This window comes from Catharus ustulatus, chromosome 2 (assembly GCF_009819885.2).
Source record: "Catharus ustulatus isolate bCatUst1 chromosome 2, bCatUst1.pri.v2, whole genome shotgun sequence".
Classification (NCBI taxonomy): Eukaryota; Metazoa; Chordata; class Aves; order Passeriformes; family Turdidae; genus Catharus; species Catharus ustulatus.
Window position 1 is genome coordinate 5,082,094 of NC_046222.1, and position 140,820 is coordinate 5,222,913.

The window sequence follows — 140,820 nt, forward strand, 5'->3', positions numbered from 1 at the left end:
GCAGTTATCCCACTCGCACATGTTGAGGAATTTAATGTGGGCACGGTGGGCTAGGTTTGCATTTTGCCTGTTGCCTCCTCACACTTCCCAAACGATGCAAAAAGGTCCGGGCATCAAAGGGAAGGCAGCCCCTGGCAGTCACGCCCTGTGCCACTGGAAATCCAGCAGGTTCCTGCTGCCATATGCTGCAGGTTGCAGGGGAGGGAAGGATCTCTTGTGCCTCTCAGGTTAGCCTTTTATTCCTTGTAACAAGTTCGGGTCTGGCGATGACAGCTTCGCTCCTAAGGGTGAGAGAGTTAATTTAGATCGGGCACCTGTTGCTTCCTTGTCCTCTCTGGCTGAGGATACATCTCCTTTAAATGCTGTATCTGTTAGCTACTCAGTGAGCAAGAAATCAGACTGTGCAAAGGAGGCAAAGAGGTACAACATGTAAAAAACATGTCCTCCCACTCTCCCTTTTCCACAGGATAGGCAATGTTTGACTTCGCACTTGAGGAAGCAGCTGAGAAATCCTTCAGATGGTTAAACATTTCAAATGGTTTGGATGGCTAAATGTCCTAGATTTTTAAAATTTCACAGAAGTACTTGAGTTACAAAGTGGACCATGAAATGTTTATGGAGATGTTCTTACCCTCCTGCTACTGACATCAGAAAAAATAATGGAGTAAGGAACAGGAGGTGGGAATTTTAGGGTAACAGGATAGTAAATGAGTGGTGCTATTTCAAAATTAATTTCTTATCCTTTTAAAGGAAAGGCTACACATGTCCAGTTTTAGTTTCCCTTGTTTTGGAGACTATTTAATTTCTGTGAAAATCTGTCCTTTTGATTTAATAGCATTTCTATTTTGAGTGAACCTTTCTCTCTCAGAGGGCTGCGGTTTGGGTGACCCCTGGGCTGAGGCTTGGACTAATCAATGGTCACCAGGGGATCCAAAAGGGAATACTGCCAGTGCTGGTAAATCACCATTTACTAAGAGGCAAATTCTGGAAATAGAGCTTCTCATTCAGCAGCGTGAAGTGAGCGATTTTTCTTTCACTCTGCAGTGAATATGATGCTGGTGAAAGGTCCTGGCCTGAGCACCCTGGGAATTGAGCCCTGTGCAAGCCCTCAGCAGAGAGGCAAAGGATCCTGGCTACAGGCTGCTCTTCTCATCCGGTTTCAATGATGGAAGAGGAAACTGAGTTTATACAAAACCCAGCCCAACCCCCAGAAACATCTCGCTTTGTTTATGTTCCGAGCTAAGCCTGCGACTCTCACTGTTTGGAGGAGCTATCCAGACATTTCTCCATCTGACTGACTTCACATCTATTCCTTGATCTCATCCAGAGATCTGGCTTTTAGCTCCCGCTCATGACGTCCCACTTTTCTCTCTCTCTCTCTCTCTGTGCTCTCCAGAGTCTGAAAGATCCCTGTATAACGTGATTATGCAACCATGCAAATGGACACGGTTCTTTTCATTTACTGCAAACCCTGCTTCGTGTCTCCCGTTAGGAAAATAAAATAAAATCCTCTGCGAGAGACACGCCGTGGAGGGCAGCAGGAAGGGAGTTCTGTGTCTGGGTCTGGATGCTCGGAGATGGTACTAGAGATGGAAACAGACTATTTGAAGTAAACCAGTGTGCCACCATCTCTCCACAGGAACCAGCATCAGTTAATAGACTCAGACAGCTCTCCTCCGAATCGTTTCCCCCTAGGAAATGGCAGATACTCGCCTTCCCGGTTGTTTTCCTCAGCTGGAGGTCTCCCCCCCGCTCCCGCCCGAGCCGAGCCGCAGGGAAATGAGCGGTGCTGCTCTCCCCGAAGGCCAATTTGCACCCTCCCACTGTAAACAGGCAGCTGCTTCTCCACTTTGCGCCCAGGCGGGAGGGCCTCGGGGGGCACTTAAACACTCCCCGCTGCCGCTGCCGGCCCGGCGCTCGGCCAAGGGCTCCCAGCGCCCGGCCCGGCTGGCGGAGGACGAGCAGGAATGTGGGAGTGAGTGCCTTACACGCGGAGGGAAGGGAAACACGCCCAAAGCTTGGTTAGAGATTCAAGAGACCTCCATGGTCACCCCATGTTGTCCTTGTAAGTGGGGATGTCCCTCCCCACTGCGGTTGGAGTAGGAGCTGCTCCAGCCTCTTTACCAGGGTTTTGTGACCCTTATCCCACGGGGAAATCCCATGAGTCGTCCTTGGATTGCGTGTGCTAAGAGAAAAAAAAGGGATGAGGTCTGCCACTGCTGTGGGCTGCGAGTTTGTGCCCGTCTTCCTCCGGCAGCATCTTCCTCACTGCCGGGCGGTGGTGCAGGGGATGTACCGGCTCTCTCCGAGCCCCTCCTCAAAAGCTGCTTCTCCATCTCACTGCCACTTGAGGAGGGTCTGCTCTATCCAGAAAGCTCCTCTTATGGAGGAGACAGTGCTCCCGCGCAGACTGGGGCAGCAGCTTGGCAGCTACAGCGCTCTGACAAGCGGCGGGAGAGAGGGAGGGCTGCAGGAGCGGGGCCAGACTCGGAGAAGGCGCAGAGCAGGGGCCCCGGCAGGGCAGGGCGGGGAGGGGGGTTCGGAGGGACCGCTGGGATGGGAGGGATCGGAGGGATCCCGGGATTGGGAGCTCAGAGGGGATCCCGGGATTGAGGATTCGGAAGGATTCCCGGGATTGGGAGCTCGGCGGTGCCGCCCTGCAGGGGGAGCCGCGCCCGCAGTTCCGCGCCCGGCCCGCAGGGGGCGATGGTGGGCCGGGGCTGCCCGCGCCGCGCATCCCTCGCCTTCCCTTCCCTCCCTCCTTCCCTTCCCTCCCTCCTTCCCTGCTCCTACCTTTCCCCGCCTTTTCCCCTTTATTTTCATTACAGCTACCCTGCCTTCGTTTTTCTTCCTTTCCTCCGGGGGTGCGTGCCGTGGTTGCCGTCTCTCCCCTCGAGTCGCACGCGTCTCTCGCTGCCCTGCTCTCCCTCTGTCCTGCTCCCTGTGTCAGCTCTGTGTATCCTGGCGTGTTTCTCTGCTCCTCTCCCCGGCACTCAGCCCTCCCCCTGTGCAGCTCTCTCCATGAAATGGAGCTGAACAATTGCACCGGAGCAGATTTTTCTGTTCCTGCCATATGTCCGTGTGCCGAGGCACCATTGCTCCTGTGGTATTTTGGATGCATTCGTGCTGGAAACACTAGGACAATAACAAAACTGCGGATTTCTGCCTGTGCCTTTTTGGATCATAATGAGATTTGAAATCCAGCGTGAATGAGATGTGATGGATGGCTGTTCTGATATTTTGAGCCGGTTTAGTTCAGAGTCATCTGAGATGCTCGGGCTGGATAAAGACAGCATGGCCCTGAGTGTTACCTGCCATCCAAACACCAAAGAGGACAAGCCAAGTCGCTCAAGTGACATTATCCTTTCTCCTTTTTTCCCTCTTTCCCTTTTGGAGATAAATATGTTCTGCCACATTTATCAAAGAACCAATCAGAGAACCTCTAATAAATGCCCAATTCCTTAAATATGAAAAGATGATGCCTGAAATGACAGTCTGCCATCAGTGCACACTGCCCTCTTCACCCGAATATGTTGTTAGCTGAAGCTGCCTCTGTAGCACCAGACTGTCTCCCCTTGTCCCCTGATCTTCCCCCTCGAAATCCCTCCTGGAGCACCTCATAGTTCTGACCCCTCTCTCACACAGGGAGGCACAGCCTTGTTCCCTTCTTGTGTTAAAAAAAGGAGCTTTGAGGCTGGGAGCTGTGCTGCCCTGTAATTAATGTACACTCAGCCTCAAATATGCAGTGACAACAACTTAAATGTCAACATTCCTAGTTAATCCCTTGCTAACAAAATGTGCCTGGAAAGAGATGGTTCTGCATAATCTCCACTGAACAAGATCTTATTTTAGCAGTACAAGCACTTGGGAGATTTCTCCAGTTTGACCAGCGAGACCAAAAGATTGGCTTTGATAATCACAGCTGTAAATGATGCGTTTGATCCTCTCAAGGAAGGGAATGGCTGCATGTGGCAGAGCATACAAACCCTGCTCTGCCCGAGCCCTCCTCCCGAGCAGCAGCAGGCTGGCCTTCCTGGGTGGTGTCTGGATGACAAGGGATGTGATTTCTGTTCTCTGATGTTCGCTGCTCTCCCCTCTGTTCAGGGAGATGCCCACAGCCTCTCCCTGAGTCACGGTTTCCAGGCTGAACAGCCAGCAGTGTTAAAAAGGGAAAATCTTATTTTAATACATAAAATGCTCCTTGTAAGAGCAGTGAAGCAGGGATCACGACCACAGATATGATGCTTGGATTCCTCTCTGTGTGCTGAGACCGGCCTCATGTTTATCCAGGGGAGCCCAGGCAAACCCTGAGAGTGTTGGTGTTGTCTCCCTGTGGCTGTTTTAAGCCTTCAGTGTAGGCAAAAGGCAGAGCACCCAAGGTGAGGAGATGAACCTTCTTATTGCTCAGAGCAGCCTGATGTTTTCAGAACCCTGGCTCCCCACAGGCAGGATTCCTGCGCTTCCAAGGCTGGCATCCCCAAATACAGATCAGTAGGTTTCTCCCCAGCAGGCTGTGGAAGCAGGGGGGCACTGACACAGGATTCCCTGCCTGGGGTGGATTGGTGCCTGAGATCTAGGTCCAGCCTAGAAAACACTAGTAGGAAAGGTGGTGGGCCATTCTTCTGGGCATCACTCCAATTTAACAGGCAGTCCTTTCAGCCCCAGGTTATTTGTGCCTGTGGTGGGCACATGTAGAGGAATTTACCATTCTGCCTGTGCTTTTCAATCACTGGGCTCCTGCACACCAGCATCACCTCACACAGTGAGAAAACAGCCACTTCTTCCCTTTGCATGTTATGGATTTTGTTTTTCCTTTTTCACTTTGTCACTTTCTTTCTAAAGGATGTCTGAGGGGTGCTCTCCCCACCATTATTTCAGTCTCTCATTTCAGCCTGGCTGTACTCACGCTCTCTTCCTCACACCGCCTCTCTTTTATTCTGCTTTGTTCTTCCACCACCACCTGTCACCAAAGTCTCTTCCTTCCCTACTGTGTTATCTTCTAGAGACCTATCCATTCCCTCTTGCTCCATTCCTCATCAATCCCCTCCACTATTTTCTAAAGTATCTTCTTTGTCTCCATCTTTTCCACTGCCTGGCACTTGCCCATGCCTTTGCCACCCCTCCCCAGCTCCCCTGGATGGAAACACAACTCACCAAAGTCGCAGCTCCCCTGTGCCTGTTGCAAACCACAACTGTGCAGCAGCACTGCCTTTCACAGCCCTGCCAGTGTTCACTTGCCCCACGCTGCTGGTCCCCCTAATCCCAGGGGATGGAAACGCAAGGGCCTCGTTCAGCTTCAGCCAAGGTGACAAGATGTGACTTTTGGGCTAGGATGGGCTCCCTAATTATTGAGAAGTGAGTCTACGGGGTTTGAATCCCAGTAACTGCTAGAGATGGCTTTGTGTAGCCCTGAGCCCTCTTGCTGGAACAAGTGTGCAGCATGCAGATTCTGGAGATAACTGGACATTTTGGAAGCCTCCATTCTTCTGCAGAACTTGAAGTGCTTCCATCTTTCCCTGCCCTTGCCGTACTCCTTTCTCTTTCCATCCACAGTGACTGTTTTCTATTTTTACTCTCGACAAAGGGTTGTGGGCTTAGAGGCTGCTCTTGTAGCTGTAGATGCAAAATGCCTGCTGTGTGGTGTTTGTCATGAAAGAGCCATCCCTGGGAATTAACTAATTCACAGACCTAACTCATTAACTCGGCAGCCGCGGAGCTGCGGAGGAGCTTCTGTGTGGTTTCTGTGCCGAGGAGACTGGGCTGGGGGAGAGGGATGGAAGGGAGGTGGAAAGACTCCTGTCTGTGATCCCAGATCCTCTCCTAGCCTATGCCATGGTTAGCAAGTCATTTCCCACGTCTGTCCCCCTTTCCCGTGCCCTTGATCTTGTCTCCAGCTCAGCTGATCGGGGCAGGAGCTGTTTCTCATTGTGCCTGTTCAGTGCCTCGTACAGGGAGGCCTTGACCTTGGTGGGGGCACTAATCACTCCTGTTGTAGGAACAGTAAGTACTGGAGAGACAAAGAGTTATGGAGGCAGATAGCTCCAGATGTCAGTTTGTTCCCGTCTGGATGTCCTCCCTTTACCACCTCTGCCTCCAGGAGGACGGCTGCATGGCTTTGAGAAGTGCAGGTTGATTCCTCCTCCATCTCCTCTTTCCTCAGGCACAAACCCAGTTCCACCTGGAGCCAGTGGCAACATTCCAGGCAGAAACACACTGGAAGTGGACAAGGCTTTTCCACCCTATGCAGCACAGTTTAAACATCAACCCACATGTTTGGAGTACACTGGAAGCCAGATGAGGTCACTCAGACTATTTCAAGGCTAGATGTTTGATAGGAGAAGTTTCCCTCCGTGCATCATCCCACAGAGTCCACACTGCCAGCCCTGGCTCACGCTTCCCTCCATGCATGTCAGCTCTGCTGGCCATCTCTGCACCTGTGGATGGGATGAGTTCTCCGCCCAGGGGTCTGCTGAGAGACTGCCAGGAGCTTCCCTGGCCCACAGGAGGGTCACCCCTCCTTCTGCCAGCCCACGCAGGCAGCACAGTAACCACAGCTTCTCCTCGTTGGGATGGTGGTTAGCACTGGGGCTTGCTGAGTAATGTGCAGCTCGGGTGGGTTTCTGAGGCTTGGGGCTGGCAGAATGTGCACACCAGAAAAACCCCATTCTGCCGGGTCCCAGCGGGCTGAGGTGGTGACAGCTGGTGCTGTTTGGGATCAGGGATCATGCCTGATGTTGTGGCTGCATGCACTCGCAGCTGACACTCGGGGCTGAGCACTGCTGGGAGTGCATCCAGCGTGCAGCCAGGCAGAGGCACTCAGGCTGGGGACCTGGAATGAGGAAAGGAAGCAGAATAATTGCTGGACGAGGAAGGAGATATATTCAGCTCCTCTGTTTAAGCATGCCTTCCCGCAGGATTGCTGGGCTCTGCTGCCAAATGTGAGCTCTGGCCACCAGGGACAAGAGAGTGGGAGCTTTTCTGGCAGCTGTGGAAACTCGAGGAGATGGCTCCGAGCCAGGCAGTGCCCACTGAGAGGAGGGTGATGATGGCTGCTGGGCTGGGGTTGTGGGGATGTGTGTGTGCTGAGGCATACCTGGCATGGGGGAAGGTGACAAAGCACACCTGAGAGCACCTTGGGATGAACTCTCTGGATTCCCCAGTCAGAGGCAGATCTCCTGATGTCACTCATTCCTCCTTTTCCTCCCCCTGGATACTGCCAACATCTTCACACAGCGAAAGGTGGTGCAAGGATGTCCTGCCAGTGAAGACCCAAATCACTGTGTCTGTGCAGTACCAGGGAGCCCTGCAGAATGCAAAGCTCTGGCCTTGATCCCATGAAGCCATGGCACAAAATAATAAGGGCAAGGCTGGTTGCAGAAGGCACACTGCTGAACCGAGGCAGCAGGACTAGTACTGGACTCAAGCCAGCTCATGTCCCGTGAGCTCTGCTATGCCTGCATGCTCTGGTACAGATTTAGCAGCAACAGAACCCTGTGCTCTGTACTGCATAGGTGTCAGGGTTGCCAAGATGGCAAACACTGTGGGACCATGCAGACTGGCTCTGCAGGGCAGTGGCTGACCCACCAAATGCATGGAGTGCTTTCATAAGGGCAGTCTTGTTGCCAGGTGTCATCCCCATGACTGTAGAGGTGTATCCAACTGTGATTCCCAAGTACCTGCAGATCTGCCCCTGCTTTGGCAACCCTGCCTTGCTTCATAAGGATCACTCTGGTTATTGCTATAGCTGGTGACTCTGAACCTGTAGAGACCCCAAAGACAAATTAAAGTCATTGGAGTGTCAAAAGTCTCCTCTTTGTAACTTCACCCTGCAAGGATTTAGGGTTCTGTCAGAGCAGATGGTCAGATGTCAACTGTGAGGGCAGAGCCAGAGAGGAGAAGACGTAAAGATTAAACTGGCAAAACCACTATCTGTGGTTCAAGACTTGTGCTTTCAAGTCCTGCCAGGCTACCAAGGCTGGAGGTGATGTTTGTCTCCCATACTTGGCTGGCACACAACTTGGAGGCTGCACTCCTCTGCACACCAGATCTACAGCTACACACTGGTCCTTCCCATGGCAAGCTCTTTCTCTTGTCCAGTGCTCAGAACTGTGCATTATGCCAGTCTGAGCTTGCCCCACAGCACCTCTGCATCACCCAGATGGTTTGGATACAGCTCATGCTCAGTCTGGAGCAGGTAGTTCAGAAGCACAACAGCAGAGAGCCTTTACTGCAGCAGAGATTTTTTTTTTTCCAGCAACTGCAGTTGTTAATTTGCCTGAGACCTGGCCAGGAAAAAGTCAACAATCAAACACCATTTAGCAGGAAAACCAGTGGATACAGCCCTTTTGGACTTCAGCATAGCTTTTGATCGTGTTTCTCACAGTCTCCTCCTGGACAAAGTGTCCAGCACACAGATGGATGTTACACAGTGGGTGAGCAATGGCTCACAGGTTGGGCACAAGGAGTTACAGTGAGTGGGGGGACAGCAGGCTGGCTCCATTCTGGGACCAGTGATCTCCAGTATTGCCATTAACAACTTGGACACAGGACTGGCAGGAATGCTAAGTAAAATTCACTGACAAGACTATTGGGAGGAGCTGTTGACTCCTTCGAGGGCAGACAGAGCCTGCAGAGAGACCTTGATAAATTAGAGGTGGGTGATCACCAACTGTATGAAGATTTACAATAGCAAGTGCCAGACTGTGCTGCTGGGACAGGACAAGCCTTGTGTGGACAGCCTGGGAATGAGAGACTGGAGAGCAGGGCCATGGAAAGGGCCCTGGGGGTCCTGGTTGATGGTGAGTTGGATCTGAGCCAGCAGTGCCCTGGCAGCCAGGAGGGACATCTCTGTACTGGGGGCACCAGGCCCAGCATTTCCAGCTGGGCAAGGGAGGGGATTGTCCTGGGGCAGCCTCACCTCCAGTCCTGGGGCAGTTTTGGGTGCCACAATATAAAAAAGACGTGAAGCCATCGGAGAGTGTCCAGAGGAGGATGGTGAAGGGACTGGAGGGGAAGCCTTCTGACAAATGGCTGAGGTCACTTGGTCTGTTCAGCCTGGAGGAGACTGAGGGGAGAGCTCACTGTGGGCTTCAACACCCTCATGAGGGGAAGCAGAGGAGCAGGCACTGCTCCCTTCACTCTGTGACCAGTGACAGGACCCAAGGGAATGGCAGGAAGATGAGTCAGGGGAGGTTTAGGTTGGATATCAGGAAAATGGTTTTCACTCAGAGGGTGGTTGGGCACTGAACAGGCCCTCCAGGGAAATGGTCACAGCACCAGGCCTGGCAGAGTTCAAGAAGTGTTTGGACAATGCTCTCAGGCACATGGTGTGACTCCTGGGGTGTCCTGCCTAGGGCCACGAGTTGGGTTTGATGAGCCTCATGGGTCCCTTCCAACCCAGCATTTTCTATGATTCTTTGGTTCTACGATGCTATCAAGTTTTGATTCCTGCACTGTCCCCACTCATGGCACCCAGCCTCTGTGCCCTCTGACTCTGGGTCCCACCTGAACGCTGCACCTTTCCTAGGTTTCTTTGGACCAACACACACAGGTACATCCCATGTCCCCATCTCATCCCAGCCCCTGATCTGTTTTGCTGGCTTGATGTGTGTCCTTGAGCTTGCCCTGCACACTGCAGCTTCTGGGGGGCTTCTGTGTGACAGGTGGGGCTGGGGATCACTGGGACCAGCCAGAGGGGACACGAGGGACCCTCCTGCAGCACAAAGCATTCACTCACAGGTGACTTGGGGGCACTCTGAGAGTGACTGGCTCAGCATTTGAGCATGACTGCTGCAGAAGCAGTCCCTGCTGGGTGCAGGCAGGGGAAGGCTGTGTCCCTGGAGCTGAGGGCTGGGAGCTGCAGCACTGTCAGCTCCAGCCTTGGCTCCACAGGCAGTGAGAGGGGTGTGTGTGTGTGTGTGTGTGTGTGTGTGTGTGTGTGTGTGCAGCTGCAGCATTGGGCAAGAGATGCTAATGGGAAACAGAAACAATTCAAACTGCCTGGTGGTGGGAGAAACACTAACAACATTATGGCTTGGAGCTTGTAACAGTCCTGCTAGTGAAAGAACTGCCGGTGAAATTACAGTTTTTTTCCCTTTTTTTTTTTTTTCATTAGGACAGAGAAGTTTTCCAGCTCGTTATACCAGGGCCAGCAATATTCTTCAGTGTCAACAGGAGCTTGGGTGAGCCAACGTTTTTTCTGCTAAGGAAGAAGAGCAGGACGTTGCATCCCTTTCCAATGTGCTAGTGACTAGGAGCACTTCATGTCTCCTCAGGCCATGGGCAGGCAGAGGTGCAGCGATGTCCCTGGCAGGGCTCCAGTGGCTCTCAGGGGTGTGCTGTCCCCTTTTCCCAGCAGATGCCTGCAAGGCAAGCATATTGCAAATGTCACCCTCTGGAGAGAGAGGCTGTGAGGGCTGGGGCAAGTCTTTTTTTTTTTTTTCCTCTGGGAGGTGGCAGAGCACATTCTGGATAATCATTTCATGCTGCTTGGGAGTGGTGCATAGTTTGGTTTCTCTTTGGTTGTGTTAATTGTGTGGTAAGGTGCCTAGAGCCTTCTATTGGCATCTTTATTTATTTAAATACAAATGAAGAAGGCATTAAATCAATTGTTCTTTTTTCTTCCCTCTCTCTTGCCTTATCATTGTTTCTATCACGTACTCTCTTAGCTGTACTGGGCTTTTGCTTTTTCAGCTGAATCAGTGAGATCATTAAGTGAGAGTCCCGGGCTGAATTTCCTGCAGACTCAGGGAGGCTGCCCTGAGGAAGCACACCTTACATCCCTGGCTTTCCCCTACTGCTATTTCACTTACATTACAGGGCACTTCCTAACTTTACTTGCTGGCAAAGGCTTCAGTCTGTGACCTCCTGCATGCCCTAATGTCCTGCAATGGAAAAATAAAGGAAAAAGCTGCACAGTATGGCAACAATTGAGACTAGAATACATTTCTCTTACTCCTTCAGCTACTCTGCCTTTCATCTGGATGGGCCAAATTACATGACTGGACCGACCCCTTCACTGTTTTAACCTCTAGCTCTTGTAGCTAGGAGCAGAACCCAGTATTCCTGGATTTGATAATTCTTCTGCTATTTAACAAGTAGTTTGTAACCAAATGGTAAACTATGAGTTGAGGCCCTCTCTTCTCGCCAAACTCCATAAAATTTAATTACTCCTGGAGTTCAAGTGGTGGCATGTTTTGTGAGAGCTCTGGAGGCCTAGTATGCAGCTTTCAGATAGACATTGTAATTGAGCTTCTGATTTTTTCCCCTCCTTTTTTGTTCCAAATTCACAACAATTTATTCAATTCACACATTGAAACCTTGCTGGAAAACTGTATGTCAGCAATCTGCTCGTCGTGGTCTGCCAGAGATCAAAATACCTGTATGCTGGTTTGAGGGCATTTGTTATGAGTGTGGACTGCAGAAATCAGAAGTGTGGGGTCCTGAGGTGTCTGCCTCTCTTGTTACATGGCAGGAGCAGGATGAAGGCAGCCTCGGTCCTTCCCAGAGATCCAATTCAGCCTGCACCACGCAGAGGTGAGAGCAAGGAACGCTCTTCATTAGGGACTGAGCTCCCTCTGCTCGGAGTCTTGTTTGCTTTTAAACTTTGACTCTTCTTTGTCTCTGGCCAAATCTACTGCAGAGGGATGCTGGCCTCATTGCTTGCCCTAAATTCTATTGTACTTACCTCATTACTCTCCTAATGACAAGCTGACAAATGCCTTTGCTTGATTTACTGGCAGTGTTACAGGTGTGTGGAACACTTGTCAGTACCTTGCTACTACATGCCTAATTTTTCAAATGTCTGGGTGTGCTAGCTTCCTTTGCAAGCTGTCTCTGCACACTTACCTGGTGTAATTCCCCTGCCATGGGTTTATCACATACCTGCAACCAGAGCTATGCCCTAAGATTTCACAGAGTTCAGATTGGAATGGACCTTAGAGATCATCCATTTCCAAACCCTCCTGCAGGGGAGGGGGCAGGGACACTTTCCACTAGACCAGATTGCTCAAAGCCCCATCCAACCTGGCCTTGAACACTTCCAGGGATGAGATATCCACAGCTGCTTTGGACAATTTGTTTCAGTGCCTCACTCCACACATCCAAGAAAATAAATCAGACCCTACCTGCAGGTTTTGGTGTAACTGGTAAGAAGGGAACAGTGGAAGGGCAGCAGCCCTCCAGCTGTTTGTGGGTATTTAAGGGGATGGGCAGCAAGCAGGGGTGTCCCTGCTCAAGCCCTTCCTAGGAGCTTGCACGGGTTTGCACCCCACCTTTTAATCCTCATCTCTTGGTGGTTTTAAACCAGACAAGGACATTTTCACTGAGCAAACCCCAGGGAACAGAGCTGGCCACCACCTGCGGGAGAGCATCACTGCGATCAATCCGAGCACGGCTCCAGGTGAGAGGGCTCCAGCAGCTGCTGGGCAAGGGAAGAACACCAACATTTCGCACACACATCTCTCCACCAGCTGGGCAGAGCTCTCCTGCTCTTCTCCTGGCTGTGTTGCTAGGAGAGGAGCGCTCTGCCCTCCTCATGGCTATGAATAGCTCTCGCTTGTTTATCCAGCCCAGCTCCGCCTGCTGGTTACAACCACAGCCGGCACCACCTCACGGCATGACACCACCGGGAAACAATGCACTGCCAGGGAACAGCCCCCTCCGGCTCGGTCCGCTCCGGGATACCTCTGCCGCACCGCTCCGCAGCCTCCCTTCTCCTCTTTCACACTCCTCGGAGCATCCTCTGCTCCAGCGGAACGGGATAAACCCGGGCACTGCCACCCCCAGAGAGCAACAGGACCTGAAAAGCAGGGCATGGGCTCGGAAATATGGCTTGGAAACATACACACACACACACACACACACGACGACTTCAGGGTTCTTTTCTGCTATTCCAGTGTCAGAGCCTTTCACGAGCTACAAAAGTTACTTTCCATATTTTAGTGAATTATTTCTTGCATAAGCCCATGAATTGAAGACCAGGGACTTCAAGAAAAATAACAGATGGCTTGAAAATTGGCAATAATGGGATTCCTGAGATTTTCTTGAGAATATTTTGTCTGAGGTCTGGCCAGGAATGAAACCTCTCTAGCAGGGATATTAGATGGTCTGTATTGACAAGGGGAAATACAGATGGGGTTGAGCAAAAGACTCTCCGGAGTGCTGCAAAATGTGACCACTTCAGGACATTTGCTGCAAGGGACAGAGGGACAGGCAGCAAATAAGAGCAGTCTACACATTATGAGACAGGATGTGTGTGCACAGGCAACCACAGAAAGCCATGCAAGTTCAGGGTAGCAGAGCAGACACCAAAGTGCAGGTTTTGGAACAGCCTGGGCACTCAGTGAGAAGAAAAGTGCTGGGCAAGGCAGAGCAGCATAGATCAGAGGAGATATGGATGGTTTCTGCACAGGTAGAACAGGTGAACCACCCCTTCTTTTTCAGCATTGTGAGCTTCCATGTGCCTATTTCCTTGGACATCTTGTCTTTCTCCACCTGGGAATTTGCTTGGGATGAAATCTCAGTAGTGCATATGCTTATCCAGAATTTCCACATGCCCATCAGGCCCTTCAGATAGTTGGACTGCTGAGCATCCAGAAATTCAGGATAGGTTGACTGCACACTGGGGAGGTGAACTCTACAGCATTCACAAACCATGTCTAATGAATCCAAAAATTGTCAGACCTGCTGTGCATATGCTGTGCAGATGATCTGCATATGTACAGTTTGCCCAGTGTGCTCTGAGGTGTCTGCTCTACCCTGTGACTTGGAAAACGGGACAAACATAGGGTTTATTTTACACATTCTTTATCTATTTGTAGAGGAGGGAACAGCTTCAGTGCAGATAAGGAAATTTAGGTATATTCCCTGTGTGTGGGGTCAGACTCTCCTATCCCATGCAGTCACCTACACAGAGCTGGGGTTGGACTTATTTAAGACATTGTATATGCACATAGTGAAAAGGGGTTGTTTTTCCTGCTGCCCCCCCAAATCTTCCACCATGATCTAAATTTACACAAGTGCAAGAAAGGGACATCACAATTCTCACTTGAGAGATAAGCCAAATAGAGGGAAGCTCCTGGTCTCCTAAAGCAGGACCCAGGTGGAGTTTAGACACCTGAGTGCAAAACGTGATCCTGCAAATCCTTGTTTAACTCATGTCATGTGCTGGGGATGCCCAGACCCCTCACACCCCCCAGATTTGACAAAGAGGCCCCATGGCTCTGTTCTGCACCTCCCTGGGAAAGGCTCCCACCTGACAAGGCTAAGCAGTAGGAAAGGCCAGACATGAAATTCCGCTTTGCCTAGGGGAGCATAACTCTCTGTGAGCCCCCATAGAGGATATATGGAAGACCCAGCCAACACTTCCTTCTCTCCTGCAGGGCTTTCCTGTCTGCATGTCCCAAGGTGCTCGCTGTTTTGGAGAGGGCTTGCTCACCTCTTCTGCCACAGGCATTATGATTTTCCTAAAAGCATTGTGGCTTTCCTGGGCACACACACACCCGGGAGAGGAAGCATCCACAGGAATCAGCAGCCTGAGCTTTTGGCAGAGAGAAAGGGGAAGCCCATGCTCCAGTCCACCCTTGGGTGACCACTTCTAACTTTTTACCTCATGTGTTTTTAACCAGAAATTCCTAAGCAGGAGCTGGGCAAAGGGACCCACGTTTTCCTTCGTACGTGGAGTGCCACGAGATCAATGAGATTAAACATGTGCTTACATGCTGTCCTGAATTGCGGCCATGAGGAGAGCAATGGGAAAGTAAACAGAAGGGAAACGTTATGGAAATGAAGGAAGAGGGAAAATCCACCCTGCCAAGAGCAGCAGCTCTCAGCAGTTCCAAGAAGATATGGCCTCACCCAGAGCTGATTAGGCATTAGGAAGTCCAGGGACTGGAAAGGAAGAGCAAGGCATCTTCATCGAAGCTGAAAAGCGACTCAAAAAAGGGAGATTTGGAGCAGTGGAGAAAGGCTATCCACTGGGCACAGCCATTCCCAGAGAAGGTAAGCTTAGCTTAAGTTGTTTCACACCATTAGCAGAATGTGGACACTTGAAATGATCAGGTTTCAACCTGTGACAATACAAGGAGGCTTTTTTCCCTTTAAAGACTCCAAAACCTGGAGATGAACGTCAGGCTCTGCAGAACCCTGTGCACCTTTGCACGGACTGGGAGATGAAGCTGGACATGATGACTACTCTGTCCAAAATCTGGCTGAGTGTGGCAGTCATCCTCTCTGGAGGACCTGCAGAGCCAGCTCCCAGCACCTGCCAAGGTGAGAGTGCTTGAGCAGCCTGTTTGGGGGGTTCACTGACACCGTGCCCAAAGCTTTGGTGTGACTCCCAAGTCAACTCTCAAGTGCCTGACTGCAAGTGGTTGATTTGGCTTTCCTGCAGGTCAAATTCCAGACTCTGTGTTCTTCCACCTTTTTATATCTTTCACAGATCCTTCAAACCTTTCACCCAGATCTCTAGGAGCTATCCTGCTTTTCCAGCTGGGAAATTTGTAGGTGTGTCTCTGATTTTCCAGCCTTCTCTCCTGGCTTTGCTCTTCCCCTTCTCCTTTCTCCTCAGTCAACCTTGGTTGCAGTCTTTCCACACCACTTGACCTCTATTTCTCTTTCCTGGGAAGAACCTAATTTGCATCTGTCCTAGTATCCAAGCTACAAATTACACCTGGTTAAATCTTTTTCAGCAAAACTGTGACTTGAATAAAACTTTTTCGAGTTTTGGGGGAATTGTAGGAGTTTCTGGGAAGTGGATTTTTCTGTTGAGCACTCGAGTTCAAAAATGTGCATTGTCCCTTCTGTTACAGGTTCAGAAGATGACCTTGAGTAGGTCACTTCATCTGCCCAAATGTTTTATCACTTATTAAATTTAGATAAAAATACTTGTCTGGATTAGTAAAATGTCTTTGAGATTGTTGGACAACAAAAGCTATCCAACTGGTGATTATTATGATTATTATAATTACTTTTATTAAATGAAGCCAACTGATTCTTGTGCAACACTCTTCTGGGTTCCACAGACCTTTACTGTTGAGACTCAGAGGGAAAAAAAAAATTCTTTTGTTATCCCTGGACAGGGATGTGTTTTTTGAGATTGAGTTTTGTGGTTTTGTTACGAAACTTATGACAGTCGGTCATGTGGTTTGCTTTCTGGGCCGACTGAACCCTGCTGAACCCGTACGCAAGCAGCAGAGTTTAATGATTCACAGGGGCTATGTTTTGGTTTGGCTGGTGCTGGATGGAGGCCGTGCAAACCGGCATGGCCAGGGAACCCTCTGGGCTGAAGTCACTGAACAAACTTAGCTCAAACCTCCGCAAGTCCGACCCAACGTGGCTCCGCTGTTGGGCCAGGCCCTTTTTGGCTGTCTCGGGTGCTAAGAGCTGGCCATGCCTTGTGACACTGTGACACCTAGACATTGTCACCGGACAGCTGGGCTCTCCCTCTGTTCACAGCAATGGGCGGCTGCAAAAATTCGTGGGAGTCCACGAGCGCTTGGTTTTTTGTGATTTCTCCCTGGCCTTTTCCCCTCGCCTCGGTGGTGAAATTGCCCCCGAGGCCCTCGGCGTTGGGTCGGCGCCGTGCGGCGTGCCCGGTTATTTGCACGACCTTGGCAGCGGGGGAAGCGGGGCGGATTGCTGGCCGGCTCCTCGGCGGATCCTGGAGGAGCCGCACGCCGGGAGCCATGGTTCGTGGCGGCGCTGCCGAGGGTGGGACGCGGCGGACCCGCGCTCTCTGCTCGGCGGGCTCAGCGCTGCCTTCCCAGCCGCAGGCAGCCCGGAATGCCCCGATCCCTGCCGGCCGCGGGGAAAAGCACTGGGGAGGCGGCGGGCGCCCTTCTCCCTGCCCCGCGCCTGTCACCGGAGTTGGAGTTCGCATGGAGGAGGCCGGCGGAGGAGGAGGAGGAGGAGGGAGGCGGGAGGAGGAGGAGGAGGAGGAGGGAGGGGGCCGCCTTGTTTGTGGCTTGTCAGCAGCCGCTGGAGACAAGCCTCCATGTGTGAAAGCCGCTTGGCATGAATGCCTGGGCCGTACCAAGCGCCGCGGCGCCCGCGGGGGGAGGCGGCCCCGCCGCCCCGCCGCCCCGCGCAGACAAAAGGCCCGGCACGGCTTCCCCGTGAGTTGCCCCGATGCTGCCGTAGCGCCCGCCCGGCGCAGCGCCCGCTCCCCGCCGCCCCCGCCATGCCGCCCCGCGCCCTCGCCGCCTGAGACAGGTAAGCGCCGGCCGCGGGCGGGGGCTCCGAGCCGGCGCCGCCGCCCCCGGGGCCGCTCCCCGCCCGTGCCGCTCCCCCGGCGCTGCCGCGGGGCGGGGGGCGGCCGCGTGTGCCGCAGTCAGCCCCGCCGCCCCGGCTCGGCGCACCAAAGTTTTGCCGCGGCCGCCGTGCCTCAGTTTCTCGGTTGGCTCGGGTTCGGTTCCCTCCCCGCTCGCCGCCGGCGGGGGGATCCCGGGAGCGGGCGCGGAAGGGACAAAAAAAGCGCCTTCCACCTGTTGGCTTCAGTCCCGGCGGCTTTTATGGGGGTGGCGGGTCCGGGAGGGAGCGGGGGGAGAGCCCGGGGCGCCCCGGGAGAAGCCCCGCGGGGGAGGGTGGAAAGCCGGGGTCTTTTGTCAGCCCTCCATCCCGCTGCCTCCCTCCGGAGCCAGGCAGATCGCCGCGGGGATGGGAGATGTGGGGTTTTTTTTCCCCTCCTGGATGTCGGGAGATTAGATGAGATGTATTTACAGTTGCCGTTTATCAGCAAGTAAATATCGAGCTCGGCGTGAGAGCAGCAATGTGAAGCCTGCTTGCTTGCTCTCTTGCCGGAGGTTTTGTAGCTGTTATCCTAATGTTGGTGAGGTGATAATGTGCAAGAGCCAAAAAAAAAAAAAAAAGAGAAAAAAGGCGAAGGGGAGAGAATCCCTGCTCCTCACACCCGGGCTTATCGCAGTATCGGTACTGGCTTTGGTTAAATTCGGAGGGACATTTTTTTTCCTTGTGGCATGAAACACAGAAAGCCTCCTGAAATGCTAGGTGCATCCTCACGAGGTCTTTTAAGTTAGTCGTGTGCCGTCATTCAGGTTTCATTGATTCCAGTTGTTTTGTTAAAAAATAACCTACAAGATTCTGAGCTGCACAAATGTTCGTCATCCTAATGTCCTGGCACAACCTATGCGAGGCAGGAGCTGGAAGAGGGGGAGAGAGTGAGGATATGTGCTTTCCCAGTCAAGGCTGGGAGGAGAGCATCATGTGTTGAAGAATATGAGCAGGAATGGGAGATGGGGGAGGGAGTCTAAATTGTCCTGAGACCCTATTCAATCCAGCAAGGAAGATGGAGGATCTTGCTGCTGCAAAAAAAATGTACGGCAGAAATCTCAGCCAGCTTCTCTCTGACTTGTTACCTCCCTTCAAAAAATAAATAAATAAGCAGGAAAAGAATCAAAGCAAAACCCTGTGATTTGCTGTAGCGTTTTCCATGATACCTTTATCCCACATGCCTTACAGTCAGTCCAGTGATGGAGGTATGTGAGAAGCAGGGAGAGAGACTCTGAGGTTTGTCGCCACAGGAGAGGGAGAAGTATCAGATCATGTTTGAAAGGAGACTTATCAGGCAATGAGGTAGGGAGGGAAAAAGCCTGTTCTAGGCAGCTGGACCTGGGGAGAAGAAGGAGGCGGCTCCAGCACCTATGGTTCTGAAGCTGGGTGAAAAAATCTGTGGAGAGGGGATGTAGACAGATGGGGGAGCAGGGAGGAAGGATGTCTAAGGAAGACCTTGGACTGTCTCCTTTGGAGGGCTTTAAAAAGAGGGGAAATTTTAAACTGAATCAGGGCACCAGCAAAGCTAAAGCACAGCTAAGCTAAGTGTGATGCAGCAGGACTTTCCAGTATGGAAGAACACAGATGTTGAGTTTTCTGACTTGGCAGAGTTTGGGGCATTTGGTGGGGGGGAAGAGATTTTTGTAGGTGAAGTGATTGTGACTTGGGCAAGAATTGGATTTGAGAGAATGAGGCTTGCCTTTTCCATAGGTGACTTCTCTGGTAGAGGGGCCTTCTGTTGAAATATTTCTGTAAATATCTGTTAATTTTGCTGTAATCTGACAGCAGCAAGGAGAAAGTAGCCTGTCTCTTGTGAGAAGTGTGGGGATGAAATAAACCTTTATTGCTTTATTGATGTTTCCACACACCCAGCACCTCCACACGCATGGAAACACCAAGTTTGTGCAGTCACACCTGCTTGTGTCGCACATCCTTCCTCTTGAGGGGCAATGTTCACATCTTGTGAGCCTGGTTCCTGCACAGACAGGGCCCAGCTCTTGTGTTTTCCTCAGTTTACAGGATAGTTTATTCCCTCAGCCTGGTAGCAGTCGTGTATGACAGCCGACTTTGCGATAGGACCAACTGCATGTGAGGTGGCTGAGACTTAGAAACCAGTGTGTGACATGTTTTAGCCTTTCCATTCATGGCAGCATTCCCGTGATGGAGCAGGGACATACCACAGGCGTCTCTCCTGCACAAATAAAATGTTACACACGTGCAGAGGACAGATCTCAGCTCAAATGTACCCCAGGTCACTCTCTCTGAGAAGAAGCTGAAGCAGCATCAGCTCATTGCAGGCAGAGCTCAAAGGCTGCTCCCATACATGCAGATCACACGTGTGCACGCTCCACCTTTCCTCTCCAGCATCACCTGTTTGAATTCCAGCTGGGCTGGCAGCACAGGGAAGTTTTGCACCCTCCTGGATGGGGATTTGATGGCCTTTCTGTTCCAGCTTGGCTCTGGACGGGCTTGAGACACAAAAGCTTAACAACAGGGAACACTAATGAGCCCCTGCTTGGCATGCTGAGAAGAAAGGCCAAGGGCTGAGTGGGCATAAAAACAGTGGCATGGAGCCCCTTGGCCAGAGTTTGAGCCTTGGCATGAAGGCTGGGGAGGGAGCAGAGCCTCTGGAGTCAGGAACAAGACTGCAAGCAGTGCTGCAGCAAAGGCGGGAGAGGAGACCATGTTGGGGGGAGGAGAGCAGGCTGCTGTTTCCACATCATCTGAAAACTCAACCTGCTGTCAGGACAGAAGGAAGGCTTGTGCATATTTTATGTCACTTTTCTCCTTCTAGGACAAGCTGCTGATCTGATCAGCTATGCACTTTAAAATCCTTGACGCGCCAATCAGCAAGTATGACTCGAGGCCAATAACCAGCCTTGGCCTCCTGCCTCTGCTCCTTTGTGGACATCCCATGCCGCCCTTCCTCGGAGAACGTGTGCACAATTAAACCCTGCACAGCGTTCCTCAACTACGGCATGGGATGTGACGAGCTGCATGGAGACGGGGACAAAAAATGGCAACGTTTCAGGGCTGGGGGGGGTGGAGGCGGGGAGGGGAGTTGGCCATTTCTTATGCTGTTTGCTGATGTCTAGAAGGAGTGTAAGTGGCTAAATCAGTTTTCCTTTGAGCTGGTGGTGTGCTGTTCCAGTCAGCTGCTCTTGCTTCAGGGGTCTTCAATGGCAGCTCAGGAGTTGGTGGGCCTGGCAGTAAACAAAATGCATTTCACTCCTTCAGCCTGAATTTTGTTGGAGGCTATCAGACAAGAGATTTTTCCTCAGCAGTAGTTATTCAGTGCTGCTTCTGCATGGCAGAACCACTTGAGCCACTGGCATTGCTCCTGCCCACTGGAGATGGGAACACCACTGGTGCTCCCTGCCCTGTGCCTAAGGGTGCAGGCAGCCCAGGCACCGTAGTTTTGACAACAGTCTCTCACACACAAACATGTAACTCCTGTGTCCCATAAACCAACTCACTGCCCTAAACACCATTTTGGGACACGTGGGGAAGCAAGTATTTTTTCTATGTTATGCAGAGTTGTGACCCTGAGTTCATTTATCCTTTGCTTGTCCCGTGTGAGAAGTGGAGCTGGAGGTCTCGTGGAAATTGAGATCCTGGCACTGTTCTGATGGGCAGCAGCTCTTGTGGAGCTTCCTGCTGCAGTGTGTGAGGTGGGGCAATGCTTGCCCAGCACCAAAAGGGTTGTGTGTGCCTGTGCAGACACCACGGCACACCAGCCCACGGACAAAGCCTGTGGTTTTGCACCGAGCGTGACTCATGCGACGATAAATTCTGCTCGAAGTATGCGCACACTCGGCGCTCTGTTGGACAGTGAATTCTGTTTTGTCCTTCCAGCAGAAAACAGCACAACTTGCCAGTGACATGGACTGGACATGCATTCCCATAACAACAATATTATAAACATATGGTGAACCTGGTGTAACAACTGCTGTCCGTGTCTCCACGCAGAACAAGGAGCCGGTTAACAAAATCTTGAGGCTGTCTGAGGCTGTATCTCCCCAGACTGTGATCTCATCAGCTTTCCCAAGCTAACCTCAACCTGGTCACTGCTTGGATTGTAAACTTGGGATGGGTGGTGGGGGTGAGAGCAGTTAGCAGGAATGGCTATTTGTGATTCAGTCCACTTCCCTGTGACTCAGAACTGAACCATCCCTCGGTGGAGTATTTGGGGATAGTACTCTTCAGATGTTGAGCAGCAGTCTAGTTCTTAGAAGTTCTGCAGCACCCGGGCTTGCTTGTTTGCAATCTGGGTTTTTCTCAGCATCTTTTGTGAAAACAAAACCCTAAAAACTACTTCTGACTATTAAGGACGCCATGGTAATTTTTGCCAAAAGAAGAAGGGGGAGTGGTCTTAGCCCTGGGCACTTTGCCAGATTCAAGCTCAGGAAATTGCAGTCTATCTAGGTAAAACTCCCTATAGTTTAAATGAAAAAAAGTATTCATCTCTTACTGTCTTAAAGGGTAAGCACTGTGTTCTCTGGAGCCTTAAGCAGACAGTTAAACATTCTGGCTGGAGAGGTGGTTACAGTTGCTTGCTGGGAGAAGAATTTTTTATGCAAAATCTGGGGCCTTTTTTGCATTTTTGGGATGCTTCTAATTGCAAAATGCCGTATACATTTTAGGTTATTGCAAAGCTTGAATGAATATGTGGCTCAACATACAAATGCAGGGAAATGTGCTGGTGTGGTGTTTGCACAGGGAGCAGGCGCAGCCCAGCAAATACACATCTTTTCTGTGCAGAAAAATAAGGACCAGTTTTTTAGTCTTGCGCGTGTGCATCTGGGGGCTGGATTTTGTATGTTTAGCAGCAATTGCTTTTGTAAGCTGCTGCTAAGGCACGTAACTGGCTGTGTGCAATTGCAGTAATGGAATGTGAAAATGCAACTGCACACAGACCTGTAATCTTGCATGCAAAATACTGCTGGTCTAGTTCTCCAGGTACCAAAAAATGGTCTGAGATGGTACTTGCCTTTCCATTTAACTGTGTTCACCTGCATTTTTCAGGTGACAGCTGTGTGTATGGAGTGCTGAATGATTATCCTTTCTATTTTTGCTCCAAGAAGAAGGAAATTAAATCTTTACTACTGATCGTGGCACAGTGCTCGTGTCATGATAAGTCCAGGATGGAGGTGGCAATGAAAATTCCGTAACGCTTTGAAATCCTGGGAAAATGCATGTGTGAAGAGGGAGAGCAGAGTGAGCTCCTGTTCCCCCTGCGGATGAGGAGTATTCCACTGCTGAGTTTGTCAGTGCTGTCTGGATCTGACCTTACCTTCTGCCAAATCCAGTACTTTCAGGGCCCCCCAAAACAGAATGTGCATTAGGGCACAGGTGGATGCAAGGCTGAATATCCACGCTGGGAAGGGTGTCCTTGAATATTCCAGCCCAGGATCCCCAAAGTGTGAAGCAGGTCTCCTCCTCCTCACTCAGTGATGTGTCTCAGCCCTGCCCCATTGAGATGCAGGCAGCTGTTGAGGGGGGACACAGGAGAGCAGCTCACTTTCTCTGCACTTCACTCTCCAGCTTCTCTGGTGACAGTGATAACAAAGGGCTGCTCAGCATTAGGTGATATGGATCTCTCCAGCACTAAACTTGAGTCCTGCAGGCTTCTCACTAGCCCTTGGGGCTTGGGTGTCACTGCACCCTCCCAGCCTGGGGTGGCCTGGGACAGTACCCTGGGGACTGATAGCTGAACTTTTTCCACGAGTTCTGGAAGCATGGATTTCTTCTTACGGAAACCCGTGATTTTATTTTGAGGTTATTTCTTGCCGTCCTGGGTCCTTGACTGCAATCACTTCCATTTTGCATGCTGCTCTTTGTAATTGAATCTATCGATGTATATTTAATCCACTTGGCACCGTGGTTGGTAACTAGGCACTGCTTCCCAGCCTTCTGTCACTTGTTTTCACAATTACTGTCTGAAGTTGGGGTGGGTGCCTGTCGCTCAGCTCTTTGCCCAATCGCTAGACTGTGAAGACCTGTGCTTGACAGTCAGGTCCACAGCTGGTGCAGCTCCTGTCCTTCCATCTGGATGTCAGCCAGGTGTGTAGGACTCGGGTCATGGAAGCTAAGCCTGTTGGGTTTAATTCTCTTCTCTGCCACTGATTTGCTTTGTGTGATCATGGGCATGTCCTTTAACCTCAGGTGCCCTCAGCTGGGTTATCTACTTCAGAAAGGTGTTGTAATGCTTAATTATTGCCAGCTCTTCAGAAACCCCTGGTGGGGAAAAAATGCATTTTATTCAGCAATATCGCTGACCTTCCTGGCCTTTCTAAGCCACCTTGGTGGTGCTAGGAGATGTTATTTTTCCAACTTCAACAATGTTTCTTCCATTTTTCATCTGTACATTCACCCACTCTCTCAGCTGCATGTAAAAATGCCAAGCTGTCTGAAGCCATGGAAATATTTTTATAAACTTGACAGCCACGGCAAACATTCCTCCTTGGCAATAAACAAACAAGGTACACAACCTGCCATTAACATCAATTTATAGCAGAGAGACCTTCGTCACTCATTGATGAGGGGATCCTAGACAATTCTTGTGCTAGCAAGCCATAAAGTAGTGTTGTCTGAGATTAGAAAAATGCTGGGTCCTTTGGGTTCCTGCGTGCAGGGAGTAATTGGAAAGTTCTGTTTGCCCAAGTGCATGTGGGAGTTCAAGCAGGCACCAGGTATTTGGTTTATTCAAGGCTCTTACAAACTGTGTTTGGCTTGGGTGTACGTGTGCTTGGGGGCTTGGTGTTTGTTTGTAGGCACAAAAAGCCTGTTTTCCATAGTGGCAGCTGAAGCACAAAGGTGGTACAAATAATTCAACTGGATAAATTTTAGACACCTAAAAAAAAAGAGCTGCAAACAAAAGGCATCAGTCAGTGTTGCAGGAGCAGAGCCCCAGTCACGCAGCCTCCTGTGCACCCTCCTTCCATTTTCCTTGCAGCTGGCTGTGGGCTGGGAGGGTTGGCAAGTGCCTGAACCCACACTGCAACATCTCCCTGTGGGCAGCTCCCCATGTAAGCACTCAGACAGTGCTCGTTTTGGTGTGTTCTAGGCTAATTACTCTGAAAACCTTTAAACACAGATCTCCAGAGATGTTGGTGGTGCTGGCAAAAAAAAAGCAGGTACCCCTCCTGTTCTTACTTTACTTTGGGTTGGTTATCTCTTAGTTTTCTAGCAAGCCCTCTTCCTACCATCTTTGAGTAGTGGATTCTCTGTGGTGTGCTCAGGAGAAGAAAGTCTAGACTGTTTTTCACCCGTGTCTTTGATGGAAGAGTCAAAGTAGGGAGCCAAGCTCCTTTCTACCACCTCACTCGTTCTCTGCCTCTGTGCCGTAGTTCCTCCCTTCTTCAAATGAGGATGACAAGTCTTCACTCTGCTTCCACAAAACCTTTGAAAACTAAGGAGAAAAACATGCAGGGCATTTGTCTTCCCTCTCCAGGAAATCATAAATCCCTCCCCTCACCCCTCTCCCTTCTCCTTTCCACCTTTTTTCTCCTCTCCTCTCCTCTCCTCTCCTCTCCTCTCCTCTCCTCTCCTCTCCTCTCCTCTCCTCTCCTCTCCTCTCCTCTCCTCTCCTCTCCTCTCCTCTCCTCTCCTCTCCTCTCCTCTCCTCTCCTCTCCTCTCCTCTCCTCTCCTCTCCTCTCCTCTCCTCTCCTCTCCTCTCCTCTCCTCTCCTCTCCTCTCCTCTCCTCTCCTCTCCTCTCCTCTCCTCTCCTCTCCTCTCCTCTCCTCTCCTCTCCTCTCCTCTCCTCTCCTCTCCTCTCCTCTCCTCTCCTCTCCTCTCCTCTCCTCTCCTCTCTCCCCTTTTCTCCCAGTTTTAAGAGTTGTTATTATTATATTCTGTCCCTTTAGGTCTCCTCTACTTCCACCGCTCTTGCAATCTGTCTCTCTCTGCTGTTTCCATATCCCCTTCTATTTGCAGCTCTCTTCCTTCTGTTCATGTCATTTTCTTCTCTCACCCTGTATCTCCTACCCTCCCCCACTATTCATGCGCTGCACACTCCTATCGCTTCCCTCTGGTTTATCCTCCAAATTCCTCCCTTATGTGTGTCTCCACCGCAGACCCCTTTTTGTTGTTGCCGGCTGCGTGTCCCTGCCTGGCTGCCTGGCCAGGCCTGAGGGAGAAGGACAAGGCTGGGATCAGCCCCTGGCCGGCCAGGCAGGATGGGGGTTGCCCTCTGAGGGAGCAAGGTGAGGCTCCCTCCATGTGTGTGCTGCTGGCTCTGCATGGAGCTGCCTGGAGTCTCGTTCTGAGCTGCAGCACAGTTGTCACTTTAATGTCTGAGTGTTTGGTTTCTGCCTGGAAGCTTGGTGAATTCTGCAGTCTCAAATGTAGTCTCCTGACGTCACCTTACCTCCTTGGACATGACCTTGTGACTTACTCTGGTCTTGACCCATTGTCCCCTTCCCCTGACTTCCCCCTGGCTCTAGGCACTCCGTCCTGAAAACATGGATTGATTGTGTTGTGCCTGGCGACATCTCTGCTTGTTGAGGGGATGACTGTCCCATGTGTCACTTCCAGCCGAGTTCAGCCCTATGCTCTGCCAGGGAAAGCCATGATGGAGGAGGGAGAGGATGAGCACCAAAGGCCTGGGAAGCCCTGTGCATCTTGAGCCCACAAACCAATACCCAGCAGGTCAGGACAGCTGTGCTGTCTTCCTGGCAGAGCTGTGCTTAGTGTCCTGCTGTTGCACCAGGACAGGAACAACAGGGCTGGGAGAACCCCTCTCCCATCTGCCTGAGAGCTACCTGATCCCACAAGGAGGCTATCCCGCTATCTGATGTGGGATAGAGTTTCCTCCGAGTCAGCCAGGGTGGTTGTGGTGTATTTAACCACCTCTCTTCAGAGACAGGATTTTGGCTGCAAGGATCATGTCCAGCGGCAGCAATTGAAAAGTGGTGGGTTTTTTATATCCCCTCGTGGACTCTGTTTGCTTCCCATGTGGCATGGAGAAGTCCCTTTCTCAGGGCAGGGACAGGTGGTGTGTCTAGGTGGATGGGAGAGAGCCAAATCAGGGCTCCTGAGGTGTTCTGACAGCAAGGCACAAAGAGGTCAAGCAGGTGGCCACGTGCTGAAGTTCATCCAGTGTCCTGCAGGACAGAGCATGGTGACTTCTTGGCCTCCAGGGGAGTTTAGCTCCATTCCTGGGTTGCACATTTCCCCCTGCCAGGTGTTGCTCAGTGCCAGGCTCATTAAAGTCATGAGCCTCAGTTCCCCTGACCAGACAGTTCCTGATTTCTCCCTTCTGTCTCTGCAACACTCCGACCCTTCCTTAGCGTGCTGGATGATCTCCCTTGTGCTTCATGTGAGGAGCTGTGCACCTTTTTCCTGCTTTTCCCACAGCCGTTTTTCTCCCTCTCCGTACCTGCTTCACCTGTTTTACCTGCTTCTTCCCTCCTGCTCTGCCTCTGGGCTAGGTCTCTCTCCAGACTCTTTCTAAAACCCTCTGCCTCATTTGCCTTCCCATCTGGCTTCCTTGTCTCCCTGGTCATGCCCTGAGCTGTCAGAAGCCAGGGGAGGAGGACCATTGCAAGAGCAGGGCAGAGACTGGAGGGTGTGAGGGAGAGCAGAGCAGGAAGGCAGATTCCCAAACCAGGGTCCATCATTTGCTGGTCTTTGGCCTCTCCCAGGTATGTGCTCTCAGCTACACGGCAGAAGTCCCTTTTTCCCAGAAGTGTGATTTTCCCATTGCTTCTACTTCACTATTGGCAAGCTCCTGAAAGGTTAATGAAGTCATTGACTGCAAAAGGAAAAAGCACATCTTCCCTTGTTTTGCATAAATTAATCTTGGAGATTATGGAGCAGCCGGTGCACAGGGCACAGGATATGCAGCTATGTCCTTGAATATTGTCACCCAAAATGCAGCTCTGGGAGTATCACGTAGGTGATACTGCTGTCCACTCCAGTCCTTGATATCAGCTGAGGCTGAAATGTAGGTAAAAAGCTATGGCCTCCTCAGTCATCTTTATTCATGTTCCATTGTGTGTAGCAGGGACTGGGGAGGAGGTACCCAGGAATGCCCACAAGCCCTTCCTCCCTTTGCGGTGGATCCTTGTTTCCCACAGATCCTCTTTAGAAAATGCCCTGTATCAGGTTTCATTCCCCCTGGTTTTTGTTTTTTTTTTTCCTGCCTGAGAAGTATGCAGAAAATCATTCAATTGGTTTTGAACCACACGAGTGGGAGCAGGAACCAACCCCAGAAGATAAGTGTTCTGACCTTTACTGCACTCAGATAACTGGAAATAATAACAAATAAATACGTCTTGTTTCTAAACCTCAGACTTAGGGATATGTCCCTGCCTTATTCAACAAGAGCCTGAGCTCCTGGGAGGGCTGAGGTTATGAACCTGGTAGCTGCCTGCAGTAAGCAGCAGCCCCTTTACTTTCCTTTTGTAAAAGGAGCTGGAACCAGTCCAGATATTGAGGATGTGAGGGGACAGGGCCAACATCCCCACACTCCTGCCATCTTGCTGCTGGGCCCCTACAAATAAGGTTTTTTTTTTTTTATTTCTTGCCTTCTGTGTGTGTTTCTTTGCACTTTTTACCTCTTGCTTTCAAATACAGGGCTGGCCATTTAGGACCATGCAGAGCTGGCCACCAACTCTGTGTGTATGCAGACCTTGGATAAGATTATGGGATTTGCTCAGAAAAAAAAAAAAAAGTGCTAAAACCTCCGAATCAGTGAGTGTTTGGAAAAAAAGGGAACCTGTCTAGAAGGAGGACATGCTGAACTGTGGCTTGCAGCGAGCTCCCCAGGTCTGGGTCTTAGGTCACTGATTCAGACTTCCATCATCTTCACAGATGCCCCTGGGGAGGTCCATCTGAGACAGCCTCTCTCTACAGGCCACTGGTGACAGTAAATATTTGTACACTGCATGCTGAAGTGCTGATATGGGGCTGGAGTCCCCATTGTGCAGTGTGCTGCCCAGACCCTGCCAAGAGACAGTCCCTGTCCTGGAGGATTTACTGCAATCCCAAATTAGAGCATTCATGGTGCTTTCTGTAGTGGCTGTGGCTTGGTGTTCCTTGGGCAGGATGTTGCTTCCCTTCCCTCCTCTGTGACATGGGGAGGTTGTTTGCTTGGTTTCTGCCATCCAAACCACCAGCAACTGTAGAGATGCCTGTATGCAGACCGTGGGGAGGATGTCGGGAGGTTTCTGGCACTCTGTCAGTGTAAAGCACCTTATTTATTAGAGTCTAATGCCCGTTTGGGATGTACTTCTGATCTAAGGCTCCTGAATTCCTCCCTTTTAACGCTAAAGAAGCCATTCAGAGGCCCCCTGGGCCCAATGTGTGCCTCTGCTGAAGACTGCCCTGATCATATATCTACCACTGTCTCGCCCAGACTTCGGGTTCAGTGATTTTGTTTTCATTAGAAGATCTCCTCCAACTCACCTCTTCCTGCAGGGGTTCCAGCAGGTACCCAAATAAATGTGATATTCAGTGGGCTGTGCACGTGTCTCCATATGCTACTGCAGTGTGTGGAAGCGTGCATTTTCAACATGCAACCTGAGACGTGCCTGGATGTTTGCATTTGTGTTGTGTGGATGCTTGCTTTCATGTCTGCCAGTGTGTTTGGGCTGGAGGAGGTAGCAGGGAAGCCTCTGGCAGCTGGGAAGAAAGGAATGACATGCTTGCTAGGGGAGGGAGGAGAGAGTTTGGTAGCTAAAGTGGGGATTGGGTAACAACTGGAGGGGGAGATCAGATTTAGGATCCATGTTGCTCGCTTAAGAAAATAAGAGAAGAAGCAGTACATTGTTTATTGGGGATTGTGTTATTCCCGTGCATTATTTATTAGTCTTCTGCTAATGGTACTGCATAAAGAAGTGGCACTTCTACAGAAATTTCACAGACAGCTGGAGGATCAGTTCCAGGAGGTATTGTAACCAGGTCAGGTTGGTGTAGGGAATCCTGCTGGGCTCAGTTTTGACAGGCTTTGGAAAAGAGAAGATTGTTCAGGAGGCATTTGGAGGGGAGAAGGGAGGGGGGGTGTCTGTGACTCACCAGGGAACAATGATCGCAGTGAGGATAAAGGGGCAGGCTGGAAGAAGACCTGGAGACAATGGTGAATTCCTGGGTTCAGCAGCTTCAGGATTCCAGCCTGAAGTACAAGAAAGCACGAGAAAATGAAGTGTTTAGGAGGGAGCTTTAGGAGTAATAAAGGCAGCTGGTGAGAGAACGCCAGAAGTAAGGATGGAGCAATGCTGCACCTTGAAGTGGTTCCTGTAAGGCTTGATTTTGAGGCAGGAGTTGGAAGAATGGATGTGCAGAAGGAGGTAGACTGTGACTGAACCCTTGCAGAGTTACCTGTAGTGTCTGTTAGCACAGACCTGCTGGTGTGCAGCCTCTGCAGATGCGACAGGCAAAGCAGAGGTGGTGAGTTACCCGGGGACAGGAGACTATGTATGTCTGTGAAGTTTGTAGGCCAGAGAGATGAGTGTCAGGATGGGTGTCCCCAGACAGTTCTTGGAAACTGGTCCTTCCTTTCATTTGCAAGATGCCCATTCGCTTGGAGAGGTGGGACTGGTGTTCTGGTAGGCGGCATTATTCTTTCATCAGCCATGGAATCTGAAATCTTCCAATACTGGAGAGGGAAACCATGCCACTGGTGCAAACTGTCTTTGGGTGAGAAGCTAAATCATAGTCCCCAAAATACCCAGCCAAAATGCAAAGGTTTTATTTTTAAGGTTTGCTTTACCCCACCAGGTTCAGCCATTGGGCGGGGAACACCCTTCTTACAGCTTTAGACTTGTTTCCCTGAGCCAAGAGCAGGTCTAAATGGAAGTTGCCTTGGTGACACTTAACCTGAGAATCTCAGTGCTGAGCTGGTGCAGAATTTTGGGGCTGGAGGGGAGGAGGAGAAGAAACTGCCACATAAACACAGCTTCATGGGCTGTCCTTTATTTTTCTGACTGCAGTATGAGCGGCTGTTGGGATGCTATTTCTAAGTTTTAATCAGGATTGATACAAATCGTTCAACAAGTACCTGTGACCGTTGGTGTGTTTAGGAATTGTTTCCGGCTTTTTTTTTTTCTGTTACTGTCTTAACACTGCACTAGCACCCTGCAGCAAACCTTATTGTGTGCAGCTACCTGGGGGTGTGGGCAGTGCTAAGTGCGCTGAGAACTGATAACAATAACCACGTGAGAGTGGCCTGGAGGTTTGGAATTAACCAGGCAGTGATAGGCACAGGATTCTGTTAATCCACTGTGTCGATTAGAATAGGAAGATGACTTGGGCCAACCAGCTGAAACGCCTTTGGAGAGTGTTTCTCCACCCTGGGAGAATGTGTGATCATCTGAGATCTGGGGCTTGAGTTCTAGCAGGGATTATCCATTGGGAAAGGACAGTCCATTTTGAAAGTGAAGTGCTGATGAGTCCAAGAATGATAAAATCACCCTTGGACTTTTTTTTGTGTGTGTGTGAACTCCTAGAAGTCATCTATGTTGGTATAAATGAGATCATTTGGCCTAATTAGTTCCAAGCTTAATTAGCAGTAATTATCCCAACATGGGAGTAATACTCGAGTAGGAAGTACTGAGTCCTCGATTAGATAGATCTCTAATTGGTGTTACAATATTGTAATTAAAGCATGCTTGTACGCCTCTGCCTCTGCAAGTGATTTGTTTTATGTCTGATTAAGCAGGGAGTCCGGCAGCCTCAAGGAGGCCAGGACATCACCACTGATTGAAACAGTGTATTATTCTTTGTTATAGGAAAGAAATGATGAATCACATGTACTAGGAAACACTGTGGGCCAAATTAGTCCTTTGAGTAATTGCTACTGGAGTTAGGGAAATTACAACAGGGGTAAATTTGGCCTCAAGTGTATCAGCTCTATCTGTGTATCACACAGTTAAACAAATACTCATTTGAATGTGCAGTCTGGCAATTACACCATCAGACAAATGCAAGTGAGTTAATCTGCATCTGCGATCACTGGATTGCAGGGGTGAGTTTGACTGCTGGGTGGTGGTTATTGGGTTGCACGTTCTGCTCGGATTTTGTGGGAGGCAGTGCCACACATCCAAGGATGCAGCTGGCATAGGTTCAGATGGCCACTGCTGGCTGCAGTGTCCTCTCCTTGTCGAGGTGGGGTCTGGAAGGTGCTGCCAGGGTCACCAGGAGCACCTGGCAACTGGAGATGGGCAGATCAGAGTCCTCTTCCAGCAGTGTTACCTTCAGCCTGACTGAAGATCCTCCCTAGCAGAAGACCCTTGAGAATATCAGGTAAACATGTTTTTTGAAGTTTAAAATGAAGCGAGTGAAATGGGAACTTTCTGAAATTAGTCAGCATCAAAACACGAAAGCTTCCTATGTCTTTTTAAGAAACCACCTCCTTAGGAGTTGGCAAGTGTGCTGCTTTATTACTTATCTGCTCGCTACATGAGTGGGCGACTGTACTTCCTGATTTGGTTCTCCAACATAGAGAGATCATCAGCATAGGTCTGTAGAGGACAGTAACTCCTCGCCTACAGAAGTAACAAATAGGAATGCATGTATCCTCTGGCTGTCACAAAGGATTTCTAAGCACATTGGAGTCATATCCGAAGTAACACGTCATCTTATTTCCATTTTACAGCTGCAGAAACTGAGGCACAGATCGGTTGATTCTCTTGCTGCAGCTCATGGAGCACAGGAACACTGTGCAGGTCTCATCACCTTGTGCTTCACCCAGAGCCCTCCCAGAAAGAAAGAGATGAATTGAGCGAGGGAATAAAGTACACAGAATTCTGTCAAAGCAATATTAGGGATAAGAATTTAAACACCCCGTGCACGGGAATTCAAAGCAAGGGTTTCCATAGCAGCGTTGCTTGGCCATATTGTATATACACTGTTTTGCATTGTGCTGGTGATGTCAAAGGCATATTCTAATATCTGTGTGTGCAATATGTCTGAATCAGAGCTGCTATGAAACTTAAGGGTGAATTACACCATGGAGACATATTCTTGTGTGGTGTTGGGAGGAAATAACTGAACTAGGTTTTGCTAGGATTTTTCTCCCGAGATAATTTTTCTTAGAAAATTGCTGATTTGCCAGAATTGTTGCTATTTTCAGGAAAAGTTGACTCCAGTTTTGTGTTTCATCTCGGAAAAAAAATTGAGAAAAATTTTAAAGCTGTCAAAATGAAACATTTCAAGAAGGTAACATGAAACCTTGCATTTAATTACTTTAGTCGTAGTTTCTAGGTAGAAATTTTGAAAACAATTTTTTTTTTAACCCGATCAGATGTAGAACAGTTATTTGAAATTTCTGAAAATCTTGAAGGAATAAAGAGCTTGTTCTTTCACACTGAATAGTCCTGGGAGTGGCGGGTGACGAGGGAGTGACTGCATCACCCAGCGCCCTGTGTGGCTGCCCAGCTGTGTGTTGCAATGGGAGATGTGGGAGAGGTTTCCCACTGAATACTTCGCTGACTACCTGGTAAAGGCACGTAGCAAAAAAATGCCTGCTCAAAAAATTGCTCCAATCTTTCAACAGTCTCTAAAAGCCCGGGTATCACCTGGATATCATGAGGTTAAGCCTTTGCACCGGGGGTGTTTTGGGTGGGAGCCGCTGTTTGTCACATCGTTAAACCTCAATTCGGCAGATGATGGGATCTCGGAGGGGGAGCTGCCCCCACACTGGGGATAATGGGGCCAGTCCTTCTCACCTCCCTGTGTAGGGACAAAGGGAGAGCCTCCCAGCTTTCCCTGTGCTCTGCCCTTCGCTTGCAGCACCTCAGTCGTGCTCTCCTGGGGAGCAAGGAGGGATGTTGCAGCCTGGGCTGGGAAGGAGTGCTTGCACTCATGGAAAAGCCCTGTGAGTTATTTTGGCATCGCTCTTCCTGCTGGCAGCAATGTTTCCTCACTGCCAGCATTCCCAAATGTTGGTGTAGCCTGTGTGTGCCAACGTCTCCTTTCTCCCTGCCCCCTCATGTTGCAATTGCTAATTTCTGTGCCTGTGCCTGAAGAGCTGTAGTTTAGACTTGCTTTCCCATGCATTGAAGCCATTCTTGTTTAGGGAAGAAACTGCAAAAGGGGTGTGGGAGAAAGGAAGATAGACGAGAAATGGATTTTTTTTTTTCCTATGTGGCAGTGACGAATGCTGGGTATTAGAGAGACAAGCTGACAAACATCTGAATGAGTGGAAGAGACTTCTAACCCAAAGGGAGGAGTTGTGGTTTAGGTTAAAGCCACAAAGGAAGTGAAGGAGGTTACCACTTTCCTGTCTGTGGGCTGGAGGTTCTCCTTGTGCTCTTTTGAAGGCTTAGCTCTAGCTCGTTCTTCCCTAGGAACATGCTCATCTGTGTATTTCTTGAAAGGCATTTGAGCTGGCGTCTGATCTTGGGAGTGACAAACATCCCCTTTATACGCAGAAATCAGCAGGAGCTGGGAGCTAAAGATCTGGGAATCACAGTCTAATTTATGGAGCCAGATATTCTAAAGCGTCTTGTTAAGCCGTGTGTCTTGTTTGGTGCTAGATCATGTAGTGTTTTTCTCTGTGCTTCCTCCTCTTGCTGATTCTGCTAGGATTTTCTGTTGTAAATATCTGTGTACTTTTGGGGCTTGTTGGCTCCCCACAGGCCTCGCTTCTCTTATGTTCCTGAATGATTGGCAAATTGTGTAGCCATCCTGCCTGGATCCAGCAGCCTAGCATGCTGATGCAGGACAGATTCTGAATGTCATTGGGTTCCTACCAGCATGGCCTGTGATCAGGATTTTCCTTGATTTTCTGTGCTTGCTTTTCTTTTAACAGTGCAGAGGCTTTAGCTGTGTGCGGTTGCAAAGTTTGTTGTCTCAGCTCTGCAGCTTCACTCTTCATCTGAGAGGAGAGGGTGAGTGGTTAACCCTGGTGTGCTGCAGAAGGCATGCCAGGAGGGAGATGAAAGAATACAGGATTGCTCTTACAAGACTCCTCCTGAGTCAGAGGAGCACGGGCACGTGAGCTGGCTATCTTAATCCGAGCCATCAGCTAGTGACTGCACAGTTAGAACCACGGCGGTGACAGTGACTTCGGTGTGTGCTGCCACTGCCTTCTGATTACTGTGCACTGCTGTACATGAAAAGAGCATCTGAATGGTGCTCCCTGAAGAGCCGTTTTGTGGTCTCTAACCTTCCATTAACAGCTCACCTTAGACCCTAACCCTGGCCTTGGGATGCAGCAGAGTTATTTCATTTACCAGGTGTGAAAATCATATTTTGCCATGTGAGGATGATTGCTCTCTCAGGTGTATTCCAGCAACTGGGGTTTCTTTTTTTTTTTGGTTTGTTTGTTCATTTGTTTGGGGTTTTTTAATGCTTTGTTAAAACTACAAGATATCATTAAAGATTTATGTGTGGCAAATGTGTCCTTTTTTGCCAAGTGTTTCCTTTTAGAGACCTTCATGGTATTGATTTCAAGTAGATTTTCCTCTTCTGTTTTAAAACATTTCCTTTGCCTATGGATTTTCAGCATTACTCACTGGAGCTGTTATGCAGTACATTCCCCAGACTATACTATCAAGCCAGAGTCCCTTACTGCTCTCTTCAGGGACCACTTTTGAAGCTGGAAAGACCATTCATTTGCTGTGTTCACTCAGTCCTGAGCAACTATCTAGCATTACATCCTTATTACTCCAGGATGTGCATTGTCATCTAACCGAGCCATGGGTCTGCTTTCACCGTGTGCCAGTGGATTCCACACCTAGTCTGGCAGGAGCCTTGAGCTGGCCTTTCCTTGGACAGAGCAGTGTTTGTTTGGATGTTTTAGATGCAAAGGGAAAACAAGCTGTATGATGGGGAGATGAAGAAACTGGAGTGGTAAGCAGCTGATATTGTAAGGTCGTTTGATACTGTGGCCACTAGAGTGGGGAGCATGGATTTCTTTTTGGAGAGGGCAGAGGACCCAGCAGGGAGGCTGAGAGTGCTGGTACAGCACAGATCCCAGAGGATTGAGCTACCACTGCCCTTTCAAGGAGTGGGCTGGTGTCCACCAGCTGTTTCTGTGTCCCAGGAGGAGGCCCTGGGTGGCTGGAACATCTCAGTGACAGCCAGCTGATGGTGTGGGATCAACCATCTTTTGGTGGATTGTATCTGTAAGATATTGAAGACTCGGATTCAGACCTTAAAGCATCTGGCTTATGGAATTTGGCTTTGTTTACTGTAGTGTTATAGCCTTAGGGCCACAGAAAGTGCAGCTTTATTGAAATCATTGGAGTTGTGCTTGCTTATGGCAGCAGGGAGCTGGGGATGCGTTTTTTTGGAACATGTTGCCAGGAACATAAACCCTTTTCTTTGGGAGATGCTTTGTAAGGATGACTCAAGTAAATGCCTGGGAAACATTGTCCTAGTGGAAACAAGATGTTGGAGTGATCAGGTCTCAGAACAACTCTTATTTCTTCCTCACATCTGCAACTTTGAGAAACCACCTTCCTAAGGCTCAGTCCTTCTCTCCTTCCTCATTATCATCTTAGTTTTGAACATCATATACACCACCAAGAGCAGGAACACCTAGGGGACACTTTAGCCTCTGCACATGAGGTAAATAAGGACTTGGAAGAGGAAACCAGCGGACTTGCATGGGATCCAGACAGGCTGAAGTTGTGTCACTGGCCAGAGCAACAGCAGTCTGTTATTGGATTCTGAAGTGGAAGGTATCTGTGCTTCAGCATTTAAATATTTACAGGAGATTCTTGCTACGCTCTTTGATGCTGGATGCTCATATAAAAACAATTACCCAAAATATAAGTGATTTCTAAGGACACTGCACACAGTATTGCCTGCATTTCTTGTGTGCTGGATGGACTACTGGCATTAATTTTGTCTTGGTTTGACAGAGAGGGCAGGCAAAAGGTGCAGGTTGTGTGTAGGAACAGCCCATGTTGTAAGCAAGTCAAGGCACAGGGGGTGTCCAATCAGAGTTCCATTACCAAGGCTGATCACTTGTGCAGCACCAATTCACATGTTAAATGGATGCTCTGAAATAAAAGGATATAGATGGAAAGAAGCATGCTGTCCTAGGTATCTCTCAGGACCTGCAAGGCAGGTATTGTCAACAGATGTATTCCTGCTGGGGAATAGCCTGGTATGATTTAAAATAAGCTGGCAGATTTTGTGCTCAGATGGACTGGGAACATTCATGCAGTCTGTTATTGCAGTTCAGCTGTGAGAGGCCAGCACCATTAGCAGAGAGGGACTAGCAAAATGTTTGGGCAGAAGTATGTCCAGTCGTGACATCTGTTGTTAAAGTGGTCCACAGTATGCACCATAAAAGTGCATAAGTAAAAATGGAAAAGAATGAGAGTGAAGCATTTATATAACTAAGCCAAAACTCTTGAGTGCCCTCTAATAATGAAGAATCTTGGTTTGGTGACCTTGCAGATCTGAAAGTTGATGATTACTGCAGAAGAAAGTCAGCACCATACTAATGATAAGCCAATGTCTAATCTAAGGAGCAGGGGGGGAAATCAGCATGTTTTCTTTGGAAGCATCTCTCTGTTTTATGTAATTTTGGTACAGCACCTGTGAATCAGTGGCTGGTACTTTTGAAATGTAATTCTTTCATCAAAAGCTATTTGAAACAACAGGTTGCACCTAACCATTTAGTCTAAGCTCCCTTGACATTTTTAAATGACAGATAATGAAAACTGTCTTTATTATAACTTAAGCAATTTCATCAGACTGTCACCAGCAAACAATGGCAAACTAAAGTCTGAACAACCCTCCACTCTCTTCTCCTATGTACCTGTGCTAGAGTACCTGGTGTCTTTTCAGCTTCTAGGAAATATAAGAGGTGATATGTCTGCTGGGAAGGGTTCTGTGTTGCGAGGCATTAGAGGTCAACAGGAACATGTTAAAATCTGTCTGGGAGCCAGTGGTCAGATGGCATTAAAATGGAGCACAAATGTGAGAATGATCATGGGTGAGAGACATGGCTTATCTAACTGAGCGCTGAATTCTGCACTGCCTTCAGTTTATGAATGGATTTAAAGCATGGTGCCAAACAGACCATATTGCAGTTGTCTAATCCTTAGGTGACAGAGGCAGGCATGATTGTAGGCAGAGCTGCATCCAAGAGGACTCATCAAAACAGCCCAGTCAGCCTGGCATTATTGCTACCTGATCTGTGGGAATCGGTCCAGGCCCTGGATCTGAGCTGCCGCAGGGAAACCTGGTTGAAGGAGCAGCTGTTGAGGTATGGTACTGGCTTATCTTCCCTGCCTGTCTCTCCCCAGCCAACATTGCTGCAGGCTTGCCTGGGCTGAGCATCAGTCACCCAGGTCCTTTCCCCCTTGCCCAAACACCCACTCCCCAAATTTATAGACTTAACCAATGTATCCCCCCCAGTTAGATTAGAGGGAGAGCGAGAGCAGAAGGAGCACTTCACAGTAAAACATCATTTCTATAAGATGGCCACAGCACGGGAGATGCTAGCACCAGGGAGTGAATTATAGGGGTCTGGAGAAGAGACAGGCTGTGGCAGAAAGAGGGTTGTTATTGGAGGACACAGGGAGGAAAATGACGGGGATAGAGGGTGTAGATAAATACTTAGAAATGGCTGCAGTGGTGTGATTTGGAAGGAAATTCAGTCGCTGCTTCAGTCACCAGTGGTGATCAGTTTAGAGAGCTAAGTGGTAAATTACAGGCAGGTTAGGACTCCAAGAACACCCGTGACCCTGTGAAATGCCAGAGAGAGAAAAGTTGCAGTAGCAGTGAGTAAGACTCGCATCTCATCTAACTGAGCATGAGTATCTCAAGGTGAAATAGCAGAAGGAGAGGAGGCGGGAATATTGATTTCTGCCTTGCAAAACAGACAACAACGCCTACTTTTTCATAGCAAGAATTTAACCATTCGCTTTAATGGGCCAGTCTGCTGTACAGTGGGGGCTTGGTTTCTTTGTGCACAGTCTAGAGGGGAATTCATGCTGAAATTATTTTTTTTTATAGCCTTGAAGGAGAGACATGAGCAAAATGTTACCCTCGAACAACTCTGTGCTGACTGTGAGGGCAGCATGAGTAGAATCTGTCCATGTTGCTGGCCTGTTGTGCAGCAGGCGGGCACCCTGAGCAGCTGGATGCTGGAGGAGCAGTGCTGGAAGGCACAAAAAGCCCGTTATGCCAGGAGAGCTGTTGTATGTGTTGGCGACAGATGACTTCTTCTGTCTGTCTGAGGGCAGACTTAGCCTTCTATTTATCCTTGAGAAGGATGCTTCCAATGAGAGGTGCTTTCTTCATCTGCTCATGGCTTTCTCAGAAATGTTGCTTTGGGAATGAAATTTTGTTTGCTCGGTTTTACACCATGAAGGTGCACATGTGTGCCCTGGTGCTGTGGGCAGGCAGCACAGAGTGTGGCTGTGTAAGGGGGCTTGGTGGCTTGTACTGGGCTCAGCAGGTGGCTGAAGGGAAGCAGGAGGTGAGTTTGGCACTTTTGCGAGCTGCTGCCATGTCTGTTCTCATTGATTCAAAGATGGCTGTACATATACAAAAGGAGTGTAAAGTCATGGCTGAGAATCTTAAAAGGCTCAAAGGTCAGGCAGTTCCACAGACAAATTCTCCTGGCAGCACCAGAGCACTCAGTGTGAAGCATGGGGCCAGTGTGGTGGAAGCAGTATTCCTGGGCAATCGTTGGTTCTGAAGTCTTCTCTGTGCCAAATTTTCCCACCTTTGTTTGGTATGAATTCATATTTTTCCTGTGCTGCATGAGCATATGCTTCCCCAGATTCTGTTTACCTGATCTGCCTTCTGAATCAGTATCTGTTCTCTCCTTCTTTTTCTTCTCCCTGTTTTTTTTTTTTTTAATCATAGGAGATAGAGCTGAGCATTTATCTCTATGACTGTGTGATATTTGCCTCATACCTGCTTATTTATTGACTTGAGAAAAGACTTTCTAAATAGGGAAAGAGCATCCTGCAACTGGAATGTTTTAATACACGGGATTTGTTTATGATACCAGAGTTTTTGATGTGTGATAATGTCTTCAAGTGCAGCAGATCAACTGTAAGTCTCTCTGGATGGCCTGAAGAATATTTTAACCACAGGCACAGTCCCATGTTCCAGCCCAAACCTGATTAAGGCTCAGATTGTTTGGGTGTTCATGTGAACAGGAAAACACAACATCAACTGGTTCTCTCTTTTCGGTGCAGACAGGAAGGTGAGAGCAGGGCCTTTCTTGCCCAGGTGAATTTGCCATCATCTGCATGCTGTTGCCTTGGGGTGATGTGCAGCCAGTGCTGGTCAGATCCATCAGCCAGTCTCATTCCCAACACAGCAGCCAGCCAGGCAGCAGGCATTGCTGTAGGTGACTTACAGGTCGTTTTTTCACCAGCAGTGGGGACAGAGGTGGGAGTTTGCTTATGTGTGTGTTTTGGGGGAATGTGTGTGACTGTGTGTGGATATTGGCATTGGTATGGATAGAGAGGCATTTCCCTCCTCTGGGAGGCTGTGAAGTCCCACCCACGATGGGATGCAGAGGGACTGTTCACCCGAAGGATGTTAAAAATATTCTCTGGTGGTTTGTAGGACGGAGGCTGAGCAAAACTGAGCATACTCGGGTTAATGTCTAATACTAAAAGAAACTGAACAAGAAAGAAAGCCACAACAATCTCTCCCCCTCCCCCTAGGCCTGATTTCCTAATCTTTTAGGAATGATTTACAATATATGAAAGACTTTCTGAGAGAAGGTTTTTTTTCCAAGTTTAACAATGGATGTTAAACTACCCCTCCCTGTGGTCCTTTCCCATTTCTTTCACACTGTCCAGCTTTAGACTTCATCCTGCAGCAAGATTCATGAAGGCAACTCCCCTGTGCCCATGCAGAGAGATCAGCGGCGGTATGCAAACCATAATCACCTGGATTCCTTACAGGAATGGGTTGTTTCCTTTCGAGAAGGCTCATTAGAGCATGCAGCAGTGTAAACCTCAAAGCTTGTAAGAAAATGGTTTCATAGAGACTGATCTCTCTTGTCCCACAGCTCCTCTGATCATTTACAGGGGAGCACAAAAGAGGGCAAAAAACCGCCAAACCTAAAGCAAACAAACAAAGCAAAACATCCTCCTAATGGTGTGTGCGCTTCATTTCCAGCAGTGATGGTGTTATACACCCACTTTGTGCAGGTGTACATGAATGCAGGTCGGGAAGCAGTGAAGAGAGCAAAGCTCTTAAGGAGTTAGTAGAGTTTCCCTGCTGGAAGGTTATAATCGCACTGAAAGAGGGAAATCTTGCCTCGGCAGACAGGAAATATGTGATGCAATTTCAGCACAGAGTTGCTAGAGATAGAATAGCCCATGAACTAAAAAAACACCAAAAAACAAAATAACAAAACATAAATTGTAGGGGACACTTTGCATGGCCCAAATGTACCATGTGAAAGCTAATAGCAAGGGATCCTGTGAGTACAGAAACACCAATGTATAGGCTGCATGGTGGTGACATCCAAGGAATGCCCATCCCTGATCCTGGATATAGGGACTGTTCACAGATTCTTATTGCTGACAGCTTTCCTTGAGATGAGGTTTTTTTTTAACATTATTGATTGAAAAGGCCCTATCTTCTGTTGTATTTGAGGTGGAAGTGTTTCGTGTGGAATGACTGTGTGTGTGGCTGGAGAAGGCTCTACTTCAGACAGTTGGTGGTCAGGAGCAGGGTGTGACTTCAGAAAACGGTAATGTCTCCAACCTTCACACACTAAGGATCCATGTCTCCATTTCACCTTCCCTCAGTCCCATCTTCAAAAGTTCCTGTTTCTCAGATGTTTCCACCTCCTCCAGTTGTGCCAGTTCAGTTGCTCGGGGGGATGAAATCTACATCAGAGCTGCTCTGGTGTTAAGGTTTTGTTCTTTTTAGTAGGGCTTTTAAAAAAAAAGTTGGATCATTTAAACAGCTCACCTATGCGTGTAGCTACATAAATAGTTTAACTGGCACAAGTGAGCGGCAATAACTGAGAGAGCATGGCAGGATCCTCTGAAACTGGGTCTGCTGCAGATGGAGCAGTGAAACAGAGCCACAGCCCTACACGCTCTCAATGTTATTTGCATGAGTAGCTCCATTGTGCTTCAGTGGGACTCTACTTACACATGTAAAATTAAGTGTTTGCAGGGCCGGGCCCTTGAAGAGCAAAAAAGCCGCGATCGGGGTGTGCCATGCTCTGCACCGTGTACAGAAAGTGTCATGCAAATATATTTTGCTGGCTGGGCTATCTCGTCTGATCTGTCTGCTCCGCAGAACCCGAGCTCCTGTGGCAACTTTCCTTAGGCTTGGTTTGCTCTGATGGAAGAGCCCTGCTTTTGCACAGACGGGCTGATCTCCTGCCCTCGCTGCAGACAGGGAGTTGTGAGGAAAGCGTACACAGTGTGGTGAGAGCTGTAATGCTTCCAAGATGTTCTTGGATTTGCCGGAGTGCTCTAAGGAGTCGGGACAGCTGGTTTCTCTGGGGCAGCTTTTATGAGCTTGGCCAAGGGAGGGCAAGGCCCCAATACAGGGGGCTGTTCTCGAGGTTGGTGGGGACGATCCCACCATCTGGGGCTCTGCTACCTGAAATCCCGAGTTACAACCTGTCTTTGCAGTTAGGAGCGTTTGGGAGCCTGTTGTTGTCAGTTCCCATGGTAAAACCCTTCGAGGACAGCCTTGGGAATTCACTGCTGTGGCTGATTCCCAAAGGTGGTGGGTGAAGTAGCAACTTAACTCTTGAGAGTGAAGCAAAGCACCTTGATCGCTGCTCTCCGGAGCCCCAAAGAGAGGAAGGAAGAGACTTAAAGCCGTTGGAGGGGAGAGGCTTGGTGTGGTTATTTGAGACCGCTGCCTGCAGAGTTGCACAGTCATTTATAACTGTTTGAAATGTGGGGGGATGGGGTCGGGGGGATGGGAGGGGAGTCGGAGGAACCACAGCATCTGCAAACTGGTAGCATTTTGTGCGCGTTTTCCCCGGTCTAACTCCTAAAAGGACAAGACAGCGAAGCACTGGGTCAGAGGAGGGAGGAGAACAAAAAAGGCAGTTCTCTAACTCCTCGTATTTTACCTCTGCTGTCGGGATTGAGGCACAGGGTAGGATTTTCAAAGGTACCTTTGGAAAACAGAAGTTGTGTGCCTGGTTTCCTTAGGCTCTGTAGAAAAATCCCAGCCTCTACTGCTCAGGGCAGACAACTTCCTTTTGAGCAAACCACGATGGGTTCCTGGTGTCAGTGAGAGTGGGACTGGATCTTCTGTCGGAAGCAGCGTGAGGTACATTCTGTTCCTTACACCATGCTGGGCTGCTTGGCCAGCGTGGTGGGACGCGTGAAGGACAGGAGGAATTGCATTAAAAGAGATGTAAAAATGGGCAAGGTTTAAACATCAGGTGGAGGAGCGTGTGGAACCGATGGTGGTTCAAGCGTCAGTTCCCACACTTCAGCTGTAGAAGGTGCTGGCCGCGATCACTGGAAAGATGCAGGTGGGGCTGGCCTCAGTGGGTGGAAAGACTTGTCAGATTTCCACCTTCGGGTCCTGGATCCTGGGAACTTGTAGCCCCAGGGACTTGTCTAGAAAAGGTGTCAGTGGGCTGAAAGTCTGTCCAGCGGGAAATGCTTCGGGTCTGTGGTCTGTAAATGAGAAGGGACTGAAACCCTAGTGCGAAGAAGCATCTTCCTGAAGGAAGAGTGTATTTGGGGCAAGATGTGATAATTAGCTACTGTTGCAGTGCTCAGGAAGCTGTGAAGAGTTCTTTAACAGTGTTTGGATTCGGGCAAGGACTAGGGGAGGAGAGGAACAAAAAGAGAAAAAGGGATTGAGGGCTGAGCAAAGAGAGGAGGTGGCTTTATCTGCCAAGAGCAACGCCCAGCGTGAATGTTGCGCTAAAAGGGTCTTCTTCCAAAGACTTGAGTTACTCAAAAGTGGGAGTTGGACAAGATGGGAGTTGGACAAAGAATGGGTCGTTTGAGGATAAAGGGGGAGGGAGGACACTGAATTTCTGTTCACTGATGTTGTATTGGCTAAACAGGTTATTCAGGCAGCGCGGATAAGCAAAACTGATCCGCTGACTTTCTCTGTTCGGCTGCATCGATGTGCCACCGGTGGCTTGGAAACCTCTTCCTTACAGCCACGAGATCGCCCATTTTAAGAACATTTTGTGGAGGTGAAGGAGAAGGATTAGTGGATGTTGAAAGCCGTCTTTTCACGGAGTAAGTCTCAGACTGAAAAGGGCGGGGGATTGCTACAAATCTTCAAAACTCTTCACTGCCAGTTTGAAACCAAACTACATTGATGTCTAATCCCCAAACACGGAGCATTTGTCCAGGATGGGGCCCTTGAGCATTTTTAGGAGTTGATAGGTTGTGTCTGTTTGCCATTACTGCCTGGTCCCTCCCTGCTCAGTCCCAAGCTGCTGCTTATCCCGGCGCTTTCCCTCATCCGCAGAAAGCCCTGGGGTCACTCGGCGGGTGGGCACTGGGGGTGCTCAGCCCCCGGGGAGGAGGGACGCGCTTCTCCTGCGCAAATTCTCATCCCGCCTTCCTCAGAAACGTGTGCAAGGGACATGTGCCAGCGGCCCGGGCCGCTCCGCGATGGTCCAGCGGCCCTCCCGGGTGTGCCATCGCGCTGGTCCCCGGGGGCACAGCGGGGCTGAGGCACCGGCAGCGCGGTGGGCCTGGGCAGGCCCGGTGCCGAGCGGAGCGGGCAGGGCAGCAGCGTGGGGCCGGGCGGCGCCATCCCGCATCCCAAATCCCGCACCCCACATCGCTGATCCCGCATCCCCCCGGGGCACCGCGCCGCCCCTCAGGGGCCCCGCGCGCCGTTTCCGTTGGGGGGGTGCCCCCGAAAGGGGAGGGGAGGGGGCGCAGGCTGGGGGCGGGCCCCCCGCGCGCGCCGCCTCAGGGGGAGCCGAGGGCCCCTCCCCGGCCCCACCGGGGGCGCCTCCCCTGCGGTACCTGGCGGGCACCGGCAGCACGGGGAGCGCCCTTCCCGCCGCCCGGGGAACCGGGGCGGAGAGGGCGGCTCTCGGCGCCCCGACTCCGCCGAGGGGAGTTTGGGGTGGAGGGGGGACGGCGGGGGAGGCGGCCCCTTTAAGAAGAGCCCCGGGCGCGTGGTCTCTTTAAAAGGGGAGGAGGGGGCGTGGCCGCCGCGGGGCGGGGGCCGGGCTATGTTAATGAAGGGGCGGGGCCGCGAGGCCGAGGGGGGCCTGTCTCTTTAAGAGCCCGGCTGGTACCGCCGTGCGGCGAAGGGGGAAGGGCCGCAGTCCCCTCCCTCTGGCTGGGGAGAGGCGGGGCGGGGGGGCCGGGCGAGACCACTGCGCGGCGCGGGGAGCGAGAGGCGGTCCCGCCGCCGGCCGAGTGAGTAGCGGACGGTACCATTGCCGGGGCGGGGCGCGCGCGACGGGCGGTACCATTCCTCTCTCCGCGGGTTGCGGGACGCGGCGGAAGGGGGGGCGCGGGGTGGGGGGGGCGCGGAACCGGTGTGGGGAAAAGGCGGGGGGGGGAAAGCGGGCGGGGGGAGCGGGCGCGAGGGGCTGCGCTGGGCGGTACCATGTGCGCGGGGAGCGGGGGGGGGAGGCGCCGGCGGACAATGGAGCCTGTGTGTGTGTGCGGGAGGGGGACGGAGCCGCCGCGCCGCCCCCGCCGGCCCCGGGCTGAGCGCGGTGAGTGCGGGGCGGGCACCGGGCACCGGCACCCGCAGCGCCCGCCCCGAGTTCGGGAGTTGGGGGGGTCCCGGGGGTGCCCGGCGAGGGGAGCTCAGGGGTTGCAGGGGGTGCCCGAGGGGCTGCGATCCAGGGAGGGATGTGTGGGGAGCAGCGGATGCTCCGTGGGGTGTGCGGGGAGCAGGGGATGCCTGGAGGATGTGCTCCACGGAGGGGTGTGCTGGGAGCAGGGGATGCTCCAGGAGCTGTGCTCCATGGAAAGAGGTGTGGGGTACAGGGGATATTCTGGAAGCTGTGCTCCATGGAGGGATGTGCTGGGAGCAGGGGATGCTCCAGGAGCTGTGCTCCATGGGATGAGGTGTGGGGTACAGGGGATATTCTGAAAGCTGTGCTCCATGGAGGGGTGTGTTGGGAGCAGGGGATATTCTGGAAGCTGTGCTCCTTGGAATGAGGTGTGGGGTACAGGGGATGTTCTGGAAGCTGTGCTCCATGGAATGAGGTGTGGGGTACAGGGGATATTCTGGTAACTGTGCTCCATGGAGGGGTGTGCTGGGAGCATGGGATTCTCCAGGAGCTGTGCTCCATGGAGTGAGCTGTGGGGCATAGGGGATGCTCTGGAAGCTGTGCTCCATGGAGGGATGTGTTGGGAGCAGGGGATGCTCCAGGAGCTGTGCTCCATGGAAGGAGGTGTGGGGTACAGGGGACATTCTGGAAGCTGTGCTCCATGGAGAGGTGTGTTGGAGCAGGGGATGCTCTGGAAGCTGTGCTCCATGGAAAGAGGTGTGGGGTACAGGGGATATTCTGGAAGCTGTGCTCCATGGAGGGGTGTGTTGGAACAGGGGATGGATGCTCCAGGAGCTGTACTCCATGGGATGAGGTGTGGAGCACAGGGGACATTCTGGAAGCTGTGCTCCATGGAGGGATATGTTGGGAACAGGGCATGCTCCAGGAGCTGTGCTCCATGGAAGGAGCTGTGGGGCATAGGGGATGCTCTGGAAGCTGTGCTCCATGGAATGAGGTGTTTGGTACAGAAGATATTCTGGAAGCTGTGTTCCATGGTGGGGTGTGTTGGAGCAGGGGATGCTCCAGGAGCTGTGCTCCATGGAAGGATGTGTTGGAGCAGGGGATGCTCTGGAAGCTGTGCTCCTTGGGATGTGTGGGGTGCACTGGGAGGTTGTATGGAGTGGCACATGGAATGCTGTGCCTCCGTTGGTGGTGCAGGGGATGCCCCGGGGGCATATGGAAGTATATGGAGGAATGTACGGGATGCCCTAGGGGATGTGTGGGCTGTCCTGGGTCGCAGTGTGGGGCATGGGATGCTCCAAGAGCTGGATGTGCGGGATGCTGGGCGGTGGGGGATGCGCTGGGGCTCTCTGCTGTGTGGAGGGGAGTGTGAGGTGCTCTGGGTTGTGCTGGGGCTCCGGGCTGTGCTCTGTGAGAGCTGTGGAGTGCTGCCCTGTGCTGCCCTGAGGTGTGTGGAAGTGCCTTCGGGCCGTGCTGTGGAAGAAGAGGACGGTGTTGGGTGGACTAGAGATTCCAATCTGAGTGAGGAGCTGGGACATGGTGGGAGGGGCTGTTGAATTGGGAGTGAAGGCTGTCCTAGGAGAAAGAAGCTGGTGTAAAAGTGGGGTGTGAGCTGTGAGCTCTGTGGTTGAGCTGAAGTGAGGGGCTGGGGCACAGAGATCCACAGTAGGGATGCAGGGAGTGGGATACAAGGTAAAACGTGCAGTGAGAGGGTGGGAGATGGTGTGTGGGATATTAGATCACCTGGGACGTGTTGTGAGGAAGTACTGAACTTTGGGCATCTGCAGGAAAAAATGTGGAGAGGTGGATGAAGAAATGAGTATGAGGTTTGCTGGGGAGAGTGGTACATGAAGGGGAGCATGTGAGGAGCTGGAACTTGAGTCATTGTAAGAAAGAGATATGGGAGTGGGACTGGGGAAGCACTGATAGCTAGAATGTGGGGTAGGAAGTGCTTTCAGCAGGAGGGAGGTGATGCACATGGTCATGAGGGAAATTGTAGGGCTCCAGAGCTGGGAAGCAGCATAGATAAATTGGGGGAGCAGGAATCCAGGGAAGCTAAGCTGTTAGTATCAAACTGTAGGTGGGATACTAAGTGTGGGAAGGGATCTTGTATATGGGGATTGTGGGGAAGAGCAGTATCTGTCAAGGCAGGAGAAATGTGTTTGTTTGGAAGGATTCCTACTAGGATAAGGAGAGGCTCTGTGTGTGTATGCATGAGAGGGAATCTGTGCTCTGGCTGGCTGCAAAGGGGGATGAGAGGCTAAATCTGAAGTTTATGAGGTTAAGGGTTGGATGATGAGAGAAAAAATGAGTTCTGAAGACCCCAAAGGCTTAGGGAAGTGCTGGGGCAGGTAGATGCATGCAGGGCAGCAAGGCTGCACTTCCAGGATGAGACACAGCTCTTTATTTCTGTTTTTTCCACCTCCATGTCCCCAAGTTCTCTGTGCAGATGATGGGTCTAAAAAGGCCTCAGAAGATGGAGCATTTGGGATGTGGAAGGTGGATTTACTCAGGGAAGGTAGACAAGGCATGAGGAGACAGATGGGAAGAATCTGATGTGACAGTCAATTGTGGGTTGCTATTTGGGTGTAAAATATTAAGGTGGGATGATTACATGATTAGTGGTTTAATAGTAAACTACTTGAGAAATCAGAAAATTATCATTGCAGCAAGGAAAGAATGGAGTGAGTGTCAGATGGGAGCTGGTTGTGGAGTGATTCAAAGCCCACCAAGGTGAAAGGGAAGATACTTTTATTCTTCAGATGCCAAACCTAACACAGACTCTGAAGGTGGTCTGGAAATAAGCATGAACCTCACTTTTGGGAGAGAAACATCAAGTCTTACCTGGCTGCCCTTACCTGATAAAGTAGCACCTTCTCCTTGGTCTGGGTAGACAAGAAAGGATTGTGCCAAATCGAGTTTATCCCCTTAAGCCTCCTTGTTGGTGACTGGTTGCTTTTTCTGTCAACACATAGTTGGAGGAAGCGGGGGAGACAGCTCTCTCTGTTTTTAGGGGTTCCAGTTACATTTTTATTTTCCTTGAAAGTATTTTGTCCTTGATTTCTCTGTGAAAAGCCCACACAGACATAGGATGCTCTGAAGCATCCTTAAATGTATCAAGCTTTAAAAGCATGAGGCAAAAAAGTAATCCAGATTTTTTTTTTCCTTCTGTTTTGTTGGATTATTTGATCAGTGATTGCCTGAGATATTACAACAACAACCTTTGGAAAGCTGGGCAAGGCATTATGTGAAATCAAATGAAAGAATTAACATATTTAAACAGTTGTATTCCCACTTCTTTTTGTTTGCCTCTCTCCTGCTTCCTATGGGGTCTCTAATGGCCGGTTTCTGGCTGAGGTGGGGTGTTACAGGTGTGGAACTGGGGAAGTTGATCAGGACACACACACAGAGTCGTTTTGTGTCCATCCCACGGCAGAGGAGCTGTGCTTGCAGGAGTGCACACTGCATCCCATGGCACAGGGATCTGTTTTCTTGCCTGAGCTACAGGGGTTGTTTTCCTGATGTTTTATAGCCATTTTGGACAACTTGGCATGATGGCTCTGTTCTGCAGTGTGGATTTTTTTTTTCTTTTAACAGTGATCTCCAAATAGATTACTTTTAATGAATGTGTCCTTTTTTTCTTACTCAGTGCATAAAAATGGCTCAAGGGCTCATATTCTTTCCCTGTCTCCCTTGCTGGCCTCTTCTCAAACAACAAAAGAAAGGCATCTTTCTTTTTTTGACTTGGAGTTAGCAACGATGTTAGTTTTGGGATTTTGGAATTTTCTCAGTGGGACGAGTGTGTGTTGGTTTGTTTTTTTTTTTTTTTTTAATCTTTTTTTTTTTTTTTGGGTCGGGATTTTATTGTGGAGAGGGGTCTGGGGATCTTGGGTCTCACTGCACTTGTGTGAACTCTTAACACCTTAATTGAAGGGGTGGAGATGCTGAATCACTAACAAAGACCTCCTTTATCCAAAATGTTAATCAATCATTGACGTTAAATAAGTGTGAACAAAACCAAGCAAAAAAAAAACCCACCCTAAACAAGTTTTTGTGTAAGTCACCCTCCCATTCAGCTGCTCATCTTTGGTCAGGTTAACGTGATAAATTCTTTTGGGGATGTATTTTTGTTCCTGTGCACTTGGTTTTTGCAGTGTTTGTAAAAGTTCTGTTTGTAAGTTCGCAGTGTAATTTTCCCAATACAGATTATTTAACTCCTGGATGTGTAAAGATGTTCTGGGAGGAGTTGTGATTTGCTCTGCTGTGGGGGAGTAGCTGGACTATGATGATACTGTTGTGACCATCTAGGTTTTGGGTTGGTTTTTTTTTTTTTTCCTTGTTTGTTCTGGGGAGGTATTTTTCTTTTCTCTCTTGTGATCAGTTAATTTGTTTATTGGTCAACACAATCTTCTAAGCTAGGCAGGACCTGAATTTTAATGTGAAAGAAAATAAATAGGTTTCTGGTTATACAACCAGAAACTTTGTAGATCTCTTCTGGATATTATGAATACAAAGGGTGTGGACTCTTTCTTCCCTGTGCTTTCCCCCTCCTTCCCCCCCATCTTGCATTTCATCTTTACAGTTCATGTGCTTGGATTGTTTTCAGTTAGGGTTAGTCCACAGCCAAACTGCATTTGTCACCAAATACCCAAATATAGAAACTGAGGTGACTGTAAGCCACAAGGCTAAAATATTCATATACTACAGCTCTTCTGAGCAGTTTATATGTTTGATGTGGATAAGAATGGAGTACCTTTGATCCATATTTCCCAGCTATTCAAAGGCTTGCTACTCTGCAGCACATTGACTTCTCATACCTATTTCTACATGTTTCTTCCTAGATGTTGTTTTTTTTCCTCTGAGTTTTTGACATGCTGTGTCAATTCTCTTGCCTCACAAATGTGCTTTGGAATTTTGCTGGTCTTTTATAAATTCATTACGAAAAAACCCCAACCCCAAACAGCAACAACAACTTTGTCCTGTGAAGCAATTACACTCAAGCGAGTAATCAAACTAATTCCTATCTTAAATGTGAGCTGTGCTACCTTGCAGGGCTTTTTTCTCTTCTGCTTTGTAGAAGTTTGTCAGGATTTCTTCACAGCAATGCAGGCAGCCTTCATAAAATCCTTCTAACTCGTTTGTGTGGCCTTGGACTTCACAGAAGTCTCTGTGCCTCCCCGAGGCCTGTGGTCTGTTTACATAGATATGAAGTCCTTTAACCCATCAAGTTTTGCTGTGGGCTTGGATTTCCTGCTTACAAGCTCTGCTGGAGTCCCTCTAGCCTTCCTGCTGGCAAAATAAAGGTGTTAATTCAGTTTTTCAGAGCAGTTTGTGAATGGAAGGCGATTTCATTGCTGAATTTTGTTCAAGCACTGCTCTACCTATTGAATTTAAAAGAGCTTTCCCCTCCATACCCTTACTTGTCTGTTAGGTTTTTTTTTTTACTGCTTTAAAAGTTTAATTGTTTTGGAGCTCAACATCCTTTGTAGTAGGGACTATACAAGTCCAGAAGAACAGGAACTTTATTCATAATTAGGAAGTCTAGATAATCTAGAAGAACTTGAACAAAAGAAAAAGATCGATCTGTTGGGAAATTCCTGAAGGGTTTCCTTTAACACCGTGCAGGCTCATAAATGCTGGTTAGCAACAATAGGTGACATTTAATGTGCTGAATCCAAGTGAGCTGTGTTAACTTTTGATTTATATTTTTGAAGAAGCAGGGGTGTGCTTTGTGAGTGCACCTTTACCTGTGGGCTGAGCTGCCCTCTGTTCCTATTCCTGCCAGCACTTCCTTCAGTGCCAGATGTGGGTTTTGAGGAGTCCTCGGTGCTCATCTGTTTTGACTCTGCACCACCCCACTGTGTGTGCTGGTGCTGCTGTTGGATGCTGGAACAGATCAGGGAGCTGATCTGGATTCGAAGTAGCCTGGCAAAGAAATGGTGATACTTAGCCTGCATCGGTTTGCCAAACTGGTTTGCTGCTTGGCCACGGGCACATCAGACAGTGTGGTGCAGGGGTGGGAGTAAATATTGGTAGCAGCAGTTCTCTAAGCTGGCATTGCTGCCAAAAGGAATGCTCATCTAACTATACCCTTAAGAGTCTGCTAAGCTTGCTAAATGTTTTCTTACACCTGTTTATTACAGCTTCCCTTGCCTGAGAACAGTTTCCTCCAGCTTACCGTGTTCTTTTTGCCAAAAACCATCTCTGAACATATATGCAAGGTATCTGAAGAAAAGCCCTCTTTAAGAAGCTTTAGGCAGGGCCAACAGAAGAGTGTTGGTGGCTTTGCAATGGAAGAGTTTCTGCTGTCTCAAGACTTTCTGATGATACAGAACATGTACTGTAAATTGAGGATAGACTATTTAGTATGGTTGCAATTAAGCAGTGAAACTCATGCTGGGAGAATCTTGCTGAGGAGCAAGAATTCAACAAGAGTTAAAAAGCATCAGATGTCTTTAAGAATATGAAGAATATTCAATTATCGTAATCAGTGACAGTAGAAATTTTGGAAGAGGTATTAAGGCTGTGGTCTAAGCCTTCTTTTCTATTCTGCTCTAGCAGGTTTGCTGCAGGGTTCTCACACCCCTCTCTGAAAACTTGATTGAGAACCAGTGTATGAGATGTGCCATAGGCTTCTGGCTGGATCCTGGTGAACCATCCTGAAATCTGGTCTGAGTTACTAAATTGGCTGTTGTGAAGTGAACTGCTGCTTTACAACTTTTTACATTTTCCTTATTCCTACTTCTTTGGGTTGTTCTTATTCATTCTTTTGCAGAGTTGAATCTGAGCACTCTGGTTTTGATCTACTTTGACAACACTAATTGAATTTATTTTAAATACTGTTATGAAATTGCAGTTAACTGTATCTGAAGAATGAATGTTATCTCTTTAGAGAGATCCCTTTTTTCAGACAGACTTAAAAGCTTAAAAGCAGAAGTGGGATTTTCCTTGTTTGGCCTCCAAGAAGATGCTTGTGGAATAGGGAGGGGAGATGAACAGTGGAACTGTAAGGTGGTTGGCTTGTTTGTTTTTAAAGCCTTGGCAGAATCAATGAAATCCTTTTGCAGGAAGGAAAAAGGAAAGTGCCTTTTACCACTGACATGATTTCTTTCAACAAAGAAAGATGGAGAAATGTCCTCTGAGACTTCACTGGAAATTGGGTGCTGCAGTCTTGAAAACAATGCTGTTTTTAAGTGGTCCTTAGTGGTGCAGTCGATGGCATAAAGAGTGGATGATATACACAATAATTTAGCTGCATATGGAATCGAGGGAGAGGTTGCTGTTTCTGAGTTCAGAGCAGTTGTTCAGGCACAGCTAGCCACACAGCTGCCTGTTCAACTCCTAGCACTGGCAATTACTCTGAGCTGAGTGTCTTGTTTTCATGGCTCTTTGGCCTCTTAAGAAAGCAGTGCCGCTGTGTTTTTCCTCCTTGGCTTTCTGGTGGGGCTCTGTCTGCATAGCAGCAGAGCAAAAGAACTTTAAATCACTGACCCACCTGGTCACTGGATGGTCTCTGTGTGCCTGTGGTTGTCCTCTCTGCCTTCTGAACAAAGGGTGCAGATATCTGTTTTACCTTATCAGCAGGGTGGCTGGGGCCCATGGGCTCTTTTAAAACCAGGGTTGCTTGGATTTGGTGGCGAACGTAAGAACAGAGCTTGGCTCTTAATGTGCCTGTGATTTATCTATTTGACCACGTTACTTACGCTCTACAAATTGCTTTAAGTCTCTGAGTCTGGCTGTGTATGTTGTGTCAAGCTATCTTTGCCACCTTTGCAGTGTGTACAGAGTTGTGAAGACCTGAACAAAAATTCTGGTTTAGTGGTTCGCTGATAAAAACCCTGGGTAAGATCGAGCTGTGCAGGTGATTTTTCAGGTTGCTCAGAGCTCTGTTTTCCCCTTTTTGCTAAACTGACTTCTTCAGGTGTCTTGCTATCACTGTTCCACTGCCTGTGAAATGGCAATGTTTTATCTATGTACCAATCTGTATTTGTTTGAGGATTGATTAGAAATGTATTTGCAGTGTAATATAAAACCAAGCTGTAGCCTATTGAGGTGAGCAGCCACAGCCTCCACAGGGACAGCTGGTACAGTGGACAGTTGAGGAAGTCCTGTGTATGGAAAAACTCTTTTCAGGACTTCTGCTGGTGGAATGGAGGTTTTCCACCACATTTTATATATATGTATGAGGTAAAAAAGTAAAAAAACTTCAGGTCAAAATGATTTGACAGCTTGTTAACAGGAAAACTCTTTCTTCCGCCTCTTGAAAATAATAATTTTATATATATATGCATATGTACAAAGAAAATTAACCTTCTTGTGGCTGGGGGATAGAAGGTTGAAACTGTCAGGCAAATAGCCACCATCCAGCAGAAATGCTCCTGAATGCTTTAGTGAAAGCCAGCTTTGATTTGACAGTTATGAGGCTTTGAAAATAGCGCTGTGTTTATACAGCACAGTAAATACTTTGAAGTGCGTTAGGCTGTGCTGTACATGCGTGGCTAACTAGAGGAATATTAAATGCCTACATCTTGTGTTGAGTGAGGGAGGATCCTGCAGCAATTGGAATTGCATGCTCCTCATACTTTTATAAGATCGTGTCAAAGCAGTAGATTTGATAATAGACCTGATTATACAATTGCTTAATTTCTTGTCAAAATAACGTTTTTACATGCAGTGTTCTGAGATCTTTGAGGTGACCTCATGTTATTTATCAAATGTCAGTTTTTCATCCCAGCAGCTTTGATATAATCATGTAGCATCGTGGAGTACTGTGTACATGCAGTTTTTGCTTGCTGGAGTTCTTTGAAGTGCCTTACTCCTTAGAAGAGTCATTGCTGTGTGGAAGAGCCTGCATTTAAGGACTGGGAAGCCAGTGTGGAATCACTGCACTGTGTCACTGAGGGTCATGCTGCCTCTCACATGCCTAATGTGGCTCTAAAAGCAAAGAAATGAGAGGTTCAGTGCACCAGGGACAAGCACACCCTGGCATACATTTTACCCAGCAGCAAGCTGTAGGGGATGTAGTAACTTCAGCTCTGCTCCCGTGGGAATGCCAGGTTTGTGGTATGGAGCTCCCCAGGTGCCTGAGAACAGCAGGAGGGCTCGTGCAAAGGAGCAGAGCAGAGGGATGGCTGGTGGTGGCAGTCCTGAACAAAAACTGGTCTGGCAGGCGCTGCTGCAAGGTAGTGATGCTCAGGGGAGCCTTGGAAAAGTGCTTGTTTGGGAGGAGAGAGACCGGAGAGCTGTAAAGGTGAAGGTTAACATGAAGGAAGGTGTATGGCTCGCCCCCAGCAATTCCGACTGGTGTCGTGTGTCGTGTCCCCTCGCAGCAGAGTGGGGAATTGCTGCTTGCTGTAGCACTGGGTTTTTCTCAGAGGAGCTCTGTCCTGTACTGACCCATCCCAGCCCCACTTAGCTTATGCAAACTGACAAGCCTACAGCCCAAGGAATTGCGCCTGAGGATTGCTTCTTATCTTTCGTTCTGGAAGCCTGTTGAAGGGATGCCGAAAGGGAAGGAAAAAGCACTTGGGTTTTTTTCCATGCTGAACTGATTGGTGGCTTGTTTCTCCCAAGCCTTTTGTTTAAGCAGTGTAGTGTTAATACTTGTAGGAGAACAAACTGCTGTCTCCTTGGTCCTGTCTCCCCATCCAGTATTTCAACATATTTTCCCCCAGCCCCTTTCAACAGATTAGTTCCTAGAGAATGGGCTGCTGGAAGCTTGACACAGGTGTCTTTTACCTGTGGTTGTTCATGCTGATGTCCCTAATTAAATTTTTGAAAAAAATAAACCCAGAGAAGTAAGGGGAAAGAGATTGCCTGTGGCTTCTCCTAACTCCTGAAAAGTAAATGAAGTTTTGACAGAAGCCAGAGCTATGAAAGCAGGCCATGGAGAACTCTCATTACCCACTGGACTCCTGCATGCAATGCTGACTGATGCTAAGGCTACTGACTGTTAACATGATACAGAAAGTTGCAGAAGCCTGTCACGTATTAGGGAAATACTGTTAAAATGTTTCTTGAAAGATCCTTTATTGCTCAAGCTTTTGATCTTTATCGGTGTTAACAATAGCTGGAATTCCCAGCTGCTGCTCAGGTAAGCGACCTGCTCAGGTAAGCGACGCTCCACGTAGGGAGCTACAAACTCCACTTGTAAAGTACATAGACTGCTCCCAGCACTGCTAACAGAGGTGGAGCTCAAGTGATGTTGGCAGCTGCGCTGGAGTGCGCCAGGGCTGAGCTGAGGTCAGCATGATGTCGTGACAGGGTGCGCGACGGCGTCCCCGACGCCCTGGCTGACCCGCACCTGCCAGTGCCACTGCTGCTGGTGAAGCTGAAATGGCAGGAACACCGAGGGGAAGTGTTCATCATGTTCCTGTACAGAAGCAGATAGTTGTAGCTTGGGCTTTGAGGGTTTTTTTAAAGAATTTTTCTTTTGGCTGTTTCCCCAGACTGATTTCTGGAACTGTGTCAGAATCTGCCAAGAGCTTGTTCCAGTCCCAAGTGAACCAAGTAGTTCAAGTGTTTTTACATAATAGCAGATGGGAAAGTGGAAAACTCTCAGTGTTTGTCTGTGTACACCTTGAATTGGATCGCAAGTGTCCATAAGTGTCTGTCTCCACTAATTTGGGGAAGAAGTTGTACAGAGTCAGAAGCTGTCTAGGACAGCCATGCATCCCCACTGGATGTAGTAGTAGTGCACTGTTGCTAAATATATTGAAAATAAAGTTTAATGGACATATAGTTGTCTGTTTGACAAGAACTGTTAGTGTTATTCACAACTTTTGAAAGTTATGCTTGTGAGAGTAGCGGGCAACCTGTCTGTTGCAAAAGACTATTTTAGAATAATTTTTAAAGTACCTAAAAAGGCTGATTACTTATACAGCCTTTATATCATGGCTACTGTTGGTTATCTGTGTACTTGTCAGAAGGAAGATAATAGTTGCTAGAGATACCATTTTCTCAGAAAAGGGGATAGTGACGTGAGAAACTCATAAAACAATTCTCTGAGCCTTTGGGTTTGTATTGTGCTTTGTCAGTGATTGTATTCACTGCACATCTTAAGGATGCAGTGTGGATTTTCTGTGGCCTTTGTTTTGAATGGACTTCAGGAGAGATTTGTTCTTTGTGAAAAGCCCACATATATGGTGATAGGATTTGGGGGTAATATAGGAGGAAGGGTGTCTGTGCTGTCTCATTTGAGAGATGTGGATGGGCAGGCACAGGTAGGCTCAGCAGAGCTGCATTGTGTGACCACACTGTACTGCATTTGCATGGGCCTGATTAAATATTCTTAGAGTTTCTGGAAGGCTTATCCTTACATTAAATGAAGCAACTCAAGGGAGCTTCTCTCCATGTAATGGCATGGAATCTTGCATGCCCTTTCCCTGTCTGTGTCTGTTGGTCTTCAAGGTGCTAATTTTAGGTGAGTCTGTCCTTGCTCAGCCCCTTTTTCTGTGCTTCAGGGCTGGAGGTAGTTGTGGGCAATAACCTGCTCATTTAGAGTTTAACAGAGAGGTGCTTATACACCACATGTGCAGGAGAAGGTACTTTCCCTGAGGAGGTTGCAATGCTGCCTGGTGGAGATTGTGTAGCCCCCACATTCATGCCACCTGAACTTACTTTACTACAAGTTCTTGATTGTTTTGTTTACTGAGAGTAATTTCTGGTGTAAAACTGAGCAGAGAGATAATGCTGTGCAGACTTTGGAATAGCGGCGATTTCTCTGATGTGGTAAGATGGAATTCTCTGGGAGACTGTGAGAACTTTGTGTATAATTTTTTTATTGTTATGACATAAACATAGGAAAGGCCATACTGTTTCAGGATAAGTCAGGACCATCTAGAAACTGATGACTGTCTGTGAGTTGCTATCTAGTCACCTTAGATGAACAACTTATCTTTATCTACCTTTAGGCATCCAGGTTACCTATCTGAAGGTACCTGAGGTATTTTCTGCCCTTGTTTAAGAAAAAGGGCAGAGGGGCCTGGCAGAACATGGGCACAAATGTATTTCAATAACCATAAATCTTGTCTATGCTTTTGCCATCGGTCAGTGCTGCTTCCTTTGTGCCAGTGAGCACGTGGACACCTGGTGGGATGAAACAGGAGAGTTGTCTCCTGAATATTGTTAATATCTTACCTGTAGTTCATTTTCAGCTGTATCACAAGTGCTAGAAGGGATAGGGTTGGACAGGCTTAAGCTGCTTTCCTGGGTCCAGTACAGAGCTGGTGTGGAGAAGGTAAGGGTGCATTTTTGGCAGACCTGTTTGAATGCTGATGGGTTCCATCCTAGTATTGTGACAGGCATGTGCTTTATCTGTTCCTAGGAAAGGCTGAGGAGGACAGTTTTTGCTAGGAGGCAGAGGCAGATTTAAAGGTGCATTTAATAGCCCTATCTAGAAATTTGGGCTACTTTAAGGAATTGAAGTGTCATAGAGAGATGTATGGGGTGTAGAATATTCACGTCATTTATCTATTTGCTTTTACGTGATCTTAAGGAAGTCTGACAGCTCAATAAAAGCTTTGAATAACACTTCCTGTGTCCTCCTTGTTTCTCAGTCACTCTCCTTATCAATGAGGTGTGTAATCAAGTACTTTATTAAACAGCAGCCTATTAAAAAGTATCGTGCAGCTTAGCTGCAAATGTTCAAAATAAGCAAATGCTCAACTGCTAAGTGCAGCACGTGATGAAAACCAATGGTAGCTCCTGGGTGTAGTGGAGTCACTTTTGCCAGTGCAGCTATTATCCCTCTCATATGAATGAGGGTCGGAGAAATTGGAGGTGCCCTTCCCAGTAAAAATGTGCTGAAGGAGCACGTGTGCTGATTCATTGCCTTGCCCCACCTCTCAGGTCGCAGGGAATCCACTGGTGGATGCACTTGTAGAAGTTTGCTTCCTGGTGGCTGTCAGGATCAGCAGTTGCTCAAATACCTCCTGCTGCTGCTATTCTTGGTTCCTCCTAAAGGTTCTGTTCTTCCCTGAGCATTCTCTTATTCCACTCTCTCCTTCCTTACCCACTCCACTGTCACAGGTACAATTCAGGGTGCAGACTCAGCTTGCATTCAAAGTTATAATTTGTTTTCTGCAGCAGCAGGTCTCCAGCCTTTTTTCTCTTTCCATGCTGATTTTGAGCGCTCACCACACTCAGTCCAGCACAGACTGACAGTCTCAAAAAGGCCATGAGGAAAATAGCAGTGTGCTCTTTCTTGTATGCAGAGAAAGGTTTCTTGCCTTTAATGCTTCATGTCACAGTCAGGCCACAAGTCTGATACTTTTATCTACTTGGTATGCCTTTTATTTCATCTCTCCACATTCTCCTTCTCAAAGAGGGAGAAAAGACTGAAGTGAATCTGTGATAACTGCAGCTGTTCCTGCTGGAATAGCCATAATGCTGTGCACCTCCAAGTACTTGACCACTTGTCACTATCAAGTTTTTTCAGCTTAAGGCATAAAGTAGGAATTAGCTAGCTTGAATTTTTTTTTAAACCTTCTGTTAGCAGTACAGTAATATGGTGTCTGGTTTGTTGAAGTATAGGGGTGGTCAAAATGTTTAACTGAAAGGTAAAACTAAGATGTGCATTTACATCTTGTTAGTTACTCTGTGGTAGCTGCTTTGTATGCATGCTCTCAGCCTTTTGCTCTTAAATTCACTGTGAAGCAAACTGCCTTGTGCTGACAGGGCTGAGCCCGTGCAGGTGAGCAGCAGAGATGGGACACTGGGGAATGGAATTACAGTGCAGTAACTGGGTAGCCTAAAAGATGGATGGTGCCCCTCCTGCAGTGCTGAGCTATGGTCTGCAAGGCTGTCCTTTCCCTGCCAAACTGGGATTGAATGTTTCAAGGAGCAGAGCTCTGAGCAGTGTTTGTGATAGATTCTCTCCATCCTGATGTGTGCTGGTGTTCACACGCTTTCCTCTTCAAGGGAAAAGGTGATTTCTGTCCCTGCTTTGATAGAGGTGTGTCGGTATTGGCACTGGCACGGCTTAGCATGTATTGTTTTGTTGGGTGGGGTGGGGGAAAGGGGAGAGGAGATATAACTGGGTAATTGGATTCAGGGATGATTGTGCTGCTGTGGTGAGTTTTACTGGATGAAGCAGCTTGTTGCGATAGGTGTTTGTTCCAGCTTCTGTCTGCAGGTGTGACTTGGCTAGATAAGGATGGTCTATCACTGATGATTTCATTGTTTGATTTGGCTGGACTGGGTGGAGAATGTAGCTGCATTGTTTGGGACTAGCTTTGTAGTTTGGTTTTGCAAAGTGGATGACATGGCAGCACATTGCTACATTATTAAGGTGAAGCTGCAGTAGATAATAATTGGAGAATGTTGGAGGGAAGAGGCTATGCACAGGCTTTCACAATGCATCACTAATTGAGCCTCCAGCTCCTGTTTCTGTTGGGAGATGTGGTCAGCAGAATGCATTGGGATTACACAGAAAAATTTTGGTAGTGATTTCAGTTTGCAGTTGTACTTTAACTGCAAGGCTGTCCATGCTGTGTAAATAGCTGAAGAGTGCTCTGAGATACCATGCTGGCCCTGACAGCGTGAGTGTTGTCTGGATTCATGCTGTTCTTGCAGCCTCTACAGTTTTCACAGTGGGTGAGGGAGAAGCTGGCAGGTCACTGCTCTTTTTTTCACTAACCTCAAATTTACCAGTAAGCCGCTCTTCAGAGCCTGTGTTTCCTTGTATTGCTGAACTTTCAGGCCCTTAAACTTGCTTTGGATTCCCTTCATCCTGTAGGGTATGCAATGATGTGAAGTAGGAACTGCCAGAGCAGTAGATAGTGCTTCCTCCTTCTAAAACCTGCCTGGTTTTCCCCTAGATATGATTGCCTGGCTTTACCTGATACTTGATGTTTCTGTTTATACATTGTCTAGCTGTGGAGGAGGTTGCCTGTATGAAGCACAGGGGTTTGGCAGGAGTTACTGGGCACATTGTGAGGGGAAGGCGAGCCTTTGAAGAGAGATGGGTGCAGAGAAGGGAAGGTGACATGTCCAAGCTCTGTGGCAGCTTCTCTAAGCACAGATGAGCTCATGGGAGTGCTAAAGTAGGTCTGCCCTATTTCCACTCCATGGGTCAGTCTTCCAGGCTGGTGGTAGATTCTTGGGTGCTGATAAATCCTCCCAGGATGAGCAGAGACTTCCCCTTGTTGGTGGTTCAGAGCAACTTTTGATTTCTCTGCTTCTGGGTTGAATGCATAGAAGGGGTGCGCAGCTTGGCTGTGAGCTTTGGTTGGTGAAACTTTTCCTCTCCTTTTTCCAGGTGACTGTTTTTTGTGAGACAAGTGGTTTGCAACTCATGGCCTCCACGATGAGTACTGCAGTGTCGTGACACCAGGGGTCTTGGTAAGCTACTTATTGGAAAAACAAGGATTTGAAGTGTCTCCATGAATGCAGATCTATCTCTTTTGTCTCTGCAGTTGAAGTTTGAATTAATTTAAAGCCATCTAAATTGTAGGCTGCAAGCAAGTGGGGTGAGGCTACATTTTCACCTGTTCTCACCTCCTCTTCTGAGCTTGTAATAGTAGTGATGTGGTTACATGATCAACCTGGTCAGGGGGCAAATCCAGCTGAATAGAAATTTCTGTTTTTTCCTTTGGGTTAGTTCCCGTTCAGATTTTTCCCTGATGTCAGGAGAGGCGGTAAGAATGAGTAGCCAGCTGAACCATCCCTTTTCTCTGGAACCTTTGCTACCATAGCTTAAAGCCATCCTGAAAATACAACCTTGCATGTAGCTTTCCAAAATGTTTTGAAAAATGATTTGACCATTCATTGTCACTGACCCTACCTCTAATTTTGAAGTAATGATGCAAGTTTTGCTGTGGCAGGCAGACTATAGCTGCAAAAATACATTTCTCTAGAGCTTTTCCATTATTGAACCCTAGATTCCCAGGCATATGTATGTTAGAAGTGCATTGAGAAAAATCATGAGACATTCCATTTCACATTATAAAAGATGGTACATTCCCCGTGTGCAGAAATGAGAAGCTGAGGAAGTTTGAGTTGCTGTTGTTCCTCCTATGAATATATTGATGTATCCTTTATAGCTCTCTCTGGTAAGAATAAATTTAAACTGAGATTGGAAAACATGGTTCCCTTGCACAGTGCATCAGTTCTAATATATGGAAGATGTGTGTATATAGAATAATAAAAAAGTAAGGTTAAAAAATTGGAGAGTACTCCTCCCACCCCTGGGTGAAGTACTTTGAAAGTTTGGTGATGTCAGGAATACCATGTAGCCAGTGTGATTGTGATTCTTCTCTTCATGTTTTTTCATTGCACTGTGCAAGACTGGGACTCTTGAGGCAATTGTCATCTTGTAATAAAAGGTAACATAATGTATAAATATCCGAATGGAAAGCAGAGGATAAAACAAATAGAATACTCAAGTTCATCATGCAGCCATCTGCATCCTGCTCTAAGCACTTGTATGCTCCTTTTCTCAGTTTATTTTAACCTGGAATTCACTGTATTTTCAATCACACCTTCACCTTAAGTGAGGGCGTGGAAGTTTCACAGACTTCCAGTGACTTTTACAGATGTATCAATCTCTTGGAAAGCAGAGTTGGATGCTGTTGATAGTGTTACAGCTTTGTTTAACAAAACAGACATGGGAGCTAAATTTGCATGCAAAGATGATACAATTTAGATATGTGTGAAGAGGTTTTCTCTCCTCTTTAATGTATCTGTATAGAACCAGCTGTAGTTGCAACATGATAGCAGGAACAATAGTGATAGCGTCACTCCAACATTGTTCCCAAAATCAATGGGATAACCAGCTAATAGCCCCAGAGAGGCATGTGGGTCCTCTGGAGTGTGTGTCTCAGACTAGAGTTCCTCTGATTATGGCTGATAAGAAACCTTTAAAATGAGATATTTGCTGCAGAAACATTCCCCACATTAATAGGTTTTTGCAGCACAGTGGAGGTGAGAATAGAGGGAGTAGGATGACTTCTCTGGCAAATGGAGAATTTTTGGAGGTGGTGCAGAACTTCACACAACTACTGCAGTGTGGGTCACCATCATATTAAAGCAGAGCAGTGCAAAGTCAGTAAAACTGTAACAGCACAACCTCACAACTGTACAAATTTGGGAAACTGGAAAACCATGGTGCTCATTATCATGAGTTGCTAATAATTTGGCCAAAGGTGGTCATAGAGTGCCCACCTTTAATCCTCTGGTGTCATCAGCACATAAGCCAATTTTTTGTTTTGGAATGCAGTTTGAACATTAGTTTCTTCATAAAATTCAGGACACTCCCATCCTAATAAGGTTTATTTTGTTTCATTTGATACATATAGGAAGAAACTACTTCTTTGGTTCTGAGAAGGGATATCGGGAATATTTACATTTGAATAATATTTAACTAGCAATGCTTAATACATTAACAATAAATCTTGGTTACATTCTAAATTAAGTGGATTTGCATCTGAGTAGGTGAGATGAACAGGAGAGATTTTGTTGAAACATAAACAAGACAGAAATTTGTTCCAAAATAATTTAGCCCAAAGCACGTAAACAGTAATGTTCAATGGTTTCCACCTCCAGAAACTGCTTTATGTGCCTCATTGCCTGCATCATGCATATTATTTCTTTGTTTCTTAGAAAGAAGCTGAAAAAGCAGCTGCTTTTTTTGTGCCTTTTTTTTTCCAAGACTCCATAATCTTAGAGTGTTGCTGAGCAAATTTAGATGGGTACTATTTCAGTGCTTTTTTGGCCTTTCTAATAGATATGATGAGTGACTAACCCCTCGTGTTTTCAGAGTAATCACACAGAGCAGTAGCTTACAGGTGGTCAGGAAGGCATTTTATTTTTCTCCCTTTGTGTAACCCTTAGCACGCATTGAACATATGTCTAGGTGTATTGGACCAAAGAGACAAAAGATTTAAGTGGAGTTTATGTTCTTAATATCAGATTACAGCCATTCACAGGGGAATTTTCGATAACTAAGTCATGTTGGGGGTTTGTACTTTTGGTTTCCTTCTGACTTCCTGCAAGGTGTCTTTAAGTTGAACATGGATGCAGAATCAAAGTGTTGAGATACAAATGCTTCCCTGTTTTGTTGACTTCAGAATTATTTGCTTTGGACACAGAGAAGATAACTTCACTGCCTGTAAACTGAATGGCCAGCCAGGGTTACCTCTGGTCTGAAATACACATGTGTCTGAAAGCTCTTCTTCTGTGTCTTCTTGGGAATGGGGGAAGAATTTCCATGCACTGCTTCATACCAGACACATCTGCTTGGGAAGTTCCTCATTGGTTTTCTGTTCTCTCCTTGGGGGGCGGTTTGCAGTGTGCCCTGGAGATGCGAGACTTCCCCTGGGCAGCAGGAGGCACGCATCTAGAGAATGCTGGAGCTGCAGGAGGGAAGTGCCCAGTGCAAAAGCAGCGAGGAGCAAAGAGAAAAAAGGCAAGCAGGCAGCCAGCACTGAGAGAAGCGGGTGGCAGAAAGTGCTTCGACGCTGCCTCTGGCGGCACGCTCCCCAGAGGAACTTGACGAGAGCCCATCTGCGTGTGTGTGAGACTGTGAGCTCAGGATTTCTGTCAATGCATTCCAGTAACCCCAAAGTGAGGAACTCCCCGTCAGGCAACACACAGAGGTAAGGAGAAGAGCCTGCAGTCAGCTGCTGTGGGTTGGTGCACATTGCCATCCCTGCTCTGCTGCTGGATTAGCCCAAAGACTGGGGCAATGTGGCTTCCTGGTCCCTCTGTGCTCCCATTGGACCTGCTGAGTACCTGAGCAGTGGCTGCATGGTGCTGGTGGTCTCTATGTTTGCAGGGCTCAGGATGAGCTGAAATCTGTAAACCCATGAGGTGTGGATTCTCCATTCCTTGTACTCTCCTCCCATCAGGTGCCTGGATAGGCTGTAGGAGAGTAAACTTGCTGTTTCTCTCTCGGGTTTTTTTCCCTTTCTCCTCTTCTGATTATCTATTTCCCAAAGGGTGGTTGGGCAGCAGAAGGTCTCTGTCTCTACTTTTACACAGAATGTTTTCTCCATATTATTGGCTTGAACAACCTGGAGAACTGGTCAGCTGAGCACTGAGGTCCTTTGCATCAGTCACTTGCCAGTGCAGCAGGCCAGCATTTCTTCCCCACTAATTTGGAAAGGGAAAAATATGAAAGCAAAGCAGTGTCCAGGGGCTTAGGATGGTTCTGATTGACAGCATTCTTGAGTTTGATTATTTACTCCTAGAGGTCATCTGGAGCTTAACAGTATTTCAGAGGGAATGCTTCTGAGTCAGATGTCTGTCCAAAGGAAGGAAGAGCTTGTGTGAGTCCCACAGTGAGGATGCTAGCAAGCACTGCCTGTTGGAAGTGATAGTGATGATGGAAAAACACAATGCAGAAGATCCAATAGCGATGGAGTAAGTGGAGGGTGAGGAGTGAAGGGGTGCCCAATATCCGTAGAACCTAGAGAAGCAAAATATTTTTAGGATGCAATTTGCTAGACTCCTTTGGCAAATTGAGGAGGATTCATCTGCCCCATTTTGCAGGAGTGTGCTTGGAGATGGTATCCTTCTCTTTCCTTATTCAGGGGCAGGTTGTAGCTGGTTTAATTGTTTTCATGGTCAGAGGTTTGTGTTTCTCTGGCAGCTTGCCCCGCTGTATGACGAATGCTGCAGTAATGCTTGGTTTTCCTTGTGCTCCCTGTAGAACTGGATAGGGAGGTGCAAGGGAGGGGGTGTGGGGGGGTCTGCTCTGAGCAGAGCTGCAGCGTTGTTGGGGTCCAGGAGAATAGTGAGGGGAACTTTACTGTGCCTTGTTTGTTTACTCTGAGCTGGTCTTGGTGTGAGGTGCTTCTCTGTGCACATAGAAACCGTTGTCTTTATTGACAGAAGCGCCAGAGGTGGGTCCTCATGTGACAGCAGTTTCTGGGATCTAGCAGGTCTGTGGTTTGCCCTGGTGCCTTCTTGAGCAATGAGATCCCATCTTGGATAATAACCCTTTCAGGGCATGTTCAAAAAAGCACCTGCATGACTCTAAGCTTGCAGGCATTTTTTATTTGTCAGCAATTGTCTTAGCTTGTAAAGGTGACAGTGGTTGTTTCTGCTTCGCTCTAATCTGTTCCTACAGGGCTGAATGAATCAAAGGTGTGATTTGTCACTTTTTCCTTTTCTTCCTTTTTTTTTTCCCTCTCTCCCCAGTAGCCCCAAATCAAAGCAGGAGGTGATGGTCCGTCCCCCTACAGTGATGTCCCCGTCTGGCAACCCTCAGCTGGATTCCAAATTTTCCAACCAAGGCAAACAAGGGGGCTCCACCAGCCAATCCCAGCCCTCTCCCTGTGACCCCAAAAGTGGAGGTCACACCCCCAAAGTGCTCCCGGGCCCGGGTGGGAGTATGGGGCTGAAGAATGGGGCTGGAAATGGTGCCAAGGGGAAGGGGAAGAGAGAGAGGAGCATTTCAGCAGACTCCTTTGAACAGAGGGAAGCTGGGACTCCTAATGATGACCCGGAAATCAAAGGTATGTTTGCTAGGGCTCATGTGCAAGTGCAGAGAATCAGTCTGAATCCTCTGTGAGAATGGAGAATTGCTATCCAACTGTTAGTGAAACATTTGTTTGTCTGGGGTTCTGTAAGTTCCAGCCAATGAAGCCTAAAGGTCTTGAAAGCAGGCGAAGAGGAGAGGTTGTCATAGCTGGCATTGGTAAATGTCTTGTTCACGCTTGGTTAGAGCCTAGACCTGATTCTGGTGGGAAAGTTCCTTTGTAGCTCTTAAACTCCCCCAGAGGATTTAAAAGTACAAATGCAACCTGTTGGTCTCCTCCTGGCCTTTGGCCTTTCAGGAGCTGTTCTGTTGTAACTGGGATTTTAGACAATATGCAGGTCTGTTTTGTCAACACAGATACATAACCTGTAGCACCCTGACTGGTAACACAAGCCAGAGAGTTTGAATTTCTCTGTTCTGTTCCTGGCTCCCACATCGTCTCTGTGAGGCAATGCAAAACCAGACCACATGTTCAGTTGTCCATCTTTGATGTTCATTTGCTAGGTCACCTAGCTAAAGTGGCTGAATTTAAAAAAAGTGAAGTTTTGTGTGAGTGTTTTCTTGAGGCAGACATATTTATTTGTTCCTACATAAAAGTGTAGTTTTTCTGCTTTTTTAATGTGGTCATTAGAGAATTCAAAGAGATCAGTTGTGGGAACTGCCACTTTACTTGGAAAGGGACATAAGAGGAGCTTTCTCCTGGTGTTCCTTGAAGGACACCAAAGCTTTAGAGGAAAGATGTGTGGTGTAACAGAAGAATTGCCTTTAGTGGTGTTTGAGGAAGAAGCAGGAAATTTCAGAGGAGAAAAAGCTCTGATCAGTTTCCAGAACTGATTTCCAAAGAGATCCCAAGACAGTGATTCCCTTCTTTGCCCCTTTGTCCCTTTCCAGACTGCAATTCTGCTGATCATGTGAAGTCCCAGGAGTCTCAGCACACACCACACTCCATGACTCCTTCAAATGCTTCAGCCCCAAGGTCTTCCACACCTTCCCATGGTTTGACTGCCACTTTGGAGCCAGCAAGCGGGCAGAAGACTCCATCCAAAGTGGTTTACGTCTTTTCTACTGAGATGGCCAACAAGTAAGTAGGTAGATGCTTGAATGTCTTCTGGGAGCAGGAATTGTGTTTGTGCTCATCTTTTAAGAGATTATCAAGGGCACTTTCTGAATCAAAACTCATTACTTGTTTCGGGGATGCTGAAGGGATTGGAGTGGACAATGTCCCTACTGTTTTTTGCTTGGAGAAGTAATTGTTTGCTTCTCTGGGGTATGGGGATATTTTTTTTCCTTTTCAAATGCTGGTAGATATTGTTTTGCAATCCATGCAATGAATAGCAGCCAGGATGGCTTAAACTGAGACATGAATCCTGAATGCTGCTGAGTTTGTAGATGTAAGCATTTTTCTTTTGCTACTCATCTAGAGTGAAATATGTGTGGTTAAGTCTTTCTCCCTTTTGCTGGCTGAAGTGTAGAAAGGAGGCCAGTTCAGAAAAATTGATTCTTAGCTTCGACTGGATATGTGCATCTGTCTGTCTGTCTTTGCAGGGCTGCAGAAGCTGTGCTGAAGGGACAGGTGGAAACTATTGTGTCCTTTCATATCCAGAACATCTCAAACAGCAAGGCGGAACGAAACACTGTACCCTTGGTAGGGAATACCTGCATGGGGGTGAGAAGGGGGAATCATAAGTGTGCCTGTGTGTGATTCAGAGAGATGGATGATTCTTTACACTCTGAAATAAGTTTTAGAAGTTGTTGTTCAGACTGTCTGCAAATAAATGTCGTGGGTCGTCCAAAGGAGAGTTAGAGACATGCAGTATTTGGGTGATATGTTTCCAACACATTGGTCATGCAGAGCTAGCACAGACGAAAGGAGTCCCTGCAGTAATGCCTTGAGCAGAGTAGGTTTCTGCATTGCCAAGAGGCTGCTGTGTAATTGGTGCATGAAGGCTACCCTTCCCTCCAAATTTTGGGCTGGTGGGATTGAGATTGGACGTTTTGCTTGCACTACTGCTTGTGTGACATGGCTGTGAGAAGAACAAGTCGCTGAGTGTGGCTTTCTGTTGCAGAACCCCCAGATCACTGCACTTCGGACTGAACCCAAGCCCCTGCCGCAGCCCCAGCCCCCCGCTGCCCAGGACCAGAACCCTCCACAGAACGCCAAAATGCAGCCGACTCCACCCGTGTCAGCGCCAGTATCCAAACCCACTGGCCCCCCGTGTCCCATAGATCAGGACAGTCCCAGTGTGGAAAGCAAAGTGATGTCTGTGGGCAGCCCTGCTAACTCTACTCCGTTGCAGACAGAAGGATTTGGGCAGAGTTCAACCCCTAACAATCGAGCAGTTAGCCCAGTTTCCCAAGGTAGCAATAGCTCTGCTGCGGACCCCAAAGGTCCTCCCCAGCAGGGGTCTGGTGGGGACCCATCCAGTTTGGGTGAGAATCCCGATGGACTGTCACAGGAGCAGCTGGAGCACCGAGAGCGCTCGTTGCAGACCCTGAGAGACATCCAGCGCATGCTCTTCCCTGATGAAAAGGAGTTTGCAGGAGGGCAAAGTGGGGGGCCACCCCCAAATGCTGGGGTGATGGATGGTCCCCAAAAGAAACCTGAAGGGCCGATACAGGCTATGATGGCTCAATCCCAAAGTTTAGGCAAAGGGTCGGGGTCTCGGACTGACGGAGGGGCTCCGTTTGGCCCTCAAGGACACAGGGACATGCCTTTTTCCCCAGATGAAATGGGGCCACCACCAATGAACTCCCAGTCAGGAGCTATAGGCCCAGACCACCTGGACCATATGACTCCTGAGCAGGTGGCCTGGCTCAAGCTGCAGCAGGAGTTTTACGAGGAGAAGAGAAGAAAGCAAGAGCAGGTGGTTGTGCAGCAGTGTTCCCTGCAGGACATGATGGTCCACCAGCATGGGCCTCGTGGGGTGGTCCGAGGTCCTCCCCCTCCCTACCAGATGGCCCCTGGTGAGGGCTGGGGACCTGGGGGTCCAGAGCCCTTCCCTGAAGGCATGAACATGTCCCACTCTCTGCCCCCTAGGGGCATGGCCCCTCATCCCAACGTGCCCGGGAGCCAGATGCGCCTGCCTGGTTTTGCAGGAATGATGAACCCTGACATGGAAGGCCCCAATATCCCGAATCCCGCCTCACGGCCTGGGCTTTCAGGAGTTAGTTGGCCAGATGATGTGCCAAAAATCCCAGATGGCCGAAACTTCCCTCCTGGTCAGGGTGTCTTCAGCGGCCCTGGCCGAGGGGAGCGGTTCCCCAATCCGCAGGGCCTGCCTGAAGAGCTCTATCAGCAACAGCTGGCTGAGAAACAGATGGGCCTCCCTCCTGGTCTGAACATGGAAGGCATCAGGCCTGGCATGGAGATTAACAGAATGATGCCCTCCCAGAGACACATGGAGCCTGGAAACAACCCCATCTTCCCTCGCATGCCAGTAGAAGGACCGATGAGTCCCTCTAGGGGGGACTTCCCAAAAGGAATACCCCCACAAATGGCTTCTAGCAGGGAGCTGGAGTTTGGGATGGGCCCTGGCAGCATGAAGGGGGACATGGGCATGAATGTCAGCATGGGCTCCAACCCACCCCTGGTCCCTCAGAAGCTGAGGGAGGCAGGAGTCGGGCCGGAAGAGATGATGAAGCTGCGCCCTGGTGTCTCGGAGATGCTCTCCTCTCAGCAGAAAATGGTGCCGCTGCCGTTTGGGGAGCACCCGCAGCAGGAGTATGGCATGGGTCCCAGGCCTTTCCTCCCCATGTCTCAGGGCCCAGGAGTTGGTCTCCGGAATCTCAGAGAACAGATCGGGCCTGACCAAAGGACTAACAACCGGCTCAGCCACATGCCGCCACTACCTCTCAATCCCACCAGTAACCCGAATAGCCTCAACACTGCTCCCCCTGCGCAGCGCAGCCTCGGCCGCAAGCCCTTGGATATCTCTGCAGCTGGTCAGGTGCATTCGCCAGGAATCAACCCCCTGAAGTCGCCCACGATGCGCCAAGTCCAGTCTCCCATGATGGGATCTCCCTCGGGGAACCTCAAGTCCCCTCAGACGCCCTCCCAGCTGGCAGGAATGCTCGCGGGCCCCACTGCCGCAGCTGCTGCTGCCTCCATCAAATCCCCCCCTGTCTTGGGGTCTGCTGCTGCTTCTCCTGTCCACCTCAAGTCTCCGTCGCTCCCTGCACCTTCTCCCGGATGGACTTCATCTCCAAAGCCTCCTTTGCAGAGCCCTGGGATTCCCCCGAACCATAAGGCGTCTCTAACCATGTCTTCTCCAGCCATGCTGGGGAACGTGGAGTCGGGTGAGTGCTGCCCAAGTTTGGTGCTTTGGTTAGCGTTCTGAGATGTGCAGCAAAGGGAGGGGGAGGAGGGCTTCTGCAGCAGGACAAGCTGGATGGCCCTTTCTCCGTTTGAGGGGAGCTGTGCTGAGAGTCTGGTGGGTGACCATGCAAGTGGATGGGGAGGGCTTCTCCTCCTCCTGTTGTACTTGTGGGTTTGCACCCTGCCTCCCATGTGTCGAGCTGAGGGCTGGTGACTGAGTAAAAGCAAAAGGATGGGCTTGAGAGCTGTGAAAAGATGTGGAGAATCGATGGGAGAAATCTCTCCTTGGAGGAGCCCTCTGCCGTTCCTCCATAGCTCATAGTCATTGTAGCTCAATGGAGAAGGTCCCCTTGATGTTATTTAAGCACTTTGGTATAAAAGTTTCCTATAAAGACCTGCTGGGCAGTTAACCAACTGTGTATCTAGGCATGGGTCAGGAATGGTTGGTCCTTTCTAGGTTTTCATTGCAGATGGGAAGTTGTGATTCAGTTGTTCGGGCCTCAAGCATTTTGGAGCAATCTAACCACCACTGTACATTACATCTGGCTTGGGATGTCGGTCTCAAGGCTCAGTGCTGGCACACCTCTTACCTCACCTTCTCAAAGCTCACCCGCCCTTCAGTCCAGGCTTCCCCAGCCCTGGGCAGCCTTCCCGCCTGGGAAATTCTCCTGGCTGGGAGAAGAGGAGCCCTTTGCCCACGTTGCCCTCTAGTGCTGCCGCGGGTAACGGCGGGGACCGGGATGTGCCTGTGGGCTTGGCGGCTCGGGAAAGGCACCTAAGTGCTTCAGTCTGTGCCTTACGTAGTGCTTAACGAATGCTTTGACATGCAGCTCTTCCAAAGCATGGATCTTTCAACACTGCAGTTTTTTTGTATTCCCTATTCTCCTTTCCTCTTCTGGTTGGGAGGGGCTGAGGAACGTGCAGTGAATGTTCAGTGGGAGTACAGCTTCAGTGTAGCTTTTTTCCTTCACATTGGTCTGGGTGGCATAAAATTCATCTGTGAAGAACAAAGGAGATTGGAAGTGCAGTTTAAGTTTCTTTTAATTTTGTGAGAGCAAAGGATGACATTAAGCTAATAGATGCAGAAAATGCTTTTTGCACTGGAATAAGCAGCTAATATCTCTATATGAAACAAGAAATGCAATGTAAACAGGGAGTTTTACTTGTGGCTCCTGATGTAGCTTGTCAAAAATGTGCTCACATGTCTCAGCATATCATCTGCTACAGCTTTCCTTGTGCTGCCTGTGTCTTTTTTGATTATAGATTTTGATTTTTATGGCTAGCTCTGGTACCTAAGTCTGTCTTCAGTGTATGGAAATTGAATAGTAAGATTTCCAGACTAAACTGGTAATTCTTCATATGGATTTGTGGAGGCTCAAGATAGTTCTAGTTAGAAGTGTTGTGCAGAAGGATAACAGATGTTAATCAACTTGGCCAATAGGCTTATTTTTCTGATTACCTTTCATAGTCATTGACTGCATTAATCATGTAAAATCTTGCACTAAAAAAGATTTCTAGTTTTTGAGATTTATAGGGGAAAAGAGTTCAATTTAAGGAAAACAGTAAAAAGGAGAAAAAATGAAATTCTCTCTTTCTTATTTTTTTTTTCTGAAGGTGGTCCACCTCCTTCCACAGTCAGCCAGTCTGCTCCTGTGACTCTCCCTGGAAATCTTCCCTCTAGCAGTCCTTACACAATGCCTCCAGAGCCAACCCTGTCCCAGAATCCCCTCTCCATTATGATGTCCAGGATGTCCAAATTTGCCATGCCCAGCTCTACACCGCTCTATCACGATGCCATCAAAACTGTGGCCAGCTCGGATGACGACTCCCCTCCAGCACGCTCCCCAAACTTGCCACCTATGAACAGCGTACCAGGTAAGAAAATCAAAGGGACAAAAGCACAAGTAGCAGGGTGATTTCATGGAGGCCTTGTCAAATGAAGACAGATAGGGAAAAAACTTGAAGAATATGTAGCCATAGGTTGTTTTTGAGGAAGAAGTTTGCAATTGTCTGAAACATAGAGATGAAAATTCTCCTTGTAACTGTTTTTTTCTGTCCAGAAAGTGTGCGTTCTTCAGAAGGTGTCTAACATGGAAAACACTTGTGTGTGGGAGAGATTTCCCCTCAGGCATACTGGAATTACTTATGTGAATGAAAGCTACTCATGGGATTAAGGGTCAGGCCTACAATGTGTTATCCAGAGGAAACTTTGCCTCTCCGCGCTTAAGGCAGTGCCATAGAAGCTTCATGTTTTTGGGGAGTTTGGTTTTTTTTGGACACCAAAACATCAAAAATACAAAAATAGGCTGTTGCACCTCCACCCTATTGAATTAATAGTTGTAAAAGGGGATGAGTGGATGTTCGTAATGAATTCTTGATGAATTTGCCTCTAGCTTTGCAGTGTTGCTTCACACAGTAATGATCAGAGTGGCTGAATACATCTGGGGGAAGCTGGCTAATTGAATAAGTTCATGATGGCAACTCATTAACCTCATTGATCACTGCCTCTTAGTCTTATGAGGGTTACCTGATTTATCACTGCTGAGTTTTGAAAGGAGTTCCGGTCACTTCCCAGTGGACAAGTGTCCATATGCTGATAATCTGTCACAGACATGTTTGTTACTGCTTGTGTCATCAGACTGCCAGGGAGGTAGTAAAAGTATGGTTTGGATTGAAATCATTCTTATGGAGCAGACTTTAGTCACTGATTGGTAGGGCAGTGACGAGCTTAGGGAGGTGGCTGTTTGAGTGACTTCTAATTCCTGTTGAAATAACACTTTTCAGAGCCACTGCTGATGTCTCTTTTACTGGCCCTGATTTTTTGTGTGTGCATGGACTTGGTAACCTTGCAGAAAGCTCTCTGATAGCTTTATTGACTGTTACTGGTTGCTGTCTAAATGTGACTCCTTGTTTCTTCCCTAGGAATGGGCATTAATTCTCAGAATCCTCGAATTTCAGGTCCAAACCCAGTGGGTCCAATGCCAACCCTTAGCCCAATGGGAATGACCCAGCCTCTTTCCCATAACAACCAGATGCCCTCTCCAAATGCTATGGGACCCAATATACCTCCTCACGGGGTCCCCGTGGGACCCGGCCTGATGTCACACAACCCAATGATGGGGCATGGTTCCCAGGAGTCTCCAATGGTACCTCAAGGACGCCTGGGCTTCCCGCAGGGGTTCCCTCCCGTACAGTCCCCTCCACAGCAGGTGCCGTTTCCACACAACGGGCCCAGCGGCGGACAAGGCAACTTCCCGGCGGGAATGGGCTTCCACGGAGAAGGACCTCTGGGGCGTCCTACCAACCTGCCCCAAAGTTCCACAGATCCAGCACTTTGCAAGACTGGAGGCCCTGGCGGTCCAGACTCCTTCACTGTTCTTGGAAACAACATGCCTTCGGTTTTCACCGATCCAGAGCTGCAGGAGGTGATCCGTCCTGGAGCCACGGGAATACCCGAGTTTGACCTGTCCAGGATTATCCCGTCGGAGAAGCCCAGCCAGACACTACAGTATTTCCCTCGTGGGGAGGTGCCGGGCCGCAAGCAGCCGCAGGGTCCCGGGCCCGGCTTCTCCCACATGCAGGGGATGATAGGAGAGCAGACCCCGAGGATGGGACTAACGTTGCCCAGCATGGGGGGCCCCGGGCCGGTGGGAACTCCGGATATCCCCCTCGGCACGGCTCCGTCCATGCCCGGCCACAACCCGATGAGGCCGCCGGCCTTCCTGCAGCAGGGCATGATGGGGCCGCACCACCGCATGATGTCACCAGCACAGCCCGCCATGCCCGGCCAGCCCGCCCTCATGAGCAACCCCGTGGCCGCCGTGGGCATGATCCCGGGCAAGGACCGAGCCCCCGCCGGGCTGTACAGCCACCCGGGCCCCGTGGGGTCGCCTGGCATGATGATGTCCATGCAGGGCATGATGGGACCCCAACAAAACATCATGATTCCCCCCCAGATGAGGCCCCGAGGTATGGCTGCTGATGTTGGCATGGGAGGATTTAGCCAAGGCCCTGGAAACCCAGGGAACATGATGTTTTAAGCTGCTACCATAAGACTGGATGTTCTGATCCTTGTCAAGATGAGATTCCAAGTCCTGAGGGCTTTTTTGGGAGCTTCAGGAGTACAGTTTGGCCATGCAATAGGTGAAAAGAGACCAGAGGACGCTTTGGGAAATCTCGAATGTATGGAATTACCTGAAAAAAAAAAATATTCATTTTAACAGGTTGTTTTTTTTTTAAGATTTATTTTTTAAAAATTATTTTTGTGGACTTGGGTATCCCGTGACGGCACCTGCTTTGAGAATCTGTAGCTGTATTTTGAGAATTGCCATTTGTCACAAGTTGCACCATTCTCTGTATGTTTACGTCCTTCGGACTGGCTTCTCCCAGGACTCTCGGTTATTTTTGGGGTTTTTTGTGTACTGTACTATATTGTAAAAGGGATTTTAGCAGAGACTTTAGTCTTTGGGGTGAGAGGAGAATGGGATTCTAGGCTGTTTACTTTAGGTGGAGAATCCATCTTCAGAACTTCGGACTATTTTCCTTCAACTCCAATGTATAGAAAAACCAAACTACGACCTCAGAGCAGAGTATTAATGAAAAGCACAAAAAGGAACTTAAGTTCAGTGAGGGGAATCTTTTAAAAGAAATAAATAATAAGTTAAGGACATATTTTTCAAATTATGGCGTGCTGTCCAGCACCTTCTGTCTCTCCCTCCCACTCTTTATTAAATAGGCTTCTCTCTCTCTCCATCCCCTTCTGTCTCCTCCTATGGCAGCTGCAATACATTGTGTTATTTTGAGGAGTAAATCTAGGAGAGCCTCTCCTCGCGTGGGGACTCTTCCCACTTTTAGGAAGGGGCTGGACTTGGACACTGTTACATCCTACAGTAGTCTCTCTCACTGTTTCCTATTCTCCTTTTCTTAGAAACCCCAAGTGATTTTATTAATGTGGGAGTGGAACAGACACTAAAAGTTATCCAGGATTTTTTTTTGTGGTTATTTTTTTTTCCTCCCCAGCGTAAAACGTTCTGTGTAACCTCCATTAAATTTGGTACAAAACCACTCGCCAGGGCTGTGGTGTCAGAAAAATAAAATATATTGTTTCTTACAAAAATGAACTGTCTCCTTTATCCAGTCCAGTTGTTTCTGTGTGCTTCAAACAGCTGGCCAGATGACTGTTTGCTCTTCCTTGTGATCACCACCAGCCTAGAGGGGTAAACTTTGACAGCTCCTAGAAGTCTGGTCAATAGGCAGCTGTGTGCTCCTTTTGAGGCAATTCTGTGAGCTTAATCCTAAACTCAGCTTGTTTTCCCTTGGAGTGAGGTCTTATTTCAGAACACCCCAGGAGTGATACTTAGAGACTTCCTCAATTTGTTGAGGGTCAAGAACAGATGAAGCTATTCTCTGTCACTTCCTCCTGGAGAATCTTTGCAGCACTGCAAGGTACGTGGGTTTGAGCTCCCCCTGAGCAGCAGTGTCAGTCTGCTGAGGCACTGGGATTGTGTCCCTCTCTGGGGACTCTGGATTGGGTCAGGTCTCTGACAGCCAGCACTGAGTGCCTGAGATGGTGGGGAACGGAGGATCTGTAATAACAAAGGTGAGAGAGAAATTGTCAGTGAGCAGATTTTTATCAAGACAGCCCTGCTGAGAAAATTGTTGCTTTGCCACAGTTCTCATCGATTGCTTCCTAATCCCCTGTCTTTTCAAACTTGGCTTTTGAGAGGATTTCAGCAAGGAGGTTTTATGGTCTTGCCTATGAGGAGTGAAAGGCTGGATGACAAAACATGGATTGGAAGTTGAGCCCTGCTCCTGGAGAATACCAGCATAAGCCAGATACGGATCTTTAGGCCAGGGCTCTGTGACTGGCTGTTCTCTGGTGCCCCAGCACTGTATGTGGAGTGTGTTATCTGTTCTTCCTTCCACTTACTGCTATTTAAAATGATCTCAATGAGTAGTTTCCTCAGAGGGCTGGCCATTAGTGTGAAAATTCTTGTGGAGAATGAGTATTTTTAACACGCTTGTGTGTGAGAATTTTTCAGAGTTAACTGATCCTTAACAGGTGGAAGAAGAATTCCTCTTGGTGGCTGATTTACTAAACTTTTGTTGCTGCTGTTATAAAATGAGTGAAGCCATGCACTGTTGGAGGCACGCAAGCCTCAGAGCCTTCTGTTGTCTGCTTCCAAATTCACCTTTGTGCTGTCATGCAAATTTGCGATGATTTTGGGTGAGAATTACTCTTTTGACAAAGTGTAGGATGTCTGTTGTGGTGCTTCCCTCTGACAAGACAGGCGCGGGCTTGTCAAGATTTTAAAAGAGCTGACAATGACACAGTAAGCGTTATTTCTGTAGAACGGAATTACCTCTCCTTTAAGTGGTTGCACAGCTCCCTTTTGAGGACCTTGCATGGGAATTGTCACAATGCAACCTTGTTAAGTGTTGCCACTTCTGCCATCACTCCTGACTGTTTTTACCGTGTTGAACAAACCAGAGTTCTGGATCGACACAGAAATTAGCTGGAGGTTTTGAGATTTTTAAAAACTGTCTTAGTTCTCCTATGCCTGTTGAGATTTTGCATAGCAAAGGATTTGAGGTGGCTGTGACTTATTCTAGGAAAATTAGCACGGGGATTTCACTGTTTCAAAGCCACTGAACAGCGAGAGGATACATTTTAAACATACTGTATAATTAAAGTTCCTTCTGCGTCTGCCTAACTTCTGATGCTGGCATTTGCTATCTTAATGAGATTTTTCCTACAGAAAGTGCAGAAGATGTGGATTCTCCTGAGTCCATGTAGGTACACTTAACCTCAGCGTTTGCAGTAGCAGATGGGCAAGAGTTGCTAAGGTCTTAGCTGGCTCTGGTTGTGAGAATGACTCTGTAGATGTGCTTAGATGAACTTATTTGTTTTGCTCTGATTCTACTTCTTCCCTTTTTGCTTTGCAAATGGAAAAGCTTTCTAGCTGTCAGCCTTGCAGATTCACCTGAGGATCTGTAAGTCAGGCTCTGTTCCCTCCTGCTTATCAATAGTAACTGTGACTCAGCTTTGGTAGTCATGGTACAGTTGAAGATGGAAAGTGGGTTGCCATTTTTAGTTTTCTTCCCCTCTCCTCCCCCCTTTAAAAAAAAAATATTCAAATCATCCTCCTCCACCTTTGTTTGAAAGAATGAAATAGACTTTATTCATACATGCTTGGTTGCTCTTCCTCTCTAGTAACATGGGAGGAAACAGTCTGCTGTTCAAATTATCTCATCCCAGATGGCTGCGCAGCCGGAGTGTGGAGAGACTTAAAAGGTAAACCCAGCAGATGGTGAACTTCTGAAACGCGAAGTAATGTGCCTGCTAAATCAAAAGTTTAAAATATTTGAAATCTGTTTGTTTTAAATTAGTAGACTTGCACTCAGGTCATCTGTGAAGTACACTGGCTGTTTTAAGCACCGTCCAAATAACTCAAGATTTGTACCTGTATCGTGGGCTAGCTAATCTGCCAAAGAAGATGACAGCAAGAAACCAGCCTTAGGAGTTTAGTCCTGACATCCTAGGGGTGTCTAATGGATCACATTTTGGAAGACAGACCAGTGTGCAGAGATCTGATTTGCATCAGTCTTGGCTGGGATTTGAATGCTGCTAGTGCTTCTGGTACAGTACATGTGTCCTGACTCAGAGTAGATGTGGGTGCCCAAGTCTTCCTGAGGGTAAGTTGAAACAGCATTTTTTGTTCCCCCAGAGTGTTGGGACTATTACAAATATGGTATATATAGGGCTTAATTTTGTGATACTTTGTGTGCCCTCCTCTATGCTCGTTTTCACTCAGGTGGCAGGAAAGGCTGCATTTTACTGGTTGTGTCCTTCTGCACTCATGATGGTGAATGCTTTCCTTGTACAGCCTCTCCAAGCTGCTGGCTGAAACCTGTTCCCTAATGTGACACTTCTCGAGGACAAATGATCCATGTTTGATACAGGTCTATATTTACTAACATGTACTTCACTTTGTCAATTGGTAGTAATTCTTCACCTAAAAATAGTTAATGACGCAGGAAAAGAAGTGATGCTGTTTTGTTTGGGACACTGGGAAATTGTTGATTTCTGAGAATTTTTATTCCACATTCTCAGAAATGCCTCAGCTCTTCTGTGCTGTGTTTGCAATACAGTAGCTCCCTGTGTCCTTACCTGTGTCCTTTAGTATTAAAACTCTTCTACTGTCCAACCAATCCTCTCCTGAAATGATCATTTACACTAGTTGTGGTCAGAAGTAACTTCTCCTCCATCTTGTGGGCCACAACTACCATGGAAGTGCTCAGTGGGATGGACCATTCCATGGCCCAACCACTTCCAAACTGGGGGGAAGGATAAGGCTAGAACAGGGCAAAGGGCCCTGCAGAAACCCTGCACAAGACAGTGAAATAACCTGTTCCCAGTGGAGTGTCTTCCTCCAAAGCACTGCCAAGAAACTGACCTGCTTTTCTGAGGTCTTCTGCTGTTAGTGAAGTTTGTGTTGCCCTGCCTAGAGTGATAGGATGATCTTAATTGTGCAAAAGCAGTGCCTTTGTAGTCTTACCTGCTCCAGAACAACTTGTGCTCCTGAGTGCTCTGGCTTGTGGCTGTGTTGTAATTTTTAACCTGGCTGCTGGTCAGTTTTGTTGGGGATGCTCCTAGTTATTATTCAAGAGTAGGTAAACAAATTCCCCCTTTGTCTGGCCAAAGCTGATGTCTTTTTCCAAGCAGTCCATGCCTCACAAATAACTTGCAATTGTAGACCTAATATTTTCATCAATGTTCCCCAGATACTTGAAACTGTGTATAAGAGAGAGCTTGATTAGAGCAGAACACAGTGCTCTTGAGCAGGAGTAGGCATTGATTTTTATATAGTGGTATTATGGCTTTAGGCTGTATAAAAACTTGATGGAAAATTACAATGTTTTGTTTGTTTTTTTGAAAGCTTCTAATAGCAGTTCAGTGAGACCTCCAGCAATGTATTTAGTATTCAAACTATTCTGTTCTCTGTGCGTGGTGTCAACATGTAATTGTGGTGGGGGCAGGCTAATGAAAGAGTAGAGGTAAATCCAGCCCATTCTTCCCAGGGAAAAGGTGCTGTAGTGCCTCCATCACATATCTGTCAATGACTTACATTAAGTCATTTTTTCACAAAGCGGGAAGAGGTAACACAGAACCTAAATTGCAGGATCATTTAAATAAATGGTCCCCCTATTTAAACCTCTGCCTATCCCAAAGAAAATAGGGACCATGTTTTATTCACTTACTGAAAAGTGGAGATCTTTTCAATGAAATAGTCAGACTGAGTGTACCCTCAGCAAGTTTGCAGAGGACATGAAGTCGAGTGGTGCTGTTGACACAAGAGAAGGACCTGGACAAACTTGAGAAGTGAGTCTGTGAGAAACTAGTGAGGTTCAACAAGTCCCAGTACATGGTGCTGCAGGGTCAGGGGAATCCCAGACATGAGACCAGTCTGGGAGAACTCATTGAGAGCAGCCCTGTGGAGAAGCACTTGGGAATTGTGGTGGATGAAAAGCTGGGCATGAGCCAGCACCGTGTGCTCACAGCCCAAAAAGCCAGCCATGTTCTGGGCCATGTCCAAAGCCCCATGGGCAGCAAATCAAGGGAGGGGATTCTGCCCCTCTACTCTGCTCTGGTAAGACCTCACTGCAATGCTGCATCCAGCTCTGGGGCACCCACCACAAGAAAGACGTGGACCTGTAAAAATCAGTTCAGAGGAGGCCACAAAGATAATCAGAGGACTGGAAAACTTCTGCTATGAAAACAGGCTGTGAGAGTTGGGGCTACTAAGCCTGGAAAAGAGAAGGCTCCAGAAGGACTTTAGGGCATCCTTCTAGTGCCCAGTGGGGGGCTTATAAGAAAGAGGGAGAATGAGTTTTTTACATGGGCAGACAGTGATAGGAAAGGGAGAACAGTTTTAAACTAAAGAGGAGAGATTTAGTTAAATTCTTTACTGTGAGAGTGGTGAGGCACTGGCACAGATTGCTCACAGAATCTGTGGATGGCCCATCCCTGAAAGTGTTCATGGCCAGATAGGATGGAGCTTTGAGCTGCTCAGGTGGATGGCAACCCTGCCCATGGCAGGGGGTTGGAACACTATGATCTTTAAGGCCCCTTCCAACCTAAACCAGTCTGTGATTCTGTGACTTTGGCAACATTGTGATTCCTAGTACTGTATTACAGGAAAAACTGTCATCTCAGCCAGAAGTACTGCTGCTGACTAGAGCTGTATTCCTCTTTCAGCAAGTCCAAAATAGATCACTGCTGCCCACAGCTGAAGTTGATAGCAGCTCCCCAGACTTTCTTGTTTAAAGCACATTAAGCAGAGGTCACCCAGATTGTGTGTTCTTGTACTTGGCCCACTGTGGTTGTTCTGCATGTTCATGGCAGAATTTCCATAATTAGAGGAGTGCAGGGAAAAGGTCTGAAGGCTTTCTGTCCCTTTGGAGAAATTTTCTGTGCACAAAAATGCCCTCAAGAAGATGGGGTAGCTAAATGCTGTGCAATTAGGGAGGTTCATCTGTCTGCAGAGAGCAGCCCTCCAACATGGCAAAAGAAAGGGAAAGGCACAGTGGCTTCTGCAGTTTACCAAACATAAAATCAATGCTATGTCAAAGCTTTCAAGTCTGGTAGCACAGAGCAAGCTGGGCTTCATCCCACAGTCCCAGCATATGTGGAACAGGTATGTTTTGTCTGGTATTCCTAATGCAGATGGGCAATTTAAAATGGTCTATTCTTGCCCTTGCTGTTTTCAGCCTCTCCCTGCTTTTGTGTGGTCACCTTAGAAGTAAACTTGAGCCACTCTGTCACGTGGCTTCTTTCAGCTTGATGATAACAGTGTAGAGTGACACTGTGCCACCCTGTGTCTGGCAGGAAAATGTCCCTGCATCTAAAATTCCTTTGGAATAGAGAAGGCTGGCAAGGACATAAAGAAAAATAGTCAAAGATTGTGACAATAAACTTATTTTAATTTAGGACAGCTTAATCATTAGTTAGTTTTCTGATTCCTCTCCGTGTTGGAGCACAGGTTATTGTACTCCTCTGGAGTGACTGAGTACTGTGAAACAGCTTCCAGAAATTCTTCAAGTGGGCAGAGACCCGCTTTACAGCCTTTCACCACTTGCTCCTGCAAGGCAAAGGGACAGAATCACTGTCAAAGCCCTTTTCTGCTGCATGGTGAAACCACAAGCCCAAGATTTGCAGGAAGGGCTTCCCATGGCATCTCACCTCTCCACGGTAAGACACGCGCACAAACCACTCCTTGGAGTGCCGGTGCTGATACAGCTCCAGGGTCACATCAGCAGCATAGGGTGGCCACTTGTCATCAAAGGTGCCCAGTGCCAGCAGGAGAGGAATAAGAGTGGAGTCATGAGAAGCGTAGAGGTAGAGCTTTCTGGAAAAAAAAAAGGAAAAGAAAAACCAGGCCTGGAATGTCAGCTGTGTTCCTCCATGGATAGGCAGTAGCAGTCATGCTTTTCCAGCAGGTGAGCACTCCTTTTTATCCCACCCATTCAATGTCTTTCTGAACCAGTTTTTCACACTGACATCAAGTTAGAATTTCTAACGAGTATAGGAGGAATTCTGTGCTGTACCTGGCCTTTTCAGCTGGATTTGAGGGATTTAGTGCTGCTTTAATGTTCTCCTGTAAGGTATTGAGCAGGAGGCCAACATTCATCTGAAGAACTTCTCTAGAAAAGAAGCAGAAATAAATTTACTAGTTTTAAAACCTTCACACAGTTATACATGAAAACTTGAGAACCTGCTTTTCTCTTACAATTTGATAATCTGCATTGAGTGTAACTACAAACTATTAAATGCAATTAATATAGTCAGTTTTTAGTTCAGCTGGTGTGCAGTCATAACTCTAGTGTGACTGCAGAATGGGAGGGGAGAGGTGTTAACAAGCAGTCTTGTGAAGTGTGGCAATCTAGAAACTCTTTGATTGTTCTCTAGGCTATTTTGTTTCCCTGATACAGTTTTTGAGTGCATGGGTTTCAGCTAGGGAAGATGGCTGCTGCAAAACAGCAGCTGAAGTGGTTGGGGTCTTTGGTGAGGAGGAGCAGGATTCAAGAAAGTGGTTGCTATATTTAAAAAGTAATTTTTATCCTCTTATTAAACAAAGAGATATCTTTATACAATATCTGGTGGGAAGAGACTCCCTCTACCCAATGAATACATCAGTGGAAATGGAAGATGAGTGTGACTACCTGTCCTGGGTGTTGTGAGAATGGAGTAAATCAGTTTTTCACTACCTGAGATCTCTAATTTGTGGTAAAGAAAAGACAGTCCTGTAGTAACACCTGAGAAAGGTGGTGAATGTGGCAGCTGCAAATGAATCTAAAAGGAAAATGACTGCTAGGCTAGCAACTCAGCCAGCCTCTACAAACAACTGTGGAGGAGGTAATTAGCTGCACGTAGCAGCAGATTCTCTTTGCAAGTAGTTACATGTGTGCAGGACCTGGCATCACTTTTTCCGCTAGCGCCAGCACTTCTCAGCCGAGCTGTACCAGTGCCATCCCTGGGATAAGCTTCCCAGGCTGGAATTTGGACTGTACATGTGCAACTACAAGGGCAGCCTCAGGGCATGGGCTGGGAGCATCTCCTCTTCTTTTGCTTTTGCCACTGGTTCACTTAAACCCCTGTGGCAACTGGGCCTTTACTGAGTACCTCAATGGTTTACTGCTGCTCCTGGAAGATCACCCTCTCTCTCCATGAGGATCAACAAAACCGGGTGCAGGCCCACATCCTGGTCTCTTCAGTGTGCACTCCTTTTTCCTAGCTCACAGTACTGACTCCAGGCACTGAACTTTACACTGAGATGGCTGAGGCACAAACCTCATGAGTGGGCTCTGGTGGGGGAATGCAGCACATGGGAAAGCATTTCTGTCTGCTGAAGTAAGCTGGTTTAGCACATCCATCCCAGGTAGGACAGCCCCTGAGGCCAGAGGCATGGACACAGGCAATCACCTGTCTTTCAGAAGGAAAAGCATGGAGTCAACAGATCGGCGCTCCACTGTCTGCTGGAAGCTCTTCAGCACGGGGCAGCTTGGCATATTGTGCACCTAGAATGAGAAGATGCAGCTGAGTGGAGAGTTTGCCCCTTTCTGAGCCCAGCCTGAAGACACATGAATGGCTACCCAAAGAAAACAGCTGCTCATGTCTCACCATTTGTAGTACAGTATTGTACTATGATACTCAAGTGAGGATTTTAAACATGCAGACATGATATTCATGTGAGGATTTTTAGGATGGTTTTGAACACAGACTTGCTCTGTGTACCAAAAGGATGGATGTTTGTTCTTTAGGATCCAATTCTGTGGAGAGTGTAACACATTGAGCCGATCAGCCAACAGACCAGTTATCATTAGCTCCAGCAAAAAAGAGGTACTAAGGAGGGGTAGAAATGCACCCAACTTCCTTCCAAAAGCAGAAGCAGTCTAGCTCACAGGTAGTGTGGTGAAACTGGGATTAAGATGACTGTTAGGTGCTGAGTGCCAAAAAAAGGAAAGCACTTTGTAATGGGTAAGCAAGGCCCAATGCCTCTCTTATCTCTACATTACACTTGAAAGATACTGAATTTCAAGGTAAGAAAAAAATACTGGAGACAAGTCTTCATCCATCCTACTGCAAGGCTGACCCTACTTCTTGCTTTTTCAGAAGGCCATGCTATTTCTATAAGCATTCTGGTTGCACAGAAAGGAGGTACTGGAGTGCACATTACTATCTGTGGGTGTTGGCACTGTGATTTCCTCCATGTGCATGGTAAAGGGATGTTTTTCCTGTGACAGTGCAAGAGAACAGCTCAGCTCACCTGCTCAGCAAAAATGTTATCGAGGAGGATAAAGAAATCCACGGACTCATCACCATCAATACCCATCTTCTTCTTAATTTTTTTCAAGTCATCTGAGATACCTGGCTGGTGCTTAACATTCTCTGTCCTATCCCTGCAAAGGAATTAAGAATACAAAAAATTTTTCACACACCAGGCTTTTTCTTTTGTTTTTCTCATCACTCAGCCTAGTGGAGTTGTTCCATATCAGTGATGGGTAGAGGAGAAGCACTGCAGCATACTGAGGGATTCCCGATCTTGGGAATCTGACCTGCAGAAAGGACAGCTGCTGTATCCAGATTTCAAGGATCAGAGCTGGCTCTCTGCTCTCACAAAGGCGGGAGGAAAAATTAAGATGAGATGTAAACACCCCAGAAGTGCTTCCCATACGCAAGGGCTGTGTATCAGCTAACAGATCTGGTCATACTGGAACAGTACAGGTCTGTATCTTCAGGGAGTAGCCTTTAACTGCCTCATGAAAGAAGGGCAGAAGCTTTGAACTGATTGCTGTATGTTGTGGGAAATGGGAAACACCTAGATACTCTCCTGTAGCTTAAATCCACCTTTTGCTTTGTTAGAAGTCATTTGCATCTTTATGCTGATTTAAATTTTATTTTAAAATAATTTAGCTGAGAATACCCATGCTGGCCATGTACTCCCTAGGTAGCCTGCAAGCTGAGGCAGGGCTTAGTGCAGCTCAAAAAGTCTTGATATGGTCACAAAAGGTGCAGTTGGTGGGCAGAGGGGTCAGGGAGCAGTTTAGTCCTTTTTTTGACAGGTGATGTTACTCAAGAAGGCTGAATATGCTGCTTCTAGGGGCTGTCACCTCACCAATCTTGACCAATCTTTTGCCTGCATTGCACAGTGGTCAAGCATTTCACAGCTCTTGCAAGTGAATTCTGACAGGTCTTGAATTTTGGACAAAAGTATGCTAATGTACAATCTAGCCCAACTTAATATATCTTCCTCTCCTTTTAATTTTCCACCCTGTGCCCAAACCTGGCCCAGGCATTTCAGAGTACTTGACTCTGCAAACATGAGAACAAAAGTTCTATGTAGGATCTTCCTTATTTCACTTCATTAGTCTTCATTAAATGTGTCAAGGCTGAGTGTATTTCAGTTTCTTCAAGGTATGAATGTGACGGGAATGTTGAAATAACCCCCAAACCAGAAGCTGAATATAAAAAGGAGGCCCAATATGTTCACACTTGAAAGGCTTGTTAAGGGATGTAGATGACATTAATTCTGCCCTGCAGCAATGCCACAGACTAGCTGTACATTAGCTAGTAATGAGTGTTTGCTAGACACAGATTAAATTAAACTGGTCTTTCAAGGGAAAGTCTGTATTTTATTTTCTTCTGCTGCCATTGCCTGGTGTATAATTCCACTTACCAAGTATTTTATACAACTAGCTAACCATTCACAAAGAACAGTAAGTGGTAGGGAAAGAAATTGGGAAATAGGGAAGAAATTGTGCTGTTGTAAATTACTACTGCTGAAATGAAACAGCAGTGAAATCATACAGGGAGATATTGCTGGCAATTACCTGGTCAAGTCTTTCAGGCGCTGGCAGTTCTGGTAATTGGGGTAGAGCATTTCAGAGCTTGCTTCATCAGTGACAATGACAACAGGTTCTGTGGAACAAGAATGAAGTTTCTGTGATCAGGAGTGCATCTGTGTTTCTTTGGCTTCTTTAGATTGCTTTATAATCACTCCCACAGTCTTTGTGCTCAAGTCCAGTGTTATCAACTAGCAATTCCCCTCGAGCTATCACCTGCAACATAAGCCACTGTACTTGTTTCTGTGCATTTATTTCCACAGGGATGCCTGCTGTGCACCTTGTAAAGCTTCCCAGTTGTGTGTTCATTTTTCTTAGTGCCAAAAATTAGTCTCTGTGTCGTGAAGTGTAAGGAGCTCTGGCAAGTTACTTCTACTTGTTAGTGGAACTGAATATGGAAGAAGCAGATGTGAGACCTTTAAAATGCAGAGCGTATTTTTAGAACATACAAGTAGACACCAACTGCAGGATACAGGTGAAAGTTACTCCAGATACTGAACTTGTATCCAAAATACTTGGGTTTCCCTGAGAAAGCTTTTTCAGATGTGTGAACTTTTTGCCTTCTTGATTGTGAAGAGGGTTAACATCAACCTCCTTAGCAGGTCTGAAAGAGCAGCAGAAAGATACGCAAAGAGAGGGATCAAGTGGCAAGCTGGTAAAGAATCTACAGGACCAGGAGAATAGGGGAAGGGAGCCAAGTGCAAAGAACCAAGGAAGAAGTAACAACTAGGAGCCAGGGAGAAGTTAGAATGCAGGTGTGTGCATCTAGGGAAGACTAAGCAAGGAAAGGCACTGTTCAGAAGTCTCCCCAACCTTCTTTACGCTGTTGGTACAGCCCAGCTAGCAGGCACCGTGTGGACTCCAGATTCCGGAAAATATTAGTGGAACGGACACTGAAAGAGAGAAAGCAGTTTGTGAGGCAGCACTTTCTCCTTCAAGTTAGCATGGCTGCAGCTGGGGAGGTCTTGCTGGAACTGAGGGTTCTGCTTCCACTGTGGCTTTGGAAATCTGTGGTGGGACTCATCTTTTGTCACTATAGATATCTGAACTGCCCTTTAACTGCATGTCAGAGGTAGTGGAGATAACAAACTGGTACTTCTCTGGTGTGATTTTTTATCTTATCCTAAGCCAGATGCTCTCAGCATTACTGATGTGAGCAGCAGGGGTTGCTTCATCTCACTGAACTTCAGCTTCTTAGAGTGAGAAATGCCTGTTTCTCTTTGCTCACCACAAAAGTGCATAAAAGAGCACTGCCACTGGCTCAGCCTATGTGAGATGAATCTGTCCCTGGCATCACTCTCAGGACTGCCGGGCAATTGGATGCTTTGTGTCACAAGTGAGTTCTAGTGCCAGGCTCTGCAGGCCGAGCAAAAATGAAGGCCCAGGGGCCAGGCAGTTTGCTGTGGGATGGAGAAGGATATGCTAGCCAAAGTTTCCCTAGCACAAGGCTACTTGTTAAGAGGCAGGAGGAAAGGGAAGGTCCAGGAGGGAACTGAGAGACTCACAAGACCTCAGCAGGATTAAATATTGGTGAAAGAAACTTGACTTCTTCCATATAGTTCCTCCTCAGCCTTTCCCCCAGGGCGAATTCCTGCTGCATCCCCACGTGTGTCAGCTGTCCTGCTATGGTACCACCCTAAGAGAAAAGAAAAGGAGAGGTCTCCAGTGGACCATGGAAATAAAAACGTCTATAGAGGAAAGAGGAACTCACCAGGAAATACAACCTAACCTTAAATACAGTCTTTTTGTATTCCTCATCCAAGGGTGAGGGGGGTTGAGGTCCTCCATTTAGGTCTGTCACCACGTAATCAAACTTAGTCTTAGCAGGTACATCTAGAAGAGTGGGATGCCATTCCACCTGTTTCAAAACAAACAAACAGTGTTTCAGTGGAAATCTTTCAAGGGCATTAAACCAAGGACTTTTAAGAGCATTATACTAAAGCTGGGGTATTCCTGTGTGCTGCCTTGCCAATACCACAACACGGAGACAAAGGGATCTCTTCACACAGCTCACAGAGAAATGAGAGCAGTGCTGCTCTCTGGATTTGTTACCTGGTGTGCAGGAAATATAGTACTTGCTTTCCTCCCCTGTAGGACATCACAACTGCTACTGTTATACATCAAAAAGCTGCTATAGGAAACTACCTGAGCTAATCCCTGCTGGCTCCCCAGACCACCTCGGTGGAAGCTGGGGGAGCCAGATCACCTGTGGGACCTTTGCTGAGCACCCAGTGTGAGGTGCAGAACTTGGCCTTGGAGTAAAGCCCTGGGATGCCTATCCCTGCATCCTGCCCTGAGGGCTCCCTGCAGTTGCAGGAATCATTCCCTCTGCTGTCATCTGTCCCACTAATGTGCTATTGCCGTCCCACTTTAAAGAATCACATAATTAATTAGGTTGGAAAGGACTCCTGAGATCATCAAGTCCAATCTGTGACTGAACACCACTGTGTCAACCAGGCCACAGTGCCACCTCCAGTCTTTCCTTAAACGCCTCCAGGGATGGTGACTCCTTCTGAGCAGCCCATTTCAATGGGTCTAATCCCCCTTTTTGTGAAGAAATTCCTCCTAATATCCAACCTGAAACTCCTGTGTCACACATTAAAGACTGTCTCCTCTCGTCCTGCTCCTTCTTCCCTGGGAGAAAAGCCTGACTCATGGCTACAACCTCCTTTCAAGAAGTTGTAGCGCGTGATAAGGTCACCCCTGAGCTTCTTCTTTTCCAGATAAAATACCCCCAGCTCCCTCGGTGGCTTCTCCTAACACTTGTACTCCAGACCCTTCCCATGTCCGTGGCCTTTCTCTGCACTCGCTCCAGCATCTCAATGTCCCTCCTGAATTGAGGAACCCAGAACTGGACAGGGATGATGCTCCTTGCTCTATTTAGCCTCCTTGGCCCCCCGGGCCCGCTCTGGTTCAGTTCAGTCGCTGTCAGGCAGGTCTTCTTCCTCTGGGCAGCTTTCCAGCCACTCTCACCCAAGCCTGTAGCGCGGCACGGGATTCCTACACTTTACCCTTAGAAACTATTCTCGGTACAGCCTCGGGCAGAGGAATAAAGGCCAAAGCACAGCTGCCGGGAGCAGGGCAGGAGCTCAGCAGCGGGCTCGGGGCACCTCCCGCACCATCCCCGTCCCGTCCCGTCCCGTTCACGCCGAGCTCACCGGCGCTGCCCCCGGGATGGGCCGCAGCGGGGTGCGCGCCCCGTGCCGGAACACGACCTGCACCAGCCTCAGCTCCAGATCCCGGCGCCGCCCGCCCTCGCCGCTGTCCCCCCCGGCCGCGGCCGCAGCCGCCCGTCGCCGCTGCGTCCAGGCGGCCAGGCCGCCCAGCACCCAGAGCCGGAGCCCCCAGCCCATGGCGGCCCGGCCGCGCCGCGGGGAGCAGTGGGAAGCGCAGTCCGCGGCCGGAGCCCCGCCTGGAGCGGGCAGGGACGAGCGGCAGGCGCGGACTGCGGCTCCCGGCGGGCGCCGCGCAGGGGAACCGTGTGGGGCTGGGCGGGCCCGGCCGCGCCCCCGCCCCGCTGGGGGCACGGCTGTCAGCCCGGCCCGCCGCCTACGTGCGCCTCCGCTCGCCCTCTGTGCTGGGTTATCTTCCCTGCGGGTCTGGACGGGCACAGCAGCCCCGTGTGGCGTTCCAGGCTTGGGGGAGAGTGGCTGGAAGGCGGCCAGCTGGAAAAGGAAAAACCCTCCTGGGGTTCTGGTCACAGTGAGCCAAGTGTGCCCATGTGGCCAAGGAGGCCAGTGGCATCCTTGCCTGGAGCAGGGCAGGGATTGTCCCCCTGTACTCGGCACTGGTGAAGCCACACCTGGAATGCTGTGTGCAGTTTTGGGCACAGCACTTGGAAAAAGGCATTGAGGGTGTGGAGCTCGAGTGTTCTGAGAAGCCACTGAGGGAGCCGGGAGTGTTTGTCCGGAGAGAAGGAGGCTCAGGGGGGCCCTGCTGCTCTGTACAGCCCCCTGAAAGGAGGGTGTAGAACTGGGCTCTGCTCCCAGGGCACAGGATGAGAGAAACGGCCTCACGCTGTGCCAGGGAGGTTCGGGTCACGCATTCAGAGGGATTTCTCCAGAGGAATTCCTTCACACGAAGGGTGATTAGACATTGGAATGAGCTGCCCGGGGAGGTGTTGGAGTCGTAGTCCCCGCAGGTGTTGAAGGAGCAGGGCAAGGGTGAAGGAGAAAGAGGAGGGAGAGGATGGTGAGCTACAGAAGGGCAGAGGGAGGAGCTGCTGCAGGTGGTGTGAGGTTGGCACAGACACCGGGACCTGCAGAGCGGGGATTTCGGTCGTGTCCTCTTGTCCCTCAAAGCCCTGCAACTCTGAAAGGGTCGCTTCAGTTTTCTGAGCTTGAGTGTATGTGAAACACAGAGGGACAAGAGAGAAGGGGGAAAACATATTACAGAAACCAAGACAATAACAAATGAAGGAATCAAGCTTAAATCTTGTGTTGTTAAGAGAGTGAGGGGTCAAGAGTGCTGAGAGGAGAGGGAACAGGAAAAGTAGTTAAGAGAGGAAGGGAAGATGGAAGAGAGATAGAGGTGATGTGATAGAACACAGTGAATTTATTTGTATTTCCATTCAAATGTTACCATGGAAGAAATCCCCAGTTCCTGTGAAGTTGTGAAGGCTGGGACTGCAGGGTCCCTCCTGGGTGGCCCTGGCTGCTGCCAAGCAGCATTTCTGGTGAGATGTATTTTAGAATACACCACACCACAGCAGGTGCATGCAATTAGAGGAGGGATCTCTGAAATAGCAGGCGGCTGTCAATTTTTTAGCAAATGGTGTTGCCCTGTTTTTTTTTTTTCCTTTGTCCAACTGTGTACAAATTTATTCTAAGATGTACCATCTTTACAGAAACATTTTCAAAGGACCTGTTATTTTTACCCTTCTGTTGCTTTTTGTGGCCAGACGAGGAGCAGAAGGCAAATCCAATGGCCAGCAGGGGTGAAATTTTTTTCACAGAAGGAAAGTTACGAGCTCTAATGAACAAGCAAGTTTCAGGAAACTTTCCACTCTGAAAGCAGAGGGCAGATTTCCTCCTGGTTGGAATTTAACCAAATTGCAATGATTGCTATCTTTAGAAATAGTATCATTGCTATCATTTGCCTTTTACAGTGCTACAAAAATGTATCACACCTCAGAACACTCTGGTTTGATAAGTTTGTATTTATATCCTTTTTCTGAAGAGGAAATTGAGTCATAGTGAGTTCTGTAGTTTGACCAAGTCATGCAGCCCTTGTGTGGCTGATATGTTGATAAGGTGAGAGGCCAACTAGCATGATTAGATTTTTTTTTGTTCCACAGTGTGGATTGAAATTAAATAATGCTATAAAAATTACCCACAAAAGAAACAATCTATTGAGTTTCTGTGTTTTATTGTGTTTTGGACTAAGTGAACACCTTGTCCCTGAAGAAAGGTAAAGGATGGCCAGGTGGGATGGGGCTCTGAGCAACCTGAAGGTGTCCTGCCCATGGAGGGGTTTGGAAACTGGATAATCTTCAAAGTCCCTTTCCAACCCAAACCATTCTATCATTCTGTAACTCTATCATTCTTTGAAACGTCTTCATCTCTTTATGGTGTAAATCAGAGATTTGCCACAAAGTGTTTGTATGGTACAGGCACAAACAGCATTTGGATGCCCCTCAGGGAGGTGAGTTTATTTCCTCCCTGTTGGTAGGGGTCAGCAAATAGATGTTACCTTGACTTCTTTGATTCCTTTCCCAAGTGTGTTTTGCTCAGCAAGGTGAGTGAACTGGAAATGTTCTTCCACAGCTCTTCACCACACAGGCTGCAGCTGGGCTGGGAGCCTGGCTGCTGGAGAAGGGTGGCTTAACCAGCCTGTGTGACTGCCCAAAGTGGGCCACAAGCAGCTCCTGCCAAGCATCGTATCTCTGTGTGCCAGCCTTGTTTGGGACAGCTCCACCTCTGGGTGGAGTAAGGGCTGCTCTGCTCTAGCACAAAGTGTTTTCCTGCCCTTCCAAAAACTTCTTCCACCCCAAAAAGTTCCCATGACTGGCTTTCTGAGTGCAATGAAGTCCTTTTGCTCTGGTCCCTTGAGGTGATCACAGGTACTGAAATCTAAAATGCATCGTGGGCAGGAGTTTGTGCAGGATTCATGTTCGGAATTACAGGCTCTGCATCCTGCAGCCAAAAGAGCTTTCCCCATTCCCAGCTCTGGAGCTAATGGTGGTGTTTCTGTGTCCTGTGTCTGGTGTCACTGCTGACCACAGAGGCTATTATAAACCAGGCTGGGCATGGAAGCTGTATTGCCTTCACAAAGGGCTGAACTTTATTTATAAATTGTTTGAGTGTGCTGTGCTGCTTCCTGTGGAGCCGTATCACTCTTGTCTCCTCCAGTCTGTCTGTTGTGGTGAACCTTATAGCCAGCTGCTTTGTGAGCAAGGCGCCTGGGGAAATGGAAGGAATGTTTCCACTCCTAAAGTCAGTGATCCTTTGGGGTGGAATTGGCAAAAATAAACCCCTAAATGCCACCACAGACCGAGCCCTCCCTGCAAGACACCATTCATGGTACACTGTACAGATCTGACGCATCTTGTCTCATTTTCTGCATGCTTTCACATCAGTGCTTTACCTTCCAGCAGTGAAATGATGTGTGTCGATACTCAGAGGTCATAATTTAATTTCTGAATTCCTGCAGGTTGTGTGGGAGAGTCCTGGAAGTCAGAGTTGTCATATTTAGGGCTGGCATTGTGAGGATATTTTTGGAGATTTTCTTCTATGTATTTTAGAAACAGGTGGTAGTTTCCTGCCTCTTTTACCTGGGAAGATGTGGCTTTCCCTCACTTTTCTTTGTGGTTTCCAGGCCTGGGCATTTGGTCATTGTTGGTGTGGCAGTGGGAAAGCTGGAAGCCAGCCATGTGCTGGCTAGGGACCCACTGTGCCAAGGTTCAGCCCCTGCCCAGTAACCCAGTACAGAAGATGCATTCCCTGCCTTCTGTTTTTCTTTTGTTCCAACTTTGTCATCCTAAACTGGATGATGCCTGCAGCCATCTGCTGCATTTGGTAGTCTGCGGCATCATGCCGACTCAATTATGCGCCGCTCTGGGAGAACAGCAGGCTGGTTTTCTCTTCAGCTTTGAAAGAGTGTTTTTCCCTAGCACAGGAAGGCTGAGGGAAGTAGGAGCCTGCTGGATGAGCTGTTCCCAGCCATGTCAGGTGGACTCTCCGTGCCTGTGCAGTCCAGGTGTGGTGGGAGAGCTGCCAGGCTGTCACCGTGCCCGGGATGCTGCATCCTGGGACTCGGTGCTCCGATGCCATGGCAGATGTACTCCCCTGTGGCAGCACTCAACCATTTGGCACTTTGAAGCTTTATCACCTCATTTAATTTTTGTGGATATATATTAAACCAAGGGTATTTCTATTAAACCAAGTGTTTTGGGACAACATGAAATTAAAAAGGCGATGGTGCAAGTGTAAATTACATTTGCTTTTGTTTTCAAAACAGTCAGGAGAGAAGGACTGCAAAGAGATGATGTTGAGGCTTACAGGGGACTCCTAGCTAAGTTGTTTTATTATGCTTTCATACCCAGAGATAAGTGACCACGCAGGAGGATTTATGTGTGTGATTCAGCCTGTGACATCAGTCTTCTTCCTGTGGTGGGCAGAGGAGATATAGCTGAAATCTGAGTTGAAATGTTATCTATTTTCCCCCTTCCTTTTTCTTTCCTTTCTCTTTTTTTCCTGCCCATTTAGGATAAATTTTGAGACTCCAGAACTGCTTCATGTTTTCTTCTTCGCTTTCCCTGCAGGTAGTGGACTTGATGGACTTCAACATGAAGCCACTCACGTTTGCTGTTTGAATCCTTCTGGGCTGTCCACAGTGCCCTGATCCTTCTTCCCCTTCAGTAAATTCTCCTCTTCATTACATGAGGAGAGGGGTCAGATCAAGTGGTGGGGAGCTAGAAAACAGGGACTTGTGCTATTTACATTTAAGACATTTCTGGCCCCACCAGCTGTTCCATGAGTGTTATTTTCAGAAGGGCAATAATCCACAGGAGGTCAAGAGGGTGGAATTGTGTGAATATATTGGGTGAAGGAAATCAAGATGCTTGGGAGCACCCAGGCCTTGTCATGACAGAGAGTCTGGATCCCAGATGATTCTGGCTGGGAGAACTCAAGGAGAGTTCTCAAAGTGCTGCTTGCATGGCTAGAAAAGGCTGCTCAGCTGGGTGTTTGTTAGCTGTTTTCAAGAGTCATCTGTGTTTACACTGCTGGCAGGACCACCTGTTCTTTTTTTGAACAATAATATGTGTATCTGTGTGTGTATGTGTATATTGCTGCATTTCTGCGTTTATTTTTAGCCCTTTCTAAAAACCCACGACAGGTTTGAAAGATGCTGTGGATTGTGAGTGGTGCCTGGCGGCATTGCTCACATTGATGGTTGTCAGAATTTCCATGCTAAATCTCTGCTTTGAAAGGTTTATAACTCATCCTTCTATTCCTGGTCCTGCAGCTCTCATACCCTGGAAAAAATAAAATAAAATAAAATAAAAACCCCAAAAACAAGGAACTTTTAAAAAACTATTTTTTCTCCTAGAGTTTTGTGGAAATGAGACTTGTTGGCCTAAACAAGAGCTTTTTCAAAGCAGGCATTGAGTCCAGTCATTTTATTTTTCAGCACCTAATTGCAAATGTGTGACAGGTCTCTATAATGTGTTTCATATGGTCAAAGGGAGAAGCTGTTTTGCATATCAGGCTGATACAGGATGGTGTAAAACATCCACCTGCTCTGGGGAAGCATAAAACCAGCTGAACTATGGCAGAGGTTGGGCAATCCCTGCATCTGGGGTGACACCAGTTGCAGAATCACAGGGTGAATGCTCCTTGTATCAAGAGCTCGCAGAGAGATGAGACATACCATGTTTTTTTCATTCATAAGTAAAGGACACGCATTTGCTACTACGTGCAATCAGCAAGAGAAATCCAGTACAAAGCAGCAGTTGATAATTTTAAGAAATACATAGCTATCCCTTTTAATTTTGTGGTCCATATTTTGGAAGTGTCTGCCATCCATGCAGTGCAAAGCAGGTTGCAATTGTTAATCTGCACCATTCCCTGGAGAATTCCTACACACATCCTGATGACTCCTGGTGCCCACCCAGCAGAGAGTGTTGGGAGGAGATTTAATGGAATGCCCTGATGCAGCTGAGAATCCACAACAGCACACAGGAACCTGACTCAGGCAACATTACTAGAGGAATGAGTTGGATCTCTTCTGAGAGTTTCCCCAGGTTTGGAAAGCTGTTGGAATGTTGGCTGCAAACAGTACATTTGTATGCAGGCAGTAGGCACTAATTCAAAACACGAAGGTAATGAGCTTGAAACTGGGTCCTGACGCACAGTGAGAAGCGTGGAGGGAGCCCTGGGAACTTGAGCTGAATCAGAGTCAGGGTAATTTCTCATGCAGCATTCAGCAGGCCATTCAAACTCAGATTATCTTTTGGCAGATGGGAATAACACTTATTCCCTGTCTCTCTGGGAAGGCTGTGAGGTAGCTAAAGTACATGAAGAAGGCTTTGTATATGCAAGAGCTCAGCTGTTTTTTCACACTGTATTAGTAGATGTTTGAATGACAGATATGACCTTTCCTTCAGGTCTTTTCTGACAGCTCTGGACCCTTATGGTTATGAGAACAGTATTACAAAATGGAAATATAGTTGTGTGGCTTTTGTGCACGTTGCATGGGTACACACACAGTTTTGCTGAAGACACAAGTTTAAACTCTTTTATCCTGATTTGTCTTCCCCTGCAACTGATTTTTCTGAAGACACAAAGGTTTTTTATTCTGGTTCCCTTGTATATCTATTGCCTGTCTCAGGTCATGGCATTCCTGCAGGCTCTCACCACCTCCTTAGTGGGAGGCAGGAGCCACTATATTTTTTCAGATGGGAATTTCAGACAGGCAAAGCCAAAGATGACTGGCCTGTTGTCAGGCATAAAGCTTCTTGGAGCAGGAGCCTGAGGGCACTCTCCAAATTTCTAGGCTGGTGCCTGAGCTGCTTGTCCAGGCTCAGTGTTATCTTTTGCTGCTGTTCTGATCCCATCTGGCTGTCAGCTGTACCAGCCAGTGCTCCGTGGGTATTTATGCTGCTGCCAGTTCTCATGTCTCAATTGGGAGTCATTTAATGTGGGTGACTGAGATTCCTGGAGAGGAAGAATTTGAAATATCCCAGACAATGGTATGGCTGACATAGTTTTTGTTGAAAGACTATGTTTTAGTATTAATTTTAAGGATTGTTGACACATGAGTTTTTCTTGGGCTTCAGGATCTGTGGTTTCAGCCATAGAACAGGGTCAGAGGTACAACAGTTTTGGTATCAGAGTTTAATAGCCTTTTCTTATAAATAAATAGAATAAATGGGAGGAGAAACAAGTTTTAAAATTTCCAGTGATGGTGAGATTTTAGGAAAGAGGCAGCACAAGATTTTTCATGATGCATTTGGCATTTTTGAAGAAAGATTCCTGGTAAAGCCTGACTGCAAGTCAACAGAGTCAACACCTGAGTCAGAGAACGGAATGGAGCACGTCTCCCTTAATAAAAACTTGATTGTATGTTCTCTTACTCTCAATTACCTTAATTTGAATTGAGGAGCTAATGAATATTGCTAAATGGTTTGAAACAAATAGCAGCCCTGTGGACAAAAAATAGTCATTATGACCTGCAGTGTATCAACCACAGTGAATTTTTCACAGATTTGTAGATTTTAATGCTGGAGTGACTGGTCTGGCTGTTTGCTTAGTGTAGGGGAGAGGACCTTACCCAGTAATTTCCTATGGGGTCAGTAACTTCTATTGATATCAGTGCACACTTCTTAAAATCCCATCACAATAATTAGAAATTACTTCATCCCTAGACTGTGCTTTACAATTGTTAATTAAAATAATACTTCTCCTTGTAAGAGTGCTTCCCTTAGAGGAGCAGTCAGCCATCAGAAATGTTCCTTTTTGCAAGAACTCGCATATCAGGATTAAAATCCTCCTCACCTTTGCCTTGGGAAGTGAAACAGAGCAAGCTGCAGACTCCCACTGCAGGCCAGTCTGCTGTAGAGGTGCTGGGGGTGACTTGGGAGATGAGACTGCATGGAAGTGCAGAGCAGCCAGGCCTGTCTGTGTCTGTGTGTCTGTGTCTGTGTGTCTGAGATGCTGTGGATGTATGGTGCTGTGAGGTGGATGTGCTCTGCAGCCTCGCTGCTTGCTTGGAAATGCACCTGGTGTGATGGCAGCCCTGATTTGGGGTGTGGGAGGAGTGCTTTGGATGTGCCAGGTGTGCACTAGGGCAGGAAAAGGGATCATGTATCTCATGTTTTTTTCCTTTGATGATCTGGAGCTCTCAGGTACCTGACTGTGATGTTCTTGAGTGGTCAGAGATACCCTCAGGAACCAGTGAGGATTATTCTGAGTTCTCTTTCATTTAATGAATGTCTTTATTGTTGATTTAGGACTGAGTACTTTAATGAACTTTTCAGAAAGTCCTCAAATTTGGCATTTCTCTGGAAATGTCAGAGATGAATCTCATGAAGCTAGAAATAGGGAAAAAACAGGTGAGAAAAGTGTTCTCATGATCTGTAAGGGTTGGAGAAAATGAACTGAATGTGAACAATTAATATGAATTGGAAAAAAGTGCATTTTTCTGTGAATATGCAGCAGAGATGTAGGTAATTTCTGTTATGTATGTGTAACCTAAGTGCTTTCTTGAGTCTGGGCTGAAGTGGAAGAAAAGCAAGGTGGGAAAGAAAACATGGTTTCACTGGACTACACGATTTTGCAAAGGCTAATTTTGGACACTTGTTTCTGAAAAGTCTTGCCTGTAGCCTGGCATACATCAAACTGGTTCTGTCAGAAGCACTTTTCAACCTCAAACTTTGTTCCCAGGCCGAAGAGCTGGCACGGCATTTACTCCAAAACCCAAACAAATAGCAGCAAGTTTCTGACCTCAGGCTTGCCTCTTGCTGCTAATCTAATTCCTTTTAAGGGTAGGAGCTGGTGGTTAGCATGATTTCTAGTGAAACCCTGCTTGCAGCTGAATATGAGAGTGTTGGTTTTTGCTGGGGCTGTTGATACAAATGTCACGGCCACACACTCATATCCAGTTTCTAGGAAAATCTTCTGATGTGTCTTTTTGCGTTCTTTATATTGTCTTATGGCTGACCATCACTGACATGTCTTCTTATGTTCATGTCCAATAAGAATATGAAATTTAACTCTCTCATGGGTCCCTACCAGTTCATTTTGACCCCTAGCTTGGCCCCATCTGCTTTACCCTTTCCTGTCTAAAACAACTTTATTGCAAACAGGAGCTCTTGCATATGAAGAATGAGTCACAAACCCTGATTCTGAGTAATCCCTGAGCAGCTCCCTGCTGTGATCCAGCCCCAAGAGGTGGAGATGTCTTCACAAAAAATAGCAGGAGGTCTGCAGCAGACGTGGTCTTGCTCATGCAAATGCTGCAGTGTGGTTGTTTGTCTTGCCTGTCATGTGCCAGCCAAACAGAGTTTGTAATACAGGAATGGAAAGAGAAAAAACTGCCTAATCTTCTAATAAAATGTAGCCACCTCGAGGGAAGAGTGGCTTAATGTAGCAGGCCCACAGGCCTCACTTGGGGAATCATTTTGAAGGAATATGTAAATATTGCAGCTTTTCTGTATTTTGCTTTCTGTCTTGCTCTGGGGGAATTCTTTTTTTCCAACATACGTGGAATGACTGCTTTTATTTATCCAGAGACCAATGGATTTATATTAATGGGTTGGCTATGAAGCCTGGCATGTTAGAGTGGATTTTATGCTGGTGCTGCAGTGTGTTCACAGAATCATACAACCACGGAATCATAGAATATGTTGGGTTGGAAGGGACCCATCAGGCTCATCAAATCCAGCTCCTGACCCTGCACAGGACACTCCAAGAATCACACCATGTGCCTGAGAACGTTGTCCAAATGCTTCTTGAGCTCTGTCAGGCTTGGTGTTGTAACCACCATTTCCACCAAGCAGTACCTCACAGTTCTCTTAGGTGCTTTCTATTACTAATCTAAATGCATTTAATGGTCCTTAAAATGTCTGTTGGTGAGTATTTATTTCATAAAATCTCCAGTGGAGGTGTGTTGTTTGCTTTGTGATTGGCTACACAGCACTGGATGGGTTACACAATACTCTTTGTGCTTCCTGAGGGCTGGAGGAGCACAGAGCTGCCTCTGGGGTGGATATTGGCCCATATGAATCTAAAATTTGGTTTCCTTGACTGACATTTACTTTCTGAGAATTCTGTTGCCCGTCAAACTCAATTGCTCAAATGTCTGTGGGAAACCAGTGGTGGTATGTGAATGTGGCCTCAGCAAATTCATTTTTAAAAATGTGAACCAATGTTCACTGGAGGAAAAATGAAGTATTTCTGCATTATTTGGCTACAGTGAGTCTTACAAGCTCATTTGATCCTCTTTCTTTTTCTATCATCAGATTTTCATGACAAAGTTATATATGTATGGTATTACAATTCCTGAGCTCCCCAGAAAGATCTTTAATCATCTAGATCCTATAAGCAACAAACACTTCAGGCCAAAGCAAAGCTATTAATTTTGCACTTCAAAGTCATAGGTTTTTTGCCCTATAAAGTGTATCTTATAGAGCTACCACTCTCCATCTTCATTCTCAGTCTATCCATACCTCTGGTGCTGCTGCTAACCCGAATCACTGAAATGTTCTTTATGCACAAATGTGTGCAGAACCTGCCATCAGCCCTGTACAGGATCCCCTCCCCTGCTGGGAGGAGCTGCTGGATTCCCTCAGGGGCACTTAGAGCCTTCTGGCCATGCTGCATGGTTGCTGTGAGCCTCCCAAGGGAGCTCCCCTGGGAACAGCAGCTCCTCTTGTGCCTGTGTTAGTCCCAGGCTTCCCAGGAGGCAGCAATGCCAGCAGGGAAGCTGCTCTGGAGTACCTGCCATTGCTGTGTGTCATATGCTAGGCTGAATTTTTGAATTCCTAATTTCTGCCTTCTTTGTACTTTGGCCATTTGCAGTCCAGTCAAGCATGGTCTCATTCCTATCAACACACAGTGCTTTTGTTCTTTGGGATTTGGGTCTTCTTAATTCCTTAGCCTCAGTGATGTTTCATGGAAAAGTGTTTGAAGGGGACTGTGCAGTCTGTCATCTTCTTACCTATTTTCTTCCAACAGTCTGAAACTTTATCAGCATTGAATTTGCTTGAGTATTGTCTTGTCCACATATTCTGAAAGAGGAAACAACTTGCTTGACCTATGTCCTTTAGACCAGCCATTATTTTTAAATCTCTCCCTCAATTTCTGCCTCAAATTTCTCTTAGCCTGCTCAGATGTCCTACTGTGCTGTTCGGAGAGAAGAACTCAGAGGCATGACCTTGTCTCAGCTCAATACTTTATTAGTTTTGGCATTCTATGTATTTTTAAATATAGGTTTTCCTTTTATAGGATTAAGTATTTCTGTTTTAAAGGCTTGTTGAAAGACATTTCTCTGTCTTCCTATCTCAGGCTCAGCAGCTGATCAGCACAAGGCTGTAGATCAGAACTGACTTCTGGCTCCTTCAGACACCAGCTAGAGGAAGAAATGGTTTGAGGTGTGCTGACCAAGGAGATAACTGGGGTTGGTGTTTCTGTCAAATGTTGGTTCCAGCTGTTGCTGGAGAATTCACAGTTCTGAGAGTCTGAGCAGTCCCAGCAGGTAGAATTGGAGAAAAGAGGGGCAAGAACAGAATAAAAAGCTCTCATGTTTCCTCTTTTCTCCCTCTCAGAGCATTGTCTTTGTAATGCTGCCATTTAAAGATTGAGTACCTATCCAAGGACTGAATTTAATATGTAATGTTGATTGAAGTTGCTACTATAAGATTGTCTAGCCATCCATCTGGTACAAAGCAATATATACTAAATCTGTCTGAAAGGACAGGCCAGCCTGAAGTAAATGTGCTCCTATCAAGGTGTGACAGCCTGGCCAGCCTTGACAGTGGGTTCCAAGAATCACAGGTTTATGGTCTGTCAGCTAGTGCAAACATCCATCCATCAAATATCCCCCACTTGTTATACCTAGAAGACAGAACTGTGGAGGCATTAAGAAATGGGTGGCAGAGGGAAATTATCTGCTTTGATACATGCAATCTCTAGGATGAGAGAGAGCTGGGATGGTTATACTCCCCTGGTCTCAAAATCACCAAAACCCCACCCATGAAGGTGGTTGGATCACAGAGGTCTGAGACAGCACAGAGGAGATTCTTGTCCCCTTTTTTCAGCTCTGCCTTGCTTTCCAGCAGAGACTGCAGCTGAGAGTTTTTAAAGTTTGGGCTGTTGCTTGTTTTAAACCACGAATGGTATATTAAACAAGGTCTGTGTTCATGCTTGAGTGGCTTTACTAAACATTAATGTCAGTCGGTAGCTAAGTGTTCCTCGGGGAGTGCTCCTGACTTCCCCACTGCCTGTCTCTCGCAGCAAGGTGGCACCCTAAGGGACAGGCATGCTCAGGGCTGTACACATGCCAGTTACAAACCCAGGACCAGCCCTGCCTTCTTGCTGCATTGTGGGGCTGTGGCTGCTCAGGTGGCATCCTCACTCCTGAGCTGAAAACCCCCAAACCACAGCTCCTTAATCTTAAAGGGTCCCTGTAGTTTCTAATGCAGTTAAAGGTCCTTGTTCCAGTGTCCTCATTGAATTCTTTATGCCCCCTCTCAGGCTCCTTGCTGGGACTCAGTACTTTACTGGTCTCCAGCTTCCCAGCCTGCAGAATCCCACGGGATGGGAGATTGTGTGGAGAAAGTGAAGAAGGGCACTTCCTTTGAGTGGACAGGGGGATCCAAGACCAGAAGGAGGGAGCCTGTGAAAGTTGGAAAATGGGAGAGCAAAGAATAAATTTCAGAGGAAAGACATAACTGAGGGAGGAAAAGGAATTTCTTTGGGCTGGGCAAATGCATCTGAAGAGATCTGAGTACTAACAGGAACGCTGCAGAGATGGTTAGTGGTGGATTCTTTCAAGGCCTTGTCTCTTAAAAAGATGTCAGGGCTCGGTTACTGCATGGACAAGCAATCAGATGCATGGGGGACAGGATTTGCTTCTGTCTTCCTGCAGGTGTTCTCTCTGGGTACAGAGGTGTGCTAGGACACGCAAGGAGATGCAGGGAGCAAGCAGTAGGATGGAAGCTCTGCTCTCTGACCAGCTCATCCTTCCTTGGTAATGCAGAAGCAGGCAGGGGAGTTGGGAGGTGGGGTTCCTGTTAGCCAATCAATCATTTCCCTTTGTTTATTATTTATCCCCCTGGCCACTCTGGGCAATGTGAATTTTTGTGATCTCTGGGCAGCAGAGGCTGGTGGGCAGCCTGATCCCTGCTAGCAGCTCATTGTCAGCCATATGAGAGGAGAAACATTCACAAGGAAAGATGGAGTTAGAACTTTATTAGGAGAAACCTAGACATGACTAAAATCTCATGTTAAGGAAAACACACAGGTTGTTTCAGGATTAAAAAATACAAATATATAAAAACTTACAAACAAAAACACGGTTTCCCCCATCTGAGTGTGAATGTGTATTTAAATGTACAGGGAGCTGTACCAAAGCTGTGTATCAGGAGCAGGGATTCACTTTCAGTGGCCCTAAGAGAGGGAATGGCTCAGTCCCCCCATCAGCTGGTCCCAGGCCATTTGCTTGTGCAGTCCAGTGTTGGGAAGCTGTGGCCTGTGTCTGAAAGGGCAGTGCAGGGTAAACAACAGGGAGCAGCTTGGCTCTGTTTAGCAGATCTTTAACAGAGGGGTGTCAGCTCTGCATTGAGAAAATGTATCTTGAGTGGGAGCTGCCTGCAGACCTCACCCACCAGACTCACAGGGCAGCCACAGTGGTTGCTCTGAGAGTGGTGGAAAGACCCAGTCCATGGGTGATGATTTCTAGCACCATGTGTGCTGGGGATGGAGTGGAGAGGATGGCCTAGGGGCAGAGTAGAGACTTGCTGTGGGGACAAACAACTTGAACCAGTGCTGGCTGGCAAGCCTGAGAGGGCAGGGAGGAGCTGAATGACGTGCAGGAGCTGAGCAGGATTCTCTGTGCTTGCAGAGGATGCTGAAGTGTTTTGGTAGGTTGGTGAGAAGACACAGGCCGTACCTCTTCTGCAGATAAACGGAGGATGCTTTTCTCTCAAGTGGCAGCTGGCAGCACCCTTTCAGCAGCATTCAGGTTGCTTGAAAGATGAGTTTCAAAAAGGGAAAAACCACTTTGTTTCTACATGATACTCGTGAGATATCTGTTCTCACAGGAGAGTCTCTATTTCTGTTAATGGATGTCTTGCTTAGGATTGATGACATAAGTATCTTGGGAAAATTCTCCAGTCTTCATCAACTGGTCATCTAAGTGATTTCCCTGGGGCCAGTCTGCTGCACTGACTTAGGAATGAGGAAGGGATTCCAATGTTAAACATGAGGCAGCTGTGCACTGGGGACCACAGCCGTCCTTATTTATGGGGAAGAGTTGTTATACACACTGTGTCAAAAAATTCAAGTAGGATTTATTGTGCAGGTAACCTGGTATAAAATATCTGGGCTCAGGTAGAGAAAGGGAGGGTTAGAAAGAGCCAAAATGAAGCAGATGAGGAAATCTTTCTTTCAGAAAGCCAACTGGAGTGTTTCTGCTCCCTGCAGGTGAGGGAAGCTTCAGCTCAGTGTAACTGGCAAGCTGGTGCTGCAAATGTTGAATAGAGACCACAGAAGATGTGGCAGTCCAATCAGTCTGTTGAATGCAGTGGTGCAGTTGATGTCCACAGGGCAGGAGTCTGCTGGCCTGTGCTCTACCAGGCTAAGGGTGGAGAGTGTCTAATCCCTGTGGGTCCCATGGTGAAAATACAGCTGAGGGCTGTATCCCAAGGCTGGTGTCTCTCTTCAGTGCCTGTGGCTGCCCCTGCCTTGAGCTGTGAGAGGTGCTGTCCAGAAAGGATAGAGAGAGGATAGAAAAAAAGGGAGGTTGGGGGTGACAGTTTGGAGTCCACTTTGCAGAAGTGTTACTGAGCGCTGGGACAGCTCCTTCTCCTCCTTGCTGCTGCAGACAGGTCACACAGACAAATCATCCGATCTCGCCTTGCTGCTGGCGCGGCTGGCCTTGCTGAGCCGGCGCTTCTCGTTGAAGTAGTTCTCGGGGAAGGCCGGTGCTGCGCAGTCACTCGCCACCTCTGGACTCTCCACGTAGCTCGACTTCATGAAGGGCCCTTCCCCAGCGGCATCCTCCTGGCCGTGCACCCTCTCGGTGGCGAAGTTGGCCGTGTTCTGCTGGGAGGCCATCTTGTTACTGAAGGGGCTGATGAACTTCCCGTTGGGACTGGACAGGCACTGGTTGAAATCCGGCGGCGGGGTGTACATCTGAGCCCTCTCTGCCTGCGGGGCAGACTCCAGCCTGCCGGGGGCCGTGCTGGGGCTGGCTTTGTAGGACCGGGAGCACCTCTCCTTGGCTTTCTTCCAGCCCAGGTGGTACAGCTCGGCCAGGCTGAGGAAGAGGGAGAGCACTGCCACAGCCAGCATGAAGACGATGAAGACGTTCTTCTCCGTGGGGCGGGACACGTAGCAGTTGACGGGGTGGGGGCACGGTGCCCGCTGGCAGATGTACAAGGTCTCCAGGAAGATCCCGTACAGCACGTACTGCCCCACGATGAAGGCCACTTCCATGGCAGTTCGAATCAAAATGCTGTAGACGTAGGTGTTCAGCAGGCTGCCCCTGAGTATGATTTGGCCTCCTGCTTCATCCCAGCCAGACAGCTTAGCCTCCTTCTCTGCCAAGGAGCACTTCTGCTGGTAGTATGTGTCACCACCGTTTTTGTTCTCTCGGGCCTCCATCTCTGCCTCCTTCATCTTCCTCTTCTCCTCCATGCGCACCGTGTGCATGGCGTGGCCCATGTACACCAGGGACGGGGTGGACACGAAGATGATCTGCAGGACCCAGAAGCGGACGTGGGAGATGGGGAAGGCTTTGTCATAGCAGACGTTCTCACAACCAGGCTGCTGGGTGTCACACATGAAGTCAGACTGCTCGTCCCCCCAGGAGGACTCCGCCGCTGTTCCCAGCACCAGCATCCGGAAGATGAAGAGCACGGTCAGCCAGACTTTCCCCACCACTGTGGAGTGTTTGTGGACCTTCTCGAGGAAGTCTCCCAGGAAACTCCACTCCCCCATTTCTGCTCACCAGGAGGGGTCAGATGTCTTGAGAGCTGTTGGGAAAAAACAGAGAGTGGTTCTAAGGAGGGTTAGGAAATGCCCAGCTTGTAATGGATGGAGTGAAATGGGTTTTTTTGTTTTGTGTCAGAGGAAATGTTTTCATTTGACCTGAAAATGAATGAGGTCTGGTTTGCTGAAAACTTTGTTTCACATCCGCTGGAAACCTTGTGTTGTGTTTGGGATTTTTTTTTTTCTTTTTTCTTTAAAAAATTCAGCTACTGAAACAAAAAGTGATCTGTTTTTACATGACTCATCTACAGCCTGCTAAATGAGTTCCCAAAACCTTGAGGGTGAGCCAGGTTTATTTTTGATTCAGAAAGTCCTTTCACTGTGATCTGCATATTGCATCCTCTGTGGACTGGGTAGTTAGAGCAGCAGTCATTTTTCTGTAGACTACACTCTGGAAAATCCTTAGTGGGCTGATCCCCTGGGAGATAAGACTGGAATCTATAGCCTGGCCTGAGCAGTGGCACTGTCAGATGTTGCTCTGTGTAATACCTGCACTAACACCTGGAATGTGAAGTGCTCACAGCTCTGGGCTTCCTTTATGAGCTCAGTGCAACCACTGAAGTGCAGAGAAAACCCTTCTGTTGTCCACCTGCTCATTGTCTGTAGGTTTTTAGCTTTGGTTTTGCAGTGTTGCTAGCTGTAAGTGCTTCATTTACAAGCTGGAAATGTTTAGGGGAATGTAAAGACTTTGGTGGGCTGTGGCAGTCCTGGAAACCCAATCTGCTGCCACCCTGTCGTGCCTCTCTGAGTGGGAACTGCTGCAAAATCTAAATGGTGGGTCTTGCTCCTTCTGCTTTCCTTAAATTCTGAAGAAAAATTCACAGTTCAAATGAAACAGACAAAGAAAAAAAGGCTCCTTTGAAGTGCCTCCCAAGGACCAGCAACTCCTGGGAAGTGCTCTTGGTAGGTGGTCTGATGACAGGAAAGGTTTGCTGGACTGGGAGTAAGATTGCAAAGTGGAAATGCAGGAGTGCCTGCTTCAGTTTAGTTTCTGACTCTGACTGACTGTTTCTGGCCAAGTCACTTAACCTGATGGATAACAAGAGAGCAGTGGGTTTAGTCCATCTTTTGTGGGGCTCTGTGGGAGTGCTTGAGCAATCATTTGATCCAGTTATGCTCACCATACTTACCTTCCCAGGGCACTGCAAAACTCTCCCTGGTGAGACTTAAGGGCTGGGTGGTTTAAAGTGTGCACTATTACCTTGGAGCCAATGTCCTCCCACAGTCATTCTTTTGGAAAATAGCATTTTAATAAGTGAATGTAAAAATAATCATCATAATGAAATATTAGAAGCATTAGTCAAGGTAAATCCCAAAGCCACAGGGACCAAATTGTTAACTCTCCTTTATTGTTCCTTGTCCTGTCTTTAGGAGCCAATTATTTTTATAGTGCAAAGAACATTTGTGGAGAGCAGACACTGTTAAGAGCTGAAAATTTACTGTAGCAATATAGTGTAGATTTCCTGTGAGCAAAAGCTGGAGAACAGATACACTTGTTGAGGGAAAAATATCCCCTCCTCTAGTTATTTGAGTGATATAACTTAATGTAGCAGCACACACCACAATTCATCCCATCGTTTGTTTCTCTGCTGTGTCCAGCTGCAAGGATGGATGGGACAAAGACCAAAAGTTGAATCTTCAAATTCCTGATGCTGCTGAGTGCTGCCCTGGGGAAGGTGAGGATTGCCCAGGAAAGGTGACAGGGCAGTGGCCACTTTTTACCCCACACCTGTCAGAAGCCGTGTGAGCAGGGAGAAGGGACATAGAGGAAGCAAAGGATGGGATTTGGCTCTTTCCTGCCCTGGCAGGCATGCTGGAATCGTGCTGATGGAGATCCTGGTGGCTGCTTGGCATATGCAGGAGCTTTGATCTGCTGCCAGCCCAGAGCTGGAGGAGCAGTAACACAGAAAATCAGTCAGTCTTTCTGACTCCTCTCATCTGCACTGGTGAGTAAGTGGGTCTGCCTTACCTTCCAAAATGGCTTTGGTGCAGTTACTGCATTCTGGAGAAATTAGCATATGGCTTCATTCCAGGAGCACCAGGGGATTAAATACAGATAAATCAGGGATGGGAAATATTTACAGACTGTGGCACTGAAATCAGTGTGTTTGCTTTTTTTTCCCCCAGAGTGCAGAGAAGGCAACCAGCTACCTACAGTGTTTACTTGTGTCCAACATCACTATGCTGTAGCACAGCTGTATGTGTGGAATATTCCTTACAAGGCAGCACTTTTCCAGGTGAGGTTATGTTGTTTACACATGCCTTTTCTTGTTTCACCTTGCTTGGTAGTGTAAATACGAACACAGTTCTCCCTGGATGTGCAAAGGCTGAGTTTTTCCTTACTGCCATAGGGAGGTACAATCACAAACTGAGCCCCTCTTCCCATCCATTCTACTGTGTGCAGGTTGTTTGGGGTTTTACAACAGCTTGTTTTCCCCAGGGAAGGCTTCTAAGCCTAGACACTTGCAAATTGTAAAAATGAGGATGTTCAGGACACAAAGTAAAGCAAATATAAGTGCAAGAGGAATCCAGAAATAAAAAAAAATGGTAACGGATGCAAGAAGAAAAGCAATTTACCTGTCTCACACATGCACAGAATATTTCAAGAGGCTATAAATCAGAAGAATCTGAGGCTGGCAGTCATGAGGCTTAGGCTAGATAATAGGGACATTTCCTCTGCCCTCCCCTGCACAGACTGTCTAAAGAAGGGCCTGCCCTGAGGTGCCTCCTGATCATCCTGCTGCAGCCCTGCAGAGAGCTGAGGTGGCTGCTGCAAGGGCGTAGGTGGCCACAGGGGAGCAGATTTTGGACACCAAGAGAAGGAGTTTCCCTCCTAGAGCAGCATTTTTGGCTTACTGATACTTATTAGTGAGCTATTTTTGCAGTGCCAGACCAAGGGTCTCTGAGAGCATCTAGTTCTCTGCTGCCAGCAAGAAAAGAAGGATTGTCACCTCCTGACAGCTTTTCCTGGCTATGCAGAGCTGCCCCTGACCTAGCCTTTCTCCTCATAGCTTTACTATTCTTGGGAATTTTCCATATAGTTTCTTTTCCTCATTCCCAGACTACTGTTGCCCTCACATGCTTTGACCTCTCAGCGACTGAGCATCTGCAGCCTTTTATATTCCTACTTTGGGCTCGGTTGGACAAATCTTGTCTAACTCTGGTGTGACTGGCAAAAAATACCTCTGGGTATTTTTGTGGGCTCTCAGTACTTGGTAGGAGACAGTCTTGGCAGCAGGCACATGCATATTCATGAGCAGTGGGCTGTGCCACTGCCCTTCCATGCTTTTGGCTGGCAGCTTTCTGCTGGATCCACACCAGAGCTGGGCGCCGTCACGGGATCCTGGCACTGGGAGACTGTGTGTGACACAGACCAGCACAGCTTGGCACAAACCCAGCAACGTGGCCAGCCCGGCTCAGTCATCACCTGGAGCGCCACTGAAGCTGAGGAAAACTGAGCATCAACCCTCAGGCCAAGCATGGAGCCTGCTCAGCTCCGGGCTGCCTTGTGACTGCCAAATTCCACGATAAAAATACCCCAGTGGGGACGGCACCTGCTAGTACGCCAGGCTGGCTCACCAGCCACGGGCTGCTCCCTGCCATTCCTTTTTTGCACTACCTTTATCTGCAGGAGGGGAAGTGTCTGCTGCCCTCTGAGCAGTTTTGCCCATCCTCTTGGTGATGCCACGTGCTCTGAAGGACAGGCAAGCATTTCACATCACTGCTGCTTGCTCCCGCCAGCACTGGTTGGAGCTAGCCAGGGCTCTGATGAACAGCTGGCAAATCCGCACCAGCGAGCCAGGAGGGTTGTGCAATCATCTTGATATGAGTTTATTTCCCTGGGGGTCACCAGGAAGAAAGTTTTCCCCTCTTTAGAAGACAGGCGAGACTATCAGCAGTGATATAAATAGCTGAGCCCAACACTTCGAGCTAGCTTTTCCCACAAGGAAGGTGACAGGAGGTGGCCATCTCTGCGGGATGTTTCTAAAATAAAGTGGAGAGTCTGATTATAACACTTTCTGCTCTCCCTTGCTGGGCTCACCTCTTCACCATGGCAGATCCCAGGGTCACATGGAGAGGCTCTCTGAGAAAGGCTCCTTTGTGTGAGGCAAGCACAGTTCCCAGGGAGGGGGAAAGTATTGGATTCAAAGCCATTTTTGCCCAATCTCCGTGTGTGATTTGCTCAGTCTTTTGGGAGAAGAACAGCTCTGTGTAAATAGCTCTTCTCCTAGAAGACAGAATCCAATGTTTCTTATCTTCTGCTCCTCCCAAGTTCACTGTAATTTCTGGTATCCAGACCACTGGCCCTACTTGTAGTTGCAGACAGCTCATTACTCCTTGATGAGATGTGCTTCCCCCTCCTCTCCAAATGTGGAAAATCTCAGAGTTCACAAAAAAGACAGTGGGTGAGAAGATAAGGGACACAGGCACACAACCCTGACGCACACACAGGGACACAGACAGAGGGGAATCACTCAACACCTTCAAGTGTGAACATCAGGGATGTGTAACACACACAGATGATAATAATATGTAGAATATTTTCATCTGAAGTGATGGTGGAAGCTGCAGACTCCCAGTCAGTTGAATTTTTATTAGTTGTCTGTCCAGAACATCTAATGCTATTCCTCCTCCTGTGCTTTCATATATCCAAATATTAGGGCCAAGCTCTGCCTGATGTAGTCTCAGGAGACCAAGAACAGAAGAGACCTTGAAGTCAGATGAGTCAAGCTGAGGGATGAATTTATCCCACTATATTTGAAAAGCTCATATCAAATGGTTACATGATAGTGGTATCCAGGCTTACACTTAAAATTCAGAGAGCATCTTCTAATTCTCTTGGGATTTTCTCTTTGCCTCAGAGAAATGTGGGTCTCTAGAGACCACAGCAGATGTGACAACACTGGACTTGGGATAAACTAAATGAAGGGTCACTGTGCTTTTTGCTAGGAAACCACCCCCTCCCCCTAAATAAATTACCTCTCTAATGTAAATGCTGGAAACTTGATGCTCTTTCCAGTGTCTTTCTCTTTGCAGAGAGAAGCTGACCTGTATGAATTTGCAGATGATACTAAACTGGGCAGAACAGAGGTGAGGAGGTAGCCAAAGAGGGCATAGGGAGCTCTGGAAAACAGAAACAAGCTGAGAAATTTGGGGGCTGCTGTAGTGAAAGCTGTCCCTGAGCTCTGCTGAGAGAAGCTGATCTCAAGCACTGCTCAGTCAGTGGGGAAGGCGATGGAAGGAGATGTGCAGTGATGGCAGACCTCACACTGGGCACAATACAGCAGCAATTAAACTTGCCCGTGTGATTTTAGGCTCATTCACAGACTGCATGAGATACAACTCGTTAGAGTGTTGAAATAAAACAGACTGGAGAGGTAATGGGAGAAGGGGAGAGCTCTTATTCAGACTTTTCCAATCCTTTCTTACTTCCTCTCACTCCAGGATCTCCCTGCTTATCAGTTCCCCATGGTTTCCCTGCAGTCAAGCTCCCCCAGAGAGCACAGCCTCATTTTTTTGGCAGTTTTGACCAGCTAACTCTGTACAGCACCCAAATTGCTAATTCTTTCAGCCTTACAAAGGGGAATTTTCCAGCGACTATCTATTTCCCACTTATTACTACCTTGTCAAATCTCATTTCTTCCTTCTTTCCAAAAACCTGTAGGATTCTTTTCACACTCGTTGCTGTATCCTTGCCTCAGTCTGGCTATGTGAGTGGATTATTTTTTGTACTCAGTGTATGCACCACATATATATGCACAAAAATACACCCCCCTCTGAAACCAACTAATACTAAACTAGCAAAGCCCAGCAGTAGGGAGTTAGGAAATGCTGGGGTTACTGTTCTCAGTAATCTTAATTCAATCTCTTTGTGCCTGTGCCTCTTAGAGTCGTTAACCACATCCTCACATTGTCACCTCATTCTTTGCACAGGATGCCTGCCTTGTTCTGTGCCAGCCTGGCGGGAGCTTTCTTGAGCAGCAGCTATTCACTGTTTTTGTTTTCTCCTCATTGTTCAGTGGGTGGCCTGTGCCTCATTTACTGTACATTATTCAAGTCCAGCTCTAAAGACAGAATTATTAGTTTCCTCATGGGTTTTCCTATGGCTTTCATCACAACAGTATCTGATCGTTTCACAATTAGAAATCTACTTACTTTCATTACCACCCAGAGGTGAGGAGATGGTATTAGATCAGCTGTGCAGCCAAGGAACTAAAGCAGTGAGATTAAGATAAAAAAACTGTTCATTAATTTTGGAAGCTCTTTGGTGATATGGCTAATCTGTTAGTGCTTTTTTTCCAGTGTATTTAATAATATGTATTCAAAGCAGAGCTCTGTCTGGTTTGTGCTGGAGTGGGAGAGTTTATCACTTCCACCAGTTGCACCACATGTAGAAATCAGATACCCAAAAGACAAGAAATGGGCATTTGTGGGAAAACGTGGCTTAAGTGATTTGCCTCATTATGACAGAGGAAATTGGACTAAGAAGCAAGAATTAACCCAGTCCTCTTGGATAGCTTTATCTGACTACAAACTGGAGACAGTTTTTCTCCCATCCCACTATTCCTTCCTTTCTTCAGCAGACATCTGAGTGCAGCAGAAAACCCTGGAGCTCTGCAGGCATCACCCTTGCCAGGCTGCTTGACTTTCTGAGCAACCCTGTGCCCTGACCAAAGCATCTGTCAGCTTTTCTGCTTCTAGGGGAGAGCAGTTTCATATGGAAATTCTCAGCCATTCTTAAAGCATGTCCATAATGACATAAAAAATGGAGAAAGGCAGAAATGTAAGTGTAAACCCCATAGCTCTTACATTAAAACCCCCTGACCCCTCTTCAAAGATACACTAGAGAGACTTAAAAGCATGCATCTCTCTGCTCATTGAATGCTGTGTGGCATGAATATTTCTGTGTTTCAGGGAAGAGTTAGCATGCTGAGTGCTGTTCACAGATATCTCACTGCTGCTTATCAGTAGCAATAAAATGGATCCCCCCCATTTATGAATTTTTAGCCCAAATACTGAAGTCTCTCTGTTGTTTTCTGGGAATTATTTCTAATTTTAAGCCTCTATCCTCGTGCCTCATAAAACAGCACCCAAAGCGTGGAGCAGACTCCAAACTGTGCTCCCTAATGGCGTGGTGTAGTGCTAAATTACTCATTCCTCCTTGTATATTTTCAATGCTGCAAGAAAAGTCAGAAAATGGGCAAATGTGTGCAGAATGTGTGAAATCTGTCTGAAGGTCAAGAAGAGAAGTGAGAATAAGGTATGAAGTTCTGTATTTTCTGTCAGAATTTAAATTTTTTAATGCCCATATAATACTAAAAATATTGTGATAATATATACTGTTGAGTGGAAAAAAAAAAAACCCAACAACCAACCCCAAATACTTATAGTAACAGGAATGCTTAACATAGTTCCCAAGCGACCAGAGCCTGATGAGTATTTTAAACCCTGAAGGCTCAGGAATTCTCCTAAACTACTGCTCTGCTCCCAAGGAAAAAGGGAACAAAGTTAGAAATGTGTGCTCTTCTCAAAGTAGATTTTGAAAATACCAGCAAATGCAGAGTTTTTTGGCTCCTGATAGAAATACTGAGTACTGTGAGTTTTCTGAATAACTGTTTAAGCTGCTTCTAGCTGCACACACATATCACACATATGTCACATGCAGTAATTTCTCTAAAGAGAGGAACACATAGGCAGCAGTAGGGGGAAACTCTCATACACACTGCTTCACCAGGGAATTCTGATGGGTTTATTATTGTGGAGGGAAAGTTCAGTGCTTAAGGCTCATTCAGCACAAGAATTTTTTAGCTGAGGTTCGTCCAGAAATGCTGTTTTTATGATCCTCCAAAGGTTGTTAGGGTACTGGAAGGACAGGGGCACTGCCTCAGTTTACCTGAGTTGTTAAAACCAGAATGCCACAAAGCTCCTTAGGCATGACAAATGGGCAGCCAAACAACCCTTTGGGAAACCAAAGGAGCCACCACAGATCTGAGGTGTCAATTAGTCAACAACCTTTACACTCAGTGAGATTGCTTCTCTCTTTCCAGGTGGGTGTGATCCAGGGATACCATATTCTCAAGGTGGGCTATTCTTTGAAAAAGCAGCGTTAAATTATGGAAATGTAATTATTCCAAGTACAAAAAAAAAAGGGGAGAAAAGTTAGGAAGGCAAATAAAAAGAAGCAGCAGCTGCTGGTGTGGGAGAGGACATTTGTCCCTTCAGGTCTGCGTGCCTCCTTGCTGAGGCTGCCACGGGCAGTGTCGGGATGGAGGAGAAAGGCATTCATTCCCTGGCGGCGCGCACAGAACGTGTGACTGCCAGATACCAGCGAGGCACTTCTCTGCGCTGGAGTTACATTCCCAGGCTCCGTGTCACAGACCAGCCAGGGCACAATGCTCTCCCGGAAAAGAAACTGCAATATTTTGAAAGCATCCTGCGTGCTTCAGAACACAGGTGTTTGATGTGGACACTTGATAAAGTGTTTATACCCCAAGAGCCTCTCCTAGGTAAGAGTTCCCTTCAGCACCATCCCAGAGCAGCTTGACAGCAGGCTGAAATGGGATCTGACAGAAATGGCAATTTGCACTTTATACTGTCTGAGGGAGGATGTTTGGGGCTCTTATCGTGCTTTCCTATACATTGGAATCTATTGGTATCTGTGCTCATCGCAGGGAAGCTACTTGTTATTTCTGTATAGCTGCCTGTGGCAAAACAGTTTAATTTTTAAAATGTCCCAAGCCCACTGTGTTACTAGTGGGAATGTTTCAAAGAGAGAATGAAAGAAATAGAAAATCTCTTAAGTTATTTTTGGCCATCCTCCTTTTTCTGCCTCTCCAAATCCTTTTTCCCCCTCATGCTGTTTTCCCCTTGAGTGTAATAACTTGATCTACCATCGGCACTTCTGCAGTTCTATTATTTCCCCCTCGTGGTTGCTTACCTGATTTCCAGTGTCTTGTCTTCAGCCTCCTTTCCTTGCTTTAGCACTTTCCCTTTTTGTAGTTAAGTTGAAGTCCTTGTTCTCCTCAGTTGCTTCGTTTTATTCCTTTAATATGGTTCTCTCTCTCTCTTCCTCTCTTTTTCTCCACCCCCTGTCTGTGTCACTTTCTGTCTTCCCCACTGCCTCTCCGCCTTTCCCCCTCTTCTTTCTTCACCTACTTTTCTTGTCTCTCCCACCCCCTCCAGACTAATCTTTCTATTTTCAAACCTGCTTTACTGTTGTTTTTCCTTTAAAGACCATGGATCTCATTCCTCCCTCTCCATTCTCAGCCTCTCCCTGTGCCACCCTCCTCATGCCGACAGAATTCATTCGCTGCCGGCTTCGCGCAGTCGCTTCCAGTCACTGCTGCTACTGCTCCTTTGCACATCTTCCCACAGATAACATTCTATGGTCTAAGCCTTCCCCAAATGAAAAGAGACAGCTTTGCCCCACAGTTACACCAGCCAGACCTGGAAAGCTTTTTCCATGCAAGACAAATGGCAATTCAGCCGACAAAGGACATATTTCTGACTCCTTCAAGCTTAATCTGGCAAAGCAGAGCTCATGTGGAGCAGGGTCTTGCACCTCTTCAAATCACACAGAACTTGCTCTGCTGGCTTGGACCAGGGGCCCAGCACAGCTGCAGCCTTGTCCTAAAGGGCACCAAATTCTTCCCAGTGACTCTTTACATGCCCCCTTACTGATAAATAGAGAATAATCTGCCTGTCAAGAGAGGTGTTTTTTGTCACACCACCATACCACCACCTCCCCGCACGCACAGTCAGATGCACGAGCATTTGGGCCTCTCTGAAAAATGTTTCTGACATAGTGTCTGAAGGTCTTGTGTTTCATGTGTGTGTCAAGCTGAGCCTCTGATTCCTGCACATCAGCAAAGGCCCAGTGAGGAGGCAGAATCAGAGATGCCTTCTGGCTTTGATAGAGGTCTCAAAGAATCAGTGGCAGGAGAGTGAGATTTGCACAGAAGACTCTGCTGACCTGAGAACTGCACACAAGCTTTGGTGGTTATCCCTCTAGCAATCCTTCCCAGATTAGTTATCTCCCACCCAGAACATTGCCTGGTGGTCTCCATGCATCAGTGAGTGCAGATCATGTAACAAAAGCAGTCCAGGGACTAAAACACAATGCTGGCAACTCTTCTAATATTTTTTCTCCCACTAATTTAATACCTCTTTTAGTCACAAGATTGAAAGCCAGTCTACAAAGGGACAGGCTACCTCTGGAAGCATTTCCTATGTGGACACTCTCACTCTGAAGTTAGGAGTGCTCCTTTTCCAGGAGGGCTGTATCCTCACTGCTGGTTAGTGCAGGATGCAGGACAGAGATTGCACAATAAATTCCCACAGCAGCTCAGTAACCTCCTGGCATGGAGTCATCTGCTGCTTCATTTTTCTAACTTTATTGAAAGCCCTTCTGTGGCTTTTAAGAAAATAGAAATGTTCTGGAGTTGTTTCTCCCTCTCCTGTGTGGCAGTTGTGTATCTGCAATGGAAATTCATAGGAAGGAGAGTATCATTCCAGCTTTTTGCCTTTCTAGAGTAATTTCCACAAAGCATTATTATGTAAACTCATGTTGATTTTATGCCAGTGAGATTGTCAAGGACTTCATCATCGAAGTGTCCAAAAAAAAGGTGTTAATAATACAGGTCTAGCTCACAGATGGCTTTGGGATAGGCTAGGGATAAGGCTTGTCAAGTGTTTTTCACATGCTGTGGAGAGACAGGTCCTGTGAGAGAGCTGTCTGAAATACACTCACCTCCCTGTGTGGCTGACACTTTGCAGTACACTCAGGGCGATCAGGACTGATTCTCCCTGCTCACTCCTTTGTGTTTCCTACCCAAGTGTTGCTCCTGAGTGGTAATCCTGAATCCAGCAGATACAGTCTGGTTCTGCTGAATGGATGAGGGAAGGGAGAAGGTTTCTGCCCAACACATGCATGTTGCACAGGAGGTACCTGTTACGAGCTCTTTCTGTTTTGGTGCTGGTGGTAACTATCTGGATTCTGATGCACAAAAAGGAAATGGTAGATGGCAGACAGGGAGGAAAAAGTCAGAAAGGGGAGTAGAGATGTAGGGATACATCAGCCTGCCCCTCAATGTGTCATCCCTTCTCTACTGTACTCTCTTCAAGGGGAATCAGAGGTGTCCTTGCAGCCCCTCAGCTAGAAAAATAACTTGTTTGCTCACTCTTATGCAGGGAGGAAGAATTTTGACTCCCCTCCCCGAGAGCCTGTTATGCAAAACTTGTCTGACTTGAGTGAGGAGAGCAAGTGGAAGAGAATGCCCCTGACAGTGGGAATGAGGAGAACAGCTGACAGCTTGCCATGTCAGCTCGCAGATCACAGCAGTTTGTGATGCTGTGCAATGCATTTTGAAGGAAAGCAGAAATAAAACCGGGAGGGAAAGGGAAAATAAAACAACATGTACTATCTTCTGATCAAAACTTAAGAGCTTTCTTGGATTAGGATTCCCGACCCCCTAGGTAAAAGAAACATAGCAGACCTTATCTACCTGGAGTTCAGTAAACCATGTGATATGGTGTCCCAGAAGAAGCAAATTAGTGTGGAAGATTCAGCTGAAGAAGACAGGGATTATTAAATAAATCCTCAGGTGAGTAAGAGACTGACAGAATTGATGCACCAGTTCCTTAACAGGTTGAAGGGAAATTATTTGTGAGGCTGCTTAAAGATTGCTCTTAGGATTGATCCTTTTTTTAATATTTCTGTTAATTACCTTGGCACAGAGCATAGAAATCTAATGAAATCTGCTGATGAAACCAAGCTGGGAAGTATCATGAGGGCAGAGGTGGATTCCAGCACTACAAGAGCTGAAGGCTCTTTGTGACTGGAGTGATCAAGGTGAGGTTAAGTGGGAGAATGCAAAGTCACACGCTAGGAACTTGTTGCTTGAAGAGTAAGAGGAATCTCCATCTCCCAGGAGAGAGAGATGGAGAAGGATGGGGAAAGTTCACGGTTCAAAGGAGGAGGAACCAGCAATGCTATGTGGGGGTGAAAAAGACAAGCAAACATTGAGATGTAGCAGTATTTCCAGTTGCAGTGAGTGGAAGTAATGTCATCCAAGAGGATGAGCCTTCTCCAAAACAGTGTCTGCAGTGCTGCTTCCCCACATGCAAGGAGGATATTCAGCCTGGAGCAGGTGCAGGGGGAGGCAGTGGGGTGGTCAGAGGGATGCAAAGTGTCTCAGCATGTTTACCTATCAGTCACAGCAGTGACAGCACAGAGATGCAGAGCTGATCTGAAAGTGGATGTGCTACCAGTCTGAGCTTTTCAGCATTAATTATTTTGCACTGAACTTCATGCTAGTGCAGCTACACAAAGTAATTAAGCCACGGTGTGGTGTGCCTGCAGGGTGAGTACTGTAAGGGAGCTTAGTTACTTAGTCTGGCAGAACAAAGGTTAAGAGAGGAGAGATTTGCTGCCTATAAATACTTTTAGGAATTGGGGGTTGGGAAAGTAAGTGCTCAAGAGAGAGCAGAGCTACATAAGCTAAAGGACAATGTGGCACAAGAATAAATAGATATAAATTGCCCATGAATGAATTTAGGTTGGAAATCAGAAGGTTTCTAAGCAACAGAGCAAGCAAGGAGGTGCTGGAACAGCATTTTAGCAGCACAAGTTAGGGTGGAAACCTAATGAGATTTAGGACTGAGTTTAGTAAGTTTAGAAAAGGCCATTTGTTTTGTACTTGCCCGTTATTTAAAGGGATTGAACCTGATAAGCCAAGAGGTCCCTTTTTCATTCTATTTCCTGTACTTGTCTTAGTACCTTATCAGATCTGCACCCTTGAATATGAAAACCAGGTAAATCTGGAGCAGAGTTTGTGTGATGAGTTTTTCAGCATTGATGCCATGGATATTTAATGGAGGGATTAATTCTGTGCCTGAGATTTAAACATAAAAAAAGAGCAAGCCAAAATGATGGTGGAGAAGGTCTGCAAATATGCAGTAGTATAGATGAGAGCTCACATATGAAAGAGTTTCTTCACATAAAACAGGTGTTCCCAGAGCATCTGGCTTTGCTGGAAGGCTGTTTCAAATGCAGCTAGATGCTCTCTTGAGATGTGAAAACTTAAGGAGATTGTCTAAAGGGAAAATGTCTTGTACATTCCTGCCCTTACTGAGGACTTTGTCCTTGAGGATGATGTCAGGCTTACTGCATTGGGAAATTTCAGAAGAAACCACCACCCAGCAGTGGGTGAGTTAATCTCTGCTACCTGGCCACAGCACTGCACTTATTCTGCTTCTCCAGGCTGTTCCATGCGGGACAGGCACCTCTAAAGCACCAAAGGACAGGACCTTCCTGATGGAACATTTTATCTCAAATACCCATGCATGGATATGATTGAAAGAGAAGGCCAGAGATGGAAGTTCTCTGTTATACATTAGACCTCTGGAGACAGTTTGAAGGCATCCTCCAGCAGGAGGCAAATTCCCAAGGACAGCCTGGGCCCAAGGGAAGAGGAGTGGCAAAGACCCATGAATAAGAACAATTTTATACTTATGGTTCCTCATTAGTACAAACACCCAAATTATTCCATATGGATGGATTTTTTTCATCTTCCCAACCCAGACAACCATAGTAGCACAGAGTGAGAAAAGAGGAAGCAAGGAACAGCAAGTTGTGAGATATCACTCTGCATCAGACTCACTTGCCAGTAAAGTTTTCAGCAAGAAAAACTGGAAGAGGTTTTCATCTCACTGAGGAGGAATTGCCATCTATCCCAAAGTAGACGCTCAGCTGTCAGCTTTATGTTTCTGGAAACAAAGTACGGCACTCTCACCCCTCCTGCTTCCACTTCTCAACTCTGCAGCATCTCTGAGTAGTTGAGAAGTGCTTTGCAGATGATAATGAAATTGCAGCTCCTATAAACACCCTTCTTGGTTTACAGGTGGAGGAACCAGACCATGGAGAGCATAAAGGATTTGTCCAAAGGATCAGCAAGTCATTTTAAAGCAAGGAGCCCTCATCTGCCTAGCCACCAGACATTCATCTTGTCCTGCAAACTTCCAGCTGGATGAATTGCCGCTTGACAGAAATATGTGTGTACACATGCATACATAGATATGTTTCCGAAAGAAGAAAAGAAAGAACAGACCTTTACCTCTTTTTGCTGAGCCTGCACAGGTAGAGAGAGGAACAGGTAAAGTTGGCTGAAGGGTGGGTGAGCTTTAGCACAGCCCAGCTGGAGCCCAGCTCTCTCCCAGAAGAGATCCTGAAGTTTCTGAGGGAGGACACTCTGGGCAGGGTGAGTGCACCCTGTCAGCTCCCAGGAGCTCAGCCTGTGGTCTGACACTGTCTCACTGGCTGGAGATCCCCTCCAGCCTGGAGGACCAATCCTGAGCTGTTCCTGACATGCACTGGCAGCTGTCTGCCTGCTATTCTTTTAAAGGGTCTTCGTGGACCAGGATAAAATGTGATCTTACGCAGGCGTCATTGTAAAGCACAACTTGGCTCAGGTTCAGCTCTTCCTCTGGCTCCCAGCTACTCTATTTTTATTGAAGGAATTCGAGGCTATCAGAAAGGAAGTCAAATTGTTTTAGGAAAACAATAGAAAAGCAACTTGAAGTTTATTAGCTTCCTGCCCAGGGCCTGTGACCAACTTGTCAAACTTATTAGAGTGATGGCAGAACTATTTATTTAAAAGGGCCAGCTACAGGACCCACGATTTTATTCCTGTTTGGGCCTTAGTGAAAACAAAGGAAAGCCATAAAATAATATCTGAGTGAAGCAGATGGCTAACTGGTAAATGGTGTGAGTAAGGTTGGCCTGAGAGCCATTCGTGGTGCTCACCAGTGCAATGGCTTTTGTGGGATTTCTTATCAAATGAATGCCTGGGCTTGCATTCACAGGCCAGTCCCATCACCCCAAATTCCTTGCTGTGGCTCCAATTTTCAAGTGGAAGCCTCACACCTAAGAAAACAAATTTGGCAGGAAAAGCTCTTCATTTAGAGGCACTGAAAGGAGCTAAACAATGCAGCAGGTCTGCAGGAGAGCCAGGAATAGAGCCCAGGTGTCCCTGACCCTGTTGGACTGCTGGAGCCCCTTGACTGCAAAAAATATTTATATCCTTCAGAAGCAGCTGCAGTCTGCTTCCCCATCCAGCTCCCCCAAAGCAGCCACACCATGAAGTCACTGAATGCACGCTGGCATGCGGCTGGTGAGAAGAATGGGCAGCCAAACCATCAGAGTCACACAGTGTCTGTGAGCCTGAGCCGTCCTGAGCTGTTTCACGGTTTGCAACGAGACAAGAAGAGAGTAAAACAGGGAACTGAGAGGTGTTTGCAAACTCTACCCAGTGCAAAGCCATATCCCTTGCTCAGAGGGCCCTCTGCTAACAGTGTTTAACCAGCTTGCAGGGAGGATATACAAGAACTCTCCTTTCAGCTGTGCGGTCTCTAGGAACTCAGGCACTGAGGTACTGAGCTCTCAGAGCTATGCACAGCTCAGAAACCACTTTTCAGACAAAAGGGAGAAGAGCCCACCTCAAAAATTCTCTTCCTTCTTCTCCTCATTAGCTTAACTAAAAGTGGGAATGCAAAGCTGCAGTTTTCTCTGAGGTCTGGGGCAATAATGCAGCTTGTATTGGCAAGTGATAGATCTTGGTTTATATGTTCCTTTTAAATTATCCAGGCTAGGTGTTTATAAAAGAGTCAAACTGACTGCATTATCTCTGTAAGGGCCTAAGAAACTGGGTCTTAAAAACGTTCTAATTTTAATGTAAAAGCAAGAATCTTCCCTTTATTTAAGGCATCCTTGCAGCTTTTAGAAGGTTTCTGTAATTTCTGTCCCTCTGAGATACTGCCTTGGTGAACAAATCAGCCAAAGAAGTGTGCTGAGCAGTGCAGCATCCTAGTTCATCACAGTCTGTAGGTGTTTACTTAAAATTAAGCACATTCTTGAAGTGCATTGATTGCAGTGTAATTTAATAGTCTGGAAGGCACCCTACACTGCCATTTCCTGGGGGAATTCCAAGGCAGACAGCAAAGAGTGGATATACTTCTCCACAGCCTCTGCAGGAAGAGATGCCATGTGCAAATCTCATGATGGTGTTCTGGCAGCAGAAAAATATTTTATCTGCACTTATTTAGGGTCTGTGTCATCTGGGCTGGTATCACTTAATCTGTGCTTTTTTCTGGTAAGTGGTGTTTTGATCCTGAATGTGAGCCGTGAGAGTCTTTTTGTCAGTCTCTCAGCCCGCTGGACTCTTGGTGGCCCCTGGGGCTGAGATCCTGCAAAGTCTTGGACATGTGAGTGACTTGATATAGTTACAGCTTGGGGCCATCTGTGTGGGCAAGGTCCCTCCCTGTACAAATGTCATAGACTGGAAAATGCTGAAGATTATTGAAACTCCTGGTTTTTTTTTTCTTCCAGGACCCAACATGGTTTCTCAGAAACTTCTGGAATGACAGCAGCTCCTAGCCTGCTGGACACATGGCTGCTGGGGGATCTCTCACCCCAAAATGCAGCCATGTGGAGCCAGTGCTGGCACCAAGCTCCTGGGATGTGCTCTCCCATCCTGGAGTTAAGGAGTTGTGCTGCTACAAGAGCCCAGCTCTGTATCTTGAGGCTTTAGGAAAAGTCTGCCAAGGTGGAAGGAATCACAGGCACGTGTCTCTTCCTAAAGCAAGCTGTGGGGTGGGAGGACCTCAGCCTGCTCTATACTTTCTCCACAGAGGGAAGAGAAATGAGGATGTGAATCTGCTCTGAAGGCAAGGATCTCTAGAGCTTTCCCTGGAAGTCAGCTTCAGAGGAAGAAACAGCTGAAAGGATTTGAGGGAAAAGAGGCATGTGCTTGGAGGATGGTGAGTGAAACTGAAAAGTAAACAGCCTGAGTTATGGGAGGATTCTCAGATGGTGCTTACTGCTCCCAGCCAGCTTGTTCTCTTTTGTGATGGTCTGAAAGAATCTCAAGGCATGACCTCCTGGGTGAAATGAAGAACTTGATTAATTGAAAAAAATCCATGAATCATGATTCTTCCCACCAATTTTGTGATGTGTGTTGGCTGGATTCTGAAGCCTTCTGTAAAGGAAATCACAGCAAACGGGGGGAGAGGAGGTTGGGAACAGGAGGACATTGCTGGCCCAAGCAGATTAGAAGGGTTCATTTTATTCTAGAAGACCAAATATCCATGTTTGTGCAAGAGCTCACAAGCCCAGCAGTGCTGTGGGGCAGAGAAAATGCTTTTCAAGGAGCTTTCTTTTCCAAAGTGTGCCATGAGCCCTAGAGAGAAGCAGGCAGCCCTGCTCCCTCATGCTTCAGTTCTGTGTGGCTGCATAAAGGAAAATGCTCTCACAGGCATGCATCAGGAACGTGGTGTCCTGAGGATTTATCAAAGGAAAGCCTGGAAAAGATTTGTACCCAGTTTTGCTTTCTGGAAGGGTGCAGGATTTGGTCAATTCAAATCTCCCTCATTGTTTTTCTGGACACCTGGGTTTCCTGGTAAAAACCTGTCTGTCTACCAGCATCTCCATGCCCAGAGAGGTGAGAGGCTGCAGAGGAAAGAGGTGTGTGCATGAGTCACCTGCAGCCACAAAGCCAAGGAAGTGATGCCCTGGCTTCTCCCCACAGCCACACAGGGAGCCCTGCTGGCTCTCCAGGTGGCCACAAGCTCATGTTTAAAGCTACAAGGAGTGGGGAGGAGGCTAGGGAGTTCTTTGAGGACTGAAGTCCTGTCAGTGGCCTAACACAGGGCTTTCCCCACTTAGCTTCCCATTCAATTTAATTTGAATCCTCTCTTGGTGCTCATACAAATCCAGGCATTGAATTCTCACTGGGTCCTTTGCATGCTGGAGCTTTTTGTTTCAATGCTAAGTGGGGGCAAAGATGAAGTATGAATGCAGGACACCTTAGAGAAAATTATCCCCAAAATTGCTACCTGTACAGAAATGTTTCATTTGTGGGTTAATGTCTTTTATCTCTCTGATTCAGTGATTGACAGGTGTTGTCAAAATGGGCTTGCACTGTGGAAAAACCCCTGTATGAGCTCATGCAGAAACCTGGGGATAAAATCTGACCAGTAAGTGATGTCAGACAGGATTGTGTTTGCTTGCTGATGTTTATTGATTTCCTTGAAATGGTAGAAAAAGAAGAAATATTTAAACTTGATTGAAACAAGTTGAAGTAGCTATAAATTTATTGGTTTTGTTCTGAATCTCGCAGTTCTGCTTGGCTTCTTGGTGAGAAATGTGAAATTTATTTTCCTTAGAAACTACCCCTCAGGTTCAACTGGGATATGAAAAAATAGCTATCAAAATAATAAGCAATTTTTCTCCTGGTTGGGGGTGATCAGTTTCATCTTTCTGTGTGTGAGAAACAGAGATGCCTAAGCAGTGCACATCAGTAGGATATATGGGTTTTGCATGTGATACCCATGTGATGTGGCATAGGGATTTCCTATAATTATCCTATGCCCGTTGAAGGAGAGCAGTAAATTGGTTCTTTCAGCCCAAGAGGAGCCCAAGAGTGATTTTTCTGACAATGCTCTCAGTATTTAGGAGTGTTGTCACCAAACCAGAGACAGCACAGGATGTGGCCACTGAAAGAGCACTTCAGAAAATGAGTGGCAGTGGTTAAAAGCCACACAAGATTGCACACAAGCAGCAGAGAATAGGGAAATGGGAATCCTTGATGCTGTCTGCTATTCCCACACTCTCTCCCCACTTTCCTCTCAGCCAGATTTGTGAAGAACCATGTTTCTCCCTCAGGGAAAGTAACAATTTAACACAGCAGGGAAGAAAGAGTTTTTGTGATGTGCTGCATGAAATGATGCAGTATCGCTCCACCAGCATCTGGTAAAATGTTCCTAAATAGTCTCATCTTCCTGTATCAGCATTTCCAACATCAATAATTCTATTGGTAATAATCAGTAAGGGCTGGGATTTCTTGGAGGAGAACGGATGGCTGCATTTGGGGAGAGAAGGGCTTTGAAGAATCCTGATAGAAAAATGCTGAGGCAACACCACAATTACTGAGCTGAGAAATCTGCACTGATTTGCAGTTCCCAAATTGTTTGGAAAACATGAGAAATGCTGCCTTGAGAGTAGAGGCTGATGCCTTAATGCCATCAGATTCCTAAGAGCTGGAGAACTCTCAAAGTACCACAATCTAGGGTGAATCTAAACCTGACTTAAATGTTTCTCCTGGAGCTCCTGTGGCTGTCCATGAGGTGCTTTCTCCAGAACTCCCAACAACCCTCTCCCAGATATTTCTGAGAAAAGCTCTTCTCCCATTTCTCTCTGGTAGGTCTAAACAAATCCAAGTCTTCCAGTCAAATTCTTTCTAATCTAGGTCACACAACTTTTCCTTCCACCTGAGTAATCCTTTCAATTTCTCCTCCTCCTGTCAGAACTCTGATCATTCTTGCATTAAAAAAGACACTTCGATAAACTACTTCATATAATTAAAAACAATTCTCCACCCCGAAAAGTGGGCCCATGCAAAATCTCCAGCACAGGGAGGACACAAAATTGTCTTTCAGCCACCAAAGTGATGTGAGTAGGAGCCTGTAGCGGTGTAAGCAAATAGACCAGCCTTAGAGGAATCCATGCAGAGGTCAGTGGTGATCTGTGGACTGGTATCTGGCTTGCTTTGTGCAGGGAATCTGCTCTGTGCTGACCTGCATGGGAACTCACATTTTGTTTCCAAGCACAACAAAGCTGTGAGATGGTTCAGCTATGAAAAAAAAAAAAAAAGAAAAAAAAAAAAAAGAAGATGGCGATGAAGAAACTTAATGTGATGCCAACATTAATATTATCTCGCCTTGGTAATGGTCAGAGTTCTCCAAAGATGGAAATTTCTTTGCCTTCTGCTTCCTTTAGTCTTCTGCTGCTACCTCCTGTCCAACTGGCTGCACCCAGCTGGTGATGGTCAGAAATTCCCTGCAGCATTTCCAGTTGTTGGAGCAGAACTGTGGTGACATAGTCAGTGTGGATAATGTGGAGAAATTAATTCTGGGCTGGGTTGTGAGGTGCAGTGAAGGAGAATGGAGACACAGCAGAGAAGACCCATCACTTCACAAGCCATCTTAAAGCCCTCAGAGTTCTGGACCTGTTTGAGGCTTCTTGTGTTACCCAGAGCAGCCTCCCAGCAGCTCTATCTGATAACAGTTTGTCCTCTGAGCTATACCCCTCCTCAGCTTTGCCACCATCCAGGCTGGACTCCTAGCCTGTCTGGAAATAAAGATGGGCTGCTGGAAGAACTGGTGTCAAAAAGGTCTCAGCTGATAAAATTAAAGAAGTTCAAGTCTCTTGATGCCCTTTCCCCCCTGAATTATGCTATGATTATAAATTGTTGGGAGCAGATGGTCTGCAGCAGCTCGAGGTCAATGCAGCATCTTCTAAATCATATCAATGTACATAATTTCTTCAGCATTTCAAGAAAAACAGTAAAAGGAGAAATTATTTGTGCTGTTTTTCCAAAAAGTCCCCAGATCAGGCTGTTAAGGGGGCCAAGTGGCCTTGGTTTGAGAAGGAAACTTTGTTACAGATCATGAATAAGTAAAAAGAAGGAAATTAATGAAGTTTTCCAGCCTAACACCTAAAAAAAAAAATAAAAAAATAAAGGGACATATCCCAAAGCACAGATACTGTTTAAGATGTATGGTACTGACCTGAAAAGGAACAAGGACATGACCAAAATCATAACTAGTGTAAACATGTCCCATGGCATCAATAACATTCCTAATTTGGGAGGTTAAATTGCTCATTGAGGAGTCTCTTCCATGTTTAACACACATTTTATTCACTTTTCTAAGTCTGTATCTGTCACAGTGGCCTTTTTTGTTTTGGTCGCTTTGGTTTTTCTGCTTAGAAATCAATGTATCAACTTCTTTTCATGGCTGGCTTTTCTCAGTAAGTCCTGAAAAACAGATACAGGCATTCTGGATTTGTTTGTTTTCCCTGGAACATTGTTCTGTGACTGAGACTCCTTTGGCAGAGGATACTTTGTCCCCAGGTTTCACTGAGACTATTCTTGCCTCGAGTTCCCGTTCCATTTAGGGAACAATTGCTGGAGTGCCTCGTAGATTGACATCTTTCTTTTCATGTGCCAGGGGATTTCTGAGACTGTCCCAAAGAGCCATCTCTACTCTGAGACACCATGGCACAAGTTCCTGTGGGGGCTGCAGCCTGGATCCAGTGATGGAGTGACCTAAAACGGCCAGGAGACGAAGCAGTGTGGAAACCCCAGGGAGGAATATCAGCTGCTGCGCTGGCAGAGGAAGTGTAATGATCTTTAAGCACTCCAGGCTCCAGGGCAACCTTAACTCCTCACAGAAGAGGTTGTAGGAAGCATTCTTGTGAGCAGCTCCATGGTTGCCCAAAATGGGGCTTATTGCTGGAGGTGAAAAGACAATGTCTTAATATTGATGGGACTCTGCTCATCTTGAGAATAATGAGCAGCACAGCTTATGTCCATTTGGCTTTCCTTTGCCTCCCTTCCTCCCTCAGACCCCAAGCTGGGTGTTTTTATCCATGCTGTCTTGTGGGAGCTGTTATTCCTGAATCATCCTGGGAGAGCACCACTGGCCTGTGAATAAATGGTCAGGGGACATGCTGCTGTTCAATAGTGGGATCAGACTGGAACCTGTGCCTTGGTCCCATTAGTTTGGGAGTTTTAGATGGACCTCCACTGGAAGATGGAGAGCACACTAGGTGTGGAAGAGGGGGAAGGTCACAAACTAAACAATGAAAGTATGACCAGTTGAGCTCAGGGAGAGAGGAGAGATTAAATCCCTTGAATGGCTACCTGCTGCTTTTATTGGACTTTATTTATTTATTTATTTATTTATTCATTTATTTATACCAATATTTATTTATACCAATATTTATTTATACCAATATTTATTTAAACCAATATTTATTTATTGCATTTTGGTAGCGGATAAGCTGATGGATTCCTCAGCTCTTGGCTGCCCAAATAAGTGGATAAGGACACAATCAGCACCTTTGCTAGTCTGATCAGCTGATGCTGTAGCTACTTTGTGTAGCTCTGGACAGATGTGCAGGTCAGTGCTGGAGTAGGGTTGGCTTCTGCAGAGCCAAGTGGTTCCAGCCTTTTGTGTCTGTGGTATCTCCATCAGCAGAGTGAGTCAAGCTCTGGGCCTCAGAATTCCCAGGCTGTGCATGGCTTGCTCTGTGCTGGGCACTGGGTACAAGCTGGCAGGAGGCAGTCAGTCCTGAGACAACATGTCCATCATCTTTTAAAAACAGTATTTGTGCACTAACTCTGCTTTTTGTAGAAGGAAAGCCATCAGCTATTAAACATCTAAGTTTAGCTTGGTTGTCCACTTGTCACAGATTGGAGGAGGAGAATCTTGGATGATTCCTGACTGCTTTTCAACTTTGGGAAGGTGAAAAATTTGTGGAAAGAATGAAACTGGAGCATGAAAGCCTGCAGAAAAAGTTGGTGCAGTCACACTATTACCAAACTGCAATCTTACACTGACAATGCTGCAGAGCATTTCTAGATGCTGGAATAAATATCTTGTGTCTGCAGAGAGCACGTGCTATGTCTGGAGATCCACTCCCTAGTGCACTGTGCTCTTTCATTTGGAGTGTCTTTGAAATGAATTTGTATATTGATGTTTGTCCAGTTGGTACCTGAAGGACTTTCATTTTTTTATTTCATCTTAAGGAGTAGGTGAAAATAAAGACCAACATGTATACATATAAGGTGGTTACAGGTGAGATATTTTTGCAAATGAATAACAAGCCTACAAAGAATATAAAATCAGGAGCCAACTGTAGGGCTCTGTGAACAGCCAGAAATATTTTGGCTGGCTGAAAACTTGGTTCTTGGTCACTGCTTGTCCTCTACTCAGCCAAATCAGAAGTGTTCAGGTAACTGAAGCCTGTTGCTTTTTAATGCACTGAGAATTACCAAAAAACCAAAGATTTTCATTATTCCTGCCTGGAGCTCCCAGGAAGCTGTGGAAGTGTCTGTCAGTTTGCTTGGTCAGGACTTGTGTTGGCTTGTTGGCTGGCTGCAGGCAGCTGGGTAATTTAAGTGATGTGCAACACCCTCCAGTTGTTTGGTCTGCTGAACAAGGAGGAGATGCCCTCACCTGCTGACATCATTGTGGTAGCTAGTGCAGGATGGAGCCTATCCTGCAAAAAAAACCATGTAAAAAACTGGCAAAAAACCTGCACAGGAGGAGAGATAAGGACGTTGGTGGTGAGCTGTTCTCTGTGCTGTGCCACACGAGTTAGAGAACTCAGCCTGGCTTGTTTAACAACAAAATCTGGTAGAAACAGCCATCACAGCTACTGCAGCTCAAGGAAAATCCAAGAATTTTTAGCAGGTAGAGGTGCTTTCTTCCTGCATCTCTCTGAACTCACCAGAACCTGAACACAGGTCAGTAGAAATGGTGGATGGGGATGTGCTGCATGGTGCTGGCGTGCCTCAGGACCTGAGAGATCCCAGAATAAGGTTCTCAGTTTGAATGCATTCCCTGGACTATCAGACACAACCATCTCTGGTTCCCAGAGACCCCTCTCCTCAGCCCAGAGATAAAAGCACTTTTTAACACCAAAGCTGCTGCGTTCCCACGCCTGTTGTGTCATGGGGGAGGCTGGTCTTGAACAATAGCAGAGGGATAAAGAATGGCCCTGCTAATCGATATCCTGCCCAGACGCTGAGTCAGGTGGCAGCTCGGGCCTCTTTAAAATTCCTGCATTGTTCCTGATTTCTCATTTGACTGGGGTAAAGTTTTATCTTTAAGGAAAGAAAACACACAGGACCAAGTGTCTCTGCCTGCTCCACCATTGCCTTCCCACACCACCCCCACTCAGTTTTGCTGTCTTTGTCCTGTGGTGGCCTCCAGCAGTGGATATGGATATGATTTGCTGGTTTGGACTTGGAGCTGAGTGTGATGTGCTGTGGTCAGGACAAGGTGACTGTGGTCTGAGCAGGGCACCCTGAGTCACACACACCTGCAAGGCTTTAGATAATGCACTCTTTCACACCCACATTTTTATTTTTATTTATGTGTTTGGTTTTAAAATGGTCAGAAGGCAAGATGGGAATGCAGGCACAGGTTTCCAGAAAATTTCTCCATAGATGAATGTTTAGAGCCCTGGCAGGATGCTGAGACAGTCTGTGTGTGAACAGACATTTGGAAAATTGACAGAAGTGATATTTGCTTAAACAAACTGCAAGATCCAGTAGCTCAAGCTCTTCAATCCACCTCAGATGCACTAAAAACATTTTCCAGAAGGAGAAGGGGGCCAGGGTGGCTTTTTGAAATCTCTGAATCTCACAGAGGCTTGCAGGATCCTCTTTGGGGGTTTCATCCAGCTCCTGTCATCCCTGAGCATCGCCCCAGAGCTCCTCTCACCAGCCTGGAGTGGGGCAGGGGAAATTGCGACTCTGCTCCTTCACCTGCACAAAGACTGAGGAGGGGAAGCCCAGAGACACTCAGGATTTTCCTAAGGGCTGAGGGGTCCTAGGACATCTTTGTGGGTCTTTGGCTCTGCTTGCCTCCCACTGAAAGGCCTCAGCAGAGGGGAGAGCGTGGTCCTGGCTGTGCCGCCGGGCAGGAACTGTTGGAGCTGCAAAGGGAACTGGTAAGGGTCACATTTGTGTGTGCAGATGTGAGATAAGAGCTGACCTACCCTTCACCCCAAACTGAACTCCCTGAAGCTCAAACAAGGTAAGCAAGGGCTTGTGAAAATGCTGGGGGGAAGGCTGCCAGGCTGGCAAACTTGCTGCTCCTGTCTGGGGCTGGGAGCAGACCTTCAGCCACTGTCCATGGAGTCCATGAGGAGCTTGCTAGGCTCTTGATTAAAACGATTGAGGACTGATAGCACAGAGGAACCAGGAGCTGGGGATGCCTGTCAGGAACCAGAGAGAGGGGCAGGGGTGGAGAGAGAAACAGAAATTACAGGCAATGGAGAAATTATTTCAAATTAAGCTGAAATAGCATCTACAAGATGTTTGAGCAGGGCCTTTCCTGCACATGGTCTCTGTTGCTCAAAGATATTTCTACAGCAATACACATTACAGATACTGTCACAGCCTCTTCCCCCTGTGCAGATATAAACAGGTCAGCATCCACATCTGAGTGTGTGACAGAGCTCCCACATAGGAAATCTGTTTCTTCTGGGAAAGAAACATCTCCCTTGAGTGATATCCCTGAGTGTTTAAGTCTCCTGGGAGCCTCGGATGTGTTTTTCACAGCAGGGGAAGTGGTGCCTGCCAACACAAGCATGGTATGACATGGGGAGGGCTGGCCTGGCCCAACTCCAAGCTCTCACCCCTAAACCCTACTGCCCTGGGACAGAGCAGGATCTGTCTGTCCTGCTGCTGCCTGGGAGGTGCATTGGTGAGATGTATTTTTGTATTGGATCTCAGGGAGTAGGGAGAGACTCTTTTTGCCCATGGTGTCTTTATGAAAACTAGGAAACAGAAAGCATAGATATCTCAGCAGGTTTTTTCCAAAAAGCACACACCAGGAAAAAGTGACTCACCCTTCTCTCTATGAATGTAAATTCAGGGTGCCAGAGGATCACACAGCTCAGCCTTGCACAGGGGGGGACTCCCTGGAGGTGAACTGAAGATTTCTTTTCAGACCTGGGTGTTTGTGCTGAGGCTGCTCATAAGGCACCATTGGCACCAGCTGGGAAAGGGAGCAGCTGAGCCAACCACACCTGCCCCAGGGGAATATAAGGGAGTCCTCCAGCCTCTTATAGAAATTGTGGGGGTTTGCTGTGTGTCAGAGCTGTGATGAGTTGTTTACTTGAGCCACTGGGCCCCACCTGTGGTAGCACAGGTAGTGGGGGCATCCTTGGTACATGTTGGGTCCAGATTCCTGAGTTTCAGGTTGCTTTGAAACACTCCAATCAGTCTGTGGCCAGTTGGGCTGTCTCTGCTCTTGCCAAGTGGAGTTGCTGGTGACCATGGCAAGGATGGACCCAGGATGTTTTTGCTCCAACAGCACATATTGCTCTGTGATCTGGTTAAACCTTTTCTTTTGTGGGACTCAGCTTAGGTACTGTGGGTGTGCTACAGAAATAAATTTCTCATGAGCTTGTTCACCTTCCCCCTGAAAATCTGGTGGAGAAAGACTGAAGTCCTAATGAAGCTGTTGGTCAGAGCAGGTTTCCCAGGCCTTGGGGCTGCCTGAGCAGGGGGCTAATCTCTGTGGGGTGTATGCCAGGCATACACCTGGGGGCTGGGGGCTCTGCTCCGGGCAGATGGGAGTGCTTGGCTGGGAAAGAAATCACTTTGGGCAGCAAATCCTTCCTCCCTGGGAGGGAATAGTGGGCAAGCACGAAGCAACCAGGGGACATGTCCATGAGCGTGTTTGAGCAAAGAAAAATCTCTTTGTGAGGCACCCATGGGTGTTTCATAAGAAAAAATTTGTTCACTGCAGGGCTGGTGTTGTGGCAGCTTCCAGTGGAGATGGGATGGACAGACGGACGGACGGAGGAGAGGGTGAAAGGTGCCTCCTTCCAAGGCAGCAGCTGGTGAGAAGGAGCCTGGGCTGCTCAGTGTCACCACACACGTGGCCCGTGGGGAAGCGTGAGCCCAGCTCCAGCCCTTGTCAGTGGCACCTCGTTGACTTTTAGCGCTTCCTTATCGTGTCCGTGCTCACCGCGCACAGCGCCGATAAAATGCCACGGCCGGGGGGATCTGCTGAGCAGCCCTGCAGAAATCCTTGCACACCATGGGAGCCTGCACTGCCAGCCACCAGCCCAGGGCTCCAGGGAACACCAAGGTAACAAAGGAACGCTCCTAAACCTGGGATGAGGCAGGGTGGGATGGTCTCCACGGTGGGACTGGCTCGGCAGCAGGTGGATTTTGGGTTGGAATAAGGGTTTGCAAAAGTTGGGCTCGCTGTGACTTTCCCAGAGTTGGAAGTGTGAGCCATGTGAAGTGATTGCAGGATGTTAGTTCTCAGAGCGACAAACAATAGAGTTGGGAAGGAATGCCCAGGGTGGTTTTTTTTTTCCTTTTCTTTTTTTTTCTCTTTCTTCTCTAGTAATAACATTTCTTTCTCTTGGGGTGCTAACCACCTAAATAGTTCTCATACAACCTTAGTTATCACTAAAAAAGGGCATTATTTTCCCACATTACCTTACCTCTAGGCCTACCTGTGGGCCCACAGAAATTTTTAAAGGCAGTTTTAATTTTTTTTTTCACAGGTGAGCAACTTGCAGTGATACATTTTGGAGAGCCCTCTTGATGGGTTTGAGCTGAGAGCCCCTGAATATAAAACCTGAGCATCTACTGAGCAGGTATGTGATTTTTGAAATCTGTAGCTGCTGCCAAACTGGTGAACAGTATCTTGTCACTACAGGAGAACAATGAAACATAAGAAGAATTTTCCTTCTGAGTGTGAAATTTAGATGTTATTTTCCTTTATTTTAATTTCATTTTGTTAAAAAAAGTTAAAGGCTCTTAAACTTAGTGTCCTTCTTCCTGAACTGGAGAGAAAATCTATGATTGCTGAGAAAAACCTCTAAAGTTTTTAGCACAGAACCTGCAGTCAAAGTCCTTTACTTTTTTTCGTGGTTGAAGTTTTGACTTTGCCTTTACTAGTCCAAGTATTCTAAGTGATTAAAGGTGCAACAAGGGACTTCTTTAGAGAAAGGAATTATAGTTAACAACAGAAACTTGCATGGAAATCAAGGAAAGGTTTCAATTTGACTTGCTGTTCTTCTTTTACATCTTATTCAGAAAATAGGCTTATACAGCTCTTGGCATATTCTTTTCTTCTTTGGCTACAGCTCTTCTCTGTACTATGTTATTCATTGAATGTTATTATCCCAGATCTCTTATATAGCACTGCTCTTGGAATCATCCCTGTAATCACTTCCACATGCTGCAAACTTGCAGGATGGAACAAACTCCTTCCATATTCCCTGTGTTGACATGAGCTTTGCCAAGTTCTTATTCTCCAATACTTGCTGGGATACCTCAAAGTTTATTTTCAAAATCATAGTCCCAAAGCTCTTTCCACAGGAATATCTAGTTGCCTTTGCCCCAGTCACTTTTAGAAGTCTCTTACTTTTTTCTCAACAACTTTGATCTTTTCTGTGCTGTTCTCTTACTGCTGCTTTCTTTTGTTTCTGCCCAACATCTTGTACTAGCATCTCTATATTTCAGAGCCTCATCATTTCTCCAATCTTCCCTCACCCCCTGCCAGCATCTGGAACTCTGTGTGGGAAACCTGGGCCTTTTCCCAAGACCACCACCCTTCATCACCCCCAGCACTTCTGCTCTTCTCCCTGACACTGACATTCAGGTCCCCACACCTTTTACTGTGTCTCAGCTCTGTCTTGCATATAAACCTATAAAATCTCACCATCTTTTCCTCTGAAACCTGACTTTTTGTCTATGCTGTTTGATTGAAAAACTCCTTTATGCCTCTTTTCCAAGCCTTCACAATTTATTATACTGCGCTTCAATATTGTTGGTCTTTTAAATTTTGTTTTTTTGCACACACTAGGCAGGATTGAGAGCACAGTGCCTTGAAAACAGTGAATGGCTAATTCCCCTTGACGTGAATACTGATTGTCTGCCCACCCAGGAGTTAGGCAAGGGAATGCTAAGGTGTTTGTTGCCACCTGGCACCCACTGTAAGCCCTTTGAGAGCAGTACTTGGATTCCCAGTGCTGCTGGTACCACCTGGTCTCTGTCAGTGATGCCCTCAAAGTCTGTGTTTTCTAACAGCCTGGGGGTGGTGTCTGGCTCTTGCTTCTGTCCACTGGGATCCCTCTGCCTCTCCCTCTGTCAGGGCTATATCTCATATAGGTTTTTCTTTCAAATTTTAAGGGAGCTTCCACTTCAGATTTGAGTGAATTTCATTCTAGAATGTGCTCCAGCCTTAAGGGCAGAGCCTTTTGTCTAAGACACTTGAGGTCAAATGGAGGAAGTGTTGATCTTGATTTTTTTTTTTCTTGTTTTTCCCCCACATTCTAGTGAAACATCCTAATTAATTAATTACTGGGCCACATCACCACCAGCCTGACTTGCTATAATTTTATCACTTTTTTCTGGTTTGACACATCCCCCTGCATTTTCTACATAAACCAGGAAAGACAGCGAGGTGGTGAGTCCCATTTTCAGATGGATTCACGTGCTACAGGTCGGTGTGAGATATCCATGTCCTTATGAAACCATGCCCTCAGCAGCTGTTTTTCCATGGATATCTGATGTGGCATCCCCTAAGGGTGCTGGTATTTACTGGGGCTCTTCTGAGGCACCCAGTGCCACCACCTCCACTCTGCGTGCAGCACTGAGGGGATGTGAGCTACCAGCTGAACTGCTGACCTAGTGAAAAAGTTCACCATGCCAGCAAAAAAGGGAGGAGGAGGAAGAGAAAAAGGGAATAGAGAAAATAAAAAGCAGAACATGAATTTAATGAAAGTGGAGGAGTATTTCTGGTATTGTTACAGAATTGGGTTTCTTGAGCTCCTGCTGTGCTTTGCTAAAAACAAGTCTAGTTAGCAGCAGCAGATGTGAGAATAACAGCTGTACAACTGTCAGGGGAATGAGAGAAGCTATGAGAAATCCATGAATTAAGTAGATTCTCTTACTTTCTTTGTGTGGAAGTCTTAGAAGTGAAAGTTTTCAAAGTGTGTCCTGCTGGCTGCTCATGTCAAGTGATTGGGATGTTGTAGAAGGTGAGAGAAGGGTGCAGAAAGCAAGATGCATGGTATGTTTTCAGTCAGGAAAAGGAGAGCATTTGGGGAATGGGTTACTGGAGCTGCTGAGGGATGATGGGGTGGCTGGGAGGAAAAATGTAGCTTAGGAAGAAGTGGGGATGGGAATTTGTGCAGCTAAGAATAAATGCCTTTATGGAAAGGATACTGATGGTTATTTGGTAACCAGAAACTTAAATGATCAAAGAGTTTAGGAAGACCTTCTGGCTTTGCCTTGCCCTTCCAAAAATATATCATGGATGTGTGGAAAGTCACCTCCCAGCCCTTCTTAGATGTTAATCACCCCCTTCAATATAGGTGGCCTATCGGATTGCATAGCTGGGTAAACACTGGGATATGTGATAGCATATTTGCTGGGCTGCAGGATCTAAAGGTAAGGCTGGTATCTGGAATGCCAAGACATTTGTGAGGGGAGGCAGGATTCCTGCTCTCTTCAGCTGCTTGCCCTCCAAGTGGAAGGAGAAGGCATTTCAAATTCCCTGCAAGCTGCAGGCTATAAAAAGGCTCTTCCTGTATGAAACAATAAGAATCTAAGAGTACTCAGGAGTTGTTCTGCTTTTCTGAACAGGTCTAATACTACTGAGATATGCTTTTGTAGGGAGGAGGAAGCCCATCACTTGTGGGGACAGAAGTGCCCAGTGCTACTGGTGTAGGTCATCTAAAAAGATGGTATTGAAGACAGAGTCATGGGGCAAAGAAAAAAAATCAAAGTCCTATCAAGCTGAAACAGAGACAGAAAGGAGGAGTCAAAACAAAAAGAAAGCAGGAAAGAGGAAGAAAATAATTAGGCAAAGGTGGGGGAGCTATTAGCATTGTTCTATACAATGGAGAAGTGTCTCAGCCATTAAATACACTCCATAAACACTGTATTTTTTCAGCTAGCTATGCTAAGGGCCTCTGTGGGGGCAAGTACACAAATGATGGGTCCCCAAGCCCTGCTGCTCTCTCAATGAGAGTAGAATTTATCACCTGTGTAATGATCCTGAATTCATCTGGGGGGAGGTGCTGTGGCTCTAGCATGGTCTGGCTCCTCTGTATCAGATTTCTGAGTAAGCCTGTATTCCCCAAAGTAATGTGAATGTTGATATGAGCAAGGGAATGCATTTGGTATTTTACTTTGTGAGTTCCAGGGGAAGTGCCACATGGAGTAGTCATGGATGTTTATCCTTAACCCCCCTGCTAGCTTGAAGACGGTGGTGCTGCAGCTTGAGTCTCTGAAGCTGTTCTTGCCATGTAGGCTTTTGGCATTAAAATCTCCATGAGCCTGTCAGCACAGGCCACAGCCATTCCTTGGGGTGCAGACTATGCAGGGAGTTGGTGCCTTGGAATTATTTGTAAGGCATTGCTCTGTTTTGCCTGGCCCTAGTTTGCTAAAATGCAAACCACTTGGATGATGCAGGAACAGAAGTGTTCCTAATAGCTGAACTAAAATATTCTAGGAGGTTGTTTGTTCTCACACTCATCAGCTATGACAGTGGGGGGAAACGTGCCTGTCCAGGTAGGACCTGCTTCACCTGGACCCTTTGTTTACACAGAGCAAAACAATGGGATTTCATACCTTCTTCTACAGTGATCCCACAGTAAAAGGTAAAACTTCAGATATTCTTCTAGGCACAGACTATGTGACCCTGTCCCAGATGGGAAATCTGCATGGCAAGATGCCAGATCCAGGAGCCCTTTTCCTCCCTGGGATGAAATTCCTTTTTTTTCCACTGTGAATCTTACCAACCAAGGTTGTTGCCTCACCTTACTCATTAGCCAGCTAGTGTTGGTGAAATTAGGGGTTAAGTAGTTAATCTTAAAAAATCCCTTGGAAGTCAAGGAATCTTTATTTATTTATTTATCATTATTTATCATTATCAATATTTGCTTATTTGTTATTTGTGTGCTGCCCCTGAGATAACCAGGCACGGGAATGTAATCCCATACTTGTGTATTTAACAACTGAAAAGATGTGAGAAGAGGTTTGGGTTTACAACAGCATAAAGAAAACTGTGACTATCTAACCTCCTGTTTCCCCTCCCCTGTTGCAAGTCATGCATCTTCCTGGTGCCCAGGAAAATCTGTATTTCAGTGTGCATTGAGACTGGTTTTCTGACACAGGATGGAGCTGAGAGTGTGCTGGAGCTTGTTTTTGTCCCAGCCAGAGAGGAGAAAACTTTCTTCATTAGGGACCTGTTTGTGGTAGGCTCTACAGGAACACTCATCAAATGTTGACTTTACTTAAAGCTCTTAGAATCAAATTAGATGAGGTAGGCTGAGCCAGGAATAGATGGTGCTACTACAATGCTTCTAGAGAGGTTTGTTGTTGCTGGTTTTTTGTCATGCAGGTGTTAGGACTTTATGGGGAACCCATCAGTCCTCCAAATGGGTGGAGATGTGTAGCTGTAAGGAGGAGTAAACATAGGAAAGCTAGTCATTTTTGGCTGAATGCTATTGAGCAAGACAGCAAGATAGTAACTGATGAGTAGGAATGACTCAAAAATCAGTGATCTGCAAAAATAAAATCCCAACCACAAATCAAGAAAACATTACTGCAATAGTCTGGATGATTCAGAAATATGGTGCCAAGCATAACATTAGCTGCTGTAAGTCACATGTCAAAGAATAAGGAACACAGGGTACATTTATCAGTTGGCAAGTTTGTCTCTGGAAGGAGTGGAGGCCAGTGCAGCTCACTGGCTGACTGCAAAATTCCAGGAGGATGCTGTAGCTGGGGGAACTCGGGCAGATTCCAGTAAATAACCTCAAACTGAATGGTTCTAGGAAGGGCTGAGTGTGTGTGATTTAGCTCCAACATGTCACTTCCCATGTACTCTGTTCAGTGCTTTTGTTGGTAGTTCCTGGATGGAAGAGGTTTCAGGGACAATTCCTGAGAATTGGAATTGTGCCTTCCAGTAAAAGAGGTTGAAGAGGTGGAGTGAAAAGGGAAAGCTGAAGGCTAACTCTTTTCACTGTCTAGATATACCTACAAGGATAACAAACTTCCTATGGTATGGTGGATTGAGGGGCACTAAGACCCAAAAACAGGAATATGAAACTGGATAAAAAAAACCCTAAAAACACTCACCAGTGTTTGGTTCACTTTTTATTGGGTAATGTTGCACTGATATCCCAAAGTAAATGAAGCTTCATTAGTGTCCAGTGAAGTGCTCAGTGATGACTAATTGTCATCTATCAATGGTGCTTTAATTCTCTTCTAGCCAAATCAAGGCATTCTTTTTACATACCATCATCTGTGGCTCTGTCAAACATTTCAAACTTTAAACCTTGTTACTCTCTTGTATTTCATAGCCAAACCAGAATGAGTTTTTCCTTCTGGTACCTTAATGAACATCTTATTTATTTTTTTGGTGGAAGAGCTTTATTCCCCATGATGCCAGGTTTTGCTTTATTTATTACCTTATTCCCCACAGACTTAAACTTTGTCAGAGGCCAAGTCTGTGCCTGTGGAAGAATCAGAGGTGCAATGTACCATTAGAAATGAGGTCTGAGAGCAGGAGAAGGATGGGTGTTGATGCAGGTGGAGGTTGGGACAGCATCAAGAGGTGCCAGCTGAGGCTCTGAGCCTTTGCACACAGCCAGGTCCTTGCTCTAACAGCAACAGAACTTCCTAGGAAACACAATGGCCACTTGTGAGCCAGCTAGCCCAGGGCAGCAGAGGAAAGCCAGGCAGGGCAGCAGGGCTGGCTGGGTGGGGCGTGCGAGGGAGGATCTGTGGAAGCTTTTTCCCCTTGTGACTTCACCTGGACTGCGTGCCAACCTCGGCACACAATGTTATCGCTGCAGCCCAGCACGCGGTCAGCACGGCTGTGCTCACACAGTGGGCCCCAGGAGACATTCTCCAAGCCCTGCAGCCTTTGGCCTTGGTGGCTCTTGCCAGAAATATGCCCCACAGAAATATGTTCTGTGGTTTTGTTTCCAGTGGTGCCAGAGCTGGCTGTGCTCGTGGATGGCTTATGCCACCGAGGTGGAGATCTGGTTGTGAGGAGTAAAGGTGAAAGGTTTTGTCAGATCTGAAGCAGGGAACTCTGCTCCACCCCACCCCTCTCTGGCTCTTTCCTCATCCAGGGCTTATTGCTGTGCAAAACAGCCGAGTTAATGAGTCATTAAGAACATGTCCCTGCTGCATGGGGACTTTGCTGCCTGGATAGAAATCCTTCCCTAGAAGACCATTCCCCTCTGTAGCAAACACACAGCTGTTGAAACTTCTTGGATAAAAAAATGCAGTCCTTCAGGGCTTAGGCCCAGCCTATGGCACTGGTTTCCATGGGTCAGGGATGAGCGGTGTGCCTACACCCATCTTTACTTTTGTCACCGTTAAATACTTTGTCTGAAAGGGAGAGTTGGGCCTGGATCATCAGAATCTCTTGGCAATTTCACAGACCTCCTTTCATGGCAGTCTACAGAAGCTCCATCTCCTCTCTAAGGACACACTGTAGATTAAATGCTGTCTCTAGAAGTCCCAGCCTCAGCCTGCCCTATAGGAGAAACCCTATATTGTTTATTTTGTTCTGCTGTTCCATGAATGAAACCTTTCTGCCCAGACAAGGTCAGGCATCCTTTCCTTGAACAAAGAACCTTTCCTTAAATTCTTTGGCAGTCTTTGGTTTTCCCAGGACTGATGTTTCGAAGACACCCGTGTTTTCCTTGCTTTGACATTCAAAGAATGCAACAGAGTGGACTAGTTGGCAGAGAAATGTGGTGATTCCAGCCTTTGACATCTGAGATTCATCACTGACTGGTCTTAGGAATCAGAGAGTTGTAAGACACTTCTTCTTGCAAGTGTCTGTCTCCAAGGTGTTCAGAAGTCTTTGTAGGTTCATCGACAGCTCTCCAGGACTGGTGTTTGTGCCCCAAAGGGGCTGAAATGGTGCAATACCAAACAGGAGGTTGCTGGCACCCTCATGCTGAGTAAGAATCCTCACGATGATGCAGCACTTCACCACTTGTGACTCTGCTTTCTGGGGTACCTCACAAAGCATGAATTATTTTTGGGAGGTGGGCTGGAGATGAGCAAATTTGAGCCCTTAGGGTTACATACCAGCAGCCCATGTGTAGATCTGCAATCTCATGTGATCAAGGTAAGAAGACACTTCTGGGGGGTACCTTGACACCTTCTTCATTCAAGCTGGCAGGTAGTCATTAAAATAAGCTGCCTTTTGAAGCAGAAAATAAGCACTCTTTTTCTAATCTGATGAATTAGGGGTCATGGAGAACACCTAACAGAAGCTTTTGACAGCAGAGGGCTTACATTAAAATTGGAGGATAAACCAGGCAGCACTGAGGTGTATTCACCTTGCCTCTACGTGTCACCCCTAGGATGTGCAGCAGGAGTTCACGTGCAGCTCCTCAGCTACCTGGAGCTCAGAGCCCTCCAGGGAGTCACTGCTTCCTGGGACAAAGTACTCCCCAGCAGAGCTGCAGCTGGTCTCCTGCAGAAGGGAGGAACTGACCTTCCCTGCCCTGTGCTAAAGCAAACCCAGTCTGTGTTTGTGCAGCCCTGGGAGCCATCAGGTGTGCTGTGCATGAGCAGTCCCCTATTTCATGATCCACCCCTCCCCAGGACTTGGGGACTTTTGTGAAGTGCTTGATGTTTTCTTCCAGGTTGTTGATTGAAATATCCTGATGCCAAGCACCCTCCAGGATCCTGGTACAAACACACTATAAAAGAAACCCCAATCACACTTCCAGTCCTCAGCTGTGTTTTGGAACCAGTCTGATAGGTCATTTATAGTCTGTTTAATGACTGCTGTCTTATTTTTATGCCAAGCAAGTTCTTTAATCATAGTGTCACATGATAGAAGGGAAACTGCCTTCCAGGATCTCAAGTATATTGTACAAGCTTTGTTATATTTAACAATGGCACATGCAATTTCCTCAGAGAAAAGTAGGAACACAGTTCAGTGGGGGTGAATTCTCTATAAACCCGTGTTGGTTGCCCCTAGTTATATTTCTCTCTTTTTATTCCCTGTGTTCTTCGTTAGCCACTTCATTATTTAGTTCAGGTCTAAGATCCTATCACAGGTCTGTAGTTACCTGTGACTAATTATGAGATAATTATAAAATAATTGTGCCCTTCTACATAGCCTTCACAAAATGCCAGACTATGGGATTTCTTCTTTTCCCTTGGGATTTACCCATTGCATCAAGAAGTACAGAAGATCAATATAGTAATGGAATTGTGTATGCAGCTTATGAAAAAAAACCCCAAACAAATCCAAAACTAAAGAAAGTTAGAAATTTTCAGTGCAAGGTACCTAGTCCTGGTGATTTAAAATGCCTGATTTTTAGTAGGTGGTATTTAACTCCTCTGAGATACAATAAAAATAGACATGTCATTAGCAAGGTCTTAATCAGCTTTCTTTCCTCTCAGCAGTAGGACAGGAGTATTTATTGATTCCTTTTGTTGTTCTCTGCATTGTTATTGAATAATCTAAGATTTCCATCTGATAGCAGATGAATACTATGAGTTGGACTCATTCTGATCTTAATTTACTTTTAAAAAAAACCCTTTGTCAGTCTCCCCCCCCTTTCACCTCCATCATATTTTTTTTTACCATTCTTATCTTCTAATTTATATTCAGCTTCTCTCATACTGTTTGCTACATGTGTTATGCTTTACTTACTTAAAGCTGCCTCCTTTCAATTTTTCATTAGGTTGTGCTTTTTTCAGTTGCACTATTCTTTCTTTACCAGGGAGTTGTGTATTTTTAGTGCCTTGTAAATGATTCTTAAGCAGTTTCTAGTGATTATTTATGTTTGTTTATTTAAATACTTTCTTTGTGTTTATTTAGCCCAGAATTCTCTTCAGGGCTGGGAAATGGGACTTTCT

The 140,820-nt window shown here is 47.3% G+C and overlaps 4 protein-coding genes across 12 annotated transcripts in view; 2 read left to right on the forward strand and 2 right to left on the reverse strand.

The window, feature by feature from the left end:
• The first annotated feature begins 17,173 nt into the window (after positions 1 to 17,173).
• Positions 17,174 to 74,805, forward strand: BCL9 (BCL9 transcription coactivator). 7 transcript variants are annotated; one of them, XM_033051333.2, is made up of 9 exons: positions 17,174 to 17,211; positions 60,152 to 60,234; positions 63,182 to 63,488; positions 65,035 to 65,351; positions 66,266 to 66,455; positions 66,920 to 67,019; positions 67,441 to 69,670; positions 71,304 to 71,564; positions 72,612 to 74,805. In XM_033051333.2, the coding sequence occupies exons 3-9, from the start codon at positions 63,436 to 63,438 to the stop codon at positions 73,727 to 73,729; spliced, it is 4,269 nt and encodes a 1,422-aa protein (XP_032907224.1). In that variant the 5' UTR covers positions 17,174 to 17,211; positions 60,152 to 60,234; positions 63,182 to 63,435; the 3' UTR covers positions 73,730 to 74,805. The 7 variants fall into 7 exon arrangements, with proteins under 7 accessions (XP_032907224.1, XP_032907229.1, XP_032907228.1 ...); XM_033051338.2 differs by lacking the exon at positions 17,174 to 17,211 and adding an exon at positions 43,205 to 43,417 and having other exon boundaries at positions 72,648 to 74,805; XM_033051337.2 differs by lacking the exon at positions 17,174 to 17,211 and adding an exon at positions 43,206 to 43,417 and having other exon boundaries at positions 65,038 to 65,351.
• Positions 74,806 to 80,651: 5,846 nt separating this feature from the next.
• Positions 80,652 to 88,444, reverse strand: ACP6 (acid phosphatase 6, lysophosphatidic). Of its 2 annotated transcripts, XM_033053441.1 has the most exons (10): positions 88,250 to 88,444; positions 86,821 to 86,949; positions 86,597 to 86,727; positions 85,905 to 85,984; positions 85,080 to 85,167; positions 83,516 to 83,648; positions 82,672 to 82,766; positions 81,297 to 81,392; positions 80,932 to 81,097; positions 80,652 to 80,830 (listed from the first exon to the last, which is right to left on the reverse strand). In XM_033053441.1, the coding sequence occupies exons 1-10, from the start codon at positions 88,442 to 88,444 to the stop codon at positions 80,693 to 80,695; spliced, it is 1,251 nt and encodes a 416-aa protein (XP_032909332.1). In that variant the 3' UTR covers positions 80,652 to 80,692. The 2 variants fall into 2 exon arrangements, with proteins under 2 accessions (XP_032909332.1, XP_032909333.1); XM_033053442.1 differs by lacking the exons at positions 85,905 to 85,984; positions 86,821 to 86,949; positions 88,250 to 88,444 and having other exon boundaries at positions 86,597 to 86,685.
• A 13,123-nt stretch (positions 88,445 to 101,567) lies between these two features.
• Positions 101,568 to 118,498, reverse strand: GJA5 (gap junction protein alpha 5). 2 transcript variants are annotated; one of them, XM_033052190.1, is made up of 2 exons: positions 118,420 to 118,498; positions 101,568 to 104,289 (listed from the first exon to the last, which is right to left on the reverse strand). In XM_033052190.1, the coding sequence occupies exon 2, from the start codon at positions 104,252 to 104,254 to the stop codon at positions 103,142 to 103,144; it is 1,113 nt and encodes a 370-aa protein (XP_032908081.1). In that variant the 5' UTR covers positions 104,255 to 104,289; positions 118,420 to 118,498; the 3' UTR covers positions 101,568 to 103,141. The 2 variants fall into 2 exon arrangements, with proteins under 2 accessions (XP_032908081.1, XP_032908080.1); XM_033052189.1 differs by lacking the exon at positions 118,420 to 118,498 and adding an exon at positions 113,244 to 113,380.
• A 12,987-nt stretch (positions 118,499 to 131,485) lies between these two features.
• The window catches only part of GJA8 (gap junction protein alpha 8), a 22,781-nt gene continuing 13,446 nt past the window's right edge, over positions 131,486 to 140,820 (forward strand). The window contains exon 1 of the mRNA XM_033052355.1: positions 131,486 to 131,555. The gene's annotated coding sequence lies outside the window, so the exon portion shown is untranslated. The remainder of the gene's footprint in view (positions 131,556 to 140,820) is intronic.

Bases quoted from the DNA above. Each gene is read 5' to 3' on its own strand.
- ACP6 (XM_033053441.1), bottom strand. From the start codon at position 88,444: ATGGGCTGGGGGCTCCGGCTCTGGGTGCTGGGCGGCCTGGCCGCCTGG. The intron at 86,728-86,820 runs GTTAGGTTGTAT...CTTTTCTCTTAG, and splicing joins ACAAAAAGACTGTATTTAAG to GGTGGTACCATAGCAGGACA. The intron at 85,168-85,904 runs GTTGGGGAGACT...CTTGTTCCACAG, and splicing joins GTACCAACAGCGTAAAGAAG to AACCTGTTGTCATTGTCACT.
- GJA5 (XM_033052190.1), bottom strand. From the start codon at position 104,254: ATGGGGGAGTGGAGTTTCCTGGGAGACTTCCTCGAGAAGGTCCACAAA.
- BCL9 (XM_033051333.2), top strand. From the start codon at position 63,436: ATGCATTCCAGTAACCCCAAAGTGAGGAACTCCCCGTCAGGCAACACA. The intron at 65,352-66,265 runs GTATGTTTGCTA...GTCCCTTTCCAG, and splicing joins TGATGACCCGGAAATCAAAG to ACTGCAATTCTGCTGATCAT. The intron at 69,671-71,303 runs GTGAGTGCTGCC...TTTTTTCTGAAG, and splicing joins GCTGGGGAACGTGGAGTCGG to GTGGTCCACCTCCTTCCACA.